General features: G+C 39.1%; 4 protein-coding genes across 15 annotated transcripts in view; 2 read left to right on the plus strand and 2 right to left on the minus strand.

Annotated features, from left to right (window-relative positions):
* Nucleotides 1-400: 400 nt before the first annotated feature.
* On the plus strand, nt 401-53,588 carry CDKL2 (cyclin dependent kinase like 2). Of its 5 annotated transcripts, XM_034958657.3 has the most exons (14): nt 403-1,100; nt 5,121-5,317; nt 16,668-16,862; nt 23,751-23,929; nt 25,472-25,584; nt 27,166-27,305; nt 30,412-30,500; nt 32,581-32,716; nt 33,554-33,855; nt 34,450-34,543; nt 38,472-38,595; nt 38,816-38,922; nt 48,489-48,577; nt 50,907-53,588. In XM_034958657.3, exons 2-13 carry the CDS (start codon nt 5,150-5,152, stop codon nt 48,552-48,554), a joined length of 1,713 nt encoding a protein of 570 aa, XP_034814548.1. In that variant the 5' UTR covers nt 403-1,100; nt 5,121-5,149; the 3' UTR covers nt 48,555-48,577; nt 50,907-53,588. The 5 variants fall into 5 exon arrangements, with proteins under 5 accessions (XP_054967397.1, XP_034814548.1, XP_063459857.1 ...); XM_055111422.2 differs by lacking the exons at nt 48,489-48,577; nt 50,907-53,588 and adding an exon at nt 40,582-46,725 and having other exon boundaries at nt 401-1,100; XM_063603787.1 differs by lacking the exon at nt 48,489-48,577.
* Nucleotides 53,589-66,086: 12,498 nt separating this feature from the next.
* Nucleotides 66,087-74,862, minus strand: ODAPH (odontogenesis associated phosphoprotein). Of its 2 annotated transcripts, XM_003832314.5 has the most exons (3): nt 74,779-74,862; nt 74,344-74,387; nt 66,147-66,790 (listed from the first exon to the last, which is right to left on the minus strand). In XM_003832314.5, exons 1-3 carry the CDS (start codon nt 74,843-74,845, stop codon nt 66,371-66,373), a joined length of 531 nt encoding a protein of 176 aa, XP_003832362.2. In that variant the 5' UTR covers nt 74,846-74,862; the 3' UTR covers nt 66,147-66,370. The 2 variants fall into 2 exon arrangements, with proteins under 2 accessions (XP_008955966.3, XP_003832362.2); XM_008957718.4 differs by lacking the exon at nt 74,344-74,387 and having other exon boundaries at nt 66,087-66,790.
* Nucleotides 74,863-100,691: 25,829 nt separating this feature from the next.
* On the minus strand, nt 100,692-116,344 carry THAP6 (THAP domain containing 6). Of its 5 annotated transcripts, none has more exons than XM_003832317.5 (5): nt 116,219-116,344; nt 115,209-115,308; nt 113,767-113,974; nt 108,886-109,011; nt 100,692-103,779 (listed from the first exon to the last, which is right to left on the minus strand). In XM_003832317.5, exons 2-5 carry the CDS (start codon nt 115,286-115,288, stop codon nt 103,525-103,527), a joined length of 669 nt encoding a protein of 222 aa, XP_003832365.1. In that variant the 5' UTR covers nt 115,289-115,308; nt 116,219-116,344; the 3' UTR covers nt 100,692-103,524. The 5 variants fall into 5 exon arrangements, with proteins under 5 accessions (XP_003832365.1, XP_003832366.1, XP_054967398.1 ...); XM_003832318.5 differs by having other exon boundaries at nt 115,748-116,247; XM_055111423.2 differs by lacking the exon at nt 108,886-109,011.
* Nucleotides 116,345-116,403: 59 nt separating this feature from the next.
* Nucleotides 116,404-144,179, plus strand: part of RCHY1 (ring finger and CHY zinc finger domain containing 1) — a 32,093-nt gene continuing 4,317 nt past the window's right edge. Inside the window, exons 1-8 of one of the 3 annotated variants that reach the window (XM_003832315.5) lie at nt 116,404-116,542; nt 121,429-121,548; nt 121,790-121,905; nt 136,548-136,626; nt 138,782-138,826; nt 138,933-138,991; nt 139,078-139,104; nt 140,011-140,131. In XM_003832315.5, the coding sequence (XP_003832363.1) occupies nt 116,453-116,542; nt 121,429-121,548; nt 121,790-121,905; nt 136,548-136,626; nt 138,782-138,826; nt 138,933-138,991; nt 139,078-139,104; nt 140,011-140,131 (657 nt within the window). In that variant the 5' untranslated portion in view covers nt 116,404-116,452. Of the gene's footprint in view, nt 116,543-121,428; nt 121,549-121,789; nt 121,906-136,547; nt 136,627-138,781; nt 138,827-138,932; nt 138,992-139,077; nt 139,105-140,010; nt 140,132-144,179 lie in introns of those variants that run through there. The other 2 variants (XM_024928564.4, XM_034958661.3) reach the window with 2 other exon arrangements.

The raw sequence follows: 144,179 nt of genomic DNA on the forward strand, positions 1-144,179 counted from the left end.
TCCAGATCCCCAGCCATCCCAGCGCTTTCCCATTCCACTCATGCCCTCTCTTCCCCTTCCTCCATCTCAGTGTTTTCCCTCACTTTCAATGGCCAGACTGGCCTTCCCAAGGTCCCTCCTAACGTCAGGTCTGTCATCACCTACCTTCTTCCACCTTGCCTCGCCTACTAATCATCACCTCCTAAACTGTCACCGTTATCTCCTACCTGGCTCACACTGGCCCCACCGCCCAGAACAGAAAGGAAGCATGGAATCCCGGTCAGGCCGCGCCTACGCGACTCAGGGCGCCCGGCGCCCGCCCCTGCCCCAGCGGCGATGCTATGAGGGAAACCGTATCGCATTTTGCATAGTCTTCGCAGTCCTACATAACCGCCACCTGTACCCTTCACAATCGCCTCCTCCCCCTGGGGAAGGCAGAAAGGCGCCTCCTGACGAGAACCAAGGCGTGTGGGGACGCAGGGCCTCTGCCTGTCAGGGTGCAGAACCTGGGCCGAGCCCTAGGTGAAGGGGCGGGGTGGTTGGCCCTGAGCCAATCATGGCTCGTGACGACTCTGCTCGGCCAATCAGAAGAAGGGAGGCCTGGCGCTCTCGGGGCGGGTGAGAAACCGCCCCCCCCTTGCAGCTCCGCGGCCAACGCCTTCGCCCAGGGGTAGTTGGAGCGGTGCAGGTTCCCAGGCTCCAGGTACTGGGCGCCTTACGAGCTGGGAGGTGGTGCCTCTCACCCAGCTAATTGCTCTCTAGCCCTTGGCCTTCACGGGTGTTGGTGCCTGCCGTGAACGCATTCTGACCTGGGCCCTATCTGTCTCCCAAGACTTTGTGCCTATGGTTGGGGACAGAGTGAGGTCGTTGCCTTGACGACGACAGCATGCGGCCCGTGGTCCTCCTAAGTGTGAGCTTGCGGCGGACCGAGGCCCACCTGCCTCCCTGCCTGCTTCGCCCTGGACTCGTGACTGCGTCCGCAGAAGAAATCACAACAGCGCTGGAATTGCTACTTTGCTAGGCAGCATCTTTTGGACCTGCGAGCCATATTCATTTCACCTCAAATTTGTTTCCAAGTTGAAAACCTTTGGGTCTTTCTATGCGAACGGACTGAAGAAACGGTAAGTATAGTACGTTTTAAAGCTTCTATTATCTCGTTCTTTGATCTATAAAATATTTCAATCTTTTTTTTTTTTTTTTTTTTTTTGAGACGGAGTTTCACTCTTGTTGCCCAGGCTGGAGTGCAATGGCACGGTCTCGGCTCACTGCAACCTCTGCCTCCTGGGTTCAAGCGATTATCCTGCCTCAGCCTCCCAAGTAGCTAGGATTACAGGCATCACCACCACGCCCGGCTAAGTTTGTATTTTTAGTAGAGACAGGGTTTCTCCATGTTGGTTAGGCTGGTCTCGAACTCGCAACCTCAGGTGATCCGCCCGCCTCGGCCTCCCAAAGTGTTGGGATTACAGGCGTGAGCCACCGCTCCCGGCCCTTTAGTCTGTCTTAAACAAAATAAAAAATTAGCATTCTCCAAATATTTTTATCAAAATTGTTGCTTTTAGAACCATCCAGAAATAACACCTTGCCCATTGGCCAGGTTTCTTTTTCGTTTGTATTACCTTTCCGTTCAAGAGTAGAAGGCATGAGAAGTTATAGTTTATGAGTAACTGTTTCAGGAAACAAGAGGCTTTGTAGGCTGTGATACTTTTAAAGTATTTGTGGACAGTGCCACTTGAAAAAGCAGGTGTGTTCAATGTGGTGTGTCCAGATATGCAATTGGTTGGGAGAATAAACTTGAAGCAGTCAACTTGCATTAATGTTAGCTTGGGATATGCTTCAGAACACCTCAGACATGCTTAAAGTCATTTTTTTTGGTTCACTTTGTGCTTTCAAATATTGAGGACATCAATTACAAAATGTTTTAAAATAATCCAGGTTATAGATTCAAGCTATTTTTGTCATTGGTATGATAAACCTAAAGCCTAGTGCTTAATAAAACATACTCTCTTAATGGAAGAGAAAAAAATTAAGAAGGGATAGAATTATATGGAGATATTTTTTTCAAATACCAACAGTTTATTAAAAAATAGTTAATGGAAGTGGAATAGAAAGTAAAATGTCAAATGCATGGAAAGTTAGTGTCTGGGACACTACTCTGTAAAAAGTTTGTAGTAGAATCTACTATGAAAACTGGTAGTAAAATAATAATTTAAGTTGATGTTCATTGGTATTGTTTTCATTTCCCACCCCTCAAGATCAATCTTCTGGTTCTCCACATATAGCTACATTAAAAATATGTATATTATAAAATCTCAAACTATTATATGTCAAGTGTGGAAAACGTATTGTATACATTGGATTAGCATAGTTTGCTAGAACAAAGAGAATATTTGTTTTGTCTTTGCATCACTGTTCCAATAGAGAAATAGGAAAAACAGTTCACGATCTGAGTAAATTTTAGATTGCCGTAAGTATACAATTAATACAATAGGCAAGAATTATTTCTTGTTAAAATCTATCTGTATTTGGACTGAAATAATTTTTTATCTATTATTACTGAAATAATAGATAGTTAAAATCTATCTGTATTTGGACTGAAATAATTTTTTTCTGTACCAAAGCATTTTGTCCAATGATTGCTGGACCTTCATCAATCATTGGTAAAACAAGAAAGATTCTCTTAGGATTGCCTTTATTCAGAAAATGTCATATAATATGAGTAAAAAATTTCAAGGCCGGGCGCGGTGGCTCACGCCTGTAATCCCAGAACTTTCGGAGGCCGAGGCGGGCAGATCACGAGGTCAGGAGATCGATACCATCCTGGCTAACACGGTGAAACCCCGTCTCTACTAAAAATACAAAAAGTTAGCTGGGTGTGGTGGCAGGCGCCTGTAGTCCCAGCTACTCGAGAGGTTGAGGCAGGAGAATGGCGTGGACCCGGGAGGCGGAGTTTGCAGTGAGCCAAGATCGCGCCACTGCACTCCAGCCTGGGCGACAGAGCAAGACTCCGTCTCAAAAAAAAAAAAAAATTTCAAACACAAATTCAAATTATACTTATAGTGAGTAATCATTAACAGGGTTTTTGAAATACTTTTACTGTACTTGGTACTACTAATGTTTAATTTAATTTAATAATTACATTAAATTTAATAAAATTTAATGTAATTTAATAATTACATTAAATTTAATAAAATTTAATTTAATTTTAAAAATCTGCTTATATACCGATGTCATTACTCTTATTTTCTAAGTTCAATATAGTAACAGTAACATGGCGAAACCCCGTCTCTACTAAAAGTACAAAAATTAGCTGGGCGTGGTAGCGGTGCCTGTAACCCCAGCTACTGGGGAGGCAGAAACAGGGAATCGCTTGAACCTGGGAGGCAGAGGTTGCAGTGAGCCGAGATCGCGCCAGTGCACGAGACTCCGTTTCAAAAAAAAAAAAAAAGAAAGAAAAGTAAAGAAAAATATTTTATGAAAGATGCTCTGTGTTAATTTGTTATGTGATCAAATATTTTTTCCAATTAAGTGGAAGGTGCATAAGTATTTCCAACATTGATCTAAATCCAGTGTAACAAAAAAGTTGATCTTCATTAAAACTAAATTCAGGCCGGGCGCTCTGGCTCACGCCTGCAATCCCAGCACTTCGGGAGGCCAAGGTGGGTGGATCGCTTGAGGTCAGGAGTTTGAGATCAGCCTGGGCAACATGGCAAAACCCCATCTCTATGAAAATACAAAACTTACCCGGGTGTGGTGGCTCACGCCTATAATCCCAGCTACTCAGAGGCTGAGGCAGGAGAATTGCTTGAACCCAGGAGGTGGAGGTTGCAGTGAGCCTAAATCTCACCACTGCACTCCAGCCTGGGCAACAGAGCAAGACTCCGTCCCAAACAAACAAAATCCTCCACCAAATTCAGTTATACATCTTTGAGTGAAAAGGAATTGTGCTTTTTTTTTTTTTTGAGACAGAGTCTCACTCTGTCACCCAGGCTGGAGTGCAATAGTGCTATCTTGGCTCACTGCAACCTCCGCCTCCTGGGTTCAAGGGATTCTCCTGCCTTAGCCTCCCGAGTAGCTGGGACTATAGGGGTGCACCACCATGCCTGGCTAATTTTTGTATTTTAGTAGAGACAGGGTTTCACCATGTTGGCCAGGCTGGTCTCAAACTCCTGACCTCAGGTGATCTGCCCGCCTCCGCCTTCTAAAGTGCTGGGATTACAGGTGTGAGCCACTGCACCTGGCCTGTGCATTTTGTTTATTTGTTTTGTTTTGTTTTTGAGACAGATTCTTGCTCCGTTGCTCAGGCTGGTGTGCAGTGCCATCACAGCTCACTGCAGCCTCAACCTCCTGGCTCAAGCAATTCTCCTGCCTCAGCCTCCCAAGTAGCTGGGACCACAGGCATACACCACCACACCCAGCTAATTTAAAAATGTCTTTTGTAGAGACAGAGTCTTACTATGTTGCCCAGGCTGGAATTGTGCTTTTTTTTTTTTTGAGATGGAGTCTCACTCTGTTGCCCAGGCTGGAGTGCAGTGGTGTGATCTTGGCTCACTGCAAGCTCCGCCTCCCGGGTTCACGCCATTCTCCTGCCTCAGCCTCCGGAGTAGCTGGGACTACAGGCGCCTGCCACCAAGTCCGGCTAATTTTTCTGTATTTTTAGTAGAGACGGGGTTTCACCGTGTTAGCAAGGTCGGTCTCAATCTCCCGACCTTGTGATCCGCCCACCTCGGCCTCCCAAAGTGTTGGGATTACAGGCGTGAGCCACTGCGCCCGGCCTGGAATTGTGCTTTTTAAAGTGAGTTGTAATTGTTATGTGTGATAGCTCAAGTATTGCTTTATTGGAATTAAATATATATGGAATTTCATTAACATGACATTTAGTAATTTAAAGTTAATGGCTTCAATTCCATTTGCGTTGTCTATTATGAAATGTGTGTGACCATTTTGAAAACATAGCTTAATGTGTGTGACCATTTTGAAAACATAGCTTACATGTAGAAATACTAGGAAATTGTGAATTAATACAGGACAGCCATGAACACAGTGACTAATATGGAAAACAAGCAGGGAAGAATTAATTTGCTGGGAAGGCGGAGGAAATTAACGTACTCAACGTTGTTAAATCTATGTTTTGGTTTTCACAGCAAAAAGTTTCTACGGACTTTAAATTAAAATGGAAAAATATGAAAACCTGGGTTTGGTTGGAGAAGGGAGTTATGGAATGGTGATGAAGTGTAGGAATAAAGATACTGGAAGAATTGTGGCCATAAAGAAGTTCTTAGAAAGTGACGATGACAAAATGGTTAAAAAGATTGCAATGCGAGAAATCAAGTTACTAAAGGTGAGTAAATGCATATATTGAATCGAAAAAATATGAGTATAAGTTTCTTTTTTGGCAATAAGAAGAAATACAATGATTAGATATGCAAATTCATTTATCTGGTGAATGTAAACCTGATTTTAAAAGTGTTTGTTCCTTCTCTCTGTATCTTTCTGTGTATTTATCAATCATCTATCTATAGTCTGTGTTAGGAGTCCCAAAGACCACCCCAGATTTGGTGACTTGTTAGGAGGAATACCATTAATTTTTGTTCTTTATCATTTCATTTTTTCTACTTATTTGTATGGGTTTATTTTGCAGCCCTTTTTCCTAATTTGTTGAGATAGATGCTTCTCTAATTTCCAGACTTTTTTCCCCTCAAATATGCATTTAAGGATATGCATTTTCCTGTAGGAACAGCTTGGTATGTATCCTGGAAATTTTGATTGTTAACAATATTTTCTCATTTCTCTTATATTTTTCTTAATCCCTGAGTTATTTAAAAGTATATTTCTGTATTTCCAATCATGGACATTTTCTAGGTTATTCTTTCCTGGTTATTTGTTTGTGAGACAACTGCCCTATGTTCTGAGTATACACCATATAAGAATTTATTTCTTTGAAATTTCTTGATATTTGCTTTTTGTTCAGAATATAGTCAACTAAAAAAAACCCTCTTGTTCTTGAAACGTATTTCATATATGTTCATTAGTTCATGTTAATTGTGTTGTTCAAATCTTCCAAATTCTTATTTATTTTTCTTACATGCTTGTTTTATCCAACACTGAGAAGAAATATGTTAAAGTCTTCCTTTGTGATTATTGATTTTTCTACTTTTCATTGTAGTTCAGTTAATGTTTATTTTTATAAACAGAAACAGTATTATTAGTGTGTTATATTTAGAATTATTATATCTTGCTGTTGAGTTAAATCTTTTGTTATTATGCAATAACCCTTTTTATTATAGTAATATTTTGTTTCGTTGGTTTTTTTTGAGACGGAGTCTCACTCTGTTACCAGGCTGGAGTGCAATGGTGCTATCTCAGTTCACTACAACCTCCTCCTCCCGGGTTCAAGCGATTCCCCTGCCTCAGCCTCCCAAGCAGCTGGGACTACAGGTGTGCGTCACCATGCCTGGCTAATTTTTTTTTTTTTTTTGTATTTTAGTAGAGACGGAGTTGCACCATGTTGATTGGGATGGTCTCGATCTCCTGACCTCATGATCCGCCCACCTCAGCCTCCCAAAGTGCTGGGATTACAGGTGTGAGCCACCACACCCGGTCGTTTCATTTTGTTTTTTTGAGACAGGGTCTTGCTCTGTCCTCCAGGCTGGAGTGCAGTGGCATGATCATGGCTCACTGCAGCCTTGAACTCCTGGGCTCAAGCAATCCTACACCTCAGTCTCCCAAGTAGCTGGGATTGCAGGTGTGTGCCGCTATGCCTGGCTAATTTTTTTATTTTCAGTAGAGATAAGGTCTCACTATGTTGCTCAGGCTGGTCTCTAACTCCTGAGCTAAAGTAATCCTCCTACCTCGGCCTTTCAAAGTGTTCAGATTACAGGTGTGAGCCACCACACCTGGCCAGTATTTTGTTTTAAGATCTAATTTATTTGAAATTAATAAGAGTACATGCATTAGCTTAATTTTGGTTAGCGTTTCCATAGTAAATCTTTTCCATATTTTTACTTCTAATTTTTCTGAATTCTTTTTTTTTTTTTTTGAGATGGAGTTTCACACTTGTCATCTAGGCTGGAGTGCAGTGGCGTAATCTTGGCTCACTGCAACCTCTGCCTCCTGGGTTCAAGCGATTCTCCTGCCTCAGCCTCCTGAGTAGCTGGTACTATAGGCGCCCGCCACCACGCCTGGCTAATTTTTGTATTTTTAGTAGGGATGGGGTTTCACCATGTTGGCCAGGCTGGTCTCAAACTCCTGACCTCAGGTTATCCCCCCGCCTCAGCCTTCCAAAGTGCTGAGATTACAGGTGTAAGCCACCGCGCCTGGCCCCCTAATTTTTCTGAATTCTTGTTTAGATGTATCTCTTGTGAAAACCGTATAGTTATATTTTGCTTTTTTCCTGTTTGATAATATTTCCCTTTTAATTGGAGCATTTATTCCATTTACTTGTAATATAATATCTGATGTATTTTGAATATATATATCTATCACCTTAATATGTGCTATTTGTATTACCAGTTCTCTATTTCTTTGTCTTTTGTTACTTGGATTGATTACATTTATCATTCCTTTTTTTCTAATAACTTGGAAATTATACATTGTGTTTCTGTCTTTTAGTGGTTACACTAGGGATTTGTTAAAGTCTAATTATCTAATACTTGTTCTTGATCTTAATAATGGTGTTTGACACAGTCAAATCTTATGACTTTTCCCTTATGGCTATCCAGTTGTCCCAGAAACATTTATTGAAAATACCATCTTTTTCCCCACTGTTCTGAATATTCCTTTTGCCACACGTTCTCCTATATAGGTAAGATTTTATTCTGTCCCATTGGTCTATTTGTTTAAGCTTGCGCCAGTAGCCCACAATCATGTTTATTCTAGTTAGTAGGTTTTTTTTTTGAGACAGGGTTTTGCTGTATCACCCGGGCGCAGTGCAGTGGCATGATCTTGACTCATTGCAATCTCTGCCTCCCAGGCTCAAGTGATTCTCCCACTTCAGCCTTCTGAGTAGCTGGGCCTACAGGCGTGTGCCACCATGCTTAGCTAATATTTGTATTTTTTTGGGTAAAGATAGGGTTTTGCCATGTTGCCCAGGCTAGTCTTGAGCTGCTTGGCTCAAGCAATCCACCCTCCTCAGCCTTCCAAAGTGCTGGGATTACAGGTGTGAGCCACTGCAGCTGGCCTAGTTTGTAAGTTTTTATATCTGGTAGAATAAATCCTTCTGTTTTATCCTTCTTCTATAAGACCATCTTCCCTATTTTTGTCTGTTTGCATTTCCATATAAATTTTAGAATCAATTTACCAATGTTCATAAACACTCTAGGAATTTATTGAATTTATATAATCAATTTGTGGAGAATTGATGTGTTTACAATATTGCATCCAGTTCATGAACATTGTATAATCCTTTTGTTTCTTGGTCTTCTTGTCTGTTTTTTTTTTTTTTTTGATGGAGTCTTGCTCTGTCACCCAGGCTGGAGTGCAGTGGTGCAATCTCGTCTCGCTGCAACTTCTACCCCCTGGGTTCAAGCAATTCTCCTGCCTCAGCCTCCCAAGTAACTGGGATTACAGGTGCCCGCCACCACACCTGGCTAATTTTTGTATTTTAGTAGAGACGGGGTTTCACCATGTCGGCCAGGCTGGTCTCAAACTCCTGACCTCGTGATCCAGCCACTTTGGCTTCCCAAAGTGTTGGGATTACAGGCATGAGCCACCAGGCCTGGCCAGTCTTCTTGTCTTAACATACACTTTGTCATTAGTATGTTTGCACTTTTGATCATTATTTATATGATATATACTTTTTAATCCTTTCTCCTATTAACCTTCTGTGTCGTTAGATGTAAAGTATATCTCTTATAAGCAGATACAGTTGTTTCTTTTGTTTATTCAGTCTGACAATCTTTGTATTTTACTTGGAGTGTTTAGTCTATTTATATTTAATATAAAACTTACATATTTGGATTTATACTTATCTTCCTAGTTGCCTTCCATATATCTAGGTTTTTTCTTTTTAAAAATTATTTTGTTAAACATTCTTTTGCTGGTGTTTTAGAGATTGTTCTAGATATTTTAATATACAAACTTGACTTATTGATACTCAAACAGGTACTTTTACATGCAAAAATCTTAGAAATTTTAACTTCAGTTACCCCTTCCTTTCTCCCCTCCACCCATCAGATATATGTGTTATTGCTGCTATGTAATATTGTTAAATTCTGTGTATAGTTAAATCCCTTTTAAAATTGTTCACAGTCAGCAGTTATTAGGATATACCTAATATTACCCTTTCTATTACTCTTTAATTTTCCCTACATTTCTGAGTTTCCATCTGGGGTCAATTTCCTTATGCTTAAAGCACTTCCTTTATTTTCCTTAAAGCAAATCTGATGATAAGAAATTCTATTCATTTTTGTTAGTGTAAAAAAAAGTATGTATTCTACTTTGTGTTTAAAATACTATTTCAAGCTCGGTGCGATAGCGTGGGCCTATAGTCTTTGCTATTCAGGAGGCTGAGGTGGGAGGATCACTTGAGCCCAGGAGTTTGAGACTGTGGTGTCCAATGATCATGCCTGTGAATAGTCACTGCACTCCAGCCTGGGCACTGTAGTGAGATCTCATCACTTAAAAAAAAAAAGAAAAAAAGGCCGTTTTCTCAGGATATAGCATTCAGGGTTGTCAGTTAATTACATTCAGTATGTTCAAGATAGAATCCTACTGTTCTGGGCTCCGTTGCTTGTATTGAAAAAATCAGACATCAGTCTTACTGTGTTCCTTAATAACCATTTTCTTCTAGATACTTTTAAGGTTTTCTCTTTGGTTTTCAGGAGTTTACAATAATATGCCTAGGTGTGGGTTTTTTTTTTTTTTGTCTGTTAATTTTATGGCTCTTGCTTCTATCAAATAATGTCATTTGTCATTTTAAAAAAATGCTGGGCATGGTGGCTCATGTCTGTTAATCTCAGCACTTTGGGAGGCCAAGGTGGGAGGATCACTTGAGGTCAGGGGTTCGAGACCAGCCTGGCCAACGTGGTGAAACCCTGTCCCTACTAAAAATACAAAAATTAGCTGGGCATGGTGGTGCACACCTATAGTCCCAGCTACTCGGGAGGCTGAGGCAGGAGAATCTCTTGAACCTGGCAGGCAGAGGTTGAAGTAAACCAAGATCATGCCACTGCACTCCAGCCTCGGCAACAGAGTAAGACTCCATCTCAAAAAAAAAAAAATGCTCAGCTATAATTGTCGCTTCACATACTGCTACTGTCCCATTTAAGAATTCAGCTTCATATACTAAGATTCATATCAGCTACTACTGATAGCTTGAGGACTTTTAGGGCTAACCCAAATGAAAGGATTTCACCAGCACTGTACTCCTTCTTTTCACCTTCACGGCCCCTGAACATCAATCACTGCTACCTTAGGCCTGCAAAATGGTGAAAAGTGCTACTGATCCTCTTAGTCTTCCCTCTAAAGTGGCATATGTTTCTTGGGTTAAAAAAAATTTGGCCCTAATTGCCTGGCTCACTTTTCTGGGTTTCTGTCTTCCTAGCCCAGGTATTTTTTACTACATTATCTTTTTCGTTCCTCCAAGTAGTTATGTTATATATTTTGTCCAGCTTTTCTACTTGTATTCAGTTGGAGAATTGTTACAAATTACCTAGTCTACTGTTACTGTGAACAAAAGTAATTATACTTTTCTATCCTAGAATTTTTATTTGGGTCCACATCTGTTATGGTACTTTTTATGGTTTTAAGTTCCCTCCATTTTTTGAGGTTGGCTTTCTTTTTTAAAGAGTAGTAGTCCATATCTGATAATTACAATATCTGAAGTCATTCTGTATCTGTTTCAATTGCCGATATTTTCTGGTATTTCTTACTTATGGTGTCTTATTTCATTGTATGCCTGCTTATCTTCAATTTTGTGCTGAACCTTATCTTTGAAATACTATTATTATCATTGTTATTATTTTTTAGACAGGGTCTTGCTCTGTCACCCAGGCTGGATTGCAGTGGTGCAATTCTGGCTCACTTCAGCCTCAATCTTCCAGACTCAAGCAGTCCTCCTGCCTCAGCTTCCTAAGTAGCTTTGAAGCTTGGACTACAGGCATGTGCCACCATGCCCAGCTAATTTTTTTAATTTTTTGTGGAGACAGGGTCTCAGAATGTTGCCCAGACTAGTCTCAAACTACTGAGCTCAAGCAATTTTTCTGCCTCAACCTACCCAAATGCTAGAATCATAGGCGGGAGCCACCACGCCTGTCCTGAAAGATTATTTTTTTAAAATAATTTGAGGCTAAGGTAAAAATATTTTTCTCCACAGACAATTTTTATTTCATTCTTCCATGTTCATGGGCACTGTGCCAGTAATCAATTTATTGTCTCTCAACTCCAAATCACTCCTTTTTTTTTAACCTACTTTGTGATATTAGAACTGGACTCTGTAAACATTTCTTTTTTATTGCCCGCTGATTTGATTTTAGGTTTTGTCAACAGATAGAGGGCATGGAAAGATATTGTCGGTCCTTAGCAAGAGGAAGAGACTTTTCTTCCAGCTTCTGGTGTGCTTTTTTTTTTTTTTTTTTTGATACAGCTGTGAGCCCATCACCATGTGGGAGGTCTGTTAGCTCACTTCAGCATCTTTCAAGGACCAGTTCTGGCCTACCTGCACATTCTGGTGAGTTTCTCTACCAACTGCTGGCCACTCTACAAACCATCTCTGGCCTGTGTGCTCTGGTGAATTTTTTCACTATTGGCAATCTTTACATTTTTGTGGCTGCTGGGCCATTTCCAATGAGGACTACTTGTCTGGTGGTTATTGGGGGCTCTTCTACATTTTTAGTTCCTTCTTGTCCCTATGTACTTTCCTTCAGCCCTAAAAGTGGGGCTTCCTGTATTAGCTAGTTTAAACATATCCCTTACAGTCTTCTTTTACCCCCTTTAGTAATTAACTACCCTTTGTAATGAAAAATATTTACATTAAAATTTTCCCAGTTCTGGTTTCTGTCTGATACAAGCACACTATCAGCCCAGGACCTCCTTAGTAAGTTCAAAGTTCTTGCTTATAGTCTCTTTTTATCTTGTGTTTCTCATTATCCTTTAGAATTGAATGTTGTTTTTGAAATTTTATTTGTAGAAATATTTTGAGGCTAAGGTAGGGTTTTCTTTGTCCAGAGGCAATATTCATTTGCTTCTGACAGGTACATGGAGATGCTCCCAGTCCAGTATGTGAATCCATGTTCAAGGCTTTTAGATCCTTGAACGTGATGTTAAATTAAGTCTAGTGATGCCTCGTTTATTTCTGTTCATTTTCACTCTGGAGGATGTAGTTTTTTGGGTCCTAGCTTTAATTGGAGGTGGTTTCTCAGATATCCCACCTTTAGAAGGCTTTTGGACTTTGGCTTTTCCCCTTTAGCCCTGGGGAGCCACAAAAATCAAAGCTCATTTCCACATTTGTTACTTGATGTCAAAATTAGCTTTGAGTCCTGAGGTTAACTCTCTGGATTCTCATGTTCTTGATTTTAGCCCAGTAATCCTCACTGTCGTTTTAGCCTTTTATATGTTTAAGAAGATTTTTTGAAAATTAATCCAACTTTTAAAGAATTTTCAATGGCTGGGCGCGGCAACTCACGCTTGTAATCCCAGCACTTTGGGAGGCCAAGGCGGGCGGATCACCTAAGGTTGGGAGTTCCAGACCAGCCTGACCAACACGGAGAAACCCCGTCTCTACAAAAAATACAAAATTAGCTGGGCATGGTGGCGCATGTCTGTAATCCCAGCTATTCGGGAGGCTGAGGCAGGAGAATTGCTTGAACCTGGCAGGCGGAGGAGGTTGCGATGAGCCGAGATCACGCCATTGCACTCCAGCCTGGGCAACAAGAGTGAAACTCCGTCTCAAAAAAAAAAAAAAAAAAAAAAAAAAAGAATTTTCAATTGGAGGCCTGGTCTGAGTTACTCAGTCTGCCATTACCAAAGAAGGTAACCATCTGCTATTAAAAATATAAGCACAAAGACAGAGAACCTGTGGAGCTGATAGTCTGTGCTTTTTTTTTTTTTTTTTTTGAGACGGAGTCTCGCTCTGTTGCCCAGGTTGGAGTGCAGTGGCACGATCTCGGCTCACTGCAACCTCCGCCTCCTGGGTTCAAGCGATTCTCATGCCTCAGCCTCCTGAGTAGCTGGGACTACAGGCACCTGCCACCACGCCTGGCTAATTTTTGTGTTTTCAGTAGAGACAGGGATTCACCATTTTGGCCAGGCTGATCTTGAACTCCTGACCTCGTGATCCGTCCGCCTTGGCATCCCAAAGTGCTGGGATTACAGGCATGAGCCACCATGCCCGGCCGATAGTCTGTTTTAATTATGATTGCAGGGTTGGAGCTACTGTGGAAATCTTTGCAAGAAGGACTTGACATAGAGTAGAGAAAGAGAAATTATCTGGTGCTATAGTGTGAATTTTTAAAGAGTAAAAAGTTTTAGTGTAATGTTTTCTTCTATTAGAAATGTGCCAAAACAGCCCAATGGAACAACTGACATTCTAGTATTATTTAGATTTCTTAATTTGATAAAATTGAACTTGTCAGAATTTATAGTTCCATTAGGATATGAAATTTGTGGGTTTTGGGGCATTTTTGTTGGTTTGTTTAGTTTTTTGGTTTTTTGGAGAAGGTGTTTTAATCATGCCTCTACCAGTTATTGCTGTGTGACCTTGGACAAGTTCCTTAACCTCTGTGTGAGTTAGTTGCTTCAGCTATAAAGCAGGATAATAATTGTACCTATTTCATAAGGCTTTTGTGCTTAGAATAGTACCTGGAACATAGTAAGCATTGTGTAAGTATTAGTTATTATTATGTATAATATCGTACTCTTTTATAACTTTTATTTTTTTCTTGGCAACGCTTCTTTTACATTGTAAAATGTCTGTTTTAAGGGAAGGCAGGGTAGAAGTTTGTTTTTTTTTTTTAACTTTCAAGTTCAGGGGTACATGTGCAGGATGTACAGGTTTGTTACATAGGTAAACATGTGTCATGGGGTTTGATGACTTGGAGCTCTTTCCAAATGGACTAGACTACCAAGTAGTTCAAAAGTACTTGTTTCAGATTATTAATAATGGAATTGGATTTTGTCGCAGTCATGATGTAAGTCTTGGGTTTAAAGAATTATTTGTCAGTCATTTTTCCTGGTCCTCTCCCTTCTCCCACCCTTTGCCCTCCGGTAGGCCCCAGTGTGTGTTGTTCCCCTCTATGTGCACTCATCATTTAGCTCCCACTTATAAGTGACAACATGTGGTATTTGGTTTTCTGTTCCTATTAGTTTGCTGAGGATAATGGCTTCTAGCTCCATCCATGTCCCTGCAAAGGACATGATCTCATTCTTTTTTATGGCTGCATAATATTCCATGATGTATAACTCTTTAAAAAATATTTTTCTATATGATCTCTGAATTCCTTTTTTTTTTTTTTTTTGGAGATGGGGTCTTGCTCTGTCACCCAGGCTGGAGTGCAGTGGTGCAATCTTAGCTCACTGCAACTTCCGCCTCCTGGGTTCAAGCGATTCTCCTGCCTCAGCCTCCTTAGAAACTGGGATTACTTCACTGATATTACTTCATTACTTCATGGTGGTGGCCAGGCATGCCACCACGCCTGGCTAATTTTTTTGTATTTTTGGTAGAGATGGGGTTTTGCCATGTTGGCCAGGCTGGTCTTGAACTCCTGACCTCAGGTGATCCACCTGCCTCAGCCTCCCAAAGTGCTGGGATTACAGGTGTGAGCCACTGTGCCCGGCCCCTGAATTCCTTATATTATTTTTATATTTATATTGGATATGTTTCCTTGGTAATCTTTTTTCATTTTTTAATTTTTTAAGAGAGTCTCACTCTGTCACCCAGGCTGGAATGCAGTGGCATGATCATAGCTTATTGCAGCCTACAATTCCTGGCCTCAAGCTATCCCTCCACTTCAGCCTCCCAAAGCGCTGGGATTACAGGCATAAGCTACCATGCCTAGCCATATTGCTTACCTTGATAACTATAGTGTTAAATAACATAGTTACTTCTTTGTAAATTAATTATTGTATTTCTATTTCATTTTCTCTCCCACTCACCTACCATCTGATTTTAGAAAATATCTTATTTACTTTAGTGTTTTGTTTTTTCATTTTATTTCAAGATAAGGTCTTGCTCTGTTGCTCAAGCTGAAGTGCAGTGGCATGATCATGGCTCACCACACTCATTGCAGCCTCCAACTCGTGGGCTCAAGTGATTCTCCCACATTAACCTCCCAAGTAGCTGGGACTAGAGGTGTGCCCAACCACACCAGGCTAATTTTTAAAATTTTTTGTAGAGATGGGGTCTCACCATTCCCAGGCTGGTCTCAAATTCCTGGCCTCAAGTGATTCTCTTGCTTTGTCCTCCCAAGTCACTGGGATTACAGGTGTGAGCCACTGCACCTGGTGTATATATACACTTTTATCTTGTTTACATCTTCTATATCATTTGTGCATTGTTGCATTTAAAATGTTCACCTTCTGTTTCATAACCATGATGCCCACATTTGTATAAGATTTAGTCCTGCCTTAAATGGATTCAATGCTCATGTTGTTTTTACTTGAATGCTCATTCATGCTTTTACTTGAATGACAGTTTGGTTGGGTATAAAGTTCCTGGATCATACTTGGATTTTCTTGAGGATTTTGAGAGCTGTATTCTGCATTCCATTGGTTTCTTTCCCTTTAAAGGTGGCAACATTTTTTTCTGGTGAGTGTTAATCTACCATTTGTGTTTCTTTCTCCTTTCTTCCCCATTTCTTACATCTTTGAATAGATCCTTGATTGGTTCCTTTTTGATTGTTTCTTATAATAAAGTCTGAGTCTTTGGAGAACTATTTGTAGCAGGTTCTGGGGAGAGGCCATGACTTTGTTCCAGGCTAGCAGGAATTTACCATAATTCACAATGGTGTTCCTTATCACATATGCCTCAGTGTGGGATTTAATTCTATTAGGTTTAATTTCTCTAAAACTTGCAGTTGCAGGTTTGTTCATAATGAATTGTTTTGCCTTCTACACTGCCTCACTGAGAGATTGTTTCCAGCAAATGTGTTTCTGTGTGATTCCTTATCCAGCCCTTCCCCACTGCTGTTTCTTGGTGCCATTCAGTTCTAGGGATGTTTTCACTGCTGTCTATGAGCCTTATTTCATATATATATATATATATATATATATATATATATATAAAATATATATGTATACATAGTTTTCCATTATATTAAAGGAGGACTTTTTTGTCTTTTCAGGGTATGTCACTGGCTTCAGAGAACTCTTACGCTGCCAGCTTTGTAGCCACAGATGATCTTTTGGTGTCTTCCTATACTCCTGTTTGACCTTGATTAGATTTAGTAGTCCCATCTCATTTGTTGTGAGTAGGGGGTCATAGATCCCTCTTAGTTTCAGCAAAGATGGAGTTACACTTATTTTTCTTATTAGCTTTATTTTGTTCTCTGAGAGGAGAAAGGAGCAATATAGTCTCTCAATTGTAGTTTAAAAACCAGAATATGCTTTTACAATTTACACTGTGTATGCATTTTATTTATATATTTTTCTTATGCTGAGATCTATTTTAAATAATTAATTGCTAATAATTTGATCTTAGTTTATATAAACTATTTTGCATTTTTAAATAACAGCTATTTTGTATTTTTTAATAACAGCAACTTAGGCATGAAAACTTGGTGAATCTCTTGGAAGTGTGTAAGAAAAAAAAACGATGGTACCTAGTCTTTGAATTTGTTGACCACACAATTCTTGATGACTTGGAGCTCTTTCCAAATGGACTAGACTACCAAGTAGTTCAAAAGTATTTGTTTCAGATTATTAATGGAATTGGATTTTGTCACAGTCACAATGTAAGTATTGGGTTTAAATAATTTGCTTTATCACATATTTATTCATTAATCCTTTAATCTGTCTTATTGATTTATGCATTTGAAAATAAGTTGCAGACATCAGTATACTTTAACACTAAATACTTCATCTGTGCATCTATTAATTGGAGTTAAATATTTGTTTTCTGAGTTGTTTGTTTGTTTGTTTTGTTTTTTTCCGAGACAGAGTCTTGCTCTTTCGCCCAGGCTGGAGTGCAGTGGCAAGATCTCAGCTCACTGCAACCTCTGCCCCCCAGGTTCAAGTGATTCTCTTGCCTCAGCCTCCTGAGTAGCTGGGATTACAGGCATGCACCACTACGCCCTGCTAATTTTTGTATTCTTAATAGAGATGGGGTTTCACCATGTTGGCCAGGCTGGTCTCAAAACTCCTGACCTCAGGTGATCTGCCTGCCTTGGCCTCCCAAAGTGCTGGGATTACAGCCATGAGCCACCGTGCCTGGCCCTATTTTCTGTTCTTTTTTAAGGTAATATTTACTAAGTGAAATGCACAAATTTTAAGTGATGAATTTTGAGAAATGTATAGACCCAAGGGTCTGTGTATTTGTTAGTTTGTGTTCTCTTGCCTAATTACAAAGTGTGAATGTATGAAAATTTCTACCCTTACCCTGTAGTCTATCACAATAATTTTATATACTTTGAGTATCATATAAAAGCACTTACAAGAAGAGTGATACCTATAAAGTATAAATGAATAGCTCAACACATAGATTTTGCCAGTTTTACAAAATATTTTAAATGACATTTTTTGTGTGATTATAAGAGTAATAAATATTAATGGTAGAAAAATTTAAAACTAAAGATAATTATAAAAGAAAGAAAAAATCATTTTACATACCTGCCACCTAAATTGATATATTTCTTTTCGGTTATTATTATTATTCACTGTCTCTAATTTTTTAACTGTTTTTATTGTGTAGTTTTGTTATGTTACTGAGTTATAGTGTGAAGTTTACATACATAAAAAAATTGCTCAGTAGAGGCAGATACCTAGTTTCCACTGGGAAAAACACTGCCCTTTTTTAGGAGGCCTTCCATAGTGGCCTCCTGGCAACTTTGGAATGATCCAGGCTCAGAAGATCTATTTTTTTTTTTTTTGAGACGGAGTCTCCCTCTATCGCCCAGGCTGGAGTGCAGTGGCGCGATCTCGGCTCACGGCAAGCTCCGCCTCCCAGGCTCACGCCATTCTCCGGCCTCAGCCTCCGGAGTAGCTGGGACTACAGGCGCCCGCCACCACGCCCGGAGAATTTTTTAATATTTTTAGTGGAGACGGGGTTTCACCTTGTTAGCCAGGATGATCTCGATCTTCTGACCTCGTGATCCGCCTGCCTTGGCCTCCCAAAGTACTGAGATTACAGGCGTGAGCCACCGCTCCCGGCCCAGAAAATCTATTTTGAGAAACCTAATTTTGAGACTATCTGTCTCTTAGGGCAGACTCACATTGACCAAACTCAGGAGACTGAATGCCAGTTTAGTAAATTGCAAAGAGAGATAATTGTTACGGGGTGAAATATATAAAGTAGAATAACAATAATGTTGGATTTGCAGGAAATCAGATCAGCATGAGGTGTTAGTGAATCAAATACTTAATGTATCAGTTTAAAAGATACTGATGCATCCTTCTTCATAAAAATGATGATATCTTCCCAATGGGCCTGTAATATTTGGAGTTAGGTGGCTGAATGCCCTACATTCATCTCTGTACTAAGGATAGGCTTGCCAGTGGAACCAGTAAGCAAAAAGAACCATTGTCTCTCTCACATTAGAAGCGCATTTGAATGTGTCCTGCCTACATTGCTTCTGTGTCCCTTTATTTTTACACTTTCATGATGAATCAACCCATGTTTAATATAACACATTCTACCTTTAGATGTACAGATACATCCAGGCAGTTTAGAGTCAAGTACTGCTGGCATGAGTGCCATTCTGTGTTTAAGGAAAGAGATTTTAGGCCTGGTGTGGTGGCTCATGCCTGTAATCCTAGCACTTTGTGGGGCCGACGTGGTCTGATCACTTGAGGTCAGGAGTTTGAAACCAGCCTGGCCAACGTGGTGAAACCCCATCTCTACTAAAAATATAAAAAAATTAGCCGGGCGTGGTGGCAGGCACCTGTAATCCCAGCTGCTTGGGAGGCTGAGGCAGGAGAATTGCTTGGACCCAGGAGGCAGAGGTTGCAGTGAGCTGAGATCATGCCACTGCCCTCCAGCCTGGGCAACATGGCGAGACTCTGTCTCAAAAACAACAAAAAAAAGATTTTAAAATCTAGTGTTTCTCCAGGCACGGTGGCTCACACCTGTAATTCCAGCAATTTGGGAGGCCGAGGCGGGTGGATCACCTGAGGTCGGGAGTTTGAGACCAGCCTGGTCAACATGGTGAAACCCCGTCTCTACTAAAAATACAAAATTAGCTGGGCGTGGTGGCACATGCCTGTAATCCCAGCTACTCGGAAGGCTGAGGCAGGAGAATTGCTTGAACCTGGGAGGCAGAGGTTGCGGTAAGCCGAGATTGTGCCATTGCACTCCAGCCTGGGCAACAAGAACGAAACTCCATCTCAAAAAAAAAAAAAAAAGTGGTTCCCTGCTAAGCTTCAGAGCACTTACATATCTCTTTAAACTATAGAAAATGTGAATTTTTATGGGTGGAGAACTGATCTCACTTTAATTTATGAACACTTGTCTCAAGGGAGCATTAGTGTTATTAGTGTTGCCTGGCATACTACTTTTTTTCCAGTCCATTTACTCTTTTTTTTTTTTTGAGACAGAATCTCACTCTGTCACCCATGCTAGAGTGCAGTGGCACGATCTTGGCTCACTGCAACCTCTGCCTCCTGGGTTCAAGCGGTTCTCCTGCCTCAGCCTCTCAAGTAGCTGGGATTACCGGTGTGCACCACCATGCCTGGCTAATTTTTGTATTTTTAGTAGAGATGGGGTTTCGCCATGTTGGCCAGGCTGGTCTTGAACTTTTGGCCTCAAGTGATCGGCCCACCTCGGCCTCCCAAAGTGCTGGGATTACAGGCGTGTGCCACTGTGCCCAGCCTCCATTTACTCTTAAACTCTTCTAGATTGTGATTTCTTACCCTCTTTCTTCTCAAACCCTAGTACCTTTTCTCCAATCCTTACTCCCAGCCCCTAGTTAAATGGAGATAATAATAGCACCTGTCCTTAGGGTTACTGTGAGAATAAAATAAGTTAAAACATGAAAAACATTTAGAATAGTGCCTGACACATAAGTATTCAAGTGTCAGCTATTATTACCATTATTATTAAAGGTATATTTTAAGGTTTTGTTTTCCAGGCAGTTAACATTTCTCTTTTTAATGTAGACAGATAATAACGGTAGTGGCTGGAATAAAACACACAAATATATACATACATACATACATACATATATATAAACACATATATGTACACATAAGGATGAGATGCTTGACTTTAAGAAAATGAAAACATTTATTCTCAAATATATTATTCATTTTTAAATGTATCTATATATGTGAGCACTTGAATTTTTAAAAATATAAATATGATTTTAATCCTTTATGAGCCAGACTGAATAACATATTTAAAAACAAATTTAAGATTGCTGCCCATTGAAGTTTGGCCCAAATAGTACAGAACATTATGAGGTTTGTAGAACCCTAAACGACTTTTTTTACTGAAATTACTAGGTATCATAGTTTATTTAGGTTATATCTAGTATTAAAGACCCATGTCAGAGCCTACCCTTTTCATAGTACTTTCTCTGGCCACCCCAGTCTGCAATGATGGATTTTAGGAAAAATTCAACTCATATCATCTTGGTTATACTTAGAATCTATTGTGTTACTTAAGTTATAAGGTATTAGAGTTGGGAAGAAACATGGTGATCATGCACTTTAGCCCTCTCATTTGTGGGCTGAGAAGATAGACTTAGAAAGACTGAGTTGTCTATGGCTGTACTGAAAACCAGGGACTAGACCCAGGTCTCCCGACTCCCAGTTTAGCTCTTTCTTTTTTTCTTTTTCTTTTTTTTTTGAGATGGAGGCTCGCTCTGTCGCCCAGGATGGAGTGCAGTGGCTCGATTTCGGCTCACTGCAAGCTCCGCCTCCCAGGTTCACGCCATTCTCCCTGCCTCAGCCTCCCGAGTAGCTGGGACTACAGGCGCCTGCCACCACGCCTGGCTAATTTTTTGTATTTTTGGTAGAGATGGGGTTTCACTGTATTAGCCAGGATGTCTCGATCCCCTGACCTCGTGATCCACCCGCCTCGGTCTCCCAAAGTGCTGGGATTACAGGTGTGAGCCACCGCACCCGGCCCCAGTTTAGCTCTTTCTACCACAGCACAGGTGGTCTGAGACTGGACCTGTGTCCTCATCACTGATATCTAGGGTAATAAAGTTGGTAGCCTATACAACGTGCTCAGCAATGGCAGATTGCCATTTAGGATGCTGGTCTTCTGAAAGAGTTAAAACAAATCTACCTTTTTTAGTTTTCAAAATACAATTTGCTTATATTAGAGAATTAGGCCTAATAATGTCTTTTGCCTAGCTGTAGATTTTTAAATATATATATTTTTTATATATCTAATATATATCATATATGATATATATCTATATAATATTTTATATATATATATTTTTTGAGATGGAGTCTCTGTCGCCCAGGCTGGAGTGCAATGGCGCAATCTTGGCTCACTGCAACCTTCCCCCTCCTAGGTTCAAGAGATTCTCCTGCCTGAGCCTCCCAAGTAGCTGGGATTACAGGTGCCTGCCATAGTGCCTGGCTAATTTTTGTATTTTGACTAGGGACTGGGTTTCACCATGTTGGCCAGGCTGGTCTCAAACTCCTGGCCTCATGATCCACCTCCCAACCTCCCAAAGTGCTGGGATTACAGGCGTGAGCCACCGCACCTGGCCAGATTTTTAAATATTATCTGAATATCAGCATCCTGTTTTATTCTTACAAAGCCTCTCCTTTAGAAATTTTAATCACTAATGTTTTTGTTTACTCTTTACATTTCTAATTGCCTGATGAATGTCTATACTTGGGTGCTCAGCATTCCACCCAAAAGTCCAATGATTAAAACTAAACTAATTATTCCATTAAAACTAACTTTCTCTAGGCTTTTCTAATTTTGAAAATGAAACCACCATTCTTTTAAATTCTCAGGTTCAAACAAAATATCTACAAAATATCTACGACTCTTCTAAATTCTATTTCTTTCTTTTCTTTCTTTTTTTTTTTTTTGAGATGGAGTCTCGCTCAGTTGCCCAGGCTGGAATACAGTGGTGCGATCTTGGCTCACTGCAACCTCCACCTCCCGGGTACAAGCAATTCTCCTGCCTCAACCACTCAAGTAGCTGGGATTACAAGCACGTGCCAGCACGCCCAGCTACTTTTTTGTATTTTAGTAGAGACAAGGTTTCACCAAGTTGGCCAGGCTGGTCTTGAACTCCTGACCTCAAGTGATCTGCCTGCCTCGGCCTCCCAAAGTGCTGGGATTACAGGCTTGAGCCACTGCGTGTGGCCTATTGATTTTTGATTTATTGTATTTCTAAACTGTATTTCCTCCTTCCCATTCCTCTGAGCACCAACCTAGGTTAGGCCTTTATCACCTCATACTGGTCCCACTGCTCTTCTTCGTGCCTCTCGTCTTTCTCTCTGATTTAGCTCATTTATGGCCAACATCAATTTTAAACACCACATTGTCTATCACTTCCATGGGTTCCCAGGGTCTTGCCACACTTCCTAGTATGTCAGCTGAGATATTCCGCCTCCACTTCACACAACCTATACTCTAGAAAAAAACGTTTTCTGGCCAGGCGTGGTGGCTCACGCCTGTAATCCTAGCACTTTGGGAGGCCGAGGCAGGTGGATCACCTGAGGTCAGGAGTTTGAGACCATCCTGGCCAACATGGTGAAACCCCGTCTCTACTAAAAGTACAAAAATTAGTTGGGCATGGTGGCAGGCGCCTGTAATCTCAGCTACTCGGGAGGCTGAGACAGGAGAATCGCTTGAACCCAGGAGGCGGAGGTTGCAGTGAGCCGAAATCGCGCCATTGCACTCCAGCCCGGGCAACAAGAGCAAGACGATACCTAAAAAAAAAAAAAAAAAAAAAAGTTTTTGGCCCGGGCGCGGTGGCTCACGCTTGTAATCTCAGCACTTTGGGAGGCCGAGGCGGGCAGATCACGAGGTCAGGAGATCGAGACCATCCTGGCTAACACGGTGAAACGCCGTCTCTACTAAAAATACAAAAAATTAGCTGGGCGTGGTGGCAGGCGCCAGTAGTCCCACCTACTCGGGAGGCTGAGGCAGGAGAATGGCGTGAACCCGGGAGGTGGAGCTTGCAGTGAGCCGAGATCGCGCCACTGCACTCCATCCTGGGTGACAGAGCGAGACTCCGTCTCAAAAAAAATTTTTTTTCCCCACAATCTCTTATCTATCCCCATTTCCATTCTTGCTCTCCTTGTTACATTCACCTGGGCTGCCCTTCTTTCTCTTTATTTATCTAGGTCATACTTAGTATTAAAGACCTATGTTAGAGCCCACCCCTTTCACAAAAATTTTCCCTGACTGCCCCAGCTTCAATGATAGCTTTATTCTCTTAGTCTTGAGAGCAGTACATTAACTGAACAGTTGATTTAGTAATTTGAAAAAATATATTTTATCCAATGTTTTTGATTGTTTAAATAAAATTTCAAGTATAGATGTTCTTTCTTGCCCAACTAGGTCCTAGGTTGTTTAGGGCTAGGAGCAACTTTCTATGCTTTTGTTTGTACTCTTTATAGGGACAACATACAATGCCCTGCACATAGCAGGTGCCCCAAAATAATTAATTTTATTTAACATCCGTCACACTCTGCTTCTTGTCTAGATCATACACAGAGATATAAAACCAGAGAATATATTAGTCTCCCAGTCTGGCGTTGTCAAGCTGTGCGATTTTGGATTTGCGCGAACATTGGCAGCTCCTGGGGAGGTTTATACTGATTATGTGGCAACCCGATGGTACAGAGCTCCAGAACTATTGGTTGGTGATGTCAAGTATGGCAAGTAAGACATCAGTAATGGGGAGGAGTAGATTTTTACTCTTGCTTCTTGCTATAGTGGAATATGTTTATGATATAGTAAATGATCCCTCTAATACTGAAAGGAAGGCTTGAGTTTCAGGGGCTATATAAAGTAACTTGTAATCATTTTTGGTGCTTCCCCTTTAAACATTCCTGTGAAACAAGTATACTTATTTTAGAGGTGGGGAAATTAAGTGGTCTATTTTATACAGTGGGTTGGAAATAGATATATTTATCACTTGTAAAGAGAGGTGAACATTGGTTAAATGTGACATTGTTGGAATGGGGAAGATGGAATACGCAAGGGTGAAGGCAGAAATATAATTAAGTAAAATGTTTTTAAAACATAAATTTTCTTCACAAGGGAATTCTTCAAAGAAGAAAGGGTTGTAACTTTTACTGCTTTTGATTGAAATCTTTCTAAAATATTTTCTACAAGTTCTGTTGTCAGAGCACACTAAACATTATTTATTATTTTCTTGATTACTGAGTTCTTATTTTGCTACCATGTTATAATTTTTGTGCCATTTTATAATTCAGCAATAACCTTAAGCATTTTAAGGTAGTTGTTCCTATGCCAAATGATGCTTGCATATTCTTTGAGTTCTTGTAACGATTTTTAAGATAGTTTCAAAATTTTTATCCCTAGGCTGGGTGCAGTGGCTCATGCCTGTAATCCCAGCACTTTGGGAGGCCCAGGCGGGAGGATCATGAGGTCAGGAGTTCAAGACCAGCCTGACCAACATGGTGAAACCCCATCTCTACTAAAAATACAAAAATTAGCCAGGCATGGTGGCATGCACCTGTAATCCCAGCTACTTGGGAGGTTGGGGCAGGAGAATCGCTTGAACCTGGGAGGCAGAGGTTGCAGTGAGCTGAGATTACGTGACTGCACTCCAGCCTGGGCGACAGAGTGAGATTCTGTCTCAAAAAAAAAAAAAAATTTTATCCCTATCATCCCTCAGTTCTCTTCATTGTTACTGTATTTATCCTTAGCAGCCACCTCCTCTTTCTGGTATGCTGTTTTCAGTGTATGATGGCATAGCATAGATTGGTCAAGCTTGCTAGAGTTATGCGTAAACAAAGAATGAATAGGCTCTAAATGGAGCCTGAGAGTTTTATTTCCAGAATAAAGTATACATAATAACTGTTTTGGCTTTTCAGAAGGCATTTCCCTTTTATGTCACATGATTGAAGTTTCTGGAAAGCTCACTATGTAAAATTGGGAGTTAGAATTTTAATAGGGAAAAATCATTTCATGGGTAATTTAAGGCTTACTATAGGTTGAGTATTCCTTATCCTAAATGCTTGGGACCAGAAGTGTTGCAGATTTCAGATGGGTTTTTTTTTTTTTTGGATTTTGGGATATTTGCATTATACCATTGGAGCATGCCAAATCTGTGAATCTGAAATCTGAAATGCTCTGGTTGGCATTTCCTTTGAGCATCACCTCAGTGCTCAAAAAGTTTTGGGTTTTGGAGCATATTAGGATGCCAGATTTTACACCACATTGCTTTTCTTTCAGGGCTGTTGATGTGTGGGCCATTGGTTGTCTGGTAACTGAAATGTTCATGGGGGAACCCCTATTTCCTGGAGATTCTGATATTGATCAGCTATATCATATTATGATGTGTTTAGGTAAGGTTACACATCTGCATTTTAAATTTTAGACATTTTTCTGCATATTTGTTTGTGCCTGTGTGTTTGTGATTTTTTAAGCTGTTGCATTAAAGATTATATATGTTTTAAGTGAAGGTAGGGAGCATATAGGAAAACTCTGTGTGTGTGTGTGTGTGTGTGTGTGTGTGTGTGTGTGTGTTTTGAGATGGAGTTTCGCTCTCCTTGCCCAGGCTAGAGTGCAATGGCGCAATCTCGGCTCACTGCAACCTCTGCCTCCTGGGTTCAAGCGATTCTCCTGCCTCAGCCTCCCGAGTAGCTGGGATTACAGGCATGTGCCACCATGCCCAGCTAATTTCGTATTTTTAGTAGAGATGGCGTTTCTCCATGTTGGTCAGTCTGGACTCGAACTCCTGACTTCAGGTGATCTGCCCACCTTGGCCTCCCAAAGTGCTAGGATTACAGGCGTGAGCCACCGCGCCCAGCCACGTGTGTGTTTTAATTTATTTTTTCCTTCAGTCTGGCATTGGTCTATCTGATGCATGTTCTTTTTTATTTTTTGAGATGGAGTCTCGTTCTGTCACCAGGCTGGGGTGCAGTGGCAATCTTGGCTCACTGCAACCTCTGACTCCCAGGTTCAAGCGATTCTCCTGCCTCGGCCTCCCAAAATGCTGGGATTGCAGGCGTGAGCCACCGTGCCCGGCCCTGGTGCATGTTCTTAATCACGCTCACATCCCCTTTCCCCTCAAGAGAGAGGAAAAGAGCAGAGGTTGTGCATTTCTCTGTACTTTTACATACCGTTGATTACATGTAGAGAGGATGCAATGATCATTTATTATTCTTGAGTCAGTAAGCATTTGGTGTAATGTGGCTACTGTCCTTACTTTCACATTCAAGAGGGGAGACACAGAGATTTCCAAGGTTGATTTAATCTTGCCACAGATTTGGACTTCTGCTATTAGTGCTTTTGACAGAATTTCAAAGCTGGACTATCAAAATCTTACGTTTGTTGAAATATCAACTTCATGTTTGAAGATGGAGCTTAGAAATGGAAATAATGGGAAAATACTTGGGGGTAATTTAACTATTTGATTTGAAGTTTTCAGATTAGAAATTAAATAAGCAGTACAATAGTTTCTTACAGTGGAATTTTCAGATATATTCTACATTCAACTAGATATTAAAGTTGAGAAAAAAGATTAAAGTGCTCAAATCTGACTTTAAGATAAGCACAAAATCAGTTGACCAAATATTAAATTCTTAATGGGGAGAACTGATTTATCTAGATTAGATCCTGTCCATATGACTATTAATATATTTGTTGTTTTATTCAGCACTTTATGCTTTCTAGTTAGAAACGAAGTGCTGGTACTTATATCTGGAAAGTTATAAAATGTTTTTTACCTGTCCTTTTCCTATGCTCCTTAAGACTGCCATATACCACCACAGTAACAGCATTGTCTTTGGTCAATTTTGCATGTTGAGAGAGCCCCAAACTCCATAAGCTGTGTTCCACTATTTCCTCTACTTCACACCACCTGTCTCTTCACCATTTCTATCATGTTGTATAATAACAGAGATATGTGCTGTTTTCACTTCCAGGTAATCTAATTCCAAGGCATCAGGAGCTTTTTTATAAAAATCCTGTGTTTGCTGGAGTAAGGTTGCCTGAAATCAAGGAAAGAGAACCTCTTGAAAGACGCTATCCTAAGCTCTCTGAAGTGGTGATAGATTTAGCAAAGGTAATCATACTTATTGTTTACACTTTATGACAGGGAATTTATGCACTATCAAGACTTTTTTTTTTTTTTCTTGTCTAGTTGATCTTTTTTTTTTTTTGATGGAGTCTTGCTCTGTCACAGGCTGGAGTGCAGTGGCGCGATCTCGGCTCACTGCAAGCTTCGCCATTCTTCCGCCTCAACCTCTCTAGTAGCTGGGACTACAGGCGCTCGCCACCATGCCTGGCTAATTTTTTGTATTTTTAGTAGAAACGGGGTTTCACTGTGTTAGCCAGGATGGTCTGCATCTCCTGATCTCGTGATCTGCCCGCCTCGGCCTCCCAAAGTGCTGGGATTATAGGCGTGAGCCACCAGCCCTGGCCTCTAGTTGATCTTTTAGGTCAACAATTTCCTCTAATAATTTTAATTTTTGTACATTTAGAAACAATTTAAATAATTTGATGGGGGTAACTTCAGAGAAAAAGGACTGAAAATTTTACCTGTTTTAAAACTCATTAAGAAACCATTTATTGTTATCTAGCATTTTGTAAATGTGAAAACATCCTCATTGAAAAACACATTAAAAACATAAAAACACTGTATGATTTTAACGTTTAACATTTAAAATACAAGCCTTGTTTAAATGGAAAAGAAAATAAAAGTAGGATAAGAAAATAAAAAGGGGCTGGGCACGGTGGCTCACACCTGTAATCCCAGCACTTTGGGAGGCTAAGGCCGGTGGATCACTTGAAGTCAGGAGTTGGAGACCAGCTTGGCCGACATGGCAAAACCCCATCTCTATTAAAAATACAAAAAAATTAGCTGGGCATGGTGGTGCATGTCTGTAATCCCAGCTACTCGGGATGCTGAGACAGGAGAATCACTTGAACCCAGGAGGCAGAGGTTACAGTGAGCTGAGATTGCACCACTGCACTCCATCCTGGGTGACAGAGTGAAACTCTCTCTTTAAATAAATAAATAAATAAAGGATAGAGAAGTAGGAAAATATTAAAATGTAGGGCATAGGATGGCCGGGCATGGTGGCTCATGCCTGTAATCCCAGCAGTTTGGGAGGCCGAGGCAGGTGGATCATGAGGTCAGGAGTTCAAGACCATCCTGGCCAAGATGGTGAAACCCCATCTCTACTAAAAATACAAAAATTAGCTGGGCGTGGTGGCACGTGCCTGTAACCCCAGCTACTCGGGAAGGTGAGGCAGAGAATTGCTTGAACCTGGGAGGTGGAGGTTTCAGTGAGGTGAGATTACGCCACTGCACTCCAGCCTGGGCAACAGAGTGAGACTCCATGTCAAAAAAACAAACAAACAACAACAACAACAAAAAACAAAATGTAGGGCATAGGATCATGATCTGTATGATATTGTCATAAGGGTTTTTGCTTAGCCACTGTATTGGCTGCAGCCAGTTTACAAATGGCCAATACTTTTTTGTTGTATTTGATTAAGGAAGATGTTAGAGAGGTTTTCATTCTATCAAGTGAGAATCAACTCTAAAAGTTGACCTTTTTGGGGAATTTTTAGCTCAAAAAGTTCTCATCAGTTAAGATTGTTTAAATATTGATAAAATAGGTACCTCTAAAACACTAGGCTGTAAGATTTACCCATTTTTTTTGTTTTTTAATTCTTTAACTCATGACGTTTAATAAGCTTATAACTAATTATAACAAGTTCTTAGAATAATACATTTCCAGTTTTTTACATAATCTTCTAGCAGATGCAAATATTTTTAATTGGTACAAGCTTTGTGATCTATCTGTAAGGAGATATAAAGGGAATAAAGGTAAAACTATTGTCCAACTTGTGTACCTTAATCATACCTTAAAGAATCATATAAAACTTCTAAAACATTTTATTATGGAAAATTTCAAACGGAAAAGAAAATAGAAAGAATAGTTGTTTAACAAACCTTCATGTACTTATCATCTAGTTTCCACAATTATCAACCTTTTGATAATCTTGTTTAATTTATCTACACTCTTTAACTTTTTTTGGAGGATTTTGAAGCAAATCCCAGACGTATTATTTTACTCATAAGTAGCACAGTTATGCAGAGAACTTTTCTTGTTCATTTAAAGCTACTTATTGAGTCCCTTCTATTTTTACTGGCATGTTAGGGGTTTTAATGAATCAGAACAAGACTTTGCAATAAAATAAAATAATCTTTGTAAAGCATCTAGCATAGTGATAAGCACAGGATAAATCATTTCCTTTCCATTTTGTAATAGCCTTAAGTTTTAAAAATTCCAAATAATTTCTTACTATCATAAAATATCTAATTGATGTTTAAAGTTTCATTAATTTTCACAAAATTTATTTCATTTCATAGTTTGAATTAGGATCTAAATGAAGACTATAGATTGCAATTGGTCGATATATTTTTAAAACTTTATTTATAAGCTTCTCTTCATCTCTTTCTTTTTTGTTTAAACCTTGCAATTTATTTGTTGAAGAAACTAAGTTGTTTGTCCTTAGAATTTTCTACATAATGCAGTATACATGTTCTTCTGTGTCCTGTATTTCTTATAAACTCACAGTAGAGCTAGAGCTCGATCAGAATCAGGTTGATTCTTTGGCAAAACTACTTCATAGGAGGTTTCTGTATTTCCATATAGAGACACTGAATGTTTGGTGGTCTTTTTGTGATACTAGCAACCACTGATGGTCATTGTCTAGATTTGTGCTTTATTCTTTATCCTTGATTATAGATGTGTAAAATTCATTGGCGGGCAAGTGTGGTGGCTCGCGCTGGTAATCCCAGCATTTTGGAAAGCTGAGGAGGGTGGATAGCTTGAGCTCAGAGTTCGAGACCAGCCTGGGCAACATGGCGAAACGCTGTCTCTACAAAAAATACAAAAATTAGCTGGGTGTGGTGGTGTGCACCTGTGGTCCCAGCTACTCAGGAGACTGAGATGGAAGGATCACCTGAGCCTAGACAGGTCAAGGCTGCGGTTAAGTAGTGATCACACCACTGCACTCTAGCCTGGGCAACAGAGTGAGACCCTGTCTTAAAAAAAAAAATCGTTGACTATAAAGAGGATTTTTTTTCTATATTTATAAATTTAAATGTAGGTAGTTTTTCTTGATATGAACTCTAAGTGTTCTTAATTTTTCAGAAATGCTTACATATTGACCCCGACAAAAGACCCTTCTGTGCTGAGCTCCTGCACCATGATTTCTTTCAAATGGATGGATTTGCTGAGAGGTATAGTACTTACCCATGTTTTTCAGGCCATACCAACCTAGGGTTAAAGTAAGTCTTCCACAATAGTCACAAATAGCACTTCTCTTATTTCTGTTCCCACCTACTTTGCAGGATCTCAGATATCTACCACTCTACCCCCATATTCCCTTAGCATTACTGCAGCTCCTAGGGGTGGTCTCCTACATTTACTAAATTAGTGCTCTTGGTTTTCATGAAGCGGTCATTTTATGCTCTTCTTTCTGTCTCCCTGTGGTGACATCTACCAGTCAGATCATTGATTTCTATGTTGCTACCAACTGTGTGATGCCATCATCTTAGATACTGATGTAGTTACAAAAGTGCCATCTCCTATTGCTGCCAAACTCATACCACACCAAGTCCTTTGATACTGCTGACACTGCTGATGTGTTGGAGACCTTGATATGCCAAACCTGTGGGTGCCAGAGTTGCTGGCATGGTCTTCTGTGCTGCTCAAGCTGCTGGCAACAGTGCAGCTGACGAAACAAAGAATAGTGAGATGAGTGGCAGTAACACGTAGCTTAATAAAAGGTAGCTAGGTTTTCCTATTTGCTTTTGTACTCAATTAGTTGTGATATGTTGTTTTTGTGGAAGTATATGAAGAAACTCTGGCCTCACGTAAGTGGATAATTGTGGGTATTCTTTGATTCTATACCAAAACTCTGATACCATAGCAAAACTTGACAGTGGTAGTTTCTTTCTTTTTTTTTTTTTTTGGGATGGAGTTTTGCTCTTGTTGCCCAGGCTGGAGTGCAGTGGTGCGATCTTGGCTCACTGCAACCTCTACCTCCTTGGTTCAAGCGATTCTCTTGCCTCAGCCTCCCGAGTAGCTGGGATTACAGGCATGTGCCACCACAACCGGCTAATTTTATATTTTTAGTAGAGATGGGGTTTCTCTGTGTTGGTCAGGCTGGTCTTGAACTCCCGACCTCAGGTGATCTGCCCACCTGGGCCTCCTAAAGTGCTGGGATTACAGGCATGAGCCACCGTGCCTGGCCCAGTGGTAGTTTCTTAAAGGCTGGTTGCATTGTGGAATGTGAAACCATATCATTGAGTTTTTCTTCCTTTGTTAAATTAAAATCCATTCCTCTGTCTTGCCTTTTTAATGGATCTTTTACCCATGCATGCTTTTGTAATATCATGCTTTAGTCATTTGGAAAATATTAGTTTGCTGAGTTAAGCAGATCTTAAAAATATTGATATATTTCTTGTACAGCATCAAAAATTACATTCTATCTCATAAAAGTTTGTGAGTTTTGGGAAGCTGCTAAGCTCACAGTGGTGGATACAAGTTTAACAGAATTGTAATTTTTGCATAAAATTTTGAATTTTATCATTAACACAATAATTTCTGTTTTCCTTGAAGTGACAAGATCACTTTATTTGTTAAAAGAAAATGTTTCCCATAGACCCAAAGTCTTAATAACCATAGTTTTTCTGTCAGTCTTTCTTTCAAGTAAAAATATCTAGTTTAGTTTGTATCACAAATAATTATGCAAGCATTTTTCTTAAGACAACCATAGTGTTTCGGTTTGTAGCAGAGGTGCTTTACGTATATTCTCATTTTGTCACACAGACCATAAAAAAAAGGATGCGTTTAAGAGTTTGGCTTTAATGAAGTTAATACCTTTTTGCTGATTCATCAGAGACATTCTTAAGCAAGACTGCCTTTTTTTTTTTAAAAAAAAAAAAAGCAACTGAGAATGTGTGGTTATCAAGAAAGTAATGACTGCTAGTACATTTTGGTTTTGCTGCTTTTCTTCTTGGTAAGGTGTCAGCAGTTTTATCCACCACTGCTTTCACGTTAACCTGGTGAGAAAGACAAACATCTTTATGTTAAAATAATAGCATTGACTTTGTGAACCTTCTGAATGTTCTTAGGGATCCCCAAAGATCTACACACCACCCTTTCCAAACTGCTGATCTAGGCCAGGATTTTTCTCATTTTTAATAACTTAGACTAGTTTAACATTCAATTTTTAAAAAATAAATATCTTGAAAGTCAATTTTTTTGTAGGTTTATCCATGTCTTACAATTTTATTTTATTATATTTTTATGTAGGTTTTCCCAAGAACTACAGTTAAAAGTACAGAAAGATGCCAGAAATGTTTCTTTATCTAAAAAATCCCAAAACAGAAAGAAGGAAAAAGAAAAAGATGATTCCTTAGTTGAAGAAAGAAAAACACTTGTGGTACAGGTAAATGTTCATGTTTCACATTTTAGATTTAATATACTTATTTTTTAAAATTTTTTGAAAAAAATGTGATTTTGAAAAAAGTTTTCTGAGCAGTGAGCAAATTGTTAACTTTTAGTTTAGTTGTAAAAATGTATCTTCTCAATAGATATTACCTGTTTAGAAAACTTAACATATCATGTTTTGAGTACCTGTTATGTGCCAGACTGTGCAACAGTGCTTAAATCACATTCATCCAAGAACATCTAGATATGTGTTTTCATGCACACGTATACACACAGACACATGGAACAAACAACCCTCACTCCACTTATCTTTCTTAAAGGATATAAGTGAAAAATATTGTCTGTAGAAATTTATATGAAGTAAAAATTTGAAAAGTGAGATTCGGATACTTAACTTAGGTTTGCTTTTCCTGGTGAACTACCCAGGATCTGTTCTTGATAAGGTAATTCAAATCCACCACCAATCCACTTATATCAGGTACACCAAAAGAAGAAAGAGTTATCAGTTTTGTGTTCCCTGACTCTGAATATGTAAGAACAAAAGTGGAATTCTTGATTCCTCTTCCATGAGTTTTTCCACTGATGTGTGTGTATGTGTGTGTGTGTGTCTGAGTGAGCTGTGTGAATTGCATTTCCATTCTTTTTGTATTTTCCCAATAACTATCTGAATAAGAATCTGGCTTTAATTTTAATCCCCTAGGAAGAATAAAGAAAACAGTTTCAAAAAGGTGATACTTATGATATTCTGCTCTAGTTGACAAGTACTTTATAAGAAGAGGTAAATTTTCATTCTCTTCAGATCATTAACCTTATTAATATTTTTATTAATGATCAGGATACCAATGCTGATCCCAAAATTAAGGATTGTAAACTATTTAAAATAAAAGGCTCAAAAATTGATGGAGAAAAAGCTGAAAAAGGCAATAGAGCTTCAAATGCCAGCTGTCTCCATGACAGTAGGACAAGCCACAACAAAATAGTGCCTTCAACAAGCCTCAAAGACTGCAGCAATGTCAGCGTGGACCACACAAGGAATCCAAGCGTGGCAATTCCCCCACTTACACACAATCTTTCTGCAGTTGCTCCCAGCATTAATTCTGGAATGGGGACTGCGACTATACCAATTCAGGGTTACAGGTATGAATAGCAAAATAAGATCAAAAAAGTGTTTAAGGACATATTTGCAAGTTGCAAGGGTTTGTCAATTCATCCACATTGTTTTTATTCTCAGAATTCTGGATGCTATTCATTCGTGTCAGGTAGCTGTTTCAAAAGACTTTTTGGCTGTGTGATGAAGATTATTAGCATTTGACCAAAACAATTCACCAAAGTCCTGAGAAAGTAGGGTTTTATTGCTTAAGGTGAAGAGAATCTACAGCTATATAGTCTAATAATGTGAAAGCAGGTTGTCATACTAAAAGAGATAATTTTTGAGTGGCTGCTGCTGCATGGTGTGACTGTGAGCCTATAGTAGCATAAGGAAGCTCCATTTGGGAATTTTGCTGAAAGGAGGGTAATGTATTTGGTAGGAGTTGGGGGCTGCTGGGAGGCATGAGGGTAGTGTTAAAGAATAGGATGTTTCACCAGATTTATGTGCATTGTATATTTGAGAATAGACATTACATTCTGGTTAAACTGCTTGTTAGTTGGTACTGTGTCATTTGGTTTTGTGCTTGAAAAAATAATTATTGCTGGTTCTAACTTAAAAACTTTTTTTTTTTGTCGTTACAGAGTGGATGAGAAAACTAAGAAGTGTTCTATTCCATTTGTTAAACCGAACAGACATTCCCCATCAGGCATTTATAACATTAATGTGACCACATTAGTAAGTAAGCAGTTCTCAGTAGTAGAAGAGCAAACACCAGTCAGCTCTAGACTTTTATTAAAATTAAATATGATAGTGAAGAATTGAGAATTTTGTTTGGATACACATAAAGTGAAACCTTAATTGTGCATATATTATCCCAACCCATCATAGTCATAAACGTGAAATTCTGAAAGTTTAATTAAGTTTTATGAGTCTGAAAACTCCTTCCTTCCTTCCTTCCTTCCTTCCTTCTTTCCTTCCTTCCTTCCTCTCTTTCTTTTTCTTTGCTTTTTTTTTTCATGGAGTCTTGCTCTGTCACCCAGGCTACAGTGCAGTGGTGCAATCTTGGCTCACTGTAACCTCCACCTCCTGGGTTCAAGTGATTCTCCTGCCTCAGCCTCCTGAGTAGCTGGGATTACAGGTGCCTGCCACCACACCCAGCTAATTTTTTATTTTTAGTAGAGACAGGGTTTCACCATCTTGGCCAGGCTGGTCTTGAACTCCTGACCTCGTGATCCACCTGCCTTGGCCTCCCAAAGTGCTGGGATTACAGGTGTGAGCCATCTGTGCCTGGCTTGTTTTATTTTTTCTTTAGTAACATAGTAAATTTTCTCAACTTGATGATTGCTGGTCAGTTCTTTTTTAGAGTAGATGAAAAGATAAATTGTCTTATCTCACCCACACCCGATTTTTGGTGGCTGTATTCTATTGGCTGGGGACAGTAGCACACATCTATAATCCCAGCACTTTGGGAGGCCGAGGTGGGAGGATAGTTTGAGCCCAGGAGTTTGAGACAAGCTTGAGCAACATAGCAAGATCCTGTCTCTACAAAAAATTTTTTAAAAAGTTAGCTGGGTATGGTGGCACATGACTGTAGTCCTAGCTACTTGGGAGGCTAAGATGGGTGGGTTGCTTGAGCCTGGAAAGTTGAGGCTACAGTGGTAAGCTGTGGCTGTAATTGTGCCCCAGCACCTCAGCCTGGGTGACAGACCAAGACCCTGTCTCAAAAAAAAAAAAAAAAGAAGAAAGATACGATTCTATTTATTTATATAATAAATATTTATCAATCGTTATGTGTGAGACACTGGAAATAAATAAGTCAATCTTTCTTTTCAAGGACTTCATGATCTAGAGGATCAGCAAATTAAAGCATAGTATCATATTGTATTTAGACAGAGCACAGGAAGGACCATTATTATTCTCAGCATGGCCTCCAGAATGTTTCTCTTTTGAAGTTAGGTGAAACCCTCATCATTCTTCTGCTAAACTTCCTCCATTAGCTTCTTATCTCTGAGGAAAGGCCAAAGTCCTTATAGGGTCTATAAGTGCCTGCAGGATTGACTCCAACCAACCCTCTATCCCATCTCCACCTACTCTTTCTCCATCAATCTGTTCTACCACACTGATTTCCTTGTTATTCCTGGAACATAGTCAGACATACTCCCACCTTGAGGCTTTTGCACTTGCTATTTCTTTTGCTTTGGAACATTCTTCCCCCAGATAACCCAATGGATTTGCTTTTTCTCTTCTTAGCTCACATGAAACCTTATTGTGAAGTCTTGTAACTCATTATGCCTCCCTTTATGTTCGATGCCTTCTCCTTGCTTATATTTTTTCCATTGCATTTACCTGACATCGTCTATATACTCTTATTTATATATTGTCTGTCTCCCCCAGCTAGAACGTAAGATTCCAAGGCAGAGATTTGTGCTTTTGTTTTCCTCACTGTACTTTTCCTTCCTATGCAAGTAGAAAAAATAATTTTTTTTTTTTTTCGAGTCAGAATCTCACTCTGTCGCCCAGGCTGGAGTGCAGTGGCGTGATCTCGGCTCACTGCAACCTCCGCCTCCCAGATTTGAGCGATTCTCCTGCCTCAACCTCCCGAGTAGCTGGGATTACAGGCACCTGCCACCACACCCAGCTAATTTTTGTATTTTTAGTAGAGGCGGGGTTTCTCCATGTCGGCCAGGCTGGTTTCGAACTCCTGACCTCAGGTGATCTGCCCACCTTGGCCTACCAAAATGCTGGGATTACAGGCGTGAGCCACCAGGGCTGGCCTAAAATTTAAAAATGAGTTCAAACTACCAGATTAATATATTCAAAGAGTGAAAATAAAACACATAATAAATATTTATAATAATACATTTATTCACACCTTAGAATGGGGGTATAAAACATGGGAGAGAGGTATTGTCCTTTAACCTACAAGTTGAAGAAAGTCTAGGCTTATCTCTGCTTGCATTAATTTTCATTAAGGAAAGACTCCATACTGAATGAATGACTGCTTTTCACAACAAAGGGAGGTATGGATGTATTCCCAAAGGAATATTCCTTGTGTGTGTGTGTTTGTGTGTGTGTGAGACAAATTTCCCTCTCTACTTCTCTCACTATCTTCAGAGCTGAAAAATACAGCCTTTTCATCTCTCTCATGATTTGGACACTGTATTTGTTTTTCTTTTAATTATTCTTAGTTTATAATTTCTGTGCCAATAGTACTTTCTTTTTTGGTTTCTTTGTGGATATTTGTGTTTTAAAACCCTGATTTGCTTTGGAAGATTATTTTAATCAGGAAGGCTTTTCAAAATAGCTGGTTCAATACCATTTTGCCAGAACTGATATCAACCTGCTTTCAGGTATTGCATAATCAATGCTGGCTGATAATTTTAGATCTGATTTATTCTTCTTTGGAAGAGGTAATTTATTCTTCTTTGGAAGAGGTAATCAAGAGAGGAGGTGAAGATTAGGAGGGTGAAGACCCAGTGGAGTCTTTTCTTAACGAAAATTAATGCAAGCAGAGCTAAGCCTAGACTTTCTTCAACTTGTATGTTAAAGATCAATACCTCTCTCCCATGCTTTATGCCCTCATTCTGATGTGTGAATAAATATATTATATATTATATATGTTTTATTTTCACTCTTTGAATATGTTAATCTGGTAGTTTAAACTCATTTTTAAATTTTATTTTTTGTACTTGCATATAGTTTTCTTTAACTATTTTATTTTATAACCAACTTGAACCAATAGCCTTAGCGCTTGTTCTATGAAAAGAGTAAGCAGAAACATCCAAAAGAAAGAAACTCAAAAGCTCACTGCAGGACTCTTGAAGACTTTCTGGTAGCCAGAATGGCATAACTCACAGAATATTAAGTTTGAGGCATCAAGGAACCTCCATAACTTAATGTCATTATACATATGTTTGTGTGTATGTAGCTCATTATACATACATATGAATACAGGCTTTCTGTGATTCTCGAATGAAAAATATTGGAAAAGTGTCAAATTCATAAGGATGCAGAATTGAAGTGCTGCTGCTATTCCTCACTATTTTTTTCTGACTTTATCAACTGTGAATTAATAGTACTAAGAAAGATCAGGAAAATAATTGAAGTTATAATTCTTTACTTAATAAATTGTATTGCTAGGAAGATAGTATTATATTCTAATTCTGAGGAGCAAGACAAGGACATATATAGAAAAATGAACAACAAAATTATATTGGGAAAGTGAAAAATAAGCTAGGGGGAGATATGATATACATGTGAAGATAAACTGTTCAAAATTTATGAAGACAACAGCAACTATTTGCTGAAAAGCCTAGAAAGTGTTGTAAGGCCCGACCTTGCTGGCCTGAAGAACCAGGGCATCAATGCCCATCTTTTAACCTTTTACTACTTGCTGGGACTTACACACTGATATGGCAAAGGGAGAAGGAGAAACTCATAGCACTCAAGTTATCTACTTGTTAGCAATTTTAATGAATTTAATGAGGAAGACATTTGAAATAATTGGATGAAATTTTTTTGTATTATTAATGTCCTTCAAATTTTTTATTATAGACCTTCAATTTCACAAATTTTAGGATATGAACATAGGAGTTACAGAAGAAGGAAAGCCTAGCTAACCTTGAAACTAATTCTTTTTTGTTGACTATGTTGATGATATTAGGTCTCTAGTGAAAAAAACCTCTTTTGGGCAAGTAAGAAAAGAAGAGAATACTCCAGGACAGATGTCCGTTTGCCTGAACTAAACTATAATCATCTCCCTGAACTAAGAGCACTGGGAGGCATAGGTGTGTTGATAATGCTTTTACTTTGTATAGTCTGTTTAGATTATTTAAAATGTATGTTAGACAGAATTTAAAAATAAAAATTCATACTAACTTTACATATTTAAGTATGTAAATACCTGTTATAATAAGTACATACTGAGGAACAAGTAGAGAATGTGAAAAACTAAAAACTAACAAAATGTCTAATATTTTCACTGTGTTTATGGTCATTTCTATCTAGCTCGAAATTCCAGGCTAACAAAGAAAGAGAGCAAAATTCTTTCAGAATCTCGAATTCCTTCTCTGGCTGCTATTGACCTGCACACCCCCAGTATTACATTACATCAGGTACAGAAATACTCCTTATAGGATGGACAGAACTCGGGTCTCTCTCTTACTTACTAGTAAAGTATTTTAGGGAGAGTTTGCTCTTAAGAATTGTGCAGGTTTATTGGTGGGATCTATAACATTTTGCTTGCAAATTTTGTTTGATTCATTGCACTTAGTACCTTTATTACATATATATTTACATAAACATTTCCTAACTTCCCATAATACTTTCTTTTTTAAGAGACATGGTCTCACTCTGGTGCCCAGGCTGGAGTGCAGTAACATGATCCCAGCTCACTGCAGCCTCAAACCCTTGAGCTTAAGCAATCCAACTACCTCAGCCTCCCAAGTAGCTGAGATTACAGGCATGCACCACCATATCTAACTAATTTTTAAATTTTTTGTAGAGATGAGGCCCTGCTATGTTGCCTGGGCTGGTCTCAAAACTCCTGGCCTCAAGCGATCCTTCTGCTTTAGCTTCCCAAAGTGTTGGAATTACAGATGTGAGCTATGGCTCCTGGCCAGTAATCCATTTTTTATAGGTTAAAAATGTGTGTGTCTGGGTATGCAGCCTAGCTACAGTTTTTGTTAGCTACTGGGATTTTTTTATATTTCGTAGTATTTCACTACATTAACTCCAAAGTAATAAACAACCTACCTTTCAAAGGGAGAAACTCTGGAATTGTTTTTATTCTTCCAGAATAGATTATCTATTTGACATATTTTCACCAAGACAATCCATTTTATCCATGTTAAAGATTTGCTATTCAATATAGTCATTTTTTTCTATCATTGCTCTTAACTTTTCAGAATATATGTGTTTCTATAACCTTTATATCAACAGCCATATCACTCATTTTTACACTGAAAAAACTGGCAAACTTAAATCTCCTGAGCCAACCATAACTAGCTACAAACTTTGGCTATGGACATTGTACTTTCCTTTTACTGCTTCAGACAGATTTTTCACCTTTGCTTGAAGCTAGGCAACTTTTGTTTTAGAATTAATTCTCCATCCTCATTATTAACACATTTCCATTTCATAGAGATTTCCTGTATGTTGTTCTTTATCCATGGGTGATGCTTTTTCCACTGTTAACTCTTTTTTTATTTTTATTTTTTGAGACAGAGTCTCATTCTGTCACCCAGGCTGGAGTGCAGTGGCACAATCTCAGCTCACTGCAACCTTTGCCTCCCAGGTTCAAGTGATTCTTGTGCCTCAGCCTCCCAAGCAGCTGGGATTACAGGTGCATGCCACCACACCCAGCTAATTTTTGTATTTTTATTAGAGGCAGGGTTTCACCATGTTGGCCAGGCTGGTCTTGAACTCCTGACCTCAAGTGATCTGCCTGCCTCAGCCTCCTGAAGTGCTGGGATTATAGGCATGAGGCATTGCCCCCAGCCTCACTGTTAACTCTTCAATAGTTCTGTAGAGCTCTACAAAGGAGTAGTGTTACTGTGAGGATAACAAATTATCTAGAGATGCTGATGAAAGGGTTTATTGCTGTGATTGCTTTGCCTTATCTCTTGCCAACAATTTCTATAGCAACATTTAATTAAAACTGAACAAATTCCTGTCATGTGAAGAGATAATCACTGTCACAGATTCCACATTTAGGAACCATAGAGTATCAATACATTTCTTATATACTTCTTTACTTCTTTTTTTTGAGACAGGGTTTTGCTGTGTCATCCAGGCTGGAGTGCAGTGGCAACATCATGGCTCACTACAGCCTTGATCCCCTGGGCTTAGGCAATCTTCCCACCTCAGCTTCCTGAGTAGCTGGGACCACAGGAGTGCACCAACACACCTGGCTATGAGTCACTGTACCTGGCCTCTTTTTTTTTTTTTTGGACACATGGTCTTGCTCTGTTGCCCAGGCTGGAGTGCAGTGGCATGCTCATAGCTCACTGCAGCCTTGAACTCCTGGGCTTAAGCCATCTTTCTACCTCAGTCTCCCAAGGAGCTGGGACTACAGGTGCAGGCTACCATGCCCAGCTAACACAATTTTTTTTTTAGAGATGGAGTCTATTTATCTATTTATCTATTTTCCAGCTGAGGGACAGTTGAGTTGTTTGCAGTTTTTGACAATTAAACGTGAAGTGTTATATAAACATTTGTAAATGTGTTTTTTGTGTGTGAATATACAGTTTCACATTTAGTTGGTAAATACCTGAAAATGGATTTGCTGGGTCACTTGGTAAGTATATGTTTAACTTTATAAGAAACTATCAAATTTTTCCAAAATGACTACACTATTTTGTATTTCAACCAGCAATGCATAATAATTTCAGTTGTGCCTTATCCCCACCAATACTTGGTATTGTCAATTTAATTTTAGCCATTCTAATAGGTGTGAAGTGGCATCTCATTGTGGTTTTAATTTGTATTTCCCTAACGACAAAGATGTTGAGAATCTTTTCATGTGCTTATTTGCACATGAGAGAGCTGTATATCTTCTTTGATGAAATATCTGCTCAAATCTTTTGCCCATTTTTAATGGTTGTTTGTTTTCACATTTTTGAGTCATTATTTATTTTGATGTTCAAATTAGTCCAGTTTTTCTAGTGAGATCCCCTTCAAGGTAGCTTCTGTCTCCTTTTGACAAGTCCTCATCATTCTTTGAGGAATTCCTTGCTATCTGGCACAACAGATAATGCAGATGGATTTGTACCAGCCAGAAATCAGCCATCTCTCTAAGGATCCCTAATTTCCTTTAGTAGAAAATCATATTTAGAAATTAAGATCTGGGCTCTAGGTGTGTCCACTGATTTGGGGGGAGTCATTGTTCCAAGGCCCTCTTAGTGGACAGAGCTAGGTACATAGACATATGTATATACATACACATTTACTATGAGTTTATTTCTATTTCTACCTATGGTTACTGAAATCTACAAAGATACCTCTAATTGTGAATCCAACACCCAGGTTTGGCCTGGTTTACTATTCTCTTCTTTAACAGTAAGAAATTTAGCTGTATGTTATTCCATGTATAATTTAATATTTGTACTTATTTGATTAATTATTTTATATATATCTAAACTCCTATTACTGCTACTATGATTTCCCTTTTTTAAAAAAGATATATTTGTCATGTTTTAACATTAAGGTTTTGTTAGCTTCATAAAACAAGTTGAGCAGTGGTCTCTCTTTATTTCCTGAAAAAGTTTAATAAGTTGGTGTTATTTGTTCCTTGAATATTAATGGAATTCACTGGTGAAGCCATCTGTCCCAAGAGCTTTATTCTGGGGAAAGTTTTGGATAATTTTTTTTTTTTTTGAGACTGAGTTTTGCTCTTGTTGCCCAGGCTGGAGTGCAATGGTGCGATCTCGGCTCACGGCAACCTCCGCCTCCTGGGTTCAAGTGATTCTCCTGCCTCAGCCTCCTGAGTAGCTGGGATTACAGGCGTGCACCACCACGCCCGGCTAATTTTGTATTTTTAGTAGAGAAGGTGTTTCTCCATGTTGGTCAGGCTGGTCTTGAACTCCCGACCTCAGGTGATCCGCCCGCCTCGGCCTCCCAAAGTGCTGGGATTACAGGTGTGAGCCACCGCGCCCAGCCTGATTTCAGTTTCTTTTTTTTTTTTTTGAGACAGAGTCTTGATCTGTCGCCCAGGCTGGAGTGCAATGGCGCGATCTCGGCTCACTGCAAGCTTTGCCTCCCAGGTTCATGCCATCCTCCTGCCTCAGCCTCCCAAGTAGCTGGGACTACAGGCACCTGCCACTACGCCCGGCTAATTTTTTTGTATTTTTAGTAGAGATGGGGTTTCACCGTGTTAGCCAGAATGGTCTTGATCTCCTGATCTCGTGATCTGCCCGTCTCGGCCTCCCAAAGTGCTGGGAGTGTGAACCACTGTGCCCGGCCTCTCAATTTCTTTAAAATATACAGTGCTATTCAGATTTTGTTTCTTCTTGTGTCTCTTTTGGTAGGTTGTATTTTTTAATCCTTTTGTTCGTGTCATACAATTTTTAAAATTTGTTGGCATGACGTTGTTCATAGCATTCTCTTATTGTCCTTATGTTTTGTTTTTGCTTTTGAGACGGAGTCTTGCTCTGTCACTGAGACTGGAGTACAGTAGCACAATCTCAACTCGCTGCAACTTCTACCTCCTGGGATTAAGCGATTCTCCTGCCTCAGCCTCCCGAGTTACTGGGATTACAGGCATGAGCCACTACACTCGGCTAATTTTTGTATTTTTAGTAGAGACGGGGTTTCACCATGTTGGCCAGGCTGGTCTCAAACTTCTAACCTCCAGTGATACATCCACCTCAGCCTCCCAAAGTGCTGGGATTACAGGCGTGAGCCACTGCACCCGGCCTCTTATTGTCCTTTTAATATCTGTAAGGACTGTGATGATTATTCCTTATTTATTTTTACTTTATTATGTTCACTTTCTTTTTCTTGATCAGTATAGTTAGGAGTTTGTCAATTTTGTTGTGTTTTTCAACAAAATCAAGCCTTTGGCATTGTTAATTTCCTCTGTTATCTGTCAGTTCCCTATTTTATTGATGTCTCATCTTAGTTTTCCCCTTTTACTTACTTTGGGTTTATTCTCTCAATTTTTCTAGGTTCTTAAGGAAACCCATCACTTGGTCACTTAGTTTTTTGTTTTTTGTTTTGTTTTGTTTTGTAATGTAAGCATGTAAAGCTACACATTTTCCTCTAAGCACTGCTTTACCTTCATCCCACAGCTTTTGATATGTTGTATTTTCATTTCTATGCTTACTGAAATCTACAAAGATACTTTTAATTCTAATCCAACATCACAGAGTTTGGTGTAGTTTACTATCCTCTTCTTTGAGAGTGAGAAAATTAGCTGTATGTTATTCTATGTATAATTTAATATATTTACTTATTTGATTATTTTGTATATATCTAACCTCTTATTACTGCTACTATAATTTCCTTTTTTTAAAAAAGATATCTTTGTCATGTTTTAACATTAAGGTTAGTCCAGGCTGGGTGCAGTGGCTCACGCCTGTAATCCCAGCACTTTGGGAGGCTGAGGCGGGCGGATCACAAGGTCAGGAGATCAAGACCATCCTGGCTAGCTAACATGGTGAAACCCCATCTCTACTAAAAATACAAAAAAATTAGCCGAGCGTGGTGGCAGGCGCCTGTAGTCCCAGCTACTCGGGAGGCTGAGGCAGGAGATTGATGTGAACCTGGGAGGCAGAGCTTGCAGTGAGCCAAGATGGTGCCACTGCACTCCAGCCTGGGTGACAGAGCAAGACTCCGTCTTAAAAAAAAAAAAAAAGAAAGGTTAGTCCAAACGTTTTCTAATTTCCCTTGTAATTTCTTCTCTGACCTATGAATTATTTAGAAATGTGGTTTAATAGCCAGGTATTTGAGGTTTCCCTAGATATCTTATTACTGATTAATTTGTAATTTAATTCCATTGTAGTCAGAGAATACACTCAGTGTGATCTTGATTTTTTTAGATTCAATAAGACATGTTTTATGGTCTACAGTCTATCTTGGTGATTGACTTCGTTCCCTTGAAAAAATGTATATTCTTTGTTGTTGGATGAATTGTTCTATAAATGTGAAATTAGATCAAGGTGGTTAATAGTACAGTATTCTTCAGGTCATCTATGCTCTTAATTTTTTTTGTTTAGGTCTATCAGTTCTTGAAAGAGTGCTGTAAAAATCTTTTATTATGTTGTAGAATTGCCTATTTCTCTCTTATATCTGTTTGTTTTAATTTAATTTAATTAATTAATTTATTTCAAGACAGAGTCTCGCTTTGTTGCCCACGCTGGTCTTGACCTCCTGAACTCAAGTGATCCACCCGCATCGGCCCCCCAAAGTGCTGGCATTACAGGCATGAGCCACCATACCTGGCCTGTATCTATTTATTTTTGCTCCATGTATTTTATTATTATTTTTTTAGAAATGGGGTCTCACTCTGTTGCCCAGGCTGGAGTGCAGTGGCATGATAGCTCACTGCAACCTTGAATTCCTAGGATCAAGCGATCTTCCCCCATCAACCTCCTGAGTAACTAAGACTACAGGCACAGCTCACCACACCCAGCTAATTTTTTTCTTTTTTGTTTTGAGAGATGGGGTCTTGCTCTGATGTTGTGGCTGGCCTTGCTATGTTGCTCAAACTCCTGACCTCCTCCTGAGCCTCTTGAGTAGCTGGGATTACAGGAGTGAGCCACCACGCCTGGCTGCTTTATGTATTTTAAATCTCTATTATTAGTTATTTGCACATAATTGTCTTGTCTTTCTGATACATTGTACCTTTTCTCATTATGAAATGCCTCTCTTTATCTCTGCAGTGGTCTGTGCTTTGAAGTCTATTTTATCTGATATTAAAATAGCCATTCCAAACTTCTTATACGTATGTTTGCATAGTAAATCTTGTTGATTTCATTTAATTTCACCCTATCTGTTTTTTATATTTATATTTAAAGTGTTTCTTTCACAGACAGCAGATAAATAGGATTTTTCCTTTGTATACATTCTGTCAGTCTTTGCCTTTTAATTGGAATGTGTATTCGTTTATTATTTCTGCTACCTTAGAGATGTGGTAGTCCCCCCTTATCTATAGTTTTGCTTTCTGCACTTTCAGTTACCTGTGGTCAACTGTGGTCTGAAAATGTTAGTGGAAAGTTCCAGAAATAAACGGTTCTTAAGTTTTAAATTGCACACCATTTTGAATAGCCTGATGAAATCTTGAGCTGTCTAGCTCTGTTCTGCTCGGGACATGAATTGTCCCATTGTCCCGTGTATCCATGCTGTATACATGTATGCTACCTACCCTTTTATTGCTTAGTAGCTGTCTAGGCTTTCAGATTTAAAAAACACAATACTGTATATTTAGGGCTTGGTACTATCTGAGGTTTCAGGCATCCGCTGGGGGCCTTGGAACATATCCCTCATGGATTGGGGGGACTACTTAACACACTAAATTAATATCCATTTATTTTCTCACAGTTTCTGGGTCAAGAGCTAGGGCACAGCTGCTTCTCTGCATGAGTCTCACAGGTGGAAATCAAGGTGTCTGCAGGGCTGCGTTATTTTCTGGAGGCATCAGGGAGAAACCATTTCCAGGTTCACTTGGGTTGTTGGGCTGATTTAGTTCCATATGGTTGTAGGGCAGAAGTCCCTATTTCCTTGCTGGCTAACAGCTGGGGGTTGTTCTCAGCTTCTAGATGCCACCCACATTCCTTGGCTCATGGCCCACTTCCTCTGCCTTCAAAACCAGCAACAGTGGTCAAATCTCTCTTACACTTGAATCTCTCTGACCACTCCTTCTGCCACATCTCTGACTTACTCTGATGCTAAGAGCTCACATGATTACACTGGGCCCACGAAGATAATCTATCCTAATTAGTAACATTTAACAGCTAATTAGTAACAATTAACAGCTAATTAGTAACATTTATTCCATGTACAAAGTCCCTTCATATCGGTACTGAAATTAGTTTGATTAACTAGCTAGGGACAGGAATCGTAAGGGCATAGCTTTACAATCCTGCTGATCACAGAATGTTTAGACCATTAACATTTAATGTGATAATTGATATTTTTGGATCTAGTCCCATCTTTTTATTATTTGTTTTCTGTTTGCTCCTCTGTTTTTCCTTTCCAGTTTTCTTTTGTTTTTGAATAGTTTTAGTATTTTTTCGGCAATATCTTTTTATTTTTTTTTTAGTGATTGCTCGAGGAATTACAATATACATCACTAATTTTTCATAGTCTACATTGTACCCCTTGAAATAAAAAGTACGAATTGCCCATCCATTTCTCCATCATCCAGGAAAGACGTTGGTTTTGAGGTTGACATACCTATAAAGGACAGTAACTACCATGGCTTCCACCACTTTGGCAAAACCTCAGATGTGTGGTCTTCTGGCCAAATGTCTGCAATTTCATATTGTTGGAGCCTTTATTGTATCCCTGAGGGTTGCAGCTGTCTGTAAGATTGCTGTGGCTGAACCAAGAAAGAAGACATACGCAGATTTCTACAGAAATTGTGATTCTGTGAAAGATTTGGAGGAGATGGGGAAGGCTGGTATCTTTCAGAATACAAAGTGATTTTGGAATGCGAAAGATTTCTTTGGGTTGAATTACCTAGAAGTTTGTCACTTACCTGTGTTCCTGAGCTATGAAACATGAATATGTGGTCTAAGAAATAGTTTCTTTTGATAAATAATTAACAACAAAAAAAGTAGGAACATTGCTAACATATTCCCTTCTCCCCAGTTTGCACTTTAAGTTAGAACTTCATATGTACTACATTTACATATCTCCAGAACGCCAATACGTTATATGTTTTGTTTTAAACAGTCATAAATAGTTTAAACAATTTATGAGAAAAAGTTGTCTTTTATATTTACCTAGCTCTTTACCATTTCTGTCGGTCTCTCTTCTTCCCTAGATTTTCCTCTGGTATTATTTTCCTTCAGCCTGAAAAACTTCTTGTTAGTATTTCTTGCAGAGCAGGTCTGACGGTGACAAATGTTCTTAGTTTTTCTTCGTTTGAGAATGACTTTATTTTACTTTAATTCTTGAAGTATATTTTATTGGATATGGAATTTGGGTTGACATATTTTTGTTTTTGTTTTTCCTCCCAGCACTATAAAGATGGGATTCTTCTGTCTTCTGATCTCTGTAATTTCTGGTGGGAAATTCTCAGGCATTTGAATTGTTTCCCTATATGTAATGTTTCATTTTCCTCTAGCTGCTTTCAAGATTTAATTTTTATCTTTTCTTTTCATTAGCTTAAATATGATGTATCTAGACATAGTTTTCTTTGAGTTTGTCCTGTTTGGGGTTTGCCAGCCTTCTTGAATCTTTAAACTTATATATTTTACCAGATTTGGGGAGTTGTTGGTCATTGCTTTTTGAAATTTTTTTTTTCTGCCATAATCTCTCACCTCTCCTTCTGAGAGTCTAATGATATGTATGGTAGACCATTTAGTATTTTCTCATAGGTTCCCGAGACTCTCTTCACTTTTTCTTAATCATTTTTCTTTCTGTTCTTCAGATTGGGCCACTTCTATTCATCTATCCTCAAGTTCTCTGACTTTTTACTTTATCATCTTCATTCTGCTATTAAGTCCATCCAGTGAGATTTAAAAATTTCAGATACTGTGCTTTTTAGTCCCAAAATATACATTTGGCTCCCTTTTATAGCATCTATTTCTCTGCTAAGAATTCCTATACCTTCATTCATTTCAAGTATGTTTTCCTTTACTTCATGTAGCAGAGTTATAAGGGCTGCTTCAAAGTCTTTATATGATGGTTCCAACAGGTTTTTGTTTTTGTATTTTTGTAATAAGTAGAAGAGATGGGCTGTAGTGGGCTTACACTGCCTTGGCAGATCAGAAGTATCTTTTAACATATGCATAAACTAAGATCAAAGAATAACATCCACTCAGCAGTAATGTTTGGGACTAAAGAAAAGGAAAAGAACAATGTCCCCTTACTTCATTCTTTTCCATGTAGGCAACTTGAGCTATGAATAGTTAATTATAAACATCTAATATTTGAACAAATAGAATTGAAATTTTGGGGAAGTGGAACTTTTGCAATTACTGAGAACCTATGATGCTCTATTATTAATTTATAGGTATCAGGACCTCCCCTGTCAGATGATTCAGGGGCTGATTTGCCTCAAATGGAACACCAGCACTGAGAACCATTTTGGTTCTGAACTGGGTAGGTGTGATTTCCCATACTTAAAGCTGTGCAGCCTTTCACAGGTACTATTTTGTGGCTTGCTGAATACCAATTTTTCAGCTGAAACCATCTCCAGTGATTGATTCCATGAGAACTTCTGATAGAGAAAGAGTTGTGCCACTTAGAAAACCAGAAGTAGTATTTATCTCTGAGATGAAATCCCTTTTCGCAGAGCGTACATCTCTTGCTCTTAAACTAATCTCCTGCATTTTATTGGATATAGTAACGTTAATTTAGGGTGACAAGTGCTCAAGAAAGATATATACCTATCTTCCTTATCAGTCATTTGCCCTGTGGGCCTGTAAAGCAAGATTGATTGATTATAGTGATGCCTTGGTTAACGTTCTGAAAGATGCATCCTTAGGTGATTTCACTGTTACGCTAACATCATAGTTTACTTACACAAACCTAGATGATATAACCTACTATACTCCTAGGCTATATGGTATAGCCTATTCCTCCTAGGCTACAATCCTGTACAGCATGTTACTGTACTGAATACTGTAAGCAATTGTAACACAATGGTAAATATTCATATATCAAAACATAGAAAAGGTAATGCATTGCACTATGATGTTACTAGCTACAATGTCACTAGGCAATAAGAATTTTCAGCTTCATGATAATCTATGGGACTACCATTGTATATGCAGCTCATTGTTGACCTAAACATTGTTATACAGTGCATGGTTATACTTGGCAATATTTTTCCCAATAAAGAGAGATCAGTGCTATACCAAATTATTGACTTCCTTTTAAATATAACTTTTTTAGTATTAAAAAAGCCAAAACAAAATCAGACTTTTTTTTTTGAGAGGGGATCTTACTGTATTGTCCAGGCTGGAGTGCAGTGGTGTGATCTCGGCTCACTGCAATCTCTGCCTCCTAGGCTGAAGCGATCCTCCTACCCCAGCCTCCTGAGTAGCTGGGGCCACAGGTGTGTGCCACAAAGCCCGGCTAATTTTTTGTATTTTTGGTAGAGATGGGGTTTCACCATATTGCCCAGGGTGGCCTCAAACTCCTGAGCTCAAATGATCTGCCCGTCTTGGCCTCCCTAAGTGCTGGAATTAGAGGTGTGAGCCACCATGTCTGGCCAATCAGACCATTTTGAATGATAATTTATTTGCTCAAGCAAGTCATTCAATGTTTAATATCTCATTAACTATGTAAAATATTATGATGATAAATTCCCACATTATCACAACTGTATTTATTTATTTTTTTGAGATGGTGTCTTGCTCTGTCACCCAGGCTGGAGTGCAGTGGCACAATCTCAGTTTACTGCAACCTCCAAGTGATCCTCATGCCTCAGCCTCCTGAGTAGCTGGGATCACAGGTGTGTGCCACCATGCCCAGCTAATTTTTGTATATTTAGTAGAGATGGGGTTTCACTATGTTGGCTAGGCTGGTCTTGACCTCCTGACCTCAGGTGATCTGCCCACCTTGCCCTCACAAAGTGCTGGGATTACAGTCATGAGTCACCATGCCCAGCCCCTAACTGTATTATTGGAATTAATCTGTTAACCTTTACAAAGCATTTTGAGCATCTGTGACATCAAAGGTGAATTTACTGTGAAGTGAACAAAGCTTAAGTTTTGATCTTTCATTTGCACAGGTCCTTTCAAGGCCCTGGGAGAGTCTTTGCAATGCATTCATTTGAGTTAATTCATGTTGAGCAATGAACAACTAATTCATACAAACCGTGTAAACTACAGGGTCTGCAAAACTTGGATGCGTTTTGTCAAAACTAGTCATTATTTGCATAAAAGGAGATGTGTGTTACACATGATAGTTTTTTTTTTTTTTTTTTTGACACGGAGTTTCGCTCTTGTTGCCCAGGCTGCAGTGCAATGGCACGATCTCTGCTCACTGCAACCTCCACCTCCCGGGTTCAAGTGATTCTCCTGCCTCAGCCTCCTGAGTAGCTGGGATTACAAGCATGGGCCACCATGCCCGGCTAATTTTTTTGTATTTTTAGTAGAATGGGGTTTCTCCATGTTGGTCAGGCTGGTCTTGAACTCCCAACCTCAGGTGATCTGCCCGCCTCGGCCTCCCAAAGTGTTGGGATTACAGGCGTGAGCCACTGCACCCGGCCATATGCAAGATAGTTTTGATTGGTAATTATTCTAAAGATTGTCTTAAAAATTTGCTTTTGATACATCTAATTGAAATCTAAGGTTTTCTTAAACTACATAGTACCCACCAATGTTATCAATATATACAATGTGAGAAAGCAAGTGAGATAGAAATTAATTTTTAGAAACATTTTTTGTAAAATAGTTGGTGGTATATCCTCCTGTGCTTTTAGATGATGCTCTTGCACTTGAGATGACATCTTCTTGCAGCAAGAGTGCTGATATCCCAAGAGGAGAGATTCATGGTTTTGATCATTTCCTTCTGAACTGCCTGCATTTTCTGAGGAAGGCCTTCTAGAAGAAGGAAAGACAAAGACTTCCAAATGTTTCAAAGGAAGATTGAACAAATGGCCCTCCCCAACTGTTATCCCATTACCTTTCACATCCACTGATGCTATTTCAAGACATATCCAGTGGAATAACAGTGATATGGTTCTTGTTACATGAATGTGTGTTTACTGTTAGGAGATTGTATATTTTAAGTTACCCATGATTAAAAGTGTGTAAAAAAGGGGGACAGAGAGAAATTCTATAAAAGGCCATGTTACTCATGCATTGAACTTTGTGTGTTTTCTGTATAAATGTGTACATTTATTTAGGAGTGGGTTTTGTGGGGGTAGGTGATAAAAATTAGGATCAGTTGAAGAAAATTGAAGAAACTAGGATCAGTAAGAGAAACTGTTTGCTTTACCTGAATTTAACTATGAAAACACACTTAATCTTACACGTTTCTAGATATTAAGTGAATATATAACTCCTGTCCATGGGTAGATGTGTATCTTTGACTTCTGTAATTATTGTTGATATTCTATCAGTGTATTATGAGACTCTGGTGTCCCTGCAGATCTTCTAAGAACCACACTAATGCAAGCTTGACAGAGAAACCTCTTTCGAATGACTTACTACAACTCTGGCATTGGTTAGTTCTATGTATTGTAAGATTCTGGTGCTAATGCTCCATACAGAATTGATCAGGACTGATTACTTTTCTGTGGACCAATTGCTATTGAACCACCCAGCTGAAGAGGGTTTGGGGAGAGAACGTTCATTATTATGGACTCCACTTTTGTCCCCTGGTAGTTTAAGGGTGATACTAGAATCCAGAGAAGTTCCTGTCTCCTTGTGGCCTCAAACACTCAGGCCATCTCAAAAGCTTTTCACCAAGGTGCAAAATCATTTACCTGCATTCCACACATCTTTTCCAATGCATGGATCCAAAACTTTTTAGGTGGGAGGAATAAACTAAGTTGGCTACAGGTTCTTGATTTCTGGGTTTCTACACATGCTCTGCATTTATCATTTTAGAGAATGGTTGTTTAGGGAACCAGAATTTGTGAGTTTTTTTTTTTTTTTTGCCTTAACCAGTTAATAGTGTGTTGCTTTTTTTCCAAAGCCATTGACTAGAACTTAGCTGAAGAATTTAACTAGAACTTTTCTTTATTACTCTGAGGAGCTTAATATTGAAATTCTGACCTTGCATATTTAAGCCTCAAAAGAGTAGGACATTCAAGAGGAGGCAAATAAGGGGTTTCAATGTACAAATCTATAGGTGGTGGTTAAATTAAAATTGGTCTTGATTTAAAAGCTCTACTTTTAATCTGTGACCAGCTGTTTGACAACATTAGTATGGATAACATGCTGAAAAAACTAGGGTCTCAGCATTAATAGGCTGCATATTAAAAAGTTACTATTTTATTTTTACTTTGAAAAACACTGCCGATAGATTCTGCAGCATGGCAAACAGGTAATACTTAAAGCCAAATGGCGCTTCGGCTTATTTCAATACTATTTTTATGTAAAGATCAGTGTGAAAATATCAGCTCAATGGTTGAGGTTCTAGGATCAATTGCCTTGCAGTTTTTATACTAGCTTTTGATATCTTTTGCCTATTAAAACACCTTGTGAACTTTAGAATTAAGGGACTAAAAAATATTTACCATAAGTCCAAGTTATGATTTGAGGATCATATCTGATTAGAACTGTGGCAGAACTACTAGAAAAAGATTCTGCAAATTGGTTTCAGTGATTCTTGTTGATGTAATCAACAAGATTACATAATCAACAATAATAGATATTGAACCAAAATGATCCTTTTTTTAAGTTTAAGGTTGTTTAGTTTCTCTTGCAAGGATATGATTTAGTCACACACTAATAGGGAATATGTGTATGTACTGGTGGGGAGCAGTGGGCTTGCTGCGTGTATATATGTTTTAAAATTAATAAATATTATCTTACTGGGCTCCATAGATGGTTTTAATTTAGATTTATTTAATTAAGAGGCTATAAATAATATAAACACTACTGTATGGCATTTAACAAATAAGTTTTAAATCTGTTAATTCTTCTGGAAAACTTTGGATGTAGGGATGGCAAGCTAATTTTCTTGTATAGCTGGTGATATAAGCAGCATGGTCATAAAAATAACATTTCTTGTAAAGACTAACTGGTAACAGTTGTGACAGAACCTGGTTTTCCTTACTGAGAATCCCTTGCTTGCTTAGAATATCTGACTTCCCATTGAAATGGAACATAGAAAATGTGTTTTCTTATGTGACTCTCATTATTGGTTCCTTTATCTTAGTTGTGCTACAATATAAGGCTGGACCTGTAATACACTATGTATCAGAATAGACTGAAAAATGTGATCGATTTGTTTTCTAAGTCCTCCTCTATATAACTGAACCATGGTCAGGGGATTAGAGAAGCAACAGAGCACTGCTCCTAAGGCTTTAGGCTAGTCTTAGTGAATTGGACTGAATGGATTTTTCTCTGTTGTTTTTTGCATTAAATGTTTTTGCACTAGAAGAGGGTGCTTAACACTCCTCTATCTATATGAATAAAAAATTATGTTCTCACATTGTTTTCTCAAGGGTCTTATTTTTTCTCTTGACAGCTTCAGACATGAAATAACTAGAAAATGTAATTAATATACAGCATATTTTTTTCTTAACATGCCCTCTGAGAAGTAAGTACCTTATGTTATCACTCGTGGGTAACTTGTGATTTAGAGCTTTGTGTTTATAGATATTTGTGGATATCTGATGTTGAATATATTCTGAGAAATTTTCTTTAAAACCAAACCCATCCACGAGACAGCATTTTTCTTTGTTTTCAGTGAAAATTTAGTTTTGCCCATTGCACATTCTTAATTTCTATATTCTCTAGTTTGGCACTCAGGGCCATCTCCTGTAGAAGTGAAGTTTCTGGTAACATTTTGGAAAATGTATTGTCAATTAATACGAACATATAAGAAAGGTTCAGGGAAATGAAAACAACATATCTCAATTCAGCATGTTTTCCTATCCCTAAGCTATGGTAGGTTCTCCTATCAGTCTGGAGAACAGGCTTTCATATCAGTTTACCTCCATCCAGCTATCCCACCTGCTCTAGACCTGGAAAGTGATCTTCATTAATCTTGCTGCTAGGATTTAAAAGTATCCCCTGACCACCCCCACCCCCCACCACAAAATAATGTTTTAATTGGTCACTTCCCTCCTTAACCTGTTTTATTATTTTATTTTATTATTATTATTTTTTATAGAGACGGGGTCTCACTATGTTGCCCAGGCTGGTCTTTAACTCCTGTGCCCAAACGATCCTCCTTCCTTGGCCTCCCAAAGTGCTAGAATTACAGGCAAGAGCCACCATGCCTGGCTTCCTCAACCTGTTTTTAGTTGTGTTCCTTGGCTTCTCACTCTTTTTGTTTACATGTATACCTATCTCCCCCCTGATTTTTTTTTTTCCCTTTAACTAGAAAAGCCATTTATTGAAAGGAGTTAAGTTGCTCCTCAACCCACCAGAAGAGTCAGGGTTAGATTCTGAAGGCACACAGGCAAGAACAATACCCAGTGTCACTGCCTCACTAAATTTTCAGTGTCTATAAAGATGGGGAACCTTATTTATCTATTTTTGCTCCACACCATCTAGCACAGTAATAACCCTATGAAAGTAGGAATGTTATTCATGTTTTATAGGCAAGATAATAGGCTTAGAAAACTTAAGGAATTGACTCAGTGTCACTCAATAAATGATAGAGCCATGAGTGTTGAAATAAATATATGATTATGATTATTTAGAGCTGGAATTAATTTTTAAAATCTGTTTAGATAATATAACATTGAGAGCTTAGACTCCTGGAGCTACATGCTTCCTCATTTACTTCTAGAGGAGAAGACAAGGAGTTTCCCCAGCCATTAAACAACACTTCACTGTCATTGAGCCTAATTTGGATACTGCTCATCCCTGAATCAATCACAGTAGCTAGGTGAATGACAAGCACTGATGGGCTTGAACCTTGGGCCTCTGTTAAATTCCCTTCCTTGAATTAATAATGGGATCAAAGGGAAACCGGATTATACTGATTGGCTTAGGCCAATTGCAGCCCACCCATGGAACCACATGGCTTCCACAAAGCAGGGCAGGCACAGAATGGACATTGGAAAAACGATCACAGTGCTAACCAGAGATGGACATTTTTGAAGCTGCAGAAGCGATGCTTTATTTTAGATTTGGATTGATTTTACCAAATTGTCCCTCAAAAAGACTGTACTAATTTATATTCTTACCAACAGTATATGAGAAAATTTTCTCACTTTAGATATTAATAGTTTCCATTTTGGCCAGATAGATGGGTGAAACTTATCTTGCTTTGGTTTACATTTTCTTGATTACTACTGAGGTTACACATATTCTGATATATTTTATATATATATATATGTCATTTGAATTCCTACTGTGAATAAAAAATATTAAGGTCTTTAAAAAAGGTAAGGCAGATTTTAGTTTAAGTATTGGAGGCTTCCCTCTATAGTTGGTTTTCCTATATCTGACAACAAGGGAGAAACCAGATTCAGATAATAAGGTTTGGCTCAAAACATATTGTGGATAAAAAATGATTTTTTAGAAATGCAACCCAGCCAGAAGAATGCTTTTTTTTTTTTTTTTTTTTTTGAGACGGAGTCTCCCGCTGTTGCCCAGGCTGGAGTGAAGTGGAGCGATCTTGGCTCACTGCAACCTCCGCCTCCCAGGTTCAAGAAATTCTCCTGCCTCAGCCTCCCGAGTAGTTGGGATTACAGGCATGCACCACCACGCCTGGCTAATTTTTGTATTTTTAGTAGAGATGGGGTTTCTCCATGTTGGCCGAGTTGGTCGCAAACTCCTGACCTCAGGTGATCCGCACACCTCGGTCTCTCAAAGTGCTGGGATTACAGGCTTGAGCCACCGCGCCAGACCACAATATATTTTAAAATTACACTTGTTTTAAGTACGATAGGTCCCCTTTCTTCTTCTGGGTTTTGGGAGGAAATAAGTCAATGAGAGATTAACACGTCTCCCTCCTGGGGCAGAGGGATGGAGAAGCCAGTTCTGCTTGGATGGACAGGAATTATTTAAGGAAAGTTATGAAAGATCTGAGCTCTGGGATTGCGCCGTTGACCTCACATCCATTTCACTAGGATGACACCTTATTCCCTTGGCTCTGTTGAGGACTGCCTGGTGCTGCCAAGCCGTGATCCGGGAGGTGGCAGTAAAGCCCCTCTTACTGCAAGCCATAGCTTTCCCAAGGGCAAAAATACTAAAATCTGTGACGAATTTTACCTGAGGGGTATTATCTGTTTCTTTTTGTCCATGCAATCAATAAATGGTCTTCTTTTTCCATTTTAAAGAGCAGTGTTAAGGAGCGCTCAAACTATTTGAACTACAGGCGTGGCCAGGGAGAACTGTAAGACAGGCCATCAGACGGCACTGCTGGTGGAGGGGCGCCCCCTGGTGGGTGGACATTGTTAGTTAAACACTAGTAGTGCAGGTTCCTAGGTGTTTAGGAAGCAGAAGAGATCCAATGCACTTGACCCGCTCAGTCTCTGCGATTATGTCAGGGCCTCCCTAATGTCAGCAGGTGGCCGGTAAACTCAGAGGTCAGCAAGGCAGAACTAGTGGCTAGAGGGGGGTCTAGGCTGGAGAGAGCATGGGGGTGGTGGGGAAGAGCTGTGGACTTCACTGAGAATCCCGAACAAGAAAAACAAGTTGGAGAATTATGAAAGTAAATTTGCCTCACAAAATGAAATGTTGGCAGGTAAGTAAAGGCAGAGTGGAAGGAAAAATTTCACTTCCAAGGATGCCAGCCTAATAAGGGTTCTGAACATCTTTGGAATTAATTGGAAACATGGTTTTCAATTGTGATATCTGTGTAAGTGGCAAAATGTAAGTCAATCTTCATAATGCTTGGAAACTTGAAGATAAGTCTGCACTGCCACTGGCTTTCTTTCTTGATTATGTTTGGAGTACAGCATAGGGAGTTTGCATGGTGCAACCCCAGACACATTTCCAACCTTTATAGCAGTTGGTTAATATGTGTATTTAGCCGTCAGTGCACTCAAATTCCGAATCTGAAAAAGTGCAGGGCATAATGTTGTTTCGGGAAAATAAGCCATGTATTTTGTGTCTAAAATTTAAACCCTTGATACACTTCTCAACGTGTTGATTTGAAAAACAGAATCACCAAAGAAAAATGCAAAGGGACTGTAGAAAAGGAGAAATGTATTGCCAATACGGAAATAGAACTTTAAATTTTTATTGCTATGACTCTATGAAATCTACCTCTATCCTGAGTGAGGGTGAGCATCTAATTATCCAGGTGGAGTAAATTGTAAAAGATGTTTCTAAAGAAGTTAAAAAATTTATTATGTGCAGAACATGTAATAATCTTTTAATTTAGAACATAAGCCAGGAAGTAAATAAATTTTGCTGGCAGAAAATCAACTTCTCTGTGCTTATTGAACAGATCTTTGAAGAATAACAGTTTGAGGAGCCATCTCAAATAATTAGCCTTCCAAGGAAACCTATGTATCTTGACCTGGCCCTGGAGGAGGGGTTTTAGAAATAGGATTGGACTCAGTTTAAAAAAGAGAGAGTGATAGATTCTGCTAATAGAAGTTTGAGAGAATTACAAAATTAAGTCAGCAATTGAATCGGAGCCTTCTTTATCTCTTATTGCCGTTCCTACCTACCTTGCAACAGACTACTGAAAGAGAGAAAATTGCATCTACAGTGAAACAGATAATTCATTTTAAAAGAGAAATTCATTTAAAAAATCCTGAAAGGAGATTGAAAGCATACATCGGTGACCAGTAACTATTCTATTCAGGAGAGACGTGTGTGCCTCATCTTTCTCTCCTCAATAGTTCTTTTTTTTCTGGGTGAAGATTTTAAAATCTTGAGGCTTCCCTTGATATATGTGAACTGATACGTAGAAGCAAATAGGGTTAAACAGCAGGATGTTTAAAAATTCATTTATTTAACAAATATTTATTGAGTGCAGACCATGTTTTAAGTCCTGGGGATAAAGAAGTGAACAAAGGCCGGGTGCGGTGACTCACGCCTGTAATTCCAGCACTTTGGGAGGCTGAGGCGGGTGGATTGCTTGAGCTCAGGATTTCAAGAACAGCCTGGGCAACATGACAAAACCCCATCTCCACAAAAAAATACAAAAATTGATCTGGCATCATGGTGCCTGCCTGTAGTCCCTGTCCCAGCTGAAGTGAGAGGATCTTTGGAGCTTGGGAGGCTGAGCCTGCCGTGAGCTGTGATCATGCCACTGCACTCCAGTCTGGGAAACAGAGCGAGACCCTGTCTCAAAAACAAACAAACAAACAAAAAAAAACACAACAAAAAAAAGATCAAAATGGACAAAAATCTCTAAAAATAACAAACAAGATAACAAAGAATACCTATGGATGCTTAAATGTGAAACATGCTGGGTGTAAAAATAAAGCTGGGAACAGGGAGAGGAAGTGGGTCTCTGCCTGCACATTTTGATAGGGTGGCCAGGGAACTGAGGTAGAATTTTATGAATGTCCTGAAGAAAGGGAAGGAGCCATGTGGATATCTGGGGGAAGAGCAGACAGACCTGCAAGGGCACAGACCCTGAGGAGGGAGTGTGCTTGGTTAGTTTGGGAAACAGCGAGGAGGACAGTGTGTCTGGAGTGGGAAAGGAAGAGAGTGGTGTGAGATGAGTTCAGAGAGGAGGAGGGTGGGGATGGGGAGTGGGTAGGCCAGGTCCGGCAGGCCACCCTAAAGATCTGGACATCTGTGTCAAAAGCTTGCAGAGGTGATTATTTGTTTGTGATGATCCCTTCCACACAAATCATTGAACTCCTACTCTCCAATCTACATTTTTCCAATGATGAATCTGAGAGAGAGGTTTTCTCTTTGGAATGTGTCTCTATCTGTTTTTGTGGTTCTCTGGCTAGCCAACTGTATGATGTCTGGCTAGCCAAATGTAACCTCTGCTAGGGTTACATTTAAGACTGTTGAAAGATTTCTGGTTTAAATATACCCTAGCTGGGAGGGACAAATATTTATTGATATGTACTAAAAAATATTCAGGGAAATCCTACTTAATATGGCCTTGGTAACTGCCAGTCCACAGAATATTCAAATGCTTGTTTGATAAACGAAAGCTACAACTGTAATTAGGGTGCATTTACTGATTTCCTGCACACTGCAGCATTTTTTGTTTTTTGAGACAGAGTCTCGCTCCGTTGCCCAGGCTGGAGTGCAGTGGTGCGATCTCGGCTCACTACAACCTCCGCCTCCCGGGTACAAGCGATTCTCCTGTCTTAGCCTCCCGAGTAGCTGGGACTACAGGTGTGTGCCACCACATGGTAGCATTTAAAAATTTTCCAATTAATATGTAACTTATATCTAGTAAAATACATAAATCTTACATATATAACACGATAATTTTTATAAATGTATACACCCCTGTGACCACCACCCAGACCAAGCAAGATACAGACTACTTCCAGCTCCTACCACGCTCTCTCTTGCCCCTTTCTCAAACCAAGGTCATCATTATTCTGGCCTCTATCACCATGGATTAGTTTTACCTGTTCCTGAATTTCATGTAAATGGAATCTTACTCTATGTATCCTTTTGTGACTGACTTCTTTCACTCAGTATGGAATCTGTGAGAATCATCTATGTATTAATAGTAGTAATCTGTTGGTTTTCATTGATGTGTAGTATTTCGGTGTAGGAAACAAAAGCAATGGATTTACCCATTCTACTGCAGGTGGACGTTTGTGTTGTTTTCAGTTTAGAGCTATTTTGTCACACTTCAGTGTTTTTTGTTTGTTTTTTTTTTCTTTTTGAGACACAGTTTCACTCTTGTTGCCCAGGCTGGAGTGCAGTGGCGCCATCTCGGCTCACTGCAACTTCTGCCTCCTGGGTTCAAGTGATTCTCCTGCCTCCCAAGTAGCTGAGATTACAGGTGCCCACCACCACACCTGGCTAATTTTTTGTATTTTTAGTAGAGATGGGGCTTCACCATGTTGGCCAGGCTGCTCTCAAACCCCTGACCTCAGGTGATCCGCCTGCCTCGGCCTCCCAAAGTGCTGGGATTACAGGCATGGGCCACTGTGCCCGGCCACTTCAGTGGTTTTACTTGATGATGACCCTATGTGTTGCTGAGGTTTATAGAACTGATTGCCTCATGCACATTGTTCAGTTGTGTCTACTCTTTCATACCTCCCACCCTTGGTTGGTTTGTCTCTCTGCTGTTTAGAACGAACCTGGAGCTTCCTATAGGAATCTGATCTCCACTTACGTTTGATTGTAAAACTAAGTAAAATATGCTCTGTGCTTGAAAAAGTGGTAGTTCTCTTAATTTTATCTGTATTCATTATTCTTATTATTTTTGAGACCGGGTATCTCTCTGTTGCCCAGGCTGGAGTACAGTGGTGTGATCATAGCTCACTGCAGCCTCCTAAGCGGCTGGGACTACAGGCATGCGCCACCACACCCAGCTAATTTTTTTTTTTTTTTTTGTAGAAACTGGGTTTTGCCATGTTGTCCAGGCTGGTCTCAAACTCCTGGACTTGAGCAATCTGCCTGCCTCAGCCTCCCAAAGTGTTGGGATTATGAGTGCGAGTCACCATGCCTGGCCTATTTTCTCTTTTATTATTATTATTGTTGTTGTTATTTTGAGACAGGGTCTCCTTCCATCATCCAGGTGGGAGTGCAATGGGGTGTGGTCATGGGTCACTGCAACCTTGACCTCCTGGGCTCAAGCAATCCTCCCACCTTAGTCTCCTGAGTAGCTGAGACTACAGGCACATGCCACATGCCACTACTCCCAGCTAATTTTTTATTTTCGGATTTTTTTGTAGAGATGGAGTTTCACCATGCTGCCCAGGCTGGTCTCCAAATCCTGGGTTCAAATGGTCTGCCCACCTCGGCCTCCCAAAAAGCCAGGATTACAGGTGTAAGCCATCAGGCCTGGCCTATTTTTTCTTATGTAAAAAAGTGCTTGAGCCAGGTGCGGTGGCTCATACCTGTAATCCCAGCACTTTGGGAGGCTGAGGCAGGTGGATTGCTTGAGGTCAGGAGTTCCAGACCAGCCTGGTCAACATGGTGAAACCCTGTCTCTACCAAAAATACAAAAATTAGCCAGGCATGGTGGTGCACACCTGTAGTCCCAGCTACTTGGGAGGCCGAGGCAGAAGAATTGCTTGAACCTGGGAGGCGGAGGTTGCAGTGAGCCGAGATTGCACCATTGCAATCCAGCCTGGGTGACAAGGGCGAAATTCCATCTCAAAAAAAAAAAAAAAAGGTGCTTGAGCATTGTAACCCTGTCTTCTTTAGAATCAGAGCCAGGTTTCTCTAGATTATGTAGCTGCTCTGGGAGTTTGTAGTTACTGCTATGAAAATTGGATACTTCTTGTTATGGACTGAAGTGTGTTCCCCCAAATTCACATGTTGAAGGCTTAGCCTCCTCAATACTTCACCATGTGACTGTTTGGAGATGGAGCCTTTAAAGAGGTGATTACTTTTTTTTTTTTTTTTGACGGAGTCTTGCTCTGTCGCCCAGGTTGGAGTGCAGTGGTGCAATCTCGGCTCACTGCAAGCTCTGCCTCCCAGGATCACGCCATTCTCCTGCCTCAGCCTCCTGAGTAGCTGGGACTACAGGTGCCCATCACCATGCCTGGCTAATTTTTTGTATTTTTGGTAGAGACGGGATTTCACCGTGTTAGCCAGGATGGTCTCGATCTCCTGACCTCATGATCCGCCCGCCTCGGCCTCCCAAAGTGCTGGGATTACAGGCATGAGCCACTGTGCCCAGCCAAAGAGGTGATTAATTTAAAATGAGGCTGTTAGGAAGGGCCCTAATCCAATCTGACTTGTGTCTTTATAAGAAGAAGAAATCTAATCACACAAGAGAGACACCAGTAGCACATGTACACAGAGAAATGACCATGTGAAGAGGAGGAAGAGGGTGGCCATCTGCAAGACAGGGAGAGAGGCCTCACAGGAAACGAAGTAGGAAGCAGGACTGGACTCCAGAGGCGGGGCTTAGACATCAGACCAGATTGAGGACTAGCTAAAACAGGGGTGGAAAGTGAGGAGGAAGCACCCTTCAATACCCTTCAATCAGACACACCCACCAGTGTGCTGTGTCAATTTACCATTGTCATGGCAACACCCAGGAGTTACTGCCCCTTTCCACGGCACTGACCCAATGACCCAAAATTTACTACCCCTTCCCTACAAACTTCCTGCATAAGTCACCCCTTAATCTGCATGGACTTACAAGTGTGTATAAATATGACTGCAAAACTGCCCTGGGGTACTACTCTCTGCCTACAGGGTAGCCCTGCTCTGTAGGAGCAGTCACAAAGCTGTAACACTGCCTCTTCAATAAAGCTGTTTCCTTCTACTTCTGGCTTGCCCTTGAATTCTTTCCTAGGCAAAGCCAAGAACCCTCACAGGCTAAGCCCCACTTTGGGGCTCACCTGCCTTACATCAAAACCAACCCTGATGGCACTTTGATCTTAGACTTCTAGCCTCCAGAAATACATTTCTGTTGTTTAAGCCACCCAGTCTGACACTTTGTTATGGGAGCCCTAGCAAGCTAGTAGACCTCCTCAAATAATTTTTCAAATGACATGAGGTAACATTTATAGAATAAGTAGCCTCTTTAACATTTTTCATTTTTAATCAGGAACCTAGCAAAGTCCATTGTTGACCATGGTTTAAATGTGTTCACAAACCAATTGTTCAGTAGCAGACCCCACACAGCCTACATACCCTTCTGGCTAAGCTGTCTCTTGTTGACACGTGCTGCCTACAAAGCCCTGCAAGGCGCTTCCTCACTGCTTAGGTGGACAGTATCCTTTGTGATGAGACCGGTGTTCAATATAAGGTGCTGCTGTTTCCTAATTGTCCAAAAGTTGCTGCTGTTTTGCAGGGTGCCAGAGCAGGAGTGGGTTCTGTGCAGAGGTGGAGATAATGGCCTCCTGCTCAAATCTGTGCCACACTGTGTCATCTTCACTCCAAATCAGCTCTGTTATGTTAAGAGGCCGCCAGTGTCTCTTAAAACACTGACATCAGCTTCTGGTGCTCACTGCAACTATGGAGGCTCAAATTCAACCCAAGGGGCTGGCTGGTGGTGGTGGTCGTGGGAGGTACATGCTAGTTCATTTCTTCTCTTTCTTCCTTTGCACCCAAACTTCCAGCTAAACTTTTTCTTCCTCCCCCAATTAAAAACTGCCCTTCCCCAAATAATAGTGCTCATCTGAGTCTCAGCTCAGCCAGTCTACATGCCCCATCACTCTTATAACCAATGTGAGTCGCTGAAAGGCTGTTCTTAGTGTGGGAAGGTGGGAATGGGATTTCATTTTTAACTTATCTTCAAGGGCATGGATACATTTGAGATTAATTTTTGTGTTGTTTTCAATAATGCTTTTTAAATATTGTTCTTGAAATAATATCAAACTCTAGAAGAGCTGCAAGAATAGTACAAACAACTCCCATATACCCTTTAGTCAAATACATCAACTGGAAAAACATTTGCCACATGTGGTTTATTACTTCCCATCTGTCTGCCTATCTATATATCTATCTATGTATCTATCTATCATATATATGCACATATCTGCATATCTATGCATATTTTTCCTGAATCTTTTGAGATTTAGTTGCAGAGATCATACTTACTTACCCTCAAATGCTTCAAAATCTATTTCCTAAGAACAGGAATGTTCTCTTACAGAATTATGAAATTCAGGAAGTTTAACATTGACAGAATACTATTATCCAATACATGGTCCAAATTTAAAATTTGCCAGTTGTCCCAGTTATGCCAAAATGTCCTGTCCCTCCCCTTCTGACCTCCAGGATCTAATCGGAGATCACATATTGCACTGAATTGTCACCCACTTCAATCTCCTTTAATCTTTGTCTTTCATGACATCTACATTTTTGAAGATGCCAGTTTTGCAAATGTTCCTCAATTTGAGTTTTTTTTGATGATTAGATTCAGGTTATGTGTTTTGGGCATAATTAGAACTTCAGACTTACAATACTATTGTTGTAATTCCTGCCTCAAAAGAAAAAAATGCGTTGAAGAGTTATTATACCCATCCCACAGACTCCCATTGCTTCAAAAACAGCTAGTCGAAAGGAACTAATTTGAGAAACTAATTCACATGGAGGTATTAGTGGTTCCACATTATCCTTCTAATTCAATAAACCTGCTAGGAATCTCTGTATTTAAAAAGTGAATTTATGAATCCAAAGGAATGATGCAAATTTTTCTAAGTCACAAAAGCTTATACTTCCCTCCCCCAAAAAAGCCTTTTGCACTCCTAGGCCTATACTTTTAATAGCAGGTGTGGGCTGCTTCTCATATTCTATACATGTTCCAGGGTGAGGAATAATGCAATTTTACCTAGAGCTATGTTGAAAGGCCCTTACTCTGAAACACTGCAGGAGTAGCCTGCCTTCTATAATTAATGCAGTGATTAATGCATCGAAGCTGTTCATCCATCATTAGTTTGTCTTAGTTTACCTGAGGCTGGCATATTACTTAGCAAGTCCTTCAAGGACTAGATTTCAGAACGATTAAATTTTGAATTGCAAAAGTTCTAACATTTGGGAAGAGAAAGCCCAGTCAACGGTAGGTTAGTTTTTGGCAGTTGCTGGCACTATGAGGACACTGAGTACCTAGGTGAGTGGTGAGCATGCCAGAATAAAGGAGGAGAGTCAGAAGGGGAGGTGTGTTTCAAATACAAACCTTTATCTGTCTTCAAGTTTGCCTGAAGCTGGCCCTTTTCTGGTATGTCCCCATCAACCAAAAAAAAAAAAGAGAGCAGGTAGGGTGTATTTCAAAATATAGTTTTGTTTTGTTTTTCTGAAGAGACTTTCAAGTAGGTTTTTATTGAAGCCTGTAAATTTGAAGCAAAAATCTGTTCTTAAAATGAATATTTTCTAGAATGTGAATTAAATAGTTTTTTTCTTTTTTGATCATTTTAATAAAGCAAAGAAACATAGCATGATGATTTTATCTCTCTTTCCTTTTTTAGGGCAACCATTCCCAAAGTCCTTTCATGTCTTCGTCCTGATTTTTTTTTTTCTGTTTTTGTAGCAGCAGCAGTAACAGCAACTTTTGCATGTAGATCTTGGGAGGAAAAAGTGCAAACCACTGACCACATATTCAGAACTAAAGTTCTTATGTTACAGGCAAGATAAGTGGCATAAACAGGAAGATGTGTTTTACAGAGTGGCCAAAACAAATAACCAATGAATGCAATCTGTGGGATTTGTTTCTCATATTGCACCCTGAGAATACAGGGTTCCAAAAGTTGAGGGAACTTATGTCTGTAGAGTTCTAGAGGTACCAGAATATTCTTGTAGCAGTTTAATCAGGCTTTTTGAACCTGGAATTACGTTAAAAGTTTGAGAGGAAGTATATTATTTTAGCCAGCATCTATGTAATGATAACGGGAAACAGTGAGAAAATTATCAAATTAATTTGCATCAGTTGAAGTCAACATTAAAGTAAATTTAGATACTATAGTTTAAAAGTAATTATTTGGGGCTGGGCGCAGTGACTCATGCCTGTAATCCCAGCACTCTGGGAGGCCGAGGTGGGTGGATCACCTGAGGTCAGGAGTTCGAGACCAGCCTGGCCAACATGGTGAAACCCCATCTCTACTAAAAATACAAAAAATTGGCCAGGCTTGGTAGCGGGCACCTATAATCCCAGCTACTTGGGAGGCTGAGGCAAGAAAATTGCTTGAACCCGGGAGGCAGAGGTTGCAGTGAGCTGAGACAGCACCACTACACTCCAGCCTGGGTAACAAGAGTGAAATTCTGTCTCCAAGAAAATAATAATAATTATTATTATTTGGGTTAGACAAGTCAGTTTATATCTTTAAAGTATTAGCTACAGTCAGACTCCTCATAACTTTTTAATTGCTTTAAGCTTTATAATTTCTTTTAAAGTTTACTTTGTCAATGCACCTTGCTCTGTACATTTTCCAATGAGTATAAAAACGGTGTCATCAGTTTCTTCGTGTGGTTTATAATGATCTCAATTTATTTAAATCCTGTTTAATTTAGAGGAGGAGATGGATTCTCTCAGCATCTTAGTATGGATAGGAATTACTAGAGCCACCCATTTAAAGATTTTATTTGCATAAATATCCTGTGACCATAAGAGGTTGAGGATAAAAATAACGTGGTTATTGTCCAATTTTGCAAACATCAATAACCTATGATCCAATATCTTCACTGCTGACAAAGAGAACAGTTTCTAGTCAGTGGTGTTTAGGATACTTAATCTTCAAATCCAATAGTTTTAGTTTCGAAAGATAAAACAGAAATCTTTTTGTTGCTTTTTTCTGAAGGATAGGCTTTTTTTTGCTTCAGTATGTTTGGGTTTCTCTTCCCTCTCAGCTTTCCTCAGATGAGCTTCCTCTCTGGAGTCTTCTTCTGGGGAAATATCCATAAGTAAGGTGACGGTGTGGCCAATAAAATGGCTGGAATGGAAAACGGTGGTTACACCTTGAAGGGAGGAAAGGTCTGTTTGGAAACCTAAAATGGATTCTGGGCCTTCGTCGAAAAAAATGGAAGGGACACCTGGGTGTCTTTGTGATGGGCTGGGCCCTTGTGACGGGACTCCTCGGGGCAGGTGGAGGGGTGAGTGTAAAGATCTGGCAGTCGGTAGTGTCTGCATTATTTTGTGAATCTCCAGGAGGCGTAAATACCTCTTCCTGTCCTGTGGAGAGGAAAACGCAAGTCAGGAAACAGGTCTGGTAACAGAAGCAGAAGAGTGGTTTAGAGTGGTGGCAGAGGAGAAAGATGGGAAGAGAGAATTAGAGAAATCTCAATGTATATTTGAAAGAACTGCCAACGTTCAATGAAATGAGACACAGACACACCGGATGACCCAGCATTTCCACTGTGGGGAATTTACCCAAGAGAAATGAATGTTTATGTCTATAAAAAGACTTGTTAAGGGGTGTTCACAGTAGCCTTATTCATAATAGCCTAAATGGAAACAATCTAAGTGTCTATCAACAGAAGAATGCATGAAGAAACTGTGTATATTCATACAATGAAATAGTACTCAGCGATAAAAAGGAAGAACTACTAATACCCACAACATGGATACATCCCATGAATGTTGAGCAATAGAAGTTAGACACAGAAGTGTACATACTGTACAACTCCCTTTATATGAAGTTCAAAAACAAGCAAAACTAATCTGTAGTTAAGAAAAAGTCAAAATAATAATTCAGCTTAGGGAAAGGATAGGTATTTTTTAGCAGAAAGTGTAGCCAGGGACCACTCTTTAGAAATGTTTCATATCTTGATCTGGGTGGTTGTTACATAGATATGGTTATCTATATATCTATATGTATACACACACAGGTGTACACACACATATATAATTTGTATATAAACACATATATATGTACATACATATGTTTATACACATACACACATTTATATGTACCCATATGTAAGATGTAATCAAGCCTTACCTTTAAGATGTGTGGATTTTGGCCGGGCGCTGTGGCTCATGCCTGTAATCCCAGAACTTTGGGAGGCCGAGGCTGGTAGATCACGAGGTCAGGAGATCGAGACCATCCTGGCTAACATGGTGAAACCCCGTCTCTACTAAAAATACAAAAAAATTAGCCAGGTGTGGTGGCAGGCGCCTGTAGTCCCAGCTACTTGGGAGGCTGAGGCAGGAGAATGGCGTGAACCCGGGAGGCGGAGCTTGCAGTGAGCCGAAGATCGTGCCACTGCACTCCAGCCTGGCTGACAGAGCAAGACTCTGTCTCCAAAAAAAAAAAAAAAAAAAAAAAAAAAAAAAAAAAAAAAAAAAAAAAGGGATGTGTGGATTTTATTGCATGTAAATTATAACTAAATAAAGAAAATTCAGCTGAAAAAAAGAACTTAATTAATGTTAAGAAAATAAAAATAACTATTCAAAAGTTCTGCTTCAACTGCCCAAGCAGGAAATAATTTCCTAGGGGAAGGGAGGGGCCATCTACAAGCAGCAGGAGAAAGAGCACTGAGAACCAGGATACAATTATTTTTTGAGAAGAAATTTGGATCAAACCCAAGTGTCATAGTCTTCCTTGGCTGTGTCATTGAATCAAATTGGCTACAAAAAAGTAATCTTTTCTTTAGAAAATTGTTCCTTCACTCCCTTAGAGGCTTACATATACAGCCTGGAAAGGGCTGCCAGTGTGAATGATGATAAAATGAACTTCCCCTGTAATCCCAGCACTTTGGGAGGCTGAGGTAGGCGGATCACCTGAGGTCAGGAATTCGAGACCAGCCTGACCAACATGGAGAAACCCCGTCTCTACTAAAAATACAAAAATTAGCCGGGCGTGGTGGTGCATGCCCGTAATCCCAGCTACTCGGGAGGCTGAGGCAGGAGAATTGCTTGAACCCGGGAGGCGGAGGTTGCGGTGAGCCGAGATTGCGCCATTGCACTCCAGCCTGGGCAACAAGAGCAAAACTCCGTCTCAAAAAAAAAAAAAAAAAAGAAGAACTTCCCACAGGAAGTTGAGAGTGCTGAGGCACTTATAAAGGACTAGATTCCCCTCTCATTTGGGACAGTTGAATTCAGGTTTCTTGGCTGTATTGGATATGCTTGTTATTTGCCTATGTCCACAGTCCCTCATACATATATTCTGTTTCATCGATGAACCCTGGAAATGTCAGTTGTCAGTCCTACACACCTTCTGGCTATGGCTGATTGGACCACTGATAGACACTCAACTCATTCCTTGTCTGGTCAGTGACCAATCAGATTCTCACTTAAGAATTGAGCCACAGTGGAAGACGTCAGTGGAAGGTGTAGGGCAGGGGCTGGAGTGTCAGGTTTTGTCCTGTGGAATGTTGAGAATGCAGAGAAGCCAGTCTGCACATAGAAGCAGCAAAATAGGGAAGGCTTCTGGGACAGAGGAAGAGACCAGAAGCCTTGTGGTAACAGAGTGATGTTGGGAGTAGCAGCCTTGGTGTGTGTGTGTGTGTGTGTTTTTGACGGAGTCTCCATCTGTTCCCCAGGCTTGAGTGCAGTGGTGAGATCTCGGCTCACTGCAGCCTCCACCTCCTGGGTTCAAGTGATTCTCCTGCCTCAGCCTCTTGAGTAGCTGGGATTACAAGTGCCCGCCACCACACCTAGCTAATTTTTGTATTTTTAGTAGAGATGGGGTTTCCCCATGTTGGCCAGGCTGGTCTCAAATTCCTGACCTCAAGTGATCCACTTGCCTTGGGCCTCTCAAAGTGCAGGTGTTATAGGCGTGAGCCACCATGGCCGGCCAGTTTTTGGCTTTTCAGGGAGCCCTAGCTATTCTTAAGTTTCTTGGAGATATCCTTATAATAATCAATCTACCTCCAGCTCTACTTGTTTCTAAAGCTAGCTTGAATGGGTGTCTGTTCCTTGAACAAAATACCAACCCCTTCTCCCACAGCTACTCAGGGTACATTGAAATTCTAAAACTGAAACTAGATTGAGACACTTTAAACTGCAGAAAACGACCAAATCCCACATTAGTCGCTTTTTTCCTGCTAAGTTCTGAACCTTACAGGAAGAAGACATTCTGCCAAGAATCTAGTCACTAGGAGAGAAGCTAGTCTCGTTTTTTGTTTTTGTTTTTTTTTTGAGATTGAGTTTCGCTCTGTTGCCCAGGCTGGAGTGCAGTGGCGCGATCTCGGCTCACTGCAAGCTCCGCCTCCCGGGTTCACGCCATTCTCCTGCCTCAGCCTCCCGAGTAGCCGGGACTACAGGCGCCCGCCACCACGCCCGGCTAATTCTTTTTTAAAAATACTTTTAGTAGAGACGGGGTTTCACCGTGTTAGCCAGGCTGGTCTCGATCTCCTGACCTCGTGATCCGCCCGCCTCGGCCTCCCAAAGTGCTGGGATTACAGGCGTGGCCACCACGCCCGGCCAAGCTAGCCTCTGTTTTAAGCCCCATCTTGACATTTTGTTGTCAGCTCAGGCTTAACGAGGCCTTGAACTCTGCCACTAGGTTAACTGTGCTCCAGCTGTTAAAAACCACCCACCCACCCGCCTCTTGTGCTCATCTCATTTCTAGAAACCTGAAGCTACTCTCTAAATCCTCCTCTAACAATTGGGTTTCAGAGCCTGCAAGGCAAGTTTTCTCTGACTCTGGGATGTCCAGTAGTGTTCAGTGCTCTCTTTTTCTGGGAATTTTCAAGGGTTCAACATCAAGGTATAAGCTTGCTTCAATCACTTACCCAGGAATGTGGGCAGGACCACATAAAACCACATTCTTCCAAACAAACTAGACCTATGGTGATCCTATCGGGTCGCTAGTTAGCTAGCACAAGTGTCCTAAAATGTGGGAACAATAGTGATTGGTTTGGGAACCTGTCACATCTTACAAAGTTAGGGCCACACATCTGAGAAAGTGGGTTGATGCCATTTATGGTCTGTGACTTCAGCTGATCTAACACTGCTCATTAATTCTTTTATCTTTGTTCTTCTCTGTTCCTTATCTTCTAAACCTTTGCTATCTTCTCAAATTTCCCTCAAAATTTTCATTCTTCATTCATCTGAAGAATTTGCTTTGAAACTCTCTCTACCTTTCTAAGTTGATTAATCAGCTTCATATTCCGGAGAGAAAGCTGAGGTAATCTGCCATGAACTTCTTTGGTTCCTACTCCTCTCTCTTTAAAGTCTGTACACCTACTGATTCCACTTCTCCCCCTATTTAATCCATTGGAATCCAACCCTGCCTCCTTCCCTCTCCAAAAGCCACTTTGGCAAAAGTCATCAATTGTCCTGGGCTTCTGAAAAGGTGGTTGCAGATGTCCAGAGCACTCTTTGCCTGGCTAACTCCTGTTCAAGTCTCTCTCTCTCTCTCTTTTTGTCAGGGAGGCCTTTCCTACCCAGACGCTTGGTTAAAACCCTTTGCAACATGCTTTCTTAGCACCCTGTGAGTCCACTTTCATCATACTCATCAGCTGTGTGATTATTATTCAGTGGCTATATGCCTGCTCCACTGAAAGATCTACGTGACCGTCTTGTAGACTGCTGCCTCCTCATCCCTAGCACGGTGCCTCCAGTACAATTGAATTGATTGAGAGAAATCTCAGTTTCTATAATTGCAAAGTTACCAAGTTCCTACTTCTCAGGAGTAGTGTGTTGAATAATAAGCAAATATTTCCCCTTATGTAACATACTGACATGCTATCAAAGGCACTGGATGTCAAAGATGAGAGCTCTTCTGCAAGCTTAATAAGACCAAAGTAGGTCAAATATTTAAATGTAGATTAAAAACATTTTGAGAGGCAGAATAGCAAAGTGTTTAAAAGGATAGGCTCTAGAGCCAGGCTTCCTGAGCTCTGCCATTTCATAACTGGGTGAACACAGATAGATTCCTTAACCTCCTTGAGTCTCATTTTCCTCCTTTGTAAAATGAAGAAAAGAATACTACCCACCTCATCATCTCTTTGTGAGTGTTACCGGAAATAAAATGTGTAAAGTGCTGAGAACATTGCTGGACGTATAGTTCACACTTAATAAGTGTTAGCTACGGTTATTAATCTTGAATGTTATGGAAACATTCTGTTAGCCGGAGCACCATTTTCTTAGGCCCATAAAATTTGTGCATTAAAGATAGGGCTACTGGGGACACACGTTACTAGAATAGGACCTCCCCAATGACAGGGACTGGTGACTCTTGGTCACTGCCGGTGTCTCCAGCACCTAGAATAGTCAGTCCCTGGCTTATAGTGGTGCTCAGTAAATACTTGATGAATTAAATGGTCAGGCCGACCTTGAATGTTCCTCTCTGTATATTTTGTGGAGTTCAGTGAGTATTTAATTTCAGTCCCAGAAAATCTGCAATAATAAATTATATTAAAAATTGGCTGGGCGTGGTGGCTTACACTTATAATCCCAGCACTTTGGGAGGCTGAGCCAGGCAGATTACTTAAGCTCAGGAGTTCAAGACCAGCCTGGCCAACATGGTGAAACCTCGTCTCTACTAAAAATACAAAAATTAGCCGGGCGTAGTGGCAGACACTTGTAATCCCAGCTACTCTGGAGGCTGAGGCAAGAGAATCATTTGAACCCAGGAGGCGGAGGTTGCAGTGAGCTGAGATAGTGCCACTGCACACTCCAGCCTGGGCGACAGAGGGAGACCCTGTCTCAAACAAACATACAAACAAACAAACAAAAAAATTAGAGTATAATAGAAGAAACAAGGCAAAATATTGCTTGGAATTTGAATATCAGTTTTAAGGTGGTTTATTATAGTCTAGACATGAAATTCACAGCATACCAACAACTACTTTAAAAACAAGTACTTTTTAAAAAAAGGTAATGATGAAAGACCTTTTTTTTAAATAATTACCTATACTCTGTGGTTATTTGGGCAGACAAAGCTGGCTTGCAGTGAACTATACTGATTTTAAGAGAAGTCAGCTTTCTACTTAAAGTTTAAGTGTGCAGTTCTTCCCTTACATGGCGCATGGAGTCTTAGAAACTAATTCTCATGTGCTTTCAGACTTGAGCCAGAAAGAATAAGTTCTATGACTGATTTACTCACAATAACTGCAAAACTCAATTTATTTTGTAGACTCAAAGAATGACTATCTTGGTCAAATCTCTAATTTCACAGATAAAATATCAGAGCCCAGAAAGTACCAGACAGGCCCCTTTCAATTCTATGCTGTGAGTCAAGTTGTTTCAACAGGTACAGGTTACTACATTAGGGGCTCTGGCAAACGCAGAGATGATTAAGATTAAGTAAGACCCTTTGCTCAAGGAGTGGGCAGATGCTATGAAGCCAGGGATCTGCAGCAGAGAGCAGATGCCATACGTGCCGTAGATGATACACAAATAGCTGTAAGAATTCAAAGGTGTCAGAAAGAGAAACTGCAATTTTAAAATTATTATGTCTTAACAAAGACTTTGTCAAGGCAAAATCATAGTGGCATTTAAATGTTGTGCCTTAAAGCAGAACTGCAACAAACAGAGGTGAAAGCAAGTGGAGGGAGCAGCTGTGGTTGCTGCCGTGCATCAGTGAGAAGAGGGTGAGTATGGAGATCCACACATGACCTTGTCGGGCAGACCCAGGGTGTGTGTGAATGATTGATGAACTGGAAGCAGGGGCTGCTGGGATAGAATGAAGCTACATTTGAAGGACTTCGAGGGATTGTAGGGAAAAGTGAGCCAAATTCGGAAATCAAATCTGATGTTTCAATGGGTGTTTTGTTTTTTGAGACAGAGTTTCACTCTCGTTCCCCAGGCTGGAGTGCAATGGCACGATCTTGGCTCATGGCAACCTCCACCTCCTGGGTTCAAGCGATTCTCCTGCCTCAGCCTCCCGAGTAGCTGGGATTACAGGCATGCACCACCACACCTGGCTAATTTTGTATTTTTTGTAGAGATGGGGTTTCTCCATGTTGGTCAGGCTGGTTTTGAACTCCCGACCTCAGGTGATCTGCCCGCCTCGGCCTCCCAAAATGCTGGGATTACAGGTGTGAGCCACTGTACCCAGCCTCAGTGGGTGTTTTTAAGATGTGAATAAAATAAATCTCTAATCTCATTATAACTTGTTTAGCTATGTGTTTACAAAGCCTCCTGAAGAGCGGTTCACTTTTTGCAGAGAAAGTGGCAGGTGGCTAGTTTTGTTTTATGATGCTTCTTTTAGATGTCACTTTTAGTAGGTGAGGCTTGGGGGCCTTGCCTTGGGATATGGGGGCAGGTTTTGTTCATAATCTATGCCCTGTCCCCTGATTGCCAGAGTGTGTGCAGAGGTTGGATCAGGGGGTTTCTGAGTGTTCCACAACCAGCTCTTATGTCTCTCCCCTTCTCCTGTCTATTGTGAGCTCTGAGGGATGGGAACGGGGAATCTGTCTGGGGATGAGCAGGGTTTGGCTGAGCCCCTGCAAAGCCCCCTCCCCAAGACATGTGAAAGGGGTGAAGTGCTCTGTTTGACTCCTAGGTCCATCTTCCCTAAGCAGCATCTAGTTTTGGAATTAAAATAAACTGAAGAAAAGGTTAGATCTAGGCTCCCCAAGATTTCCTCCCCTTGTATTTCCCTCTTTTCATCCCTTCCCCAGCCTTTTCTTTCCTTTTCCTAGGGGTTTGCAAACCAATTGTAAGGCTCAGGACACATTTTGTAGTGGGAACAAAGAAAGAGAATAGGAACAGTTGAGAAATGGAATCTAATAAAATCCTAAAGAAAGAAACCTGTGCCCACCTCTGTGGCACCAAAATGCAGCTCAATAGATGTGATTAATTAAAGCAATGAACAAAGACTAAATACCCACCATGTGCAAATTAATATGCTGCTGGAGATAGAAAGTGGACAGTGCTGTAATTCAAAGTGGAATTGTTAGCTTTGTAACCATAATAACTAGTATTTGTATAGTGTTTTTAGCTTGAAGAGTTTTTCACAGATGATAGCTCATTTGGTCCTTGCAAACCCCATAACGATGGATATTGTTAATGTTGTCACTTCACATATGAGGAATCTGATACTCAGAGATGTTAAGTGTGTCTAAAGTCACAGAGCTATTGCTGAGACGAGGACCAAGGTCTTCAGGTGACAAAATCCAACTTCCTTCTCTTTAACCACACAGGCTGATGGAAGCTGAGGTAAATATTTCCAATTTATGGGAACGTATAATCATGGAGCCAGTTTTGTCTTTTCCTACAACTTATTAATTAGTGGACCCACAGTAGAATAAAAGCAAAACCCTTACCTTCTGCCACAGTTACCACCAACCAGCATACCAGTAACCAGTAGGAGAAGCAGTGTCTGCGAGCCATGGCTTCTACTGAGCAGTCACTGCGTTGAACCTGATGTTGCTTTAAAGGGGAGCTGGTGAGTCACCAGCAGCCTGATTCAGGTAATTTGCATTTGCACAGTGGACCACAGAGATCAGGGCTTGCGGTGTGAGGGTAAGAAATCAGCAAGGAAATACCAGACAGTATTTGTCAACCAGAAGCTTCTTGGAATGACAGCCAGATATCAATCATCTCTCCCCAGAGGGGGATTTTGGACAACCGCGCCTTCACCATCCTTCTAATCTCTCAAATCTTCTCCCATGTTAGTGCCTTTTAGTTGTGTATATCAGTCTTCCTCTGTAAGAGAAATAAGCTGTCCAGAAATATGCAACAGTGCTTCTCTCTGTGCAGCTTACCTACTTAAAAAGCGAAACAAGAGGGAGAGGGCATTACCCGGAGGCTTCCTGACCCCGGTGGTTTGCAGTGGAGAGTTGGGGATCATTCTTAGGCCCCCAACCAGGGTTTGTGCTGCTTCTCTGCTCTGCTTTTGTCCAGGAGGTGAGGGCAGCAGAATCAGAAAGTGATCTTCCCTAGTGGTCATGATGGTCACTGTCTAAACAAACATAAACATTTGGGAGAGTAACTTAGTGAGTCGTCCTTTCACGGCTCCTCCTGATTCACCATATTGCATAGAAAATGGACATGACATGTCTATGTCCAGTTGGTTTCCTGAGAGAAAGACTTCATCAGCTGCTGGATATATGAGAGGGGATTGTCACAGGTGATTAAGAACATGGACCTTGGAGTTAGGTAAAATTCCAGTCTTTGTTCCTTTTCTTACTAGCTGAGTGACTGTGGTGAGTCCCTGAGACTTGCTGAAGCCTCAGGGGCCTCACCTGTAAAATGGGACTTGTGGTACTACCCTCAGAGGAATTTGTGAATTAAGGAGATGCTTTTAAAAAAAATTTTTTTATAAATTTCAATATCTTTTGGGGTACGAGTGGTTTTTGGTTACATGGATGGACTCTATGGTGGCGAACTCTGAGATTTTAGTGCACTCATCACCCGAGCAGTGTACACTGCACCCAATATGTAGTCTTTTATCCCTCACCTCCTTCCCAACCTCCCCCACCCCTAGCCTCTAAAGTCCATTATATCATTCTGTATGTCTTTGTGTCCTCATAGCTCAGCTCCCACGTATAAGTGAGAACATACGATATTTGGTTTTCCATTCCTGAGTTACTTAACTTGGAATAATGGCCTCCAGCTCCATCCAAGTTGCTGCAAAAGACATTATTTCATTTTTTATGGCTGAGTAGTATTCCATGGTGTATTTCTACCACATTTTCTTTATCCACTCGTTGGTCGATGGCCACTTAGTTGGTTTCATATCAAGGAGATAATTGACATACAGCTCCAACCACAGTGTCTGGCCTGTGAAAGGGAGTGTTTGTGATTGTCATTAAATTATAATAACCCCAACTGATAATTTATTCTCTTAGGAGGCTGTACTTGCCAAATCAGTTAATCACTGAAAAGACCTCCACTTTAAGCAGAACGTTTTCCTGGGTATCATGAAAAAAAAAAAAAAAAAAAGAACAAACTAAACATGGTCCCTGTCTTTGAAGGACTGACAATCTAACAAGAGAGGCTGTGCAAACTGAAAATCAAAATGAATAAGGATGCAAACACTCACAGATAGAAAATGGAAAGTTCCTCAGGCTTGATGTTACTCCTAGGCAAACTTCCAGAACAGATAATCAGATGGATGATTTGTCAGCAGTTTGAAAAGGAATCAGGAAACATCCAAGACAAATTGAGTTCCTTAGACTACCCATTCATTCAATAATTCTGTATTGACTTTTATTTATTCAGTGTCAGACACTGGTCAAGGTGCTGGGGCTAAAGATAAGATTCCTGCTCTCATGGAACTTATAGTTTAGGAGACATTAAAAATTAACTCAGGAATAACAATAAAGGGTTTTGAGTGCTAAGAGAGAGGAAGGACTGAAGGCTATGGGAGAATGAAGCAGACAAACACAGTCTGTAATTTTACATCAATGGGTCAGTATCACATATGCTACTTTGTCCTCTGCATTGTAAATACACTACAATGCCAATAGAATTAGATTCACATAATAACTTTAGCCACTGCCTGGTGTTTCATTTTATAGATTTACTGTAATTTATTTAACCAAACTTTTAACTGATGGACATTTCTATTATTTCTTCTGATTCTCTTTCTTTTTTGTTTTGGAGTGCTAATGAGCTTTCATCTTAAATGTTGATAAAAATAAATAACAAAAGCAAAATAACTTATTTTTTCAGTCACATCTGTTGTTCTGAAGTTTATAAAATAAAGGAACAAAATTTTAAAAGGAAAACATTTTTTTTTTCTTTTGAGATGGAGTTTCATTCTGTTGCCCAGGCTGGAGTGCAGTGGCACCATCTTGGCTCACGGCAACCTCTGCTTCCTGGGCTCAAGCAATTCTCTTGCTTCAGCCTCCCGAGTAGCTGGGATTACAGGGCTACTCAGGAGGCTGAGGCATGAGGGTGCGCCACCACACCCAGCTAATTTTTTTGTATTTTTGGTAGAGATGGGATTTCGCCATTTTGGCTAGGCTGGTCTCGAATGCCTGACCTCAGGTGATCTGCCCACCTCGACCTCCCAAAATGCTGGGATTACAGGTGTGTGCCACCGCGCCTGGCCAAGGAACACAATTTAAAAAAATTTTATCAAATTCTTATCCAGCAGAAAATTCCAACATTTCTTTGTTATTAGTGTATAGAATAACTAAGTCTCGGCATATCTTATGTCTTTGTGTGTTATATATAGAGTGGAGCCAAGTGTTTCCCAACATGTAAAATTAATGAAACTGGTGTGAAGTTATCAGATTCATTTGCCAAAATCCTCATACCTTAAAAATATGAAAATATTTCTGAAAGCTTATTTCAAATGCAGTAGTTTTGGTAAAAATATCTTTTTAGTCATATACTTTAATTATCCACAAATCATTTAGTTGCAGACTGATCAATGAGACTCTAATGTGTATGTTTCCCAATGTCAAGAAGGCTATAAATGGCTTTGAGTCACAGTTGTTAATCCAGTGTGTTAAGGGGAAGAGCCCATGTACATAGGCCAGTTTGTGTTAGGTCTTTTTCTCACAATGAGAAATTATGAGGTATTGAGAGGAGTTAAAATTTCTTTCCTCAAGACTGAAAGACATTAAGTGGTAAGACTGAGAGTCAGAACTGAGATTTTTCTGATTCCAAAATTTATGTTTTTTCTTCTAATTAAATATACAGTCATATGCTGTATAATGACTTCTTGTCAATGACAGATTGCTTATATGACAGTGGTTCCATAAGATTATAATGGAACTGAAAAATTCCTATTGCCTAGTGACTTTGTAGATGCCATAAAGTCATAGCACAGTACATTACTCACATGTTTGTGCTGATGATCCTGGTATAAACAAACCTGCTGCACTGCTAGTCATGAAAAAAGTATAGCACTTACAGTTATGCATAGTACATAATACTTGGTAATGATAAATGACTACATTACTGGTTTATGCACTTACTATACTATACTTTTCATTGTTACTTAAGACTATACTCCTTCTATTTACAAAAAATAAGTCTGTTCTAAAATAGCTTCAGGCAGGTCCTTCAGGAAGTATTCCAGAAGAAGGCATGGTTATCATAGCAGATGGCAGCTCTATGCATGTTATTGCCCCTGAAGATCTTCCAGTGGAACAAGATGTGGAGGTGGAAGACAGTGACAGTGATGATCCTGACCCTGTGTAGGTCTAGGCTAATGTATATGTTTGTGTCTTAGTTTTTAATAAAAAAGTTTAAAAAGTAAAAAAAAATAAAAATTTTAGAAATAGAATAAAACTTATAGAATAAGAATACAAAGAAAGTATGTTTATACTACTGTACAATGTGTTTGTATTTTAAGCTAAGTGTTATTACAAAAGGTCAAAAGATTAAAAATTTTTAATTTAGGCCGGGCGCGGTGGCTTACGCCTGTAATCCTAGCACTTTGGGAGGCTGAGGCAGGCGGATCACGAGGCCAGGAGATCGAGACCATCCTGGCTAACATGGTGAAAACCCATCTCTATTAAGAATACAAAAAAATTAGCCGGGCGTGGTGGCGGGTGCCTGTAGTCCCGGCTGCTGAGGAGGCTGAGGCAGAAGAAAGGCGGAGCTTGCAGTGAGCCGAGATCAGGCCACTGCATTCCAGCCTGGGTGACAGAGTAAGACTCCGTCTTAAAAAAAAAAAAAAAAAAAAAATTAAATTAATTAAATAAATAAAATTAATTAAATAGATAAAATTTATTTATTTTTTCAGACAGAGTTTCACTCTTTTGCCCAGGCTGGAGTGCAATGGCGCAATCTCGGGTCAACACTGCAACTTCCACCTCCTGGGTTCAAGCAATTCTCCTGCCTCAGCCTCCAGAGTAGCTGAGATTATAGGCATGCAACACCATGCCCAGCTAATTTTTGTATTTTTAGTAGAGACGGGGTTACACCATGTTGGTCAGAATGGTCTCGAACTCCTGACCTCAGATGATCCACCTGCCTTGGCCTCCCAAAGTGTTGAGATTACAGACGTGAATCACCACACCTGGCCAAATTTAATGTTTTTAATTTAAAGATTTATAAGTAAAATAGTTATAGTAGGATAAGGTAAATTTATTATTGAAGAAAATATTTCCATAAATTTAGTATAGCCTAAGTGTGCAGTGTTTATAAAGTCTTCAGGAGTGTAATGTCCTTCACGTTCACACACCACTTATTCACTCACTGCCCCACCCAGAGCAACTTCCCATCCTGCAAGCTCCATTCGTGTTAAGTACCCTACAGGTGTATTTTTTTTTAATCGTTTATATGGTATCTTTACTCTTCCTTTTCTATGTTAGGACACACAAACACTTATAATTGTGTTACAACTGCCTACAGTATTCAGTACAGTAACATGCTCTACAGGTTTGTAGCCTAAGAATAATAGGCCTATACCATATAGCCAAAGTGCGTAGTAGGCTATACCAACTATGTGTAATGCCTACTATGATGTTGGCACAACGATGAAATTGCCTAATGATGCATTTCTTAGAGAATATCCATTTTGTTAAGCAATTCATGACTGAATTCCCTTTGTTTTAAACATCCATTCATTCATTCTTTCATTTACTCAGTAATTCATTAGTGTATTTATGTTCTTATTTTAATGGGCTCTTTTGTTTTATATCCTTCTTCTTAACAACCTGTGAGAAAGGAGGCTCTTTCCTGCCAGCACCACTTAGGAAAGTCCCAGGGAATATCTCTGGTTGGCCAAGCCTAGGTCTTGTGCCTGGGGAGGGTGGGAAGGGTCCATTACTAGAGGAAGTGCGGGGACAGCAGAGACTGGGCCACTGGGGATGTCAGCCGAGGAGCTACCCTGATTTGTGTGTAGTACACCTATAGCGTCAAGTGGCCTTCCCACCCAATCGATCCCAGTATGTGTGTGTTACTCAGAATGCCGGATAACAGGTATAGGACAATCAACGTTCCTGTGAAAAAGAAAAGAGAACAACTTTTTTATGACCCAAAGCCTGGGATTGCTATAAACAATACTTATACTGTAATGCTTCCTTGTGGGGAGAATGTTAGGAAATAGTTGTCAGTGACTGTAGGATCTTGTGGTTCAGTGACATCTTGGCATGTGAACTTGTCCCAATCAATTGTCAACCAAGACGGAATTATTCGTTGGTTTGTCTGTTCAGTGTCTGTATCTAAGTCACCTTGAAAAAAAGTTTCCAATATATGTAGTGGGACATATTGTCACAGAAGGAATACTAATCTAAGAAGGCTTTGTTGAACTTCTTAGGGGAAAGTTCCTGATGTCCTCCACAACAGGTTTGGAGCCCAGAGAAGCAGGGCCTCTGGCACCTGGGAGCGTAGCTTAGGGAGTTGAACTTTGCTGTCTCATCACTTAGTTCATTCAACAACTATTTATTGGGTGCCCACTATCTGCCAGACACTATTCCAGGGGCTTGGGATACAGGTAAAAATATCTGTTCCAGTGGAGTTAACATTCTAGTGTGGTAGAGACAGAAAATAAACAATAAATACAACACATGAGTAAGTTAGTTAATATGTTAGAATATTCCAAAATAGGTGCTATAAAAAAATAAAAGATGATCAGGGTAAGGAATGTGGGGGAGTTGGAATTTTAATTAGAAGATGATATTCTGGTGGGCACCGTGGCTCATGCCTGTAGTCCCAGCACTTTGGGTGGCTGAGGTGGGCAGATCATTTGATCCCAGGAATTAGGAGTTCGAGATTGGCCTGGGCAACATGGGAAAACACTATCTTTGCAGAAAATACAAAAATTATCCAGGTGTGGTGGCCCATACCTGTAGTTCCAGCTACTTGGGAGGCTGAGGTGGAAGGATCACTTGAGCCTGGGAGGTCGAGGCTGCAGTGAGCTGATGGTACCACTGCACATCAGCCTGGGTGACAGAGTAAGACCCTGTCTCAAAAAAAAAAAAAAAAGAAAAAATTAGGTATTCCAACAAGGACTTGAGGGAGGTGGGTACATTATCCATGTGCATATCTGGAGGAAGAATGTATCAGGCAGAGAGTACAACCAGTGCCAAGGTCCTGAGACCAAAGTAGGCTTGGGATGTAACGTAGGACAGCAGGGAGACTGTTGTACCTGAGGCTGAGTGAGTCAGGGGGACAGGCATAGAAGAGGTCAAGGATTAATGGGAGGGGAGATCATTATTCTGAGTGAAATGGGAGCCACTGGAGGGTTTTTCAGAGAGGTGTAACATGATCTTACATTTAAAAAGGACAACTCTGGTCACTATGTAGAGATGGCTGGGGGCAGGACGGTCCAGTTATAGCAGACAGCTGCAGTAGTTTTGTGGGGAGATGATGTGACTCAGATTGGGATGGTACTGGTGGAGGTGTGAGAAATGGGGAAATTCAGGACATATTTTGAAGGTAGAATTGACAGGATTTCCTGATGAACTGGAAAAGGGTGTGAGAGACACTGGGGAGTCATAGATAATACCATGGCTTTTGGTCTGAGCATTTGACCGCTGGAGTTAGGTGTGTTCAGATGACGAGATTATGGTTGAATTAAAAAAAAGTTATTATTTATTTATTTTTTTGAGACAGAGTTTTGCTCCGTTGCCCAGGCTGGAATGCAACGGCATGATCTGGGCTCACAGCAACCTCCGCCTCCTGGGTTCAAGCGATTCTCGTGCCTCAGCCTCCCGAGTAGCTGGGATTAAAGGCACGTGCCACCACACCCGGCTAACTTTTTTTTTTGTATTTTTAGTAGAGACAGGGTTTCACCATGTCAGCCAGGCTGGTTTCAAACTGCTGACCTCAGGTGATCCACCCGCCTCAGTCTCCCAAAGTGTTAGGATTACAGGTGTGAGCCACTGCGCCCGGTCCTATTTTTTTTTTTAATAAATAAAAAATTGGGAGAATAAAAATGTCTTGTTTTGGAAGATACCTAGACACTTTAATGAGTAAATACTAAGAAATTTTACAACAAGTTATTGAAAGAGTGTGTGGAGGGGGGCTGGGCACAGTGGTTCACGCCCGTGATCCCTGCACTTTGGGAGGCCCAGGAGTTTGAGACCAGCTTGAGTCACGTGGCAAAACCCCGTCTCTTAAAAAAAAAAAATAAATAAAAATTAGCTAGGTGTGGTGGCGCTGGTAGTCTCAGCTACTTGGGAGGCTGAGATGGGAGGATTGCTTGACCCTGTGGAGGTCGAGGCTACAGTGAGCCATGATTGTGCCACCACACTCCAGCCTGGGTGACAGAGACCCTGTCTCAAAAAAAAAAAAAAAAAAGCATCTGTGGAAGGATGGATAAGGGGCGAGTGCTGTGGAATGTCAACACTGGGGAAGTGAGATTTCCACATCTGGGCATGAAGGCCTGGTTGGCAGTGTGCCAGGAGCCTTGTGTCCAGAGCAGCTTTGTTGGGGGAGAAAGGACGAGGTGAGCAGATGAGCCGGTGGGTAAGGCACAGTTTCTGTTGACCCACATGGGCTCTGCATTCTCTGGCTTGCCCTGTTTTACCACCTGTGACCTCCTATATAGCAGGCCCTTGAATAACAAAGTTTTGTTATAAAGTTGATGAGGGGGAAAAAAAGTTGATTTCTGGCTCGGGCCGCTGTGTGTGTGGAGTCTGAGTGTTCCCCCCAGGTCTGCATGGGTCTTCTCTGGGTGCTCTGGTTTCCTCCCACTTTCCACAGCTGTGCAGGTTAGGTGAACCGGTGTGTCCACGTGGTCCCAGTGTGAGTGAGTCTTGCTGTGTAAAGGAGCGTGCCCTGTAATGGGATGGTGTCCTGGCCAGGGCTGGTTCCCACCTTGAACCCTGAGCTGTCAGGACAGGCTGCGGCCACCGGTAATCCTGAACTGGAATCATTGGGTGAATAAATAACTTACTCGTTTTTATTAATCTTTCTTAAGTGTATGTAGAGCTCACATTTATTTCAATGTTTAATATTAGAAGTGTTTTGGCTCTGATGTTTACTACTTTATGTAGTAAGGTTTGGTAGTATTTTTATGACCAGAAATATGCGGTAGAATCTTAACTCCTGTTTCTATCCATTAGCTTATGGTAAAATTGGTTTCTTTATAGTTATTTCATTTAAAATCGTGGTTTCCAAGAAACTGCTATCAACGCTGTTAGTGAGAACTTAGACTGAAATTGTGTTTTGTGTATGCCCTCCCTCTCTGGACGTTGGGACCCTTGATGGCAAGAACAGAGTCTTTAAATTTTTTTTTCAAATTTATTTTAAATTGTGGTAAAATATACATAACATAAAATTGACCATTGTAACCACTTTTAAGTGTACAGAAGAACCAAATCTTGATTAGTTTTAGCCCCAGGGCTTGGCACAGTGACACTCAGCAAACAGTTGTGAAAGGCATGGAGGAGGAGGGAAAGGAGAAGGGTCTGCGCCTGTACCTGCATGTTCACGCACCTGGTTGTCCAGCAAGTCTGCGTCAGGGAAGGACTTGGGGGCAGGAGGTGGCTTTACCCAGGGGTCTTTAGCTCTCTTGGTTGTGCCCTGCTTTCTGGATTTGGGCTCAGGTCAATCTCATCTCTTCTTTTTTCTCCTGCTCACACCCTGCAATGATTAATTTGATGTGCCAACTTGGCTGGGCTTTAGTACCCAGATAGTTGGTCAAACATTATTCTGGATGTTTCTGGGAGGGTGTTTTGGGATGAGGTTTATATTGAAATCAGTGGGCTTTGAGTAAACGGATGGCCCTCTGTAATGTGGGTGGGCCTCATCTGATCAACTGAAGGCTGGAATGGAATCAAAGACTGAGCTTCCCTGAGTAAGAGGGAACTGTGCAGCAGACAGCTTTTGGACTGGAACTGCAGTATAGGCTCTTCTCTGAGTCTTCAGCCTGCCTGGACTACCCTGCAGATTTTGGACTTGCCAGCCTCCGTAACTGCATGAGGCACTTCCTTAAACTAAACCTCTCCTCTCCATATACTCATCCTATTGGTTCTGTTTCTCTAGGGAATCCTAACACATGCCCATATTCTTTCTCTGTCATGCTTAAATGTGTTGCTTGACAGGTTTAGTGAATAAATACATAGGAAAAGATTTGAGAAATCAATTGCTTCTAAATAAGAGCTTGGGTGTTTATGGACAATGAAGGGGCATGGGACAGTGCTCCTTGACTGGAGATGTGTGGGAGGACTAAGAATTTCAGGCTGCTGTGTGAGCACTGAACTGCCTCTAACACAGACACTTCAGAAAGGTGCTGGTGAAGAGAGCAATCCCTCCGTCTCAGGATGGAATGTCCTTCACCCAGAGGCTGAACATCAGGATTTTGGGGAGAATCTCATAGTGACTTCCCTGCTTCAGTCCCCCTCTTCTCAGTCTCTCTTTCCCTCTTTCCTGGTGGTTTGAACAAGTGTTTGGAATTTCAGAGAGCTCAAACTGAAGACACTGGGTTTGGATACAATGAAAATGGTTTTTGCTAAGTAATTTGTTTCAGATGCTTAAATTGAGACCATCCTTCTATATTAAGTGAGATGGAAGCTAGCAGCCTGAGAAGGAAAAAAACCCTAAAGATGAAACCTCTTAGGCCAGCAATGTCAGAAAGGCTAGGCTTTCTAGCTGTCCACATGCAGTTCTAGGGTGGGCCCGCAGAGCTGCCTCTCACACCCTCAAGGGCCCACTGGAGGTCTGTCTGAGGCTGGATCAGCTTCACCTGCTTCTTTTATCATTCAAGTTCTGCTCAGAGAAAGGCCCTGTCCTGCTGCTGGGCCTTGAGGAAGCCAAGGTGAGCTGCTGGTAAGTCCAATTAGGCTAGTCTCCCATCTGTGGTCACAACTGTGGACGCTGCCTGGGAGAGGCATTCTTCTCACAGAGCCACGGTGAGTAATCCGGGGAAGCTGCTATTTGGGCTGCCTCAGCCAGGATTATGTGTGTCAGGGAGGATGGGGAGTGGTGGGCACCCCTGAGTCAGGTTGAGGGAGGTCTAGGGCTGCTTGGGGTTCTCTGTCAGAAGCACCACAAAGGGACAGGTGCTCTTTTGGGGGATCTAAAGATTCTGCGGTTGGCACTGACTTGAAGGTGGCCTAGATGACTTCCTGCAAGGCTTGCTTAGGCATCTTCTGCTGGGATTTCTCCTAAAAGGGGGTTCAGGCACCTTAACCACACCTCCAGTTCCTTCAGTTTGCAGAGCAGGAGCCTGAGGCCTGGAGAAGGTTCCTAACCTCATCCTGGTGATTTAGCAACAGAATGGCAGTAACATCCCGGTGAGGGGCAGAGTAATGCCCACGTCAACAAGAGCCTGCATTCATCGATGGTTTGAAACAGAGTATTAAACCAGTGGGGTGAATCCGCGCTGTGCTCTCTGCCCTGCCATTGTTTAGCTGCAGGACCTTGGACCAGTCAGCTTCCCTGCCTCTCAATTTCCTCATCTATGTTATCATTTACTATATCCTAAGCATCACTGTTCTAAGAATTGGACATACATTAAGTCATGTAATTCTTAAAACAACGCAATGAGGTAGTTACTATTGTCATCCCCATTTTAGAGATGAGAAAACTGAGGCACAGAGAGGTTGTCCTGTGGCTAAGAAGTGGCAGAGCCATGCTATGAACCCAGGCAATTTGGCTCCAGAATTCTTGATTTTAATTTCTATAGTAGGTGTGCTCTTGAGACTCTGGCTGTTGTCCTATTGCAGTGAGAGCCCTGTGATAGTATCCTTAAAATTCACCCAGGTTCTGTAGGGCAAAACACTTGGTTAATTTTTTTTCAAGGTAAAATAAATAATGGAGTGGGAACCTACAGATTAAAAGAGACTTTAGAGACATATCAACCCATTACAATGTTTGGAGGGAGATTATTGTTAAATGTTTTTAGATGAAACAGTGATATATACCTTTGTCTAAAAAAAAAAAAAACAGAGTCCTAGGCCAGATGTGGTGGTGGTGACTCACACCTGTAATCCTAGCACTTTGGGAGGCCGAGGTTGGGGGGTATCACTTGAAGCCAGAAGTTTGAGACCAGCCTGGCCAACATGGTGAAACTCCGTCTCTACCAAAAAATACAAAAATTAGCTGGGCATGGTGGTGCACTCCTGTAGTCCCAGCTGATCAGGAGGCTGAAGCATGAGAATCACTTGAACTTGGGAGGCGGAGGTTGTAGTGAGCCGAGATTGCGCCACTGCACTCCAGCCTGGGCGACGGAGTGATGAGCCGAGATTGCGCCACTGCACTCCAGCCTGGGTGATGGAGTGAGACTCTGTCTCTAAAAAACAAACAAAAATTAAAAAATAAAGTCCTTATCTTTTAGAGATACATGCTGAAATAGCTACAGATTATATGTTGTTTGGGATGTGCTTCAAAATAATCAGAGGAGGGGAGAGAGTGAGGGTGTGGATAAAACAAGACTGTCCATGTTTTATAACTGTTGAAGCTGGGTGATGGATGCATTAGAGTATATTATACTCTCTACTTTTGTTTGGAACTTTCCATTATAAAAAGTGTTCAAAAAATCACCCTATATAAATGTTTGGTTTATTCTCTCTGAGAAATGTCAAAATGTCACATGGACCTACCTCATGGCTAGTGGGAAGAGCAATAGTCCACAGGGAGGGAGTGGATGGGACACTGCTAAGAAGAGTCAGCTTCCAAGAATGTAATTTACTGGGGGGCGACCCATAGTGCCTATATTGTCTATCATGGCCATAACAAGGATAGAATACTTCTATGCTGTTTCCCTTGTTCTGGTAAACAAATGTACACGAAGCGATTTACTAACAAAAAATCTTCACTCTGCAGCTATGCTCTACCACTACAGAGCCAGCCTACTCTCTTCTCTCTGCTCCACTGCCATTATTTTGGCTTGCCCAGCCCAGTACCTACCCAGTTCTTCTGATGACTTAACCCTGAGTTCCCTCTGGAAAACCATCAGACTCCAGATTCTGAAAACATCATTTGAACTCCTAGATCCAGCTGTACCTGAAGCCATACACAGTATGCCACAAGTGGTTTGCTAAAACTGGTTCTAAAATATTACTAATATACTATAGTAGCAAATCACATAGAGAATGAAAATTCTTAAGCCTAGTATTAAAATGGAGAAAGAAGAGCTATTAATTTTTTATGCTCTTGTATTTGATTATAGACTAGAGATGTAGACATAGAGTAAAAAATTGTGTCAGTTCCAGTGGCTGAGTAAAGCATTAGCAGAGATCAGGACCAATCTTTTATCATTCCATGCATTCTTCCTGAGAGCTGAGAGAAACCAGGTGACTAGACAGACTCCTTTGCTGGTGAGACCTGTGGATATTTGAATGTTTTGCCTGTGTATGTGGTAAGGTGACTTCATCCTGAGTGTGCATCTGCCCTGTTTATGCTTGGCAGTAGCATCAGACAGATCCAGATTGTGGTAATGAGTAACTATGGGCTTTCCTCAGCTTCAGACACAAGATGAGTTCACATTTTATCCTTCAGCCTCTAAATGCCCCAACTGGAGCTTCCAAATGGAGTGACTGAAGTCTGGCCTTTAAGACATTCTGAATGTTCAGCAACAATTCAACAATGAGTGAATCAAAGTCTCTGGGTCTCCAGAATAAATAAAAAAAGACAAGACAAAACAAAACAAAACAAAAGTCTCTGGCTCTTGCATTGTAGATCAGAACCAACAACAACGTGACTTCATATAATGATATGAAGACATCGTTATACCAGCTGTGAAACCTTGGGCAAATTACCTAGCTTTTCTCTGTTTAATTTCCTCTTCTGTAAAATGAGAATAATAATAATAGTACCTACCTTATAGGGTTGTTGTGAAGTTAAATGAGTTAATAAAGTTTAAGTGCTTTGAATAAAGATTGGCACCTTATAAATGTTAGCTATGATGATTACTGAGAAATAATTTTTTGCCTTGAACAAACATTTCCTCTTGAACATGGATATCTGAAACAAAACACAGGCAGAAATACGAGGATTTATGAAAATTGCGATCAGCTCTATTAGAGCATGCAATACTTCCCAGATATCAGTACTTTGAAGTCACGTTCTTTAGTTTTCTGAGGTATTGGGTCAGTTGGAAAGCTGTATTGTGAGGTTCTCAACAAGGGATGGAGGCAGTCATTTGTAGGGTTCTGCTGGTGACCAGTCACAGGCAAGCTAATTAAAATCTTTAAAACACACCTACCCAGACAGTGGTTTCTTAAATCTCAAATAGTTGGGCTGGCAGGGGTTTGGGCGATTTCTTTGAAATATGTAGGTGTCACGGGAAATACTAGTAATTCAAGACTTACATCCAACTTTAGCCAATGTCCCAGGGGGATGATGAAGGTAATGATAACAAGTAATACCTCATTTTTCAGAGATGAAATGGTTTTGATTTTCTTTTTTTTTTTTTTGGAGACAGTCTTGCTCTGTTGCCCAGGCTGGAGTACAGTGGTGCAATCTTGGCTCACTGAAACCTCTGCCCCTCTGCGCTCAAGCGATTCTCCTGCCTCAGCCTCCTGAGTAGCTGTGATTACAGGTGCCTGCTACCATGCCCAGCTAATGTTTGTATTTTTAGTAGAGACGAGGTCTTGCCATGTTGGCCAGGCTGGTCTTGAACTCCTGACCTCAAGTGATCCACCTGCCTTGGCCTCCCAAAGTACTGGATTACAGGCATGAGCCACTGTGCCCGGCTGGTTTTGATTTAAATTTGTAGAATGCTGTTATTATAATTTTCTTTTCCTCTCTTCTTTCCTTCTTTTATTCTCCTTTCCTCCCTCCCTTCATCTCTCTTTCTTTCATGTGCACTCTCTGTCTCTGTTCCCAGGAAGTATATAACCCCCTCTCTAGAAGTAACCACTTTAACAGTTTGCATATATCTTTTCTTTCTTTTTCTATATACTTACACACACACACACACACACACACACACACACGTACACACTTACAAATTGTTTTGTAGGTAGGTTTCAAAACATTTTATATAAGTGAGATACTATTTTGAGTTGTGCTTTATATTGTTTTTATCCATGTTAAGGTCTTGTCTTCCCATGGCGATAATATGGATTGATGTCTTTTTGAATTGGTACTTATTGTTTCATTCCATGGGCACGCCACGGTTTTATTTATCCATTTACTGCTTGATGGGTATTTGGGTTGCCTTCTACTTTATGCTTTCATGAACAGTCCTCACGTAGCCCTCACATGGCACATACAGAGTCCCTTTGCTATCAGGTACATTTAAAAATAACTTACTAAAATGGTTTTTAGTTTTAATATATAGAATACATTTGCATTTCATCCTAAAATTTACCAGTCTTTATGGTGTCCTGGTGAGTTTGATCCTTTGGATAGCCATGTCTTGTTTCTGGTTACACCATTTTCCCATGTGATTTTCAACAAAATATGTCCAGATGATGGTGATGGCCATAGAAACTTGAATTGTACATCTCAATAATGAAGACATTCTCTACTCTTAAGACCCATCTACAAGTGTTATAATAAGAGTGACAATCCAAAATTTTTTTACATCCTCAGGATTTCAAAGGTAATTTCTTTCAGCTGTGTAGCCTGGCAACATTTTATACCGTTATAAAATCTACCTGTTTAATAAGCACCAGTATCCTTATTTTTATTGAAATTTTATGTTGAGTACATTTTACTGGCAAGTCTGTAGCTGAATGCTTGTCTCCATAAGGTACTAATCACTAGTATCTGTGGTTAGCATCCTGCATAGCACATACACTTCACTCTCTATTTAATAAAATTCTTCTGTTTTAAAAAGCACAAGGCCCAAATCTGCAAATTCGGATGCGATATTACCTTTCAACTGCACAAGCTGTACCACAAGGATTTGAGAAGTTTATTATCAGACACAAATCTGTCAGGAACTCCTCTGCTGTTAACTGACCACAGAACATGGAGCTCAGGTGAGTTCGAGGATTATCTGTTTAGTAAGTGACTTGATACTCTGAGACACTGCTACACAAAGTAGCTAGCCTATGAACTCTTTCTGACTGGTTCAGAATGAGAAAAAGCTCTTGTTCCAGAATGTAAATCAACATATGATTTCATTCACTAAGGAAGTCTTGCTCAGAAAACATTCTGACTGAAAAAAAATTGACTGAGCTAAATGGTGTGCTTTGTGATGTAGTCGATCTACATTCTGCTCCAAGTGCCTTGATTTGTATACACTGATCTGGGAACATTCTAAGTAACACTGTCAAGATGTTTTATAAAGTTGAATGAATGGGTGAATGAACGAAACATATCTAAGATAGATTAAATGGCTTGTCAGTATTGGAATCAGAGGATGAAGAGGAGGATGGTGATTGAAATTTTCCCTTTCAGTGATACAATGTTCCTTGCCTGCTTCTGAGCTGCCACAAGAGAGGGAAGATTATTTAAGGCACAAATAGCCTACCTGACCACTGTTGCCTGTCCACTTGCCATTCCCTATGAAATGCATTTCTCTCTTCTTGGTTTTTGTTCTTCTTCCTGTTCTTGTTTCCTTTTCCTGTGTTTCTGGGATGGGATGGAATTTAAAGAAGAAAGAAAAACAGTATGTGGATGGCTCATTGTATGGTCTACGTTTTATACACAATTAAATAAAATTCTCACCACCAATGGGTAAGGTGCTATTGTCTACTTTGTAAGTGCTCAGAGAAGTTCAGCAAGTTGACCCACTTCCCATATATAATGAAGTGGGAGGCTGGGAACTTGAACCCAAGTCTGTTTGGTTCTCCCCAGCTGGTTTGGTCTCCTACTCTCACATCCCAGGAAGGTGCTTACAGAATCCAGGTTCTGGGACAGCACTTTCAAAGTGCCCACACTGACAAACTTATGTTCTATTTTGTAATTTTGAAGCTCCATTAATTTCATAGTTTCAGTACCTTTAATTGCCACAGACCCTGCTATATTGCCCACTTATCTGTATTTGTGTTATGTACTTGTATGTCCCTGTAGGTTGTGAATGTCTTCACCTTATTCCTGTTGTTCTCTCACACTAGCGTATGGGGCTTCGAACGCAGTATATGTGATGGGTTATTATACTAAACATGTTAGTCTGTAAACTTCTTCACGTACCTGAGAAGACAGATATAAAATGATAGACCCAAACACTTAAACTGTAAGATGCTGTGGTATAAATCTATTGAGCCATGTGTGTTGTCCAATAAAGTAGTGCACAATGAGGAGAAAGGCATTAGGCTGAATTCAAGAACCCATTGTCTTGAGATATATGGCTGCGCTCCCTGGTATCCTTGGAGTATGGCTTTTGGAACTTCATACTAGCATGTAATCTCCTTGAAGACAGGAAGTGAATCTATGTTGTTTCTCCAATGCCTAGCATATTCCCTGGCATACAGTGCCTGGCTCCTGAAAAATACGTGTGGAAATGTTGAATGTGCTAGGTTCTCAGCATTTCTTCCTCAACTGCTGTGACTAGTGCTCATCATGGACCCTCATGTGGTTCTTAGATTACAAATTGTAGGTCTTCTGCTCTTGGGTTTCCTGGTCCTAATCTAACATTTTCTTCATTCGTTTCAATCTCTGTCAGCTCCTGCTCTGCATCAGGCACAATTCTATGATCAGAAGCACAGCTAGCGGGAAGGTGAGGGATGTGGCAGCAGGGGGACAGTTGTTTATCCTGAGCGTGTTCTCCAAAGGGAGCTGTGACAGTTGTTAAAATATTAAATGAAGTTTGAGGCAGCAATGTGAAAGTAAAATAATGAGACCTATGAAGAGGGTAGTCAACAAGAGGCATCAATGGCTCAGGCGCTACCCAGGCTTGCCTTTAGGTTTTAGAAACCTGGCTTCCCTCTTCCCATTAGTCCAGTGGAAGAGCCAATTATACCTCTCATCTTCCTAGGGATAGAATGTTTTTTCTTTTGGCCAGAGAATCAGGCCCTCTACAAGTAGAATTTATCTTCTCAGGCACAAGCCAGGCTTCCCTGGCCCACTCCAATGACATTCTTACGTTCCTGTTTTTTTTTTTTTTCCACAATACTGAGGCTGTGAAACACAGGGCTTCCTAGTTCAGCTCACCTTTATCTGTTTTTGAGACTCTCAAATCCTACAATCTGGGTCATGTACGTAATTTCCTGTTTTGGGGCACTGTATGTGCATGTCCAGAGTCCCTTGCTAGAGGAATATGACACTTTTTTGAGTGTTTCAGGATATTTTTTAATGCTGTCTCCCAAACTGGGCTGTCTACTCATGTGCCATGCCCTACCTGGCTCATGATAACAAGCTAGAACCAGTCTTTCCTTTAGATTCTCTCTTTGCCTCTTGTTATATTTGACTAACTTTGCAGTTGCTCCCACTTGTTGGCTTGGTTCTCTGATATTGTCTTAGCCCAGTATTAGTTTCCTATTGCCATTGTAACAAATTACCACAAACTTAGTGGAGTAAAACACAACACAAATTATCTTACAGTTGTTCTGGAGGTCCAAAATCTAAAATGGGACAGCAGGGCTGCATTCCCTCTGGATGCTCTCTGGGAGAATTCATTTCCTTCCCTTTTCCAGCTTCTAGAGGCTGTCCACATTCCTTAGCTCATGGCTATTCATTACCACAACCTTTGCTTCCATAGTCACATCTCCTCGGACTCTGATTCTCCTGCCTGTCTCTTGTAAGGACTCAGGTGGAGAATCCAGGATAATCTTTCCATATTTTAGATCCTTAATTTAATCAAATCTGCAAGCTCTCTTTCACCATGTAAGAAACGTGATCGTATTAGTCCATTTTCACACTGCTGATAGAGACATACCTGAGACTGGGCAATTTACCAAAGAAAGTAGTTTAATTGGACTCACAGTTCCACGTGGCGGGGGAGGCCTCACAATCATGGCAGAATGCAAGGAGAAGAAAGTCGCATCTTAAGAGGATGGTGGCAGGCAAAGAGAGAGAATGAGAGCCAAGCAAAATGGATTTCCCCTTATCAAACCATCAGATCTTTTGAGACTTATTCACTACCATGAGAACAGTATGGGGGAAACCACTCTCATGATTCAATTATCTCCCACCGGGCCCCTCCCACAACACATGGGAATTATGGGAGTACAATTCAATATGAGATTTGGGTGGGGACACTGAGCCAAACCATATTAGTGATATTCACATGTTCTAGGGATTAGGACCTGGACATCTTTGCAGGGGGCATTATTCTTTCACAGTCCCCGTTAATTTTGGTGCCCCCCTAGACTTCTGAGACCACGTTCTTCTCCCTCCAGGACTGTTTTCAGCTCTGCCCGTACTCATATTTTTTTTTTTGACAACTCTTGTATAAATTTATCTATTTCTTCTTGCAGTTCTGCAAGTTTTTGCATATGAATTTTAAGCTTTCTAATTAGGTGCATAAATATTAGGACTGTATATCCTCTTAATTGACCCTTTCATCATTGTGAAATAACCCTCGTTTTCCCTGTTTATATACTTTGCTCTGAAATCAATTTTGTCTATTATTACCCCAACTTTCTTTTGATTAGTGTTATCACAGGGATATCTTTTTCTATCCTTTAACCTACTGGATTCTTTGTATTTAAACTAGCTGTGGCCAGGCACAGTGGCTCACACCTGTAATCCCAGCACTTTGGGAGGCCGAGGTGGGCAGATTGCGGGAGGCTGAGGTGGGCAGACTGCGTGAGCCCAGGAGTTCAAGACCAGCCTGGGCAACATGGTGAAACCTTGTCTCTACAAAAAATACAAAAATTAGCTAGGCACAGTGGTGCACACCTGTAGTCCCAGGTACTCGGCAGGCTGAGGTGGGAGGATCGCTTGAGCCCAGTAGGTGGAGGTTGCAGTGAGACGTGATCATGCCGCTGCACCAGTCTGGGAGACAGAGTGAGACCCTGTTTCAATAACTAACTAAATAAAATAAATTAAAAAATGAAGTAACTGTCTGTATCCAGCATATGATTGGGCTTCTCTCTCTCTTTTTTTTTAGATGGAGTTTTGCTCTTGTTGCCCAGGCTGCAGTGCAATGGCGTGATCTCAGCTCACCGCAACCTCCGCCTCCCAGGTTCAAGCAATTTTCCTGCCTCAGCCTCCTGAGTAGCTGGGATTACAGGCATGCACCACCACACCTGGCTAATTGTGTATTTTTAGTAGAGATGGGGTTTCTCCATGTTGGTCAGGCTGGTCTTGAACTCCCGACCTCAGGTGATCTGCCTGCCTCGGCCTCCCAAAGTGCTGGGATTACAGGCGTGAACCACTGTGCCCAGTCTGGGTTTTACTTTTTAATCCAGTCTCACAATCCCTGCCTTTTAATTGGGATTTTTACATCACTTGTGTTTAATATAATTATTGATATATGCATTTTAGAAAAACCCCTCTGGAGATAGACTGGAAACAGGGAGACCAAAGACTTTCTTGCAGTAATCAAGTTAACAAATAACAGCTTAAACCAAGGAAATGGTCCTAGAGATTGAGTGGGAAAGGGGCTGTATCTGAGAGATGTTAAGGGTATACAATCAATAGAAGTGGAGCTAGGACAGAGAAATTTGTCAGTTATGATGTAGGTACCCAGGTAGATTGCAATGTACAGAAAGGCATTGTTTTAGATGTCTGGATAGTTTTGCAGACTGCCTGGTATTATACCAGCTCATGTCTGACTTTCCATCTTTACCCAGTTTATGCTGAATCTAATGCAAAAGGTACAAAAAGTACCTTAGTACTTAGTACTAAGTAAGCACCATAGTAAGTTAACATATTATATTAACTATGGTTAATACCATAGTAAGTCTCCAACATACAACAGATCTTTGGGAAATGCATCTTTTCATAACTAGAGGGACCTGCTAGAGCAGTTTTACTCTGAAGTTGGTTGACATATCACTAATTCTTCATTACTGAGAGCATTAGATTACAGAGTAACTCTGGGTTAGAGCAGAATAGAAAGAAGTGAATGCTAGGGAGTTCAAAAAGATGATGAACTCTGAGGTACAGAACTCCCTTCAGGAACAAAGGACTTATTCCTCCAGCTGCTGGGAGTGCTCCTGAAGACAGACCTCAGCCTTCTTCAGAAATTGCTTCAGTTGAACTGCCTTGCTGGATGGCACGCCCTCTTCATGGGGCAGCCCTCATCAAATAACTGGTGATACAAGTGTATAAAGGCATAGCTTCTGATATGGTTTGGCTCTGTGTCCCCAGCTAAATTTCATCTTGTAGTTCCCCATGTGTTGTGGGAGGGACCCAGTTGGAGATGAATGAACCATGGGGGCAGGTCTTTCCTGTGCTATTCTCATGATAGTGAATGGGTCTCATGAGATCTGATAGTTTCTTAAAAAACAGGAGTTTCTCATACGTGTGCATGTGTCTTTATAGCAGCCTGATTTATAATCCTTTGGGTATATACCCAGTAATGGGATGGCTGGGTCAAATGGTATTTCTAGTTCTAGATCCCTGAGGAATCACCACACTGACTTCCACAATGGTTGAACTAGTTGACAGTCCCACCAACAGTGTTCCTATTTCTCCACAACCTCTCCAGCACCTGTCGTTTCCTGACTTTTTAATGATCGCCCTTCTAACTGGTGTGAGATGGTATCTCATTGTGGTTTTGATTTGCATTTCTCTGATGGCCAGTGATGATAAGCATTTTTTTCATGTGTCTGTTGGCTGCATAAATGTCTTCTTTTGAGAAGTGTCTGTTCATATCCTTTGCCCACTTGTTGATGGGGTTGTTTTTTTCTTGTAAATTTATTTGAGTTCTTTGTAGATTCTGGATATTAGCCCTTTGTCAGATGAGTAGATTGCAAAAATTTTCTCCCATTCTGTAGGTTGCCTGTTCACTCTGACGGTAGTTTCTTTTGCTGTGCAGAAGCTCTTTAGTTTCATTAGATCCAATTTGTCAATTTTGGCTTCTGTTGCCATTGCTTTTGGTGATTTAGACATGAAGTCCTTGCCCATGCCTATGTCCTGAATGGTATTGCCTAGGTTTTCTTCTAGGGTTTTTATGGTTTTAGGTCTAATATTTAAGTCTTTAATCCATCTTGAATTAATTTTTGTATAAGGTGTCAGGAAGGGATCCAGTTTCAGCTTTCTACATATGACTAGCCAGTTTTCCCAGCACCATTTGTTAAATAGGGAAACCTTTCCCCATTTCTTGTTTTTGTCAGGTTTGTCAAAGATCAGATGGTTGTAGATGTGTGGTATTATTTCTGAGGGCTCTGTTCTGTTCCATTGTATGTTTATTGCAGCACTATTCACAATAGCAAAGACTTGGAACCAACCCAAATGTCCAACAATGATAGACTGGATTAAGAAAATGTGGCACATATACACCATGGAATACTATGCAGCCATGAAAAAGGATGAGTTCATGTCCTTTGTAGGGACATGGATGAAGCTGGAACCCATCATTCTCAGCAAACTATTGCAAGGACAAAAAACCAAACACTGCATGTTCTCACTCATAGGTGGGAATTGAACAATGAGAACACCTGGACACAGGAAGGGGAACATCACACACTGGGGCCTGTTGTGCGGTGGGGGGAGGGGGAGGGATAGCATTAGGATATATACATAATGTAAATGACGAGTTAATGGATGCAGCACACCAACATGGCACATGTATACATATGTAAGGAACCTGCATGTTGTGCACATGTACCCTAGAACTTAAAGTATAATAAAAAAAAATTTGAAAAAAAGGAAAAAAACAACAACAGGAGTTTCTCTGCACGAGCTCTTTTTGCCTGCTGCCATCCATGTAAGAGGTGACTTGCTCCTCCTTGCCTTCCACCATGATTGTGAGGCCTCCCCAGCCATGTGGAACTGTAAATCCATTTAACTTCTTTCTTTTGTAAATTGCCCAGTCTCGGGTATGTCTTTATCAGCATTGTGAAAATGGACTAATACAGCAAATTGGTACCGAGAGTGGGGTGCTGATGGAAAGATACCTGAAAATGTGGAAGCAACTTTGGAACTGGGTAACAGGCAGAGGTTGGAACAGTTTAGAGGGCTCAGAAGAAGATAGGAAAATGTGGGAAAGTTTGGAACTCCCTAGAGACTTGTTGAATGGCTTTGACTAAAATGCTGATAACAATATGGACAATGAAATCCAGGCTGAGGTGGTCTCAGATGGAGATGAGGAACTTGTTGGGAACTGGAGCAAAGGTGACTCTTAATATGTTTAAAAGTAAAGAAACTGGCAGCATTTTGCCCCTGCCCTAGAGATCTGTGGAACTTTGTACTTGAGAGAGATGATTTAGGGTATCTGGTGGAAGCAATTTCTAAGCAGCAAAGCATTCAAGAGGTGACTTGGGTACTGTTAAAGGCATTCAGTTTTATAAGGAAAGGAGAGCATAAAAGTTCAGAAAATTTGCAGCCCAACTTGCAATAAAAAGAAAATCCCATTTTCTGAAGAGAAATTCAAGCCAGCTGCAGAAACTTGCGTAAGTAATGAGGAGCTGAATGTTAATCCCCAAGACAATGGGGAAAATGTCTCCAGGGCATGTCAGCGATCTTCAAGGCAGCCCCTTCCATCACAGGTCTGGAGGCCTAGGAGGAAAGTATGGTTTTGTGGGCCAGGCCCAGGGTCCCCGTGTTGTGTGCAGCCCAGGGACTTGGTGCCCTGTGTCCCAGCCACTCCAGCCATGGCTGAAAGGAGCCAACATACACCTTGGGCCGTGGCTTCAGAGGGTGCAAGTCTCAAGCCTTGGCAGCTTCCATATGATGTTGAGCCTTTGAGTGCACAGAAGTCAAGAACTGAGGTTTGGGCATCTCCGCCTAGATTTCAGATGTATGGAAATGCCTGGATGCCCAGGCAGAAGTTTGTTGTAGGGCCAGGGTCCTCATGGAGAACCTCTGCTAGGGCAGTGCAGAAGGCAAATGTGGGGTTGGAACCCCCACACAGAGTCCCTACTGGGCACTGCCTAGTGGAGCTGTGAGAAGAGGACCACCGTCCTCCAGACCCTAGAATGGTAGATCCACCAACAGCTTGCACTGTGAGCCTGGAAAAGTCACAGACATTCAATGCCAGCCCATAAAGGCGGCCAGGAGGGAGGCTGTACCCTGCAAAGCCACAGGGACGGAGCTGCCCAAGACTATAGAAGCCTATGCCTTGCATTAGCATGACCTGAATGTGAGACATGGAGTCAAAGGAGATAATTTTGAAGCTTAAGATTTGCCTGCCCTGCTGGACTTCAGACTTGCATGGGGCCTGTAGCCTCTTTGTTTTGGCCAATTTCTCCCCTTTGAATGGCTGTATTTACCTAATGCCTGTACCTCATTGTATCTAGGAAGTAACTAACTTGCTTTTGATTTTACAGGCTCATAGGCGGAAGGGAATTGCCCTGTTTCAGATGAGACTTTGGGCTGTGGACTTTAGAGTTAATGCTGAAATGAATTGAGACTTTGGGGGACTGTTGGAAAGGCATGATTGGTTTTGAAATGTGAAGATATGAGATTTGGGAGGGGCTGGGGCGGAATGACACGGTTTGGCTCTGTGTCCCCACCCAAATCTCATCTTGTAGCTCCCATAATTCCCATGTGTTGTGGGAGGGACCCAGTGGGAGATGACTGAATCATGGGGGCGGGTCTTTCCTATGCCATTCTGGTAATAGTGAATGGGTCTCATGAGATCCGATGATTTGAAAAAAAAAAAAAAAAAAGGGGAGTTTCTCTGCAGAAGCTCTTTTTGCCTGCTGTCATCCATGTAAGATGTGACTTGCTCCTCCTTGCCTTCTGCCATGACTATGAGGCCTCCCCAGCCATGTGGAACTATAAGTCCATTAAACTTCTTTCTTTTATGAAGTGCTCAGTCTCCGGTATGTCTTTATCAGCAGTGTGAAAACGGATTAATATAGCTTCTTTGCCCTAACGCAGGACAAGTTTGGAAGGTCATCTGTGTTGAGGTCCCCAAGAGCACACACACAAGTTTCATGATTCACTAGAAGGACTCACAGAATTCGGCATATAGTTGTACTCAAGGCTATGATTATAGCAAAAGGATACAAAGAAGAAGCACAATCAGCTAAGGGAAAAGGCACATGGTACAAAGTCTAGAGGAAACCAGGTGTAGCTTCTGAGTCCTTCCTCAGTGTAATCACACAGGACACATTTAAGTCTTATAGTGCTGAACTGTGACAATACACGTTGTCTACCAGGGAAGCTCATTAAAGATTCAATGTTCAAGGTTTTATTTGGGGCTGGTCATACAGCCCCCCTTTACCTAACAGATTCTCAAATCCAGACTCCCAGAAGGAAACTGGGTGTTCTGCATAAACCACCTTGTCTGTACAAACAGTCTGGCACAGTGAGCTACTCTTATCAGTTAGGGAATGGTGGAAGCCCTCCCCAAATCCAAATTTCCAGATGCCACTCAAGAACTAACCTTGCAACTTTGCAGGCCTTTCCAAGGATAGCAGTTTCATGCCTATGTTAACTCATTTTTGTGTATGACCCCAGTTTCAGAGTTTTCTGTGGGGCTCACTGAGGTGCTACCTTTACAGACATACAAGATAGACATGAATGGTGGCCTCCACCATCTCTCTTCATTTAATTCACCATTCTGTCCCCTGCAAAATTTAGACAGACCCTGCAAGATGACAGTTGGACTAAGGACAATTCAACCAACGAGTAGCCCTGATTACAGCTGCTGTGCCAGATGTGGCATCTTTGTTAGAGCAGATTAACATGTCTATGGGTAGATGCCATACAACCATTGGGTGCATGGTTTTCCATCCCTATTAAAGGATCAGAAACAGCTCACATTCACATGGAAAAAACCACAGTATACATATATGGTCTTGTCCCCAAGGTTATGTTAATGATCTTGCTTCTGTTATAATTGAAAGAAGTCTAGACCAGACAGACATTCTATGGAAAATCACTTAGTTCACTCTACTGATGGATTATGTTAATCCAATGGGAGGACTAGTTAATTGGAGGCCTTGATAAAGCACATGTGCTCCAGATGGTGAGATAAAACTTATGAAATTCAGGGGCCTATAACATCAGTAAAATTTTGGGGGAGAAGTATCCAGTGATCTGCGGCATGCTAAGACATCCCCTCTAAAGTAAGAGACAAGTTATTTACAACCTGTATGTTCCACTATGAAGAAGAAAGCACAATGCCTGACAGGCCTCTTTGGGTTCTAAAGGCAGCATATTTCACACCTAGGAATGCTGCTCTCCTTTATATACTGGGTGACATCACATCTGACAGTTTTGAGTGAGGGCCAATGCAGAAAAGGGCTCTATGATAGGTCCATATTGTGCTGAAAGCTGGCCTGCTACGTGGGTCATCTAACCTTGCAGACCCCATATTAGAGTTATTGGTGGAGGAGAAATTAAAGCAAAACCTCTACGTACGTACTCTTCATTTTTCTCTGCCCATTTTATTGAATAACTCAATGTATAAAAACCACATAACACATTACTGGATAAAATGTTTTATTTTTCAAATAAATAATAGATTTTCTCTCTCTCAATTATTTCTGTAATAATTTTATCTTTTTATTAAAACTAAATATATATTTAATACATTTCACCTTTTCTCAAATTACAGACTATGGTATAACTGTAATTGTCATTAGCAACCAAAGTCTATTTCCAGAAATTTAAACTTGATATAGAGAAAAATTCCACGTATCAAGCGCTTCGTACCTGACTTGGTGCTGAGGTTGAACTGTTGTATTAATGTGTTCCTGGCTCTAGAGGCCACTCCTAGCTTTTAAAGCAAAGTGGAACCCTTAGGGTCAGGCTTGGCTGCCAGAGAAATTTCTGGAGGCGGATGACTTGGGTTTTGCTTTACACAGGACAGTTCTTTCCTGGGCTAGGGTGGAATCTCTGGGAACAGAGGACTGAGATACATACTGTGTGTTTAGGCATTTGTTTGGAGCAGCAGGGAGGACCCTATTTTCAATCTCACATTTCTATCAGTAATTGCTTCCCTATTAGAACAAAGAGAAAATAGGCAGCTCTGGGTCCTTAATGATACCAATATTTTGCACACAGTTATTTATTTCTCAGTTATACTAGGTCCAGTGAAAAAGAAGTGCTGAGTCTACTATGAACACAAGTAGTAAAAGTGACTGTGGCAATTTTGATAGTGGCAGACTGGGATTTTACTCTTGGAAAGGTCTTCCAGGTTTGGTGTATTCTAAGCAGCCAGTAGAGTGCTAGAATTTAGACATACTGTGTTTGGATCTACCCTCTTACTTACTCCATTGTCTTACTTTAATTTATATATTCACAAATAGGGTGAGGGAAAAATCATCTCTATTGAAAACATCTCCATAAAACCTAAGATCATACCCAAACTTTCCATTAGGGTGGCCATTTATGAACTCAAAATTAAGTAACTAAAATAAATAATGGGTAATTAATGAAAGTAGTTGTTTTTTTTTTTTTTTTTTTTTTTTTTTTGAGATGGAGTCTTGCTCTGTTGCTCAGGCTGGAGTGCAACGGCATGATCTTGGCTCACTGCAATCTCCGCCTCCTGGGTTCAAGCAATTCTCCTGCCTCAGTCTCCCAAGTAGCTGGGATTACAGGCATGTGCCACCATGCCCGGCTAATTTTTTTTTGTATTTTTAGCAGAGATGGGGTTTCACCATCTTGGCCAGGCTGGTTTTGAACCCCTGACCTCAAGTGATCTGCCTGCCTTGGCCTCCCAAAGTGCTAGGATTACAGGTATGAGCCACCACCCGGCCTTTTTTTTTTTTTAACTACCTTTTTACTACTTTTTTTTCAGATTGTAAAAAGATATGGCCTCAGTGATTTCCTCTTAGCATAACGCTGATCTCGCAGATGTGGGTTAAATCCCATTTAGATGGAAGGTTTGGAATCCTACATAAAAGTGTAACATGCATTAAAACAGAAAATTCTTAAATACAAAAAATTCAAGTGACCATATCTTAACTAATATTAATGTAACAAAAATAAAATTACAATAAACAACTGAGCACAGAATGCAATTCAATTTTTGTTACTACAATGAAATGGCTGATACTCAAATTCTAACTGCTACAACATGGACTTCTGAATGAGGTCCATGTATGTACATGTGCTTCTAAGTAGACTGTTGCTTTGGCAAATGGTTTTTATTCTAACCCACAGTATTTATGACTCTCAATTTCAGTTGTTTTCGGTAAGGAATTATGACAAAAGCTAAATTTATGAGACTTGGATCAATTAGGAAATAACAAGGAATTATTCTTTTGCATATTCAGTAAGAAGCTATTCTAAAGCTGCTGTTTTAATTACCCATTTCTCTAAATAAAAGCCTTTGGACAATAATCTACTCCCCTAATTAAAATATTCTAATCCTTTCTCTCCAATTCCTATTTCAACTGGAAGAGCCACAGTTATTAATTTCTAATGGTTTCTTTTGTATTTTGTATTTTTTTAAAATGTCAGCAATACTACTTTACATATAAAATACAAAGCAGTATTAAAAGTATAGAGCTAGTACTGGCATTCAGATTTTAAACATATACCTTTATGACAAAATAGTCATGAAGCAAAGTGTTCAGATCTGTCAGAGCAACCAACCATTTAAAAATCAGATCTATGATCCTTTTTGTCTTTTTAAAGCTATTCTGGTTTACATCAAAGTGCTCCTAGTGAGGAGGAATGATGTACTGTACTGAAAACTGAGACTTCATGAGGGGTCTTCTTAAATTGGCTGTGAACAATTTTAAAAGCCCACAGATCTTCACTATGTGTTATTCTCAGAGTCAATACCACAGGAAGCCTTGTAAAAAGATCCTTTGGTACTACTGATAGCTAAAGCACCTTGGATTGAATCCAAGATGGATATGTATTACAATTGAATTGTGCTTTGTAGTAAAATGCATTTAAAGTAAAATTCAATGTACTTACCATAAAGCACATGTAAGTAAAGGTACTCCTTTGAAGCCAAATATCTGGAGAAGTGTCCAATTCCTTCTACTATAGCTTAATGTGACTAATTTGACATCATTTCTTTAGCTCTGTGAAATTTTCTTGAGATTTTAACATCTTACAATAGTGACCTGGCACTAGTGTAGGTCTATAAAACATAATTGTCACAAGTCACACAAATACATAATTACCACAAATTTCTGCATATTTTCAAAAAAGTCTTTGGATAACAACTATAATGCATAATGCTCCAGAGAATCCAAAGCAGCACTTTAAATGATGGATATTATTTAGTGATGGTAAATGAGATTTTATAAAAATTTGTACCAATGACAATTTTAGGTGGAATGTAACATGAAATTATTTCATGAAATATAGTCCTGTTCTATGCTCTCCTGACAACAGTCCCAACAGAAAGCGTCCAGTCTATTTGCTGTTTCTTGGCTGATCAGACATTCATCCTTTAATTCCCTGATTGTCTTCCTCAATGATTTCTGAAAACGTTTTTCTCGGTCTAAAACATTCCGTAGACTTTCCTTTGTATCCTCTAGCTCGCCGATCACATGATCTAATTTATGCTTAAGTTTCTTTGGACTGTCCATTACACTGTAGCTATGTTCCTAAAAACATAAACACCAAGTTATTAAATCAGATAGATATGTAGTTGGATAAAAGCTTATAACTAGGTCTAAGCTGTTTCTTCATTTACAATGCCTGGAGAACATTTTTAAGTTGGTGATAGAGGTTTAAGGAACACAGGAAGAAGATGGGGGTAGAAGCAATATTTAGGGTGCTAAGGGCATCCCTCCTTTTACTAAGGCCAGGCATACACAAAGACTGCAGAATATTATGGATGGGAAGCACTTATCTCTATGAATAGCATGACACTTGAATTGACTCTACAGCTTTTGTTCATTCAGTGTGGTGCTGCTAAGTTTAATTTTTACCTATCAAACAAATTTAAATTAAGTTTTTAACTGGGTTACTTTATTGGATGGCTATTGCATTTGATAAGGTATGACAGGAAAGGAGTACTGCAGCAGGTTCTCAGGCTCGGTGTTGGGGATTTAGAGAGGACTCTGGTCTTGGAATTTTCAAGAGACAACTCCTCTTGGTGTTTATTGTGGTTATGCTTAAATTTGCTGGGTATGCTTTTATTCCTTTTTCATTTGGGAATAGGGAAAATAACACTGACATAGCTTATAAAGGTACTATAAAATAATTTTGAAAAGCTATTATTTAATATTAAAATTAGTAAAGAAGACTTTTATTTCCAGCCAAGATGAAGTAACAGAGACTGGATTGACCCCTACCTCCAAGAACCAACATAAGGCTAAAAGACAGAAAAAAATAGCTCTTAAGATAATGGATATTTGGCAAGGACAGCAGCTATTGTGGACAGATGGGAAACAAAGAGGTGAGACCTAAGACTGCTCCTGCTAACTGCCTGAGAGTTTCTCGGCCTCAGGGCAAGGAAGGGAAACCCAGGCAGAGCTTAGCAGACTGAGCTGAGGAGGTAGTGCAAAACATCCAGGGAGACCAAAGTAGCTACAGTTCACAGGACAAAGTACTAGACAGGTGAGAGCTGCACAGAAAAAACTCAAGATCTTCAGAGGCTCCCCTTTGAGTATTCCATGGAGTAAGATCAGCACATGCACATGAGGAAACTACTCAAGGCTGAGGAAAGAACAACCAGAGATTAGGAGTGCCCTGTGCCCACAGGGCATAGCCACTATTCCCACTAGCCAGACTTGAAAATGTCAAGATTCATGGACACTAAGTATGCAAAACAGTCTTGTCAAACAAAGTAAAATCTGAAAGGGTCAAACAGTTTCTAACTAACTGTACTCCAGAACAATGCTCAAGAAAACATGATACAAAAATATCTAGCATCTGGCAAATTAAAACCCAAAATTCATGGCATGCAAAATTTACCAGGCATGCAAATAAGCAGGAAAACATTAGTCATAATAAGAGATAAATCAATCAATGGAAACCAAGCCGGAACTGACACAAATGTTAGAATTAGCAGACAATTAAGAAAGTTATTAAAATTGTATTCTATATATTCAAAAAGTTAAGTACATAAAATATATAAAAAAGACTCTAATAGAATATCTACAGATAACTGATGTGTGAGGTAAAAAAATACACTGGAGAGAATGGCAGTGTATTTTTTGAAGAAGAAAAGATTTCGTGAATGTAAAGTTACAGCAACAGGAACTATCCAGTAGGGACTACAGAGAGAAAAGGAGATAGAAAAAAAATAAAGCATCAGCAACATGTTGCACAATTTCAGACAGCCTAATATACACATAATTAGAATTCCTGAAGGAGGGGAAAAATTGGGATAGAAAGAAATATTTGAAGAAATCATGGCCAAAATTTTTCCAAGTTTGATAAAAAGTATAAACTGCTAAATAAAAAAGCTCAACAAATCTTAATTACAAGAAATATGAAGAAAATGAAACCAAGGCATATCATCATCAGATTAGGCAAAAGCAGTAGAAAAAAACAAAAATTATTGTCCAGCACGGTGGCTCAAGCCTGGCCCAGCACTTAGGGAGGCCGAGGCAGGGGGATCGCCTGAGCTTAGGAGTTTGAGACCAGCCTGGGCAACATGGAGAAATCTGGTCTCTACAAAAAACAAACAAAAATTAGCTTGGCATGGTGGCACATGTCTGTAAGTCCCAGCTACTCAGGAGGCTGAGGTGGAGGGATTGCTTGAGCCTGGGAGGTTGACGCTGCAGTGAGTTGTGAGTGTGCCACTGCACTCTAGCATGGGTGACAGAGGGAAACCCTGTCTCCAAAAATAAATAAATAAATAAAAAATTTAAAAAAAGAGAAAAATTCTTAAAAGCAAAGAAAAAAAGAAGTATTAGGTACAGAGAATAAAGGTGAGTATGACATTAATTAAATTTTTCATTAGAAATGGTGCATGTAAGAATACAGCAGGGCAACGTCTTAAAAAGTACCAAAAACAACTGCCCCCGCCCCCAAAACTGTTAACCTAGAATTTGATTACCTAGTGAAAATATCTTTCAAAAGTGAAGATTAAACTTTTTAAGCAACAGAAATACTGAAAGAATTCATCACCAGCATAGTTGCACTATAGGAAATGTTAAAGTTAAGTCCTGTAGGCAAAATGATAACAGGTGGAAATATGGACTGACACAAAGGAATGAAAAGCCCTGGAAATGGCACCTATATGGATAATATCAATTTTTTTCTTATCATCTAAATCTCTTTAAAGAATAATTTACTGTTTAAACAAAAATAATAACAATAATGGTGTGGAGTCTATAGCATATGTAAAAGTGAAATGCATGACAGCAATAGCACAAAGATTGAGAAAGGAAAAACGAAAGTATACGACTATAAGATTTTTGTATATAAAGGGGAATAATACCACTTTAACATAGCCTGTGATAAGTTAAAGATGCCATATACTTAAACACAAACACACAGACCAATGGAACAGAAAAGAGAACTCAGAAACAAATCCACACACCTACAGCGAACTCACTTTTGACAAAGGTGCCAAGAACATAAACTGGGGAAAAGACAGTCTCTTCAATAAACGGTGCTGGTAAAACTGGATATCCATATGCAGAAAAACTAAACTAGACCCCTACTTCTTACAATATACAAAAATCAAATCAAAATGGATTAAAGAATTAAATCTAAGACCTCAAACTATGAAACGACTACAAGAAAACATTGGGGAAACTCTCCAGGACATTGGTCTGGGCTAAGATTTCTTTTCTTTTCTTTTTTTTTTTTTTTTTGAGACAGGTTCTCACTTTGTTGCCCAGGCTGGAGTACAGTGAATGCGATCAAGCTCACTGCAGCCTTGATCTCCAGGGCTCAAGCGATCCTCCCACTCAGCCTCCTGAGCAGCTGGGTAGGCATATGCCGCCACCCCCAGCTAATCTTTTTGTATTTTTGGTAAAGATGGGGTTTCACCATGTTTCCCAGGCTGGTCTCGAACTCCTGAGCTTAAGCAATCTATCCACCTTGGCCTCCCAAAGTGCTGGGATTACAGGCATGAGCCATCACACCCGGCCTAAAGATTTCTTGAGTAATATCCCACAAGCACAGGCAACCAAAGCAAAACGGACAAATGGGATCACATCAAGTTAAAAAGCTTCTGCACAGCAAAGGAAACAATCAACAAAGTGAAGAGACAACCCACAGAATGGGACAAAATGTTTGCAAACTATCCATCTGACAAGGGATTGATAACCAGAATATATAAGGGGCTCAAAAAACTCAACAGGAAAGAAATCTAAAAATTCGATTAAATACTGGGCAAAACATCTGAATACACATTTTTTCAAAAGAAGACATAGGAATGGCAAACAGGCATATGAAAAGGTACGCATTATCACTGATCATCAGAGAAATGCAAATCAAATCTACAATAAGAAAATATCTCATGCCAGTTAAAATGGCTTTTATACCTAAAACAGGCAACAACAAATGCTGGCAAGGATGTGGAGAAAAAGGAACCCTGTACACTGTCGGGGGAAATTAGTACAACCGCTATGGAGAACAGTTTGGAAGTTCCTCAAAAAACTAAAATAGAGCTACTGTATGATCCAGCAATCCCACTGCTGGGTGTGGTATACACCCTTTCCTTTCCAAAGAAAGGAAACCAGTACATTGAAGGGATATCTGCACTCCCATGTTTGTTGCAGACTGTTCACAATAGCCGATATTTGGAAAAAACCTAAGTGTCCATCAACAGATGAATGGATAAAGAAAATGTGGTGCTTAAACACCATGGAGTACTATTAAGCCATTAAAAAAATGAGATTTAGACATTTGTAACAACACAGATAGAAATGGAGAACATTATGTTAAGTGAAATAAGCCAGGCAAAGAAAGACAAACATTACATATTCTCACTTATTTGCAGGATCTAAAAATCAAAACAATTGAACCCACAGGGATAGGACAGTAAAATGATGGTTACGAGAGGTTGGGAAAGGTAGCAGGATGGGGGGGAGGTGGGGATGGTTAATGGGTACAGAAATATAGTTAGACAGACTAAGATCTAGTATTTGATAGTACAATGGGGTGACGATAGCCAACAATAATTTATTGTATATTTAAAAATAACTAAAAGTATAATTGGATTTTTTATAACATAAAAGATAAATGCTTAATGTGATGGATACCCTATTTACCCTAATGTGATTATCATGCATTGTATACCTAAATAAATCTCATGTATCCTATAAATATACATACCTACTATGTACCCACAAAAATAGAAAAAATTATTATAAACCTGTATTAGTCAAGATAGTAAAAGAGATCTAGATTCCATGCCTGCCTCTAACATGAATAAGCAATGAGATGAATAAATAAATGCAAGCTTGAATACTCTGTATGTGTATGACTGAGAAAACTTAAATAGCTATTTTTTATTACATATTTCATACGGAAATTATAGCAGTTAGAGGGAAGAATTATTTCCTTGGTAGAAATATCCTTGCAAAAGCTTTCTTCAGTGAACTACATATGTAACCAAAGGATTAACTACCTCTATTTTGCTGTTGCATATATATAAATTACAATGACTCTAGGAAGCAATATTATTTGTAGATATTACATATTAACCCCTAGATTTTGCTAGGATTCTGAAAAATTTGATTGTAATGGAGAGGACATATTCATCTTAAAAGAATTAACATGAGCTCAGCAAGTAATTTACTTACAAAAATGAACTGGGATTGGAATTCTTCAATACATGAGGAAGCACCAACAAGATGGTGATTGTAGTTAGTGGCTGGAACGGTTTTGAGGGTGAAGTTTTTTCTACAATGAAGTTTTTCTCTTTTCCCCTGTTAAGAGTAGTTAATAATAATCATCAAGTGAGATACTTTTATTCTTTCTTAAATTTTTATTCCTTCTTAACTTTGTATAGTGAAGTTAATACCACATTTCTTTTCATGGAAATTGCTTTTAAAAGTCAGCAAATTCCACCCAGATAATTTTAAAAGAACTTTCTGAAATCAACTCTAAGGTTATCTGAAAACACAAATTTTCCTAAAAAGGAAACACCCTACAAGCTATTAAAAATATAATATACAATAACAATAATTAAAACAGTGTGTTCTTTTGTTAGGACTAGACAGAAAAACCTAGAAATAGATCATCAAGTAGATAGATGCCTTTAGGATAAAGGTGGCATTCTAAATAAGTAGAGTAAGGCGACAAACCATGTAAAAATCAACTAATTAAGAAAAGCAGTTGTATCCTTTATACATAATAAACCACAATGAAATTCCATGTACTGAAATTTTATGTAAAAAAGAAAACCATGAGGAGGTAGAAAAAATATAAAGAATATTTATATAATCTTAAAGTGAGGAAGGCTAACGTCATATAACACAAGAAAATATAGAATTGACTACATTGAAAAAAGCCTGAATTTCAAAAAAAAACCCATGCCGTAACTAGAACTGAAGACAAACAATAAAAAGTAACTGGGAAGGAATGTGGGAGAAAGGGGAGAAAAAAAAGGAACTGCAATGTAGATGGCAGTTAAATGATTCCTATCCTCGATATCCAGTGTTTTTACAAAACAGTATAGAAAAAGATAATAGAAGAGGACCTGAATAAGTAACTCACAAAAGAATACAAATATCCAATAAACACATGAAAAAACATAGACACGCACGAGTGTTCATAGATACATTAAAACAATAAGATAACATTTTGCCTATCAATTTTAGCAAAGTTTACAAACACAACTTATACCAAGGATTAGGGTAGGTAGACATTCTTACACATAGCTAGTAGGGGGATAGATTGGTGCAAGCCTTCTAATGAGGCTTTGGATGATCTTTATCGAAAGCAAATCTTTAAAAAGTGTATATAGTCTTTGATCCAACAATTTTATTTGCAGAATTTAGTTCAAGGAAATAAGGATATAAGCCAGCTACAATAATGTTCATTTTAGTCCTGTTTAAAATAAGGAAAGATGACAGCCTATACACAATATTGAAGACTGATTACACATACTATTGTTCACATGTAGGATCAACTACTATATGGTCAGTAAAAAATCGTCTATATAATTGACACCACCAACTACTATCAAGGATATGGAACCAAAGGAATTCTTATATGCTGATGGTAAGACTATAAATTTGCAAAAGTACTTTGGAAAGCTATGGCAATATGTATCCAAGCTGAACATCCACATCACCAGTAATTCCCACTTCTAATTGAAGCGTATATATACCCTATAGAAATGTGTACATAAATGGACCAAAAGATGTGCCCCGGCAACCTACAAAATGGGAGAAAATTTTCGCAACCTACTCATCTGACAAAGGGCTAATATCCAGAATCTACAGTGAACTCAAACAAATTTACAAGAAAAAAACAAACAACCCCATCAAAAAGTGGGCAAAGGACATGAACAGACACTTCTCAAAAGAAGACATTTATGCAGCCAAAAAACACATGAAAAAATGCTCATCATCACTGGCCATCAGAGAAATGCAAATCAAAACCACAATGAGATACCATCTCACACCAGTTAGAATGGCAATCATTAAAAAGTCAGGAAACAACAGGTGCTGGAGAGGATGTGGAGAAATAGGAACACTTTTACACTGTTGGTGGGACTGTAAACTAGTTCAACCATTGTGGAAGTCAGTGTGGCGATTCCTCAGGGATCTAGAACTAGAAATACCATTTGACCCAGCCATCCCGTTACTGGGTATATACCCAAAGGACTATAAATCATGCTGCTATAAAGACACATGCACACGTATGTTTATTGCGGCATTATTCACAATAGCAAAGACTTGGAACCAAGCCAAATGTCCAACAATGATAGACTGGATTAAGAAAATGTGGCACATATACACCATGGAATACTATGCAGCCATAAAAAACGATGAGTTCATGTCCTTTGTAGGGACATGGATGAAATTGGAAATCATCATTCTCAATAAACTATTGCAAGAACAAAAAACCAAACACCGCATATTCTCACTCACAGGTGGGAAATGAACAATGAGATCACATGGACACAGGAAGGGGAATATCACACTCTGGGGACTGTGGTGGGGTGGGGGAAGGGGGGAGGGATAGCATTGGGAGATATACCTAATGCTAGATGATGAGTTACTGGGTGCAGTGCACCAGCATGGCACATGTATACATATGTAACTAACCTGCACAATGTGCACATGTACCCTAAAACTTAAAGCATAATTAAAAAAAAAAAAAAAAAAAAAGACGTGCCCCAAAATGTTCAGAGCTGCACAATTTATAATAACCCCAGTGTGAAAAACCACCCAAACATTTATCAATAGTAGAATGAAGAAACTGTACAATGCAATACTATACAGCAAAGAAAATTAATGGACCAGTATCTCATGCTACAATGTGGATGAATCATACAAGATGTTGAGCTAAAGAAGCCAGAGTACATACTGTAGACAGGACTCCATGTATATAATTGACAGTGATAAAGTCAAGACAGTAGTGACTGGGAAAGCATGTGAGGGAGGCTTCTGGGTCACTTGCAATGTTTTATATCTTGGTCTGAGGGGAGTGACATGAGTGTACCCACTTTGTGAAAACTCATTGATTTGTACACTTACAAGCAGTCTTCCACAAATATATTTTACTTCAACATAAAGTTTAGTTAAAAAAAAGTGATGTTCTACATAGGTTTCTCTTAAACATGTGATCCATAGATCTGCAGCACAAACAGATTGGGATGCTTTTTTAGAAAGTACACTCCAATTTACTGAATCTAATTCTCTGGAAGATGTAGGATTCTGTATTTTAAAGAAACTCACTGGATAATCCTTATGTAGACTAAAGTTTGAAAGCTACGGTGTAGGAAAATATTTAATGTCATGGAGAGTAGTAGTTAATAGTAGACTCTGAAGTCAAAATGCCTGGGATCAAATCTAGCCTCTGCCATTTAATACAGGTGTGACCCTGGGAAGGGCATTCTAGTTCTCTGGGCCTCAGTTTTCTCAAGTGATAAAATGAAAATAATAATAGTATTTACCTGACATGGTTCTTTCAAGGACTGAGTTAATAGACATGTAAAGTACTTGGAATAGTGCCTGGCACATAGTACACACTATTTAAAAAAACCCAATAAAGCAAATAAAGGAAAAGGTATACAGTATAATTCTATTTCCAGAAGATTATCTATATAAGTATAGATGCATATTTACGGATAATTACAAAGATACAGATCAAAGTGTTCACAGTATTATCTATGGATTATGTGATTATTTTATTTTTGCTCCTATAATCTTATTTTCTAAAATGAAAAATTTATTTGTTATAAGAAAATCAATAGTTTTTGAAAGTTAGTAACTTATGGTTTATTTGATTTATTATGCCCATATTTCTTAAGGTCCCCTTAACATTACGGCTAGATGACACCTTGGTGGTAGGAAAAAAACCAAAAGCCCTAGACCAACTTTCCCAAGATACTGTATATTTATTAGCACCGAAGAAAGTGAGGCATTCTCTACCTGATCACTCAGGTTCTACAATATGACCAACTGCAGAAAGTGACCAGGACTGCATGGGAGCGGGTACGCTTTTGGCTACTTCTCTTGTTTTTAGCTGCCAGGAAGGAGATCCCTTTCAATGGAGGCTCTCCCTGAATTTTCCACATTGGAATCAATCAATCAATGTCTATAGGTTCTAGAAATTCACTTTCAGGTATACAAAGTCAAGAGAGATACTGAGGGTGAGGCAGCCAACCCATGGGAATATTACCCAGAAAAAACATGGAATTCAATTAGCGTTTACTTATTTGACTGTTCTTTCTTTTCCTGACCTTTTCTTCTCCTGTTCTTAGATCTCTTTTTTGGTTTTCTTCCTTTTGATCCTACCTAGACTTTATGCTTGCATGTATGTGGCTCTTACAAGTACTTTAGTCCTGTTAGTGGTTCTACTCCTGACTTCTGCCCCAGTGTTAAGGACTGCCAACTTGGAACATCAGTTCAACCTTCTTATGTTAACTTCCATTTTTAGACAAAAATCTTCAGTTATGCTAATTCCTAAAGTCAGCCCACTTCATCAAACCTTAGTAATATACAAATATTTATGAGTGGTTACTGGTAAAATACTCCTACTACACAAAAGTTGAAGATGCAGTCTACAAATTTAAAACTTCAAGAACAGACTTCAAATGAATAAGCAAACAATAAAAATGTTAGCAAGAGTGGTGAAGGTTCTTCAATAGTATCATAAAAAGTGAGCAATGGCCAGGCACGGTGGCTCATGCCTGTAATCCCAGCACTCTGGGACGCCGAGGAGGGTGGATCACGAGGTCAGGAGTTCAAGACCAGCCTGGCCAAGATGGTGAAACCCCATCTCTCCTAAAAATACAAAAATTAGCCAGGTGTGGTGGCAGGCGCCTGTAATCCCAGCTTCTCGGGAGGCTGAGGCAGAGAATTGCTTAAACCCTGGAGGCAGAGATTGCAGTGAGCTGAGATCGTGCCACTGCACTCCAGCCTTGGTGACAGAGCGAGACTCTATCTCAAAAAAAAAAAAAAAAAAAAAAGTGAGCAATGATGGTAAACAGTATCTCATAAACAAACCTGTAGGTGATATGGAGAATCAAAGATAGAAGGTATGACTCCAGGTTTCAGTTTAATATTTGGAGCACTTCTGTCAAAATCTGTCTTCTTAAAGTGCCTCGAACACAACACATCTCCTTTTTTAGGCTCCCAAATGCCGGCTGCATTCACATCAAGTCTTTTCATTGCTAATACCCATTTCCTTTTGATGTTTTCATCTGTGGGGAATCTAGAAAAAAAATACAAAAAATATTTTAAAATCAAATACTATTGCTATATAATTGAATTAAAGCTGCCTTATACAACTGTGACTAAATTGATTCGTTAACTAGTTTATTAGTCTTGAGAATTATAATATTTAGGAAACCATAATTCATGCTTTTGTTACTTTCCGTTTTAATATTCAGATTTTCTGCCAATCATGCTGCAGATATATGGCCCTCATTTCAATTTTTCTCATATTATAAGGAAGAAAAGTTTCAATGGATATTTAGCATCTTATAGTAAGATCCACAATTGAAGGTATTTATTCATCTATAGATGATAAAAGAATTATCACTTGGGCCTTTTCCTATCTGAAATGATATCCAGAATTTATCCTCGATAAAAAGGGCCCCTTGTAATTCCATTCTTCTGTCAGCACCAGAAAATTGCTTAGTACAGCATTTAATACATAGCAGGTCTACAGATGCTTAGTGAATGAATGCAGAGAATAGCTGCAGTGTGGAGTTCTGGAGATCAGAGCTATTTTGAGAGATATGAAGGCCTAAGCCATATCTTACTCAATTTTCAAGCTGGTTCAAATTTTTCTAAAATAAGGTAGGATATATATGCTCAGTTTTGATTTATTATATCTAACAAAATAGCTAGGAGATCTTTCTCTAACACATAGGACAGTGCCTGGCACAAAAGCAGCAAAATAAACCTTTAACAAGTGAACAACTATTAAATCTTATTACTCCTTCACTTACTCCTTCATGGCTGTCAAGAGAATGGCTAAAATATGAAACTAAACTCATTTTGATTTATTTGCAACACAGCTAAAGATCCCTTGGTCTTAACTTGTAATTTGTATTTTTTCTCTATAACCTATGCTTGATCTACTTCTAAATAGAGAGGGCAATATATTCGAGCAAAGCTCCTTCATTCAGATTGTAAACTACATGTAAACATTGAATTTCTTTGGCGGTGTGATAAAATACAAAGTAATAATATTAGCAAAAGTTAGCCTTATGGTATTTTTTGTAAACCAGTCTCTGATATCTTAAAGTCTCTGATATCTTAAAACTTTTAAACTAAATTATAAACATGTAAAGGTATCACATTGTCACTTCAAATTTAACAAAAAGGTTATTTAAAAAGGACTCGGGAACTAAAGTTCAAAATTGAAGACTTAAGTAGAACTGTCTTTTGCTTTTTATAACATGGCCAAAGTATTTGGCTTAACTACCGCAAAATCTTACACGTGAAATGTCAGTCCTTTTAACTTCGAATTTGGCAAGCAGCGAGAAGCACATCCAATGGCGGAGCAGCATTTCACCATTTTAGCAACTCATAACAAAACTGAAAGAAAATTAGAATGTTAAGAGTTAGTAACCGGAAAGCTGAAGGAATATTTTCCCTTTCCCGGTGTTTTAGGAAACACAAAATCAGGATAGAAAGCTAAAGACAAATATCTTCTTCTAACACCTGCAGCTTTGCTTACATCATTTTCCAGGGCCTTGACTCTTTAATAAGGAGAAACACATTTAGCTATGTACCCCGAGTCTGATTTCAATTTTGTTGGTTTGTACATTTCCCTTCCACCTTCTGACAGGTACCATGTTCTTTGTGCCACAAAGCCTTTTGCACACTAACTCCTACCCATCTTTCAGCCCTCGGCTTGCATCGCTTCCCCAGGGAAGCCTTCCCTGACTGACACTCAGATTGTCAGAGCTGCTCTAATATTAGCTCTCACAGGACACACACTTCTTCCTAGCACTTCTCCAGGTTGTAATCTTACATTTATTGCAGTGATTGCTCTTATTAATGTCTTCCTCCTCCACCAGTCTTGTTAGTTCCATGAGGTCATGGTGGAGTGTGTCTATTTTTCCTTACTTTTTGCCCTCACGGTTTAGCTGGTGACTGGCAATAGTGAATGTCAGTATATATTTTGAAAGAACAGCAAGTAAACGGGAAAGGGAGGAAGCAAGAAGCACTTCGAGGTGCCAGCGAGTGCCCTGGCGTCCAAGAGCAGCGCGCGGGACCCGCTGAGCCCTGGGCCCGGGCCGAGCTCCGCCCCTTTCTCCAGGCTCCCAGCCACCGGAGGGAGAGAGGGAGGACCCGTCACAGGTAACGATGCGCCCAGTGAGCGTCCTTTCCTCTGGGGCCAACCAGCGTCTCCGCGCCGCTGCCGCCAACCTCGCGCCGAACTACGCCCTGAGATTTGGGCGGGTAGCGATTGGGGGAAAACAGGCAACCTAAGAGTTATTACCGTTAGCAGCGAAGACTGCGACTAACGTCAACAACGGAGACTGCGTCTGCCTTCGCTTCCGCCTCGTAGCCCCGGGAACCGGAAATCCGTCTGCCCCGGGTCACGTGCTTAGGAGCCATATTGTCGCTGGTGGCCGCTGGGGCTGGGAGGGGTGTGCTAGAGAGGCGCAGCTTCTCTGGGCGTGGTTTTTATCCTGGGGGAAGGATCGGTGGAATGTGAGGGGAGGTGGAGGAGATGGCGGCGACGGCCCGGGAAGATGGCGCCGGCGGTCAAGAGCGAGGTCAGCGGGGCTGCGAGCACTATGACAGAGGATGTCTCCTAAAGGTGACGCCTTCTATGGACTCTTCCCTGACAAGCTTCCGTCAGGTTGGGCTGGGGCGGGCTGGGCAGGCGGTTAGGCTTGGATTTAAGTTTGAGGTTAACCTGATTTTCAGGATACCTTTTCCACCTGGAACTGGGTTCTTCTTGAGGAAAACGTTTTTGGCAAGGCGATAAGCCCCACCTTTCCTACCTGCTTCGTACCTTTAAAGCAAAACCCTTCTTGGGAAGTGATTAGGCTTGCACAGTGGTCTCTTTGCCAGTGGGCTTATTCGTCTTTTGCTGCCGAAGTAGACTGAGGCAGCCCCGGGCCTGTACTGGGGTTTTCCGTTCAGGTGTGTGATGAAATAATGGAAGTGGAGATAATGGAAATAAGCAAGTGGAGAACCCGAATACGATTTCAGCTCCTGTGGTAAAGTTTTATAGCCTGCCAGCTTCATTTTAAAGGCAGTGCATATGTTCAGACGTAGGAGAAAACGTGTGTCCCAAAAAAGAAGACAATCATGTAATTGCCATTAAATAGGAAATTATATATAGGAAAGTGCCTAATAAGCATGTATTGTTACTTTGAGAAAACTTCTTAATCTGTATTTTTTTTAAATTGGCACGTATTCAATTGAAGTTTCCTGATTTTCCTTGCAAGAAACAGTACAAAAATTTTGCTTAGAAAACTTGAGCTTTGGAACCTCAACCACCCTATCCCCAAATCTTAGCTCTCCTCTTTAATAACTGATTTTAGCTAGCTCCTCTCTACCCCGTATGTAAAATGGAGATGATAGCGCCTGTTTCATAAAAGTGTATGAGGATTATATACTAAAGGGCGTCTATAGTGTTTAACAGGGTGCATTCCCTGAAGTAAATGAGTAGTAAATATATACCACCATGACTATTACTATCATCGTCAATCTGAGTATTATTATTTTTTGTTCTTTCACTTCACAAGTCAGCCTTGCTGGTCACTGCCTCATTATTAGAAGCAAGTTCAAGTCTCAGGCCTGTACTTGCATCCTAAACTCTTTTCTGTAGGTCATGGCTTAACGAACATTGCTCCACTGAACTGGATGAAGCTCCTTAAAAATGTTGGTCATCCACCAAGTGTTGTGTAAGGAAATTGAATGCTATCCTTATGATTCAATTTCTACTGAGATGTATTATTATTCTTTCAAACTTGAGGTCTAAAACGGAATTTAACATCTTGGCGCCCCCCATAAACCACACAATTAGATCTGTGTATCATAGCACTAAGATACTTCGCCCTAGGTGTCAAACAGTTTTTGCCTTCCCCACCCCCCTCTCTTAAATACCAGAGGCCAAGTGAAGTATTTCAAGGAGGATGTGGTCAGCTGGGTCGAATGCAGCTGTTTGAGTAAGATAACTGATAATTGCCCTTTGGATTTGGCAAGGAAGAGGTCACTGGTGATCTTGACAAGAGGAGTTTTAGTGGAGAGATCAGGATTAGAGTGAATTTAGGAAAGAATGGGAGGAGTGGAATTGAAAATAGCACTTATAGGCTATTCTTGGGGTTTAGCTGTAAAGGGGAGCAAAAAAAAAGATGTGGTTGCTGGGAGATCTGGCACCATATTTTTTCCTCTTTAAGAGAGGAAGTATTACAGCATGTTTGTATATTCTAGGAAATGATACAATAGAGTGAGAACGTTTTATAATGCAGGAGAGAGTGAGAAAACTGTAAGGGCATTGTCCCTGAGTAGCCAAAGGGGATGAAATCCAGTGCACAAGTGAAGGAGTTGGCCTTAGAAACACAGACTGTCAGTTCTGCCTAAGGGAAGGCAGAGAATGAGGTATATTTGCAAGTAAGTTAATAGAGATAATAGGAGGATGTTCTTTTCAGGCCTGTCAGCAGGAAGTATGTTTACTGTTTTTATAGTGAAATAAGGTCATCAGCAGAGTGTTAAGGAGGAAGAGTTGTTAGAGTTTTAAAGCCAGAGGAGAAGAAGTGAAATGATCATCTAAATCTTAGGTCTTAGACTCTGGAAGAATGAGAGAATTGACTAGGGAAACGTGGTAGTAAGTGTCCACTTCATATGAACCAGCAAGGACGGTGATGCTTTTTCTCTAGCCATATTCAGCTGCTTCTGATAGAAGTCAAATAGGATTCAACCAGGGTTGGGATTGTTATCCATGAGTGTAGAGGAACTGAGAAGGGAACTAGGGTGTTGCAAGGGGAGACTTGGAGTAAGTTAGGGAGGAGGTAATGGTTAGAGAATTTCATGCTTGGAATTGAGATGCAAAGAGGGTGCCGTTGTTCTGTAGCATTGGTTTTCAAAGTGTGGTGAATGGAACCCTGGGGATTCCTGAAGTCCTTTCAGGGGCTCTGCAAGGCCAAAACTACTTTCTATGAACACTAAGATTTTTTTTTTTTTTTCAGTCTGTTGACACACGCATTGATGGTGGAAAAGCACTGTTTAGTATTGCTAGTATCTTAGCTTGAATCAAGACAGTGGCACTGAACTATATTACACCTATAGTTTTTTTAAAAAGCCAGCTTCACTTAAAAATGTTGATAAAGCAGTAAAATCGTTAATTTTAACCAAATCTCAACCCTTGAATATATCTTTTAATATGCTGTTCAATGACATGGGAAGTTTTGATCAAACACTTCTGCAAACTGAAATTAGAGGGTTGTCTTGAGGAAAAGCTCTTGTGCAATTGGATTGTAAAGTGAACTAGTTGCTTTTTTTCATGGAACAGCATTTTTTACTTGAAAAAATTGTAGTCATTCACATTTGGGTAGTTGGCAGACATTTTCTCAAAAAGGAGAAAAGTGAGACTCACTACAAATGAAAATGACAGTATTTGTTGCCAGTGATAAAATTCAAGCTTTCACACAAAAATTAGAATTTTGGAAAACTTTTATTAGCTTTTGTGAGGTTGGAAGCTTTTTAAAAGACTTTTTTTGGTGAGATTTTCTTCAATACCTAAAGACTTTTAACGAATATGATTTTTTGATATTGCATGTTAAATGTGTGAACATTTAGAAGATGTAAATAACTCACTGAACTGGTATTCTCCAAATGACCAATGCATGAGTAAAACATCCATTTGAAGTGCAAGATAGAGCAATAGATTTTAATGTAACCAAGGAAGAAAAGAGGCATCGTATCAATCGTATTCCTTGATACGATTTCAGATTTCATGTTGCAACTACCCTTTGAGTTGTTGTTCTAGTGTAATATCAGAGAATGATATCCATAATTCTCCAAAAAGGCTATTAAAATACTCCTTTCTTTTCCAGTGTGCATATTTGTGTGAGGCCAGAGTTTCTTTTTGTACTTCAGCCACAACTGTTTGAATGCATAAGCAGATAGAAGAATTCAGCTGTTTGGGGGGAAAAATATAGTTATTTTTCATTAAAACATGTTATTTATGTTAACAAGTAATGAGTTTGTTACTTTTAAAAAGAAGTAATATTTTAAAAACCTATCCTTTTTAATTTATGATGTGGTATATGTCAATAGATAAAATCCACATAAACCAAAGCTCTTTGGGATTCTCAGTAATTTTAAAAAGTGTGAAGGGATCCTGAGACCAAACCATTTGAGAACTACTGTTCTGCGGTATAACTATGAGAATAGTGGGTTGGAGGACAAGGTTATTGGAAATGACAAAGTCAAGGAACTGAGAGTTGCAGAAAAAGGAAGCCAGTTCAGTGTTAAAATCTTTAAGGAATGAACTACGTTATGGTAAGTCAAGGCATAGGAAGCCTTCAGAAATGAGTGGATCTGTAAGGTCACAGTGTATTGGAAAGTCACTGGCCTGGAAATCTCTTGATATACTTGTAGTGGTAAAGTTGCTGTAATGAAAAAACCCAACAGTGATGTAGATTAAAGAATAAAGGTTTTATTTCTTTCCATTTAACAATTCCAAGGCGAGTGATGCAGGTTGGTGATGAGGCTTTGCTCCACATGGTCACTCCAGGGATGAGATTTTTCTGTTGTATCATTTTGTCATGTTTTAGGGCATATGGCCATCTGTCTGATATAGCTGAACAATTGTGCCCAGGAAGGAGAGGATAGATTTTGGTGGACAACTGGCAGTCTTTGCCGTGCTTCAAAACAAGGGCTGTCTCTTACATTTGTTGCATTTTGTGCAATATTAGATATGAGGTTGATGATTAATAAAAGCTAGTAAAATAAGAATATAATCTTTATTATTTTTAATGTAAATGAATTTATCTGGAAATGTCTAAGAAGAGGTTGCCTGTTTGCTGTTTAGGCTCAGAATGAAATTGGGGTGTTATATTAGTCTGTTTTCACACTGCTGATAAAGACATACCCAAGACTGGGAAGAAAAAGAGGTTTAATTGGACTTACAGTTCCACATGGCTGGGGAGGCCTGAGAATCATGGCGGGAGACAAAAGGCACTTCTTACATGGTGGTGGCAATAGAAAATGAGGAAGAAGCAAAAGTGGAAACTCCTGATAAACCCATCAGATCTCATGAGATTTTATTCATTACCACGAGAATGGCACGGGAGAGTCTGGCCCCCATGATTCAGTTACCTCCTTCTGAGTCCCTCCCACAACACGTGGGAATTCTGGGAGATACATTTCAAGTTGAGATTGGGGTGGGAACACAGCCAAAGCATATCAGGTGTTGTGGGATTATACTAATCTAGGGATTTCCTTCATAATTCTTTTGTTTTAAAGTTGTGTTCAACTTCATACAGACGTAGTGATGTTGAAGGGAAGAATTAACATAAAATATGCCAAGAAACTAGTGAAATGTTATGTTTAGGATCAGTTTAGCAACTGATCTGTTGGGTGTAATCTTTCAGTTCCATCCAGGAGGAGGAGGAAGAAATTTTCTTTTTGTATTGCACACTTAGTTTCTTTTGCTTCTTACTATATCTCTTTTTTCTCCATGGGGGTTAGGCACCTTGCTGTGACAAGCTTTATACTTGCCGCTTGTGTCATGATAACAATGAAGATCATCAACTAGATCGCTTTAAAGTGAAGGAAGTGCAGTGCATAAACTGTGAAAAAATTCAACATGTAAGATTTTATGACATTTCTATTTTCTTTTTAAAAGCTGTATTAAGGTGGTTTGAAAAAATTTAATCAAAAGTATCATAAATAAGATTTCTTTAACTTCTAGAATAAGCAATATCTTTGGTTTAGGTGTTTCAAAACTTATAAAAATAAACTGCATATAGTTGAACATAAGTTCTAGATATTCAAATGGTAACTCAAAATGTTTAGTTTATTGCAGTTTTTAATTATGTGTCTTTTTTAGGCCCAACAGACTTGTGAAGAATGTAGCACATTGTTTGGAGAATATTATTGCGATATATGCCATTTGTTTGACAAAGATAAGAAGCAGTATCACTGTGAAAACTGTGGAATTTGTAGGTACTGTATGTAAAGTGTTCTTATCTAATTGCTTCTAATGTATATGCAATAATAGTTTTTAAAATCAACTTTATTAAGATATAATTTACATCTGATAAGATACATTCATTTTAAGTGTCCAATTCAGTGAGTTTTGATAAATACCGATATCTCTTTTACTATCAGCACAATCAAGCTATAGAACATATCCATTCTAAAAAGTTTATTCATAATTTGTTAATAATTTAATTTACCCATCAATTATTGTATAGCTATTTAGAATTTTACCTTTGGAATATAAAATATGTTTTATATAAAGTGTTTTATGGGCAACTGAGGTAGAGAATTGGGATAAATTTTTCCTTTGTAAAAATTAGTATTTAAAAAATTATCAAGAAATACAGGTGATTTTATAAAAATTGGAAAAAACAGAAAAGTAGAAATAATAAAAATAAAATAACCAGAGCCTAACCACAGACAAGCTACTGTTGACATGTCGGTGTATAAGGAATTATTTTCTTTCTTAAAAATCTCGAGTATTTTAGATGTATATTAAAGCATGTATGTAAAGTATGTCTAAAGTACAGTACAGTGAATAAGCCACCGAGTTTAGGAAAGGAATGTTACCAATACTGTCAAAGCCCAAGGTGTTCCGTATTCAGTCCTTTCTTCTTGTCCCTGCTGGAGGTAATCACTGTCTTGAATATTTTAAATCACTTTCTTGCTTTTTTTTTGTTTTTTTGTTTTTTTAAAATATAGTTTGTTTTTAAGGAAGGATAACCAACCTACCAAAAGATACAGAAATTATAAGCAAATGATTTTATGAATTTTAACAAATGAACATGCCTTTGTAACCACTACCCAGATCAAGAAACACAACATTCATAGCACCTTCATAGCTTCCTGTGTGCCCCCTCCATATTAATACACTTCCCCAAAGGTAACCAGTATGCTGACTTTTGGAAGTTTTTAATAAATGGAATCATGTAGTATATGCTCTTTTGTGTTTTGTTTTGTATGTTTTAAGGCCATGTCTTTCAGCGGTCACATACTTAAAATTATTACATTTTCCTGTATGATTGACCCATTTATTATTATATAATGTGTCTTTTTATCTTTAGTAATGTTTCCTGCCTTAGGCTCTACTATATCTATATCAGCTTTCTTTCGATGAGTTTTTGCATGTATATCCTTTTCCATTTAGACATTTTTGTATACTTACATTTAAGTCATGTGTCTTGTAAAACAGCATATAGTTGAGTTTTAATTTTTCAATCCAGTTTGATAAAACTGTCTTTTAATTGGAGTATGTAGTTCGTTTTTTATTAAGGTAGTTAGGATATGTTCGTGTTTCAATCTACAGTTTTGGTAGTTTCTATTGCCTTAGTATTTGTCTTTTTTCCTCTCCTTTCTTGTCTTCTTTGGATTAATCTGTTGCTTTCCTATTTGCTTTTATTCTCTATAGGCTTGTTAGTTATACATTTTTCAATTATTTTCTTAGTGGTTATCCTAGAAATTATAACATACATCATTGACTTACTAGAATAATACGTTTATCACTTCTTGGACAATATTAGGACCTTAAACACTAAGAGTCTTTATATGCTATTGTTGTTATATATTTACTGTTTCTATTGCCCTTCTTTCCTGTAGGTCTCCAGCATTATCTTTGGAGTTACTTTTCTTCTGCTTAAAGAATTATCTTTAGTGTTTCTTTTAGTGAGGTCCTGCTGATGATACATTCTCTCAGTTTTTTTTTTTGTTTTTTTTTGTCTCTGAAAAATGTCTTTTTTTGCCTCCATTTTTGAATATTTTTGCTGGGTGTAGAATTCTAAGTTTGCAGGTATTGGTTCCCCTGACCTCCCAACACTTTAAAGATATTCTGATTCCATGGTTTCTGTTTAAAAATATCACTTCTCAGGATTATTATTGCTTCTTTGAAGTTAAAATGTCTTTTATCCTCCTCTCGCTGTTTTTTAAGTCATTGGTTGTTAGTATTTTTTCCATGTGTCCAGGTTTGATTGAGTGTAATATTTATCTGGCTTGGGGTTTGTAGCATTTCTTGAATCTGTGGCTTGATGTCTTCTGTCAATTTTGAAATATTTTTGGCCAGTTTCTCTTCAGATAATGTTTCTGTACCGTTTTCCCACCTCTTCTGAGACTCTATCCCATAGATCTTTTTACTACATCCCATATCTCTTTTTTTTTTCCTGTATTTCTCCTACTTTGATTTTCTTTATGCTTAAATTGGATACTTTCCACAGATTAACTTCCAGGTCTCTCTTCTGCTGCGTTGAATTTGCTTTTAAGCCTACCAAGTTATCTATTTATTTAAGTTATAAAATTTATATTTTATCTTCATTCTTGTTATTTTCTAGTTGTCAGGTGAAATTCTTTACCTTTTTTTTCTTTGAATGTATTGATCACAGATAATTTAAAGGACTGTGCCTAATAACTCCAATATCTTGATTATCTATGGGTAAGTTTTGTTTTCTGTTTTTTCTCCCTTGGTGTTTGGTTCTGCCTTTTGACATGCTTGATTTTTTTTTTTAGTTGATTGTTGGACATAATATGTAAAAATTTATTAAGCTCTCGATGCTATTTTTTTTTCAGAGAGAATTTAATTTTCTTTCAGAAGGCAGTTAATGTAGGGATGGATAACCTTAATCCAATTTAGCATTGATATGATTAGAGTCTAATTTTTGTTTTTTTTTTGTATGTCCTGTTCTATTTTTTTTTTTTCCTCCCTTTATTCTTATGCTCCTAGGACATAGTCCCTTGGAGATCTTGACTTAAAGCTAGGGTTGTTTACCAGGCCCATCTCTTTCGTGGTGGAATCTGGACTCCAAATTTTGGTCCCCTAGCATAGGAGTACTTTCAGAGGGTTTACTTAGTTTCTTAGGCTCTTACCTGTTGCTCTCTGTTTAGTTTCTTAGCTTGTCACAGCACAGTTTAGGGTCTAAAAATCTCTCAAGGAAGAAAGAAGTAGAGACTATTGACTTTGCCTCAGTATATTTCCTTTCTCTCTGAGATCTTTGCCCTTCAAGCACTCAGTTGCTCTTTACTACTTTTAAACAGCTTGTTTGTTTTCTTTAAATTGAGTTTTTCTAGTTCTCAGTAGGAGTTTTAGTCCTATAGAAGCTATTTCGTCATTGTGGAAGTAGAAGTTACAATATATGTTTCATTTTGCTTATTTTAAAAATCATATATATGGCCTTTTTTTCTTTTTGTTTTTTTACTGAGCTCTGTTTCTAAGATTCATCCTATTTGATTAACTCTAATTCATTTTCACTTTTGTAGTGTTATTTTGTATATCATATCTACACATAGCTTCTAATTACCACACACAACCAAGAAAATCATACCCTCTTTTATTGGTTGATTTATTGACATTCAAGTTATTGTTACTGCAAAGTACACATCTCATGCTACATGGTAAATATTAAACTTCATGAGATCACGGTATTTTCATATTTTAAATGTCTATACCTGGGAGTGCCTTATATCAGGGTCCCCAGTGCTTGGGGTGCGGATTCTGGTGCATGGCCTGTTAGGAACTGAGCTGCCCAGTGCAGGGTGAGTGGTGGGTGATCGACCATTACTGTCTAAGCTCTGCCTCCTGTCACATCAGTAGTAGCATTAGATTCTCATAGGAGCACAAACCCTATTGTGAACTGTGCATTCAAGGGATCTAGGTTGTGAACTCCTTATGAGAATCTAATACCTGATTATCTGAGGTGGAACAGTTTCATCCCGAAACCATCCCCCAACCTCGGTCCATGGAAAAATTGTCTTCCATGAAACCAGTCCCTGGTGCCAGAAAGGTTGGTGACCACTGCCATATATACAGTAGGTGCACAGTAATGTGTAGGCAGTATATCTTTGGCAGTGTTTTCAGTATTATAATAACCCTGAATATACTAGAAAAATTAGTCATTACCATTTACCATTTAAGTATAATGGATTCTTTTTACTTTAAAAAATATTTTAAAGCCCTTTTGTGAATAATGTGCAGACGAAAGAATAAAGGATAGTGAAAATTAACTTCACTGGAAATTTTACTAAGAATTTGAACACTGCAAACCCAAATTTTAATTCCATGTATTCCAAGTTGAAGATAATGTGTGCTCAAATATATCAGTGTCCTTTGTAACTGCTTTTGACCCTTGAACAATGTTGGGGGTTAAGGGCACCAACTGCCAGCTCAGTTGAAAATCTGAGTATAACTTTCAACTCCCCACAACTTAACTACTAATAGCCTGCTACTGACTGGAAGTCTTATCAATAACACAAATAGCCAATTAATACATATTTTGTATGTTATATGTATTATATACTATATTCTTAGGATAAACTAGAGAAAAATATTAGGACAATCATAAGGAGAAAATATGTTAACTGTTGATTAAGTGGAAATGGATCATCATAGAGGTCTTCATCCTTCTTCATGTTGAGTAGGCTGAAAAGAGGGAGGAAGAAGAGAGATTGGCTTTGCTATCTCGGGGGTGGCAGAGGTAGAAGAAAATCTGCTTATAAGTAGACCTGTGTACTTCAAATTTATGTTGTTCAAGGGTCAACTGTATTTACTTGTCAGTTGTCATGCTTGAATCTGGCACATGTGCATCGTGTAAATAACTGATACTAGATTTTAGATACATTTCTAATAGGTTCTAGCTTGTAATTACTTCTGGTTCTTTTTGTATTTGTATCATCAAAATGCAATACTAATTCCAGATCTCAAATACACCACTGATAAGTCTTGGCTTATCATTACTTCTGTACACATATTACCAAATTCAAATACATTTGAGAACTTTGGGAGTCGTAATTTGGTTGAAGAAAAGACGACCTTTCTTCGTAATTGCATGCTCTGTAATTGCAAAACATTTTAATGAATTTTTTTCATTTTTACATCATCTGTTTCCTTCTAAGTACTTTAACATATGTACCTGCCTTCAACGTTTGTCCACTTATGAACCATATTAAGTAAATTTTGGTGTACAAACGTCATAAAAGATGGAAGAATATTATCACACATTCTTTAAGGATGTCCAGGTTTTTGTCGTGAAATAATGTAATTTGAAGTCCTTCCTAATAAATGACTAAGTGAGGATACCATATTTTCTTTTTTTTTAAATTAATTTTTTTTTGAGACGGAGTCCCGCTCTGTCACCCAGGCTGGAGTGCAGTGGCGTGATCTCGGCTCACTGCAACCTCCGCCTCCTGGGTTCAAGCAATTCTGCCTCAGCCTCCCTAGTAGCTGGGATTACAGGCACTCGCCACCACGGCTGGCTAATTTTTGTATTTTTAGTAGAGATGAGGTTTCACTTTGTTAGCCAGGATGGTCTTGATCTCCTGACCTCGTGATCCGCCCACCTCAGCCTCCCAAAATGCTGGAGTTACAGGTGTGAGCCACTGTGCCCGGCCACCATATTTTCTTTTTGTCCTTAGAAATATATTGTTCATTCCTTTTTTTCAGTGAGACCATTCATATGGTACATCATCTGAAAATCATAATCTGATTTATTGCTTATAGGATTGATGTCACCATCATTATAATTAGAGTCCAGAGCACTGGTTCTCAACTGGGGAGAGTTTTTTCCCAGGTGATATTTGGCAATGCCTGGAGACATTTTCAGCTGTTGTAACCAGGGAGTGAGGGGTAGCGGATGCTAATGACATCTACTGGATAGAGACCAGGGATGCTACTAAACATCCTATAATGTGCAAGACGCTTTCCTGCTACAAAGTATTATCTGGTTCAAAATGTAAATATTGCCTAGGTGGAGAACCTTCAGTCTAGAATGGTTATCTGCCTTTTTGCATTTATTTTCTACTTTGTCTAAATTTTCCTGTCTTTTTTTTTTTGTATTTGTGAAAAATGAAAAATTCTGATTTCTCAACTGTGTTCAAGGAAAACTACAAAGAAGGTATCTGCGGACTCTTTAATGCCTTCTGGAAAGATGATGTAATACTTTGAGCAGTACAGAAAGAAAACCGAAGGATTATGCATTAGTGATTATTTCATGTCATTCTTTCATGTTTCTACATGAAAGGTCTTTCTACCATGCTTTGCATTTTAGTCTTTTTGTTAGGATAGTTGGGAATGATTGATAATTAATGTGAAAGGATTCCTAGGATGCTGAAATACCAAAATTAGGAAAAATAAGATTAAGATTCCATAATGTATCAGATTTATGAAAGGGTTCAATGGACCCATATGATAATTGCAAACAGAATAGAATGAGTTTATTCTATTAAAGAAAAAGTAGATTTTCTTCTTTAGAAGATTTCTTTTCTCTTTTTTTTTGAGACGGAATCTCACTCTGGCGCCCAGGCTGGAGTGCAGTGGCGCGATCTTGGCTCACTGCAAGCTCCGCCTCCTGGGTTCATGCCATTCTCCTGCCTCAGCCTCCCAAGTAACTGGGACTACAGGCGCCCGCCACCACGCCTGGCTAATTTTTTGTATTTTTAGTAGAGACGGGGTTTCACCATGTTAGCCAGCATGGTCTCAATCTCCTGACCTCGTGATCCGCCCGCCTTGGCCTCCCAAAGTGCTGGGATTACAGGTGTGAGCCACCGCAGCTGGCCTTCTTTGGAAGATTTCTAAAGAAAGAATAAATGTCACAAAATATTCATCTTTAAAACAGAATTGATTAAAAAAAGAACTAGACCTGGGTACAGAGTGAATATTGTATAAAAAGGCTTTTGCAGTCATAAAAGCTTTGTTAAATGCTGAATTTAATCAAAATCCCTTCTCAGAACTTTTTTTTTTTGAGACAGAGTTTCGCTCTTGTTGCCCAGGCTGGAGTACAATGGCACTGTCTTGGCTCACCGCAACCTCTGCCTCCTGGGTTCAAGTCCTGCCTCAGCCTCCCGAGTAGCTGGCATTACAGGCATGGGCCACCATGCCCGGCTAATTTTGTATTTTTAGTAGAGATGGGGTTTCTCCATATTGGTCAGGCTGGTCTCGAACTCCCTACCTCAGGTGATCCTCCCACCTTGGCCTCCCAAAGTGCTGGGATTATAGGCGTGAGCCACCGCACCGAGCCTTTTCAGAACTTTTAACTTGTTAATTGTACAGTGCAAATATCCAAGTATATTGAGTTTCTAATAACAGTATTTGATTATAGAATCCTTTTCATGTTCAGTGGAACATAATTAGGAGATGTTTAATGTATAGAATAACAGAATTTTCAAATAGAAAAGTTGTTTTATGTTATTGGGTATTGTAATATTATGTGACTCACGTTATAGACAAATAATTATGTTCACTTCAAGTAGGCATTTTAGGAGGCATTTTATCTTTTGTCGTTGTTCAAAAATATTTGAAATGTTTATTTTCTGCAGTTGCTTTTAATGAGTGCATATGGCATACTGAAAAACTACCCTCGAGGATTTTTGAGTTCTTTTGATTTTTAAAAAATCTGCCAAAAGATATTGGAAGCAAAATCTATTAAGTTTGACAAATACTGTCTTTAGTCAAATGACATATGATCATCAATAATGACTTGTTTTTTAGATAATAAAAATATTAAAAGAGCTGGGTGCAGTGGCTCACGCCTCTAATCCTAGCACTTTGGGAGGCCAAGGCGGGCAGATCACCTGAGGTTGGGAGTTTGAGACCAGCCTGACCAACATGGAGAAACCCTGTCTCTACTAAAAATACAAAATTAGCCAGGCGTGGTGGTATATGTCTGTAATCCCAGCTATTCGGGGGGCTGAGGCAGGAGAATTGCTTGAACCCGTGGGCGGAGGTTGCAGTGAGCCAAAATCGTGCCATTGCACTCCAGCCTGGGCAACAAGAGCAAAACTCTGTCTAAAAATATATACATATTTTATTGTATATAGTATGTATAAAAATTATAAATATATATTTGAGAAACTGGTTAGAGTTGAAAATTATCCTTTCATGATAACTTAAAAAAAAATCATGTTATTTGAATGTATTAATTCCTGTATTTTTGTTTGAAAATCAGTCTTTTTGGAGCTGCACATTCTTGATAGTCTTTTGCACCAAGTCTTTTTTGGGAATTAAACATTTTTGTCTTAGGTATATCATGAAAGTTTGTCATTGCTTTTAGTTCATTAAATAAATCTATAAGGCAAGGATGAACAGGTCTTCTTGGTATAGCTCTCCTACTGAAATTTCTACTCTTGACGCGATTGCTTCATCTAAGATATATCTGACTCTCATATGGAGGTGTGGGCTTGAAAAATTGCTGTTCATCCTTAGGCAAGAATCACTGTAAGCAAATCAAGTGCTTCTTACAGAGTTTAATAGTGTATTATTCCTGATTTATGTTTTAAAATAGCTTCATTATAGTTATAGATAATCTTTGGACTGTGGCTATATTTCTCAAAGACTGATGTGCCCTAAAGATGGGGTTTCAGTTTTCGGTAAATAGGGCAAACATCTGGTCTTAATTTTTTGGTAATGAACATATATCCTTACTGTAATGTACAAGAATAAGCTTTTTAAAAAGTGAGGAAGTAACCAGTTTCTCATTGTTATTAAATAAGCACCAGAGCTTATTATAAGACAGAGTCGCATAGCAGAAGTGGTTGCTGTGTTCTGATTATCCTTATTTGTATTGACATGTATTAGATGTACATATTTTTGGACTACATGTGGTAATTCAGTGCATTCATATAATCAAATCAGGCTAATTGGGTTATCCATTACCTTAAATATTTGTTGTTTTTTGAGAAAGGGTCTTGCTCTGTTGCCCAGGCTGGAGTGCAATCGCACAATCACGACTCACTGCAGCCTTGACCTCCCAGGTTTGTGTGATCCTCCCACCTCAGCCTCCTGGGTAGCTGGGACTATAGGAATGTGCCACCATGCCCAGCTAATTTTTTTGTGGAGATGGGGTTTCCCCATGTTGCCCAGGCTTAAATATTTATGCTAGAAACATTTGAATTAATTCTCTTTTAGCTAGTTTGAAATGTATAATCAATTAATGTAAACCGTAGTCACCCTACTGATCTATCAAACACCAGGGCTTATTTCTTCTAAGTGTATATTTGTATCCATTAATCAACTTTTCTTCATCCCCTCCCCTGCCCCATCCTCCCTACCCTTGTAGGCTTCTGGTGTCTTCCAGCCTACTCTCTATCTTCATGACATCCTGTTTTTAGCTCCCACATATGATTGAGAACATGTGATATTTGTCTTTCTGTGGTTGGCTTGTTTCGCTTAACATAATGACCTCCATCCTATCCATGTTGCTGTAAATTACAGGATTTCATTCTTTTTAATGGCTGAGTAATACTCCGTAGTGTACATATACCATATTTTCTTTATCCATTCATCCACTGATGGACACTAAGGTTGATTCCATATTTCGGCTATTGTGAATAGTGCTGCAGTAAACATGGGAGTGCAGATACCCTTTGATGTACTGATTTCCCCTTAGATATGTACTTTTAGTGGACTTGCTGGATCATACGGTAGCTCTATGTTTAGTCTTTTTGAGGACTCTCCATACAGATTGCCACAGTGGCTGTATTAATTTATATTTCTACAAGTAGTATACAAGGGTTCCACTTTCTCTATATCCTCACCAGCATCTGTTATTCCCTGTCTTTTATGATATAAGCCATTCTAACTGGGATGTGATGATACCTCATTGTGGTTTTGATTTGTTTGTCTGATGATTAGTGATGTTGAGTGTTTTCTCACATACCTGTTGGCCATTTGTTTGTCTTTTGAGAAATTACTGTACAGGTCTTTGGACTATTTTTAAATCATTTTTTTTTTGTTATTAAGTTGTCTGAGCTCTTTATATATTTTGGTTATTAATTCCTTGTCAGGTGGATAGTTTGCAAATAGTTTCTCTCATTCTGTGGGTTGTCTCTTCACTTGTTTGTTTCCCTGTGCTGTGCAGAAGCTTTTTAGCTTGATGTAATTCCGTCTGTTTTTGTTTCAGTTGTGTGTGCTTTTGAGATCTTACACAAAAAAATCTTTGCCAAGATCAGTGTCCTGGAGAGTTTCCCCAGTGTTTTCTTTCATTAGTTTTATAGTTTCAGGTCTTAGGTTTAAGTCTTTTTAATCCATTTTGATTTGATTTCTGTGTATGGTGAGCGATAAGCATCTAGTTTCATGCTTCTGCATATGGTATCCTGTTTTTTTCTGCAACATTTATTGAAGAGATTGTCCTTTTTCTTTTGTACATTTTTAGCACCTTTCTTGAATATGAGTTAGCCGTAAATGCATACATTTATATGTGGGTTCTCTGTTCTGCATAATTGGTCTATTTGTCTCTTTTTATGCCAGTACCATGCTGATTTGATTACAGTAGCTTTGTAGTATATTTTGAAGTTAGGTAGTGTGAAGCCTCTCCAGTTATGTTTTTTTTTTTTTTCTGCTCAGGATTGCTTTGACTATTCAGGGTCTTTTGTGGCTCCATATAAATTTTAGGATTTATTTTCTTTCTCTTCCTTCCTTCCTTTCTTTAAATGTTTGCTATAATTCAGCAGTGAAGCCATCAGATTGTGGGCTTTTCTTCGATGTGAAACTTTTTGTCATGGCTTCAGTCTCATTACTTGTTACTGGCTTATTGAGGTTTTTTCGTGGTTCAATCTCAGAAGGTTGGATGTGTCCAGGAATTTATCTATTCTAGGTTTTCCAATTTGTGGTTAAATAGTTGTTCGTAATAGTATCTATCTTCGTATTTCTGTGGTCTGAGTTCTTATGTCTTCTCTTTTGTTTCTGGTTTTTTTTTTTGTAGTCTGTTACATTTTTTTTTACTTTATCTTTTCAAAAACACCAGCTTTTGTTTTATTGGTCTTTTGTATTGTGTTTTTAGTCTCTCATTTTTTTCTGCTCTGCTCTTTATTATTTCTTTCCTTTTACCAATTTTGAGTTTGTGAAGTCTGTCCCGGGGGTAATCCAGTCATCTTTATTTTTCTTCTGTGCACGTTTTCTTTTCTTTCTTTCAAAATGGCTGCTTTTAAGATTTTTTTTCTTTGTCTCTGGTTTTGATAATTAGATTATGACGTTCCATTGTATAGTTTTCTTCATGTTGCTTGTGCTTAGGGTTTGTTGAGCTTTTTGAATCCATTGGTTTATAGTTTTTTTCATTAATTTCAGGAAAGTTTTGGCTATTACTATTTCAGATGTTTTTTCGGTCCTCTTCTTCCCCTGCTTCCTACCTTAGGGATCTCCAATTGCATGTGTTAAAAGAAAAACTTAAGACAAATTAAACTTAACAGAGTTTAAATTAAACTTAACAGAGTTTAATTGAGCAAAGAATGATTTGCAAGGTGGGTAGCTCCAAAATGATAATAGGTTCAGACCAACCTTGGCTCTGCCATGTGGTCAGAGAGGATTTATGGACAGACAAAGGAAAGTGACAGACAGAAAATGAGTAAGGTATGGAAACAGCTGGATTGGTTACAGGTCAGCATTTGCCTTATTTAAACACAGTTTGAACAGAGGACTGCCTGTGATTGGATGAAACTTGGTGATTGATTGGTACTAGAGTAGGTTACTGTAGGTAAACACATCCAGTTAGGTTACAGTTAACTATGTACAGCAAAGCCTTTTAGGACGATCTTAAAATATGTAGGAGGCAGCGTTAGGCTCAACTGAACACATGTATGTTAGGTTGCTTGAAGTTGTCTCACAGCTTACTCATGCTCTGTCGTTTTAAAAAAATTCGCTTTTCTTCCTATTTCATTTCAGATAGTTTCTGTTACTGTGCCTTCAAGTTGACTAACCTTTTTGTTAGCAATATCAAACTTGCCATTAGTTTCATCAGTGTATTTTTAAATCTCAGACATTGTAGTTTTTATGTCTAGAAGTTTGATCTGGGTCTTTAAACATATTTTTCATATTTAATACTTTTTTAATGTAATGGTATACAGTTATAATAACTTTTAATGCCCTGTATTAATTCTAACATCTGTGTCTGTTCTGGGTTGATTGATTGATTATTCTTCTCATTTTAGGTTGTGTTTTTCTGCCTCTTTGTTGCCTGGTTATTGTGGGTTGGATATCAGATGTGATTTTTCTTTTTATCATGTTTAGTGCTGGGTATTTTTGTATTCCTATAAATCTTCTTGAGCTTTGTTTTGGGGTGCAGTTAAGTTACTTGGAAACAGTTTAGACTTTCTGGGATTTACTTTTCTAATTTGTTAGGTAGATCTACAGAAGGGCTTATCCCAGGGCTATTCTCCACTGTTGAGGCAATATCCTTCTGAATACTCCACCCGGAGCCTGTGAATTATGAGTTTCCCCAGTCTGTTTGATGGGATCAGGCACTGTTCCTAGCCATGTGTGAGTAGTACTGTTCTTCTCATTCTTTAGAAGGTTGTTTCCCTGGCTTTGGGTAGTTTTCTTACATCCATGTGCTGATGGGTATCCTACTAAATATTTCAGAGGTTTCTCTGTGCAGCTCTCTCCTATCTGATGCTCTGTCCTATGAATCTGTCTTGGTTTCTCTAGACTGTCTCAGCTCATCATTTCAATCATGATGTCTTCCTAGCTCACCCTTAGTTCTTCTAACCTGTCCTGGCCTCAAAACTCTCTAGGCAATAAATGAGCAATTTTAGGGCTCACTTACTTTGTTTCTTGTCTCTCACAGATCACTCTGTGTTGTTGCCTGATGTTCAGTGAAACTGCTGTTTCATATATTCTGTCTTTTGTCATTATTTTTTCAGATGGGAGGGTAGGTCTGATCTCCGTTATTCTATCTTTGGCAGTAGTGGAAACGTCCCTGCAGAATTTTACTTATGGAGTTTGACAGCCTATTCTAAAGTTTATTTGTAAGAGAAAATTCACAATAGCTGAGTAAATTTTGAAGGAAGGACAACGAAGAGTGGATTGCCATTCCACATATCAAAACATGATAAAGCTATAGTAATTCAAATAGTTTGCTGTTTGTGCAGGAATAGACGAATAGATAAATATGTGTGTGTGTATATACACAGACAAATATTTATACATATGAATTTATGGCAAAAGTGACATTTCAAATCAGGAAAGGGTAGTATTAAGATAATTGATTATCCATTCGGAAACCAAAAATTGACTCTTCAAACTGTATTCATTAGAGTATGGATTTAGCATCTTGTGACAGAAACCCAAAGTAATGGTGGTTCAAGAAAGGCAGAAGTTCATTTCTCATGGAAATAAATCTGAGTTGTGTAGCTAAACAGGAACTCAGGCTCTTCTTGTTTTTTGCCTTGTCACCCGTAAGATATTTTCTTGTCTCTGTAGTCTAAAATGCCTCATATTCTGGTCTGTAGAAAGGCTACAGTTAGGTGAAGGGAAGGCATATTCTTCCTCTTGAGGGCACAATGCAGAATTTTCATGTATCTCTTCTGTTCCAGACGTCCAGGTATGTTGGAAAATAGTCTTTATTCAGGACAGTTCTGAATAGCTCAGTGCCTAGCTAAATACCCTATCATTGTAGAAGAAGTGGAGAATAGAAATTTAGGGACAAGTAGCAATCTAACCTTTGCCATATATAGCAAATTTCAAATGGATTAAAGAAAAATATAAAAATGAAAAGCTGTAAGTACTAGAAGTATACACAGGAGAGTCTGTTTATGATCTATAGGTTACAAAAGTTTCCTAAACAAGAGGCAGAAAGCATAAGCTATACAGGAAAATATTGATGACTTTTTACTACATAGTAATTAAAAATGGCTATATGACAAAGTTAAGAGAAATCACAGACCAGAAAAGTAAATATAAAATATGCAAATAAAAAATTGATATTGGTGATATATAAATATAATACATGCGAATGAAAACATTGATATTCATTATATAAATAAAAAACTAATATTCATGATATATTTTTTACCAGTAAATTGGTTAAAAACAAATACTTCAGTAGAAAAATGGACAGAACATATGAACAGACAATCCACAGAGAAATCCAAGTAGTTCATAAACATTAATGTACAGTCCCTGTCTCATTATTTGTGAAATGCAAATTAAAATGACATCTTTTGTTTGTCTATAATACAAGTAACCATGTTACCCAAAGTGTGGGGAACATGGTTACTCTCATGCAGTGTTGGTGGAAGTATAAATTGGTACTGTCTATTTGGAGGTCAGTTTGGCAGTATCACAATTAATGTTGCAACATCTTCTGACTCAGTAGTTTCACTTCTAGGAATCTCGTAAAAAATAATCAACATGTGAACTAAGTGATGTCTGGACAAGGATGTTTACTGTATCATTGTAGCAACTAAAGATCATAAATTATGATCTTTCTGAGGGAATATTTAAAAAAATTATTATACATCCATGCCATTAATGTAGCTATTAAGAAGAATGAAGTGGTTCTGTGTAGACAGACATAAAATCCTCAGAATATATCAAGTGAAAAAAAGTTGCAGAATGGCATCTGTAGAAAGAATCCATTAATATAAGAAATCAAACCCGAAGTGTGTGTGTGTGTCTGTGTTTCTCTCTTTTTGCAATTTTATAGAAAAAGAAAAAAAAGCCCTAGAAGGGTAGATACCACTCTGTGTATAGTGCTTACATTTGGAGAGGGATGTTGGGGAGATAGGGATTTATCCCATATTCTCCATTGTGGCTGGCAATTTTTTTTACAGAGACTAAACTTGTGTTTTACATAATGAACAAATCATGACTGTAGTAAAAAATAATCTAATCTTTTGGCTTTCATGTGTTTTGCTAGGATTGGTCCAAAGGAAGATTTTTTCCATTGTTTGAAATGTAACTTATGCCTAGCTATGAATCTTCAAGGAAGACACAAGGTATATAATTTAGTTTGTATAATTTTTAAAATATTACAGTGTTTTTGTAACAAGCTTAACTTCTAATATGTTTTGGAAGCATGCTAATTTTCATGTATTTCCAAGTGCAACTATATTGCTTTTTTGAAAAGCAGTATTAACAAGTAGATATTTTAAAATATGTACCTCAGAATATCTGACCTACAGTTCCTTTGCTTCTCTGTAGTGTAAGAATGCTTATATCACTTACTAGCATAATGTTGGCAACTTCCAAGTTAGTTTATGGATTCTTACCATTGGTACTGCTTTTAAGAATAACTTTAAAACGGGAGAAATACTGAATGGTGTAACCTAATTAGCACAATACAACATTCTAAGAAAATTCAGAAAATATTTTACTATTTCTTTTTATAATTAAGACATACATATTTTAAATCTGGATGTAGGAATTATGTCACAATCCCAGGCCCTTTTTCATTATTTAAAAAAAAATCTAATAAAGTATTACATTATAGTACTGATTCTATCTACTGTAAGAATTTAATTAAGAGAATGGAGGATTGGTGTAAAGTGAAGTGTAAATCGTACTTGTTCAAGTATAGGAAATTCCAGATAAGTGTAAGTCGCAACATTGTAGCTGTTGAGAGAGAGAGAGACAGACATTAATTGGAAAGAGACTGTTTGAAATCATTTACTTAGCAGTATAGTAGGTTCAATAGAAGATAAGAATAAGAAGTTATTGCAGAAATATAATATTAGCTAGAACTTGGCCTAAATAGTAAAGTGGTGAGGAAAATTGAGATGAATAATGAACATATATGATGTGGTAATGGTATTAAGCAAAAAGAATGAGGCAGAGTAAAGATGACTCTGAAGATTTTCAGCCCCAGCTTAAGGTACTTGATTAGTAGATAGTAAATTTTTTGAAGATAAAAGATTGAGTTTGGTTTTTAAACTTGAGTTTGGGGTGATGGCAAGCTATGCTAATGGAGACAGCCAGGAGTCAATAGTATCTTATAGATTACATTTCTATGATGTTCTGGTTTCCAAAGCATGTGTAGTGTGTGTGCACACACTAATTCATTGCATCCTCACCTCAGCATTTACATTCCATCAACTCAGAGATGCCATTGATGATCAGATATGTTGTAATTGTGGGGATGTTAAAATGTATGTGTGAGGTGCACTTTAGAATCAAATGAAATATGTATTAATTTTATTTTATAAATAAGAAACGTTAAGACTAAAGTGGTGGCTAGTCCAAAATCTCAAGGGCTGGTAAATAGCAGAGCTAGGATTACAGTCTAGATTTTTAAACTTACTATTAAGCTTATTATTTTGAGGGTTTTTCTCCCCACTATACTGTCATCTTTCAAAAACTTACATCTATTTTTTTGTTACGGTTTTTTTGTTATGTTGTTTTTCAGTTATCTTTTATTGTCTATATTACTAAGTGATCCTGCCATCTATTAAGTGCTTCCGTTAAAAACCTGGGAGTCTTCCATGGCACAATGCTTTCCCTTACCTCCTTGGATTTAATCAGACATTACGTCTTGTCAAATTAAGAACTCTGGCTCTGAAGTTAGCCTGCTGGAGCTCCAGTTTAATTCTGCCTCTTATTAATGTGTGACTTTGGAAGTTACTTAGCTTCTCTAGGCCTCCACTGCTTTAACTGTAAAATGGTATAACAATCATAGCCTATTTCATCTAGGATTGTGAGATTTAATTGATCTTATACAGGTACTGTGCTGAACATGGCATGTAGTAAATTTCAATAATATGAACTATTATTACCAATATTATTAGTAAGTTGAGCTTACTAATTTAGGTCACTGGCTTTGGAGTAAAACATACATAATATGCAAAGGTTCCAAATCTTATTATCTTTGGATCTTGGGTAAGTGTCTTGAATTCCTAAGTCACTTTCCTTATTTGTGAAATGAAGGTAATCTCAATAATGTTTATTGACATTTTCATTGTATCAGATAATATGCCAAGCCTGAAATACTGTGAGATTTAAATAACTATTAAAAAACTCTTCTGACATATAAAAAGCATATATTAATGTTAGCTATTATTTTTAGTAAGTTGGTTTTGTTAATTTTTATTAATATTGTTATACCTGACATTTTAATCTAGTTAAGCTTTTGTTAATGTGAATTTCTCTTTTAAACAGTGTATTGAAAATGTGTCTCGACAGAATTGTCCAATATGTTTGGAGGTAGGCTTAAAATATTTTTTACTTTGGAAGTCTCAGCTCTTGAATTTAAAATACTTGGATGTTTATATTGTCTTCATACAAGCACTAACATTTATTTCATTTACAGGACATTCACACATCCCGTGTTGTTGCTCATGTCTTGCCATGTGGACATCTTTTACATAGGTAAAGTAACATCTTTTTCTCAATGATGTTTGAAAATAGTGGAGACAGTTTTTGTTTTACTAAAATAATCTTATATTTTCTTTCAGAACGTGTTATGAAGAAATGTTGAAAGAGTGAGTGTTTGGGATTTTAAAAATAATTGTAAGATGTTTGATTTTTTTGTGTGTGTGGTGTGGGGAGGTGGACAAACATTGTTACTTATACCATATTGGGCATGGCAATATTTATATTGAAATGGGTAGGGTAGATGAATATTGTTAAAACAGGACAAAGTGTCTTGGATATAGAACTACACTTTTGCCATATGTTTCTCTTAAATCTTGTCTCCTCCCACAATTTGAGGTAGTTACCTCTTTTTTTTCTGGCCATATATACCAGGAAGTGCAGTTTTTGCCAGATGCAGTTATAGTGTTGTAAAAATGCTGAAAAATATTGCCAAAAATTTGTTAGGTTGTTATATTGGCCAAGTATAGTAAACTAAAAGAAAGTAGGTGAAGTGATCATTAAAGCTAAGACTTTATTAATGGAAAAGATATTAAAATTAGATGAAAATAATTGAAAAGAGAAGACTGTATTTTGGTCCTACATATTGATGAGCAAAAATGTGAAGAGCTAGAGAGAGCATTCTTTTTTTCAAATTTTTAGAAAGGAAATAATATCTGAATAATTTTAAACAAATACAGTCTCTTTACATGAGTGTATTAAGAAATTAAGGTTGTTTAGATAAGGAGTAGCTTAATTAGTTTATAAAAATATATGAAGTGTATTCTACAAAGAATATGGACTAATTCCTCTCCATTTTAGAGTACTGAGGAAAAAGACTTAGTTTTAAATAAGTATACAGGAATTAATTTAAAAGTTTTATAGTGTGAAAGTTCCCAGGTTCCTAAGAGATTATCTTGAAATAGAGGAAAATGCCTGTTTTGAATGGTTCATGTGGCAGTTAGCTTGCATCTTCTTGTATACCTGAATTAATATATTCTTTAATATTTGGAAAATAACCTTTCTATCTCTTTCAGAGGCTACAGATGTCCATTATGTATGCACTCTGCTTTAGATATGACCAGGTATTGGAGACAGCTGGATGATGAAGTAGCACAGACTCCTATGCCATCAGAATATCAGAACATGACTGTGGATGTGAGTAGAATCAAGACTTAAAACTTTGTAGATTCCTTGTTGGCACTCTTATTTTTGCCCTCCTGCTTGAATTTGCCAAAAAAAAAATACATATACTGGTTTGACACAGATGCTAATGTGGTGATTAATGGAAAGCACAAAATGATTTTTAAATTTTAGTTAAGTAGCTCAGATCAGGAAAAAAAAAGTCTTAAGAATACCTTTATGTAGTTTTTCCCAACACTAGATGGCAGGCAAAAACTTTATTCTGAATTGTTTACATATTACTTGCCAGAGTCAGTCAGTAATATAACTGACTAGGGTTGGATCACTGGTGGGACTTTTTAAGTACATTTTATTTTAAATTATTTTACATTTTATTTCAGGAGAACATATTTGCTGATTTTTGAGATTACGTTTTGGTTTTTAGTGTTTATTACCCTTTTTATTCCATCTTAGACTTATTTTTATGGAGTGCACACAGGAGACCCCTTTTTCACTTCTGTTGTTCACAGAATCATAAGCAAGGAACAAATTGAGAGATAAGAGTCATAATTACAGAGAAGTCTTGATTCATGATCTTGGGAAAAAACTGTCCACACTAAAATGCTGCTTGCTTCTGGGGAGAAACTTTCCTGGTTAGCTTTGTCTTAAGGTCTCTCATGGGTGTCCACTTCCAAGAGTGTGGAGGGTCCCTTCTGAATTGTGAGATAATGAACCTAAAGTTCAAAGTCCAGAAGCTTTAGTGTAGGTGGGAAAGGCAGTCTTTCTCTGATGTTGTTCTCAGAGACCCAATCTCCAGATTCTAGATTGTGAAGGGTTTGATTGTTCTTAGTCATTGGACCATCAAAATTTTCTTTACTTGGTGAAAATATACTTTGGCATAATGCATAAAAGCCTTGCGGCATTTAGTCATATCAGAGTTTGGTAGTGGAAGATACATGAGGTTCTATTTATTATTAGGTATACAGGCCTTCCAGTGATTATTTCGTAAGGGGTCAACTTACGTTTTCCACTCCAAGGGGATCTGATTACCATCAATCCTCAATATCAATCTGCAATATCTTTGACCAAGGCAATCCAGTCAATTCAGTTAGTTTTGCCTAATGCTATTGTATCTGTAATATCTTATTTAACTATTTTACAACTTGTCCAGTGAAATAAGTACCTCTGTCACTGGAGATTTCTCTAGGAATGTCCCATGAGAGAAACACATTTTATAATAACCTTTTAGGTACTGTAATAGAGTTAACCCTCTTGCATGGGATACTTCTATACAACCAGAAAACATGCACTCAAAATGACAATTGAATGTAATCCCTCTATAAATACTTAAATGGCCCATCAGGTAGCAGAAATGTACTTGAAGTTTTGATTGTCTTCCCAGGATTATGGTTTCGACAAAGCAAACATTGGTCATAAATTATTTTAGCAATTTAGCAATATATATAAATTTTATATATACATGTAAAATTTGGAATATTTTATCTTTTCCATGATGAGCCATGGAATGCAGACTTTTGTTTGTTTGTTTGTTTTAGACAGAGTCTTGCTCTTGTTGTGCAGGCTGGAGTGCAGTGGCACAATCTTGGCTCACTGCAACCTCTGCCTTCAGGGTTCAAGCGATTCTCCTGCCTCAGCCTCCCGAGTAGCTGGGATTACAGGTGCCCGCCACCACGCCTGGCTAATTCTTGTATTTTTAGTAGAGTCGGTGTTTCGCCATGTTGGCCAGGCTGGTCTCGAACTCCTGACCTCGTGATCCACCCGCCTCGGTCTCCCAAAGTGCTGGGATTATAGGTGTGAGCCACCTTGCCTGGCTGGAATGCAGAACTTTTAATAATGGAAACTTTAAGGATTTAGGAAGGGCCAGGTGGCTGTCCAGGTTCTCCATGAGTCCATGCTTAACACTGGATTTGTGTCCTCTTAAATACCAGGTTAGGTGCCTACCACTGATAACTGAAGGGTTATTATAGGTAATTTGAGTTGGATTGTGGAGTTGATTGAAATCTAAACAATTTCAGTACTGGCTGCTTTAGTGTGAAAATCTGGCAAAGTATTTTCTTGGTATTCAATCAATTTTTATCCTGCTTGGGTTGGCAGTTTTATAAACCAGTCAGTCTCTCCATTAGAGTTCTAGGAATTGTTATCCAGTCCAAGTCCTAAAGTTGTCAGAAGTCTGTATTTAAGAGAGTTTGTCAGGGTCCTTTTCATCCTTTCATGAACCTCCTTGAAGACACAGTACTGTAGGAATTTGCTTGCTTGTCTAGTTTTCAGAGAAACTGCATCAGAATTAAGCAGTTAACTGTGGAAACAACTTAAAATGGTTATAGTTAAAGACATGATTGACAAGGAAATTTGGTTATTTCTGTGGCCTGCAATAACACAGTAACCATAATTAAGGCTGATAGCACATACCCCGACATAAAGAATTTTAGAATCTCATATAATTTTGGAATAAATCTTAATAAAAATATAACACAAAGGTTAAATATCATTTCTTATTTGACAGTGCTTCCTATGTAATTTAACAGATCAAATAATCCTTTTTTTCTCTTTTGAATATCGCAGGGGCCCTTTGTAGCATGCCAAAGTTAGAGGTAAAAAAAAAGACTTAATTTTGAAGTTGAAATTTGATTTTGGGAAGCTTGTCAAGTGTGTCGAAGATTTAAAATACTTGACCAAAATAGGATCACATTTATATATATGAATATTAATATACGCATATTAATATATATATAATTATATATAAATATATAAATATATGTAAATATATATAAATATATATATTTTTATATATAGTCATTTATATAGCCAATATGAGAATTAACAGGTTTTAAAAAGCAAAAACCTTTACTCTTTGAAACTCAGTTTTCTAAACAATCAAAAGTCCTGAGAGAGTGTGAGACAAAATCTGTTTCCCCTTGTCTCCTCTTTTTATTGTTTGAAATTTACCCAAAAAGTAAACAAAAATATTTAACTGTCCTATTAATACTACATGAAATCTTTGTTCGAGAGAGAAAACCAGATTTTACTTTTGTATTGTTAGGACTAAAGCTAATTTTAATAAAACCTTGTAAACAAATCCATCCAATCTGTGAGTTTCCATAAATCTTTTATATTCCCTTATAAACTTTTAAAATTCTTTCTTTTGAACGTTCTGTATTTTAATCTACACTTTTTTATTCCTTCAATTTGAAACAACCGTTAAGTAACTTCAAACTAGACCAAAATTTTTTTTTTTTAGACGGAGTCTTTCTCTGTCACCCAGGCTGGAGTGCAGTGGAGCAATCTTGGCTCACTGCAACCTCTGCCTCCAGGGTTTAAGCAATTCTTCTGCCTCAGCCTCCCGAGTAGCTGGGACTACAAGCGCACACCACTACGCCTGGCTAATTTTTGTACTTTTAGTAGAGACGGGGTTTCACTGTGTTGGCCAGGCTGGTCTCAAACTCCTGACCTTGTGATCTATCCGCCTTGGCCTCCTAAAGCTGAATTTTTTTAAACACATGCCTTTGCAACTTGTCTTACCAAAAGTATATCTTGCTTGTTTTTACACTCCATATAGGGAATTGTTTTTCTTACATCTAGTAGTTTTAATTACATATATTAACTACAGTTTTAACTCTTAGTAATCCTAATTTCCAGTGAAAACCCTAGGAAGTAATTTTGAACTGTTTTGTATCAGTATTTATAGATGGAAGCCATTTTAATTTTTTGGAAGGATGTTTCCTTAAATCATTATTTATTAAGATATCTAAATATATTTAGCTTTTCTATACTATATAAAAATAAGATGCCAAAGTATATAAACTTAAACTTATAATTAATGTTTTAGCATTTTAACTTATAAATGACTTAAAAGTTTTATGATTGTTTACTTAAACATATGACTATAAGGTTTTAAATTACTGAAAAAAAATTTGAAATTAGGACACAGATGTACCCTCCCGAATGTTTTCTCAGTCATCTTGAGTCTCAAGTAGTCATATATCAACCAGGAGGGCTATGAAGGGCAGAGCCTGTCTGAGTCCTGAATTTACGTACCACTTACAGAGCTTTGAACAGAAGACAG

Source organism: Pan paniscus, chromosome 3 (assembly GCF_029289425.2).
Source record: "Pan paniscus chromosome 3, NHGRI_mPanPan1-v2.0_pri, whole genome shotgun sequence".
In the NCBI taxonomy this organism is placed as follows: Eukaryota; Metazoa; Chordata; class Mammalia; order Primates; family Hominidae; genus Pan; species Pan paniscus.

Coding starts and splice junctions, on each gene's coding strand:
- CDKL2 (XM_055111422.2), top strand. CDS start 5,150: ATGGAAAAATATGAAAACCTGGGTTTGGTTGGAGAAGGGAGTTATGGA. Junction 16,863..23,750: donor GATTTTGTCACAGTCACAAT/GTAAGTATTGGG, acceptor CTTCTTGTCTAG/ATCATACACAGAGATATAAA. Junction 23,930..25,471: donor GGTGATGTCAAGTATGGCAA/GTAAGACATCAG, acceptor CTTTTCTTTCAG/GGCTGTTGATGTGTGGGCCA.
- THAP6 (XM_003832317.5), bottom strand. CDS start 115,288: ATGGTGAAATGCTGCTCCGCCATTGGATGTGCTTCTCGCTGCTTGCCA. Junction 109,012..113,766: donor ATTCTCCATATCACCTACAG/GTTTGTTTATGA, acceptor TACTCTTAACAG/GGGAAAAGAGAAAAACTTCA. Junction 103,780..108,885: donor TCCAATCCCAGTTCATTTTT/GTAAGTAAATTA, acceptor TTATGTTTTTAG/GAACATAGCTACAGTGTAAT.
- ODAPH (XM_003832314.5), bottom strand. CDS start 74,845: ATGGCTCGCAGACACTGCTTCTCCTACTGGTTACTGGTATGCTGGTTG. Junction 74,388..74,778: donor GGTGGTAACTGTGGCAGAAG/GTAAGGGTTTTG, acceptor TTTGAATTACAG/CACTGTCCACTTTCTATCTC. Junction 66,791..74,343: donor AGCATATTAATTTGCACATG/GTGGGTATTTAG, acceptor TCCTCTCCACAG/GACAGGAAGAGGTATTTACG.